The sequence below is a fragment of the Pituophis catenifer genome, unplaced genomic scaffold, assembly GCF_029215685.1.
Source record: "Pituophis catenifer annectens isolate HBS135680 unplaced genomic scaffold, rPitCat1.0.hap2 SCAF_7, whole genome shotgun sequence".
NCBI classification, from domain to species: domain Eukaryota; kingdom Metazoa; phylum Chordata; class Lepidosauria; order Squamata; family Colubridae; genus Pituophis; species Pituophis catenifer.
In genome coordinates, this window is record NW_027256887.1 from 10,956,227 (window position 1) to 11,064,724 (window position 108,498).

Consider the following 108,498-nt stretch of genomic DNA (forward strand, 5'->3'; position numbering starts at 1 on the left):
CTATACCATTCCTGACAGCCATTTGATGAGAATGGTAGGGTCTCCTCTTTGAGCAGGGGGTTGGATTAGAAGACCTCCAAGGTCACTTTGAACTCTGCTACTCTGGTTACTAAGAGTTAACATCAACTTGACAACATGTAATCAATCAATCACCCAATTTAACACATCTTTGTTGTGATGAGAAAGTTTCCAAGAAAAGAAATGGTTTCCCAAAGACACACTAATATTTAAAATTTATCCAAACCTTGGATCAATAATGCAGAAAAATCTATTAATCATTATCTTAGTGGCTTAGGTTTCCTTTATTTAATGAAACCTAGAATTCAAATGCAATCAGTGTAGAATATAGTTAGAGAAACATAAAAATGAATAATAGCGATTGTGATCAAGACTTAATCTTCACTGAACAGTTCATTCTGGGTTCAGTGAAGATACAACCTTCACAAACAATAACTGGGGAATTCTGGGACTTGAAGTCCATATATCGGGACTACAAGGACAGATATGACCTCGTGGACGACCTTCACTCTGTCAAGGATCTTGGAGTACTTATCTCTAATGATCTAAGTGCCAGAGCCCACTGTAACAACATCGCCAAAAAGGCATTAAGAGTTGTTAACCTAATCTTGTGTAGCTTCTTCTCTGGTAATATTGTACTGCTAACTATACAAAATATTTGCTAGACCAATTCTCGAATACAGCGCATCTTTCTGGAACCCACACTACATATCGGACATTAATACAATTGAGCGAGTCCAGAGATATTTCACAAGAAGAGTCCTCCACTCCTCTGCTCGCAACAGAATACCTTATGGCACCAGGCTTGAAATTTTGGGCTTAGACAATTTAGAACTACGCTGCCTTCAGTCTAACCTAAGCGTAGTACACAAAATTACCTGCTACAACCTCCTATCTGTCAATGACTACTTCAGCTTCAACCACAACAATACACGAGCTCACAAGAGATACAAACTTAAGGTAAACCGCTCCAAACTTGATTGCAGAAAATACAACTTCAGCAACAGAGTGGTCAATGCCTGGAATGCACTACCGACTCTGTGGTTTCATCCCAAAACCCCCATAACTTTAACCTTAGATTGTCTACTGTTGACCTCACCCCATTCCTAAGAGGTCTGTAAGAGGTGTGCATAAGCGCACCAACGTGCCTACCGTCCTTGTCCTAATGTCCCCATTTATTTGTATCCATTTCCTGTGTCCATAATCGTGTTTATACTTATATCTGTTATCTTATACATGCTTGACAAAATACATAAATAAAATAAACATCTTTAAGTCGCCAAGGTTGAGAAACAAAGTTGATGTCAACCAACCAACCAACCAACCAACCAGAAATTATCAGCAGGGTTTCCCTAAAATTTCTCTACTGGCAAGACAGGGCTGCTTGGTCTATGACCGCACAAAAGCCAGAGCAATTCAGGAGCTACTAAAAAGCACAGCATTCCAATTCAACTGGAATGGATTCATACCTTCCTCTTCGCAAATTAAAGCTTGCACCCGGGAGAACTCAGCCGCCATTGTCATGAAAATCTGACCCTCATTGATGCTTAAAGAAAAAAAGGGGAGAGCTTTTGTTTACATACTCTTGAAAGCCATCAGATTGCCACAAGACTTGAGCCAACTACGCTCTCCTTTCAGGCTCGGAAAAGCTTTTCAGACTCACCCATGGATGGCCTGTTTTAATCCTCTAGCATGGAAAACACAGCCCTTTCAAGACACCACCTCACTGAGGAGAAACAGGGGAGCTGTTGTGCTCAGGGAATTCGCCCATTCTGGGGAATCAAAAGGCAGACACTCTCAATACAGTAATCAGCATGTTTTCCACTATGAAAGCGCCTCAGGTCACCCTTTCAGATCTCACCTCTTCTCCATTACAATCGTCAACAAATAACCAAATCAATACAAGCCATAACACAAAAACACTGTCTCCCCCACCACCCCTACCCCACCCCTGCCCCAACCTCTCAGTTCATTTATTACTGCTCTACTCCTTCCTTGAAATCTCCTTCAAAAGAGGAAAGCAGATTTTCAACATTCTTCTTAAACGGGGCAGACATTACGTGCATCGTTTTGAATACTTTGCGTTTTCATTTCAGCCTTCAGAACTGACTTGGGCTCAGCTTCTTCTTCAGGAAGGCATCTGTTTTTTAAAGTTTTTTATTTATTTATTTATTTTTTACAAACACATCAAATCAATGCGTGAACAGTGTGGCATCTGGGTGTCCTACATTCTAATAAAACTAGTAAAATTAATCATAGTTATTACATTCTTCTTTTTTATTGAAAAAGTTTAACAAATACATTTTCTCCCCAGTTTCCCCCCCTTAGCCCTCCCTGACCCCCCCAACCCTCCCCTCCCCCCGTGACTTCCACAAAATATAATCCAAATCAAAATCACATTTTATAAAACTTGAACCCCTCGACCCCCTGTATATTATTCAAATCTTCACAAAATTCAATTATTCTATCCCTATATAATACATTCAGTTAAAAGCTATCTGATATTTCCTAGTTTGGTATTTATTCTGCACATAATCTATCCACTTTTTCCACTCCCATACATAAATCTCTTATGTCCGATCTTTTAGATATGCTGAAATCTTCGCCATCTCTGCAAAACTGGCCATCTTCAAAGTCCATTCTTCAATAGTCGGCAGAGCTTCATTTTTCCAATATTGACCTATCAGTAATCTCGCTGCTGTTACCATATACAATATCAGCTTTACTTCACCCAATGTAAAACCCTTAACTATACCCAATAAAAACATTTGTGGAGAAAACTGAAGTTTTTTCTTCAAAACATTTTGCATAACCCACCAATAATGATACACAATTAAAATAAGTTGCAATCTGTCATTCAATTATTCCATATTTTCTCTTATTGTTACTTTTGTTTTATCTAAAAGTGTATACACTAACACTCCTTTCTCTTATTTCTATCACTTATTCTAACTTTTAATCATGCCACCTTTTACTAAAAAAACATTTTCTTTCTATCCTACCTAACTTCTAGTCATGTCACCTATCTAAAGAAAAAAGAGAGAAAAGGGAAAGCAAATCAGAACAACAAAAAAGAGAAATCATCTATCCATCGTCTCTTGCCCGTTTCAATACTTTAATTGCTCTGCTTTTTTTAATTTGCCTCCCAAATTCCTCTCTAGAATCTTTATCTCTGTCTGTATCTGCTTCTTGGCTATTCAGTCTAAGTATTTCTCCCATCTCTACCCTCTTCCACTGCCTAGTTTCCAAAATTTCTGCCCAGGCAGGGAGGCATCTTCAAATACAAAGTTAGATAGGAGTTTTGTTTGTCTTACTCAGAAGTGGTAGCTATCGAAGCTGTTAAGTGTTAGAAGTTATTCTCTCAGTGGAGTTGGGCCCAAAGTCATGAAGAGTTTAAGAGCAGAGACAACACACAAGATTGCCTTTAGATTTAGAAGGTATCAACGTATTTATATTTATATCAGCATATTTATATCAATGTAGCATGCATAAAAATAATCTTGCAAAACGCACCGTACTTCAAGAAATGTAATATATTTTGCCAAACCAGATTTCTTTTCTGTTTTACTTAGGGGAGTGAAGGAATATTTGCAAGAGGTTAATTTTAAACCAGCAATGTAATCAGACCCATTTAAAAGGAACTGTGTTTTATAGCATATGTCCATCCTGGTTTATACAGAATGAGGACCACAGAGAAAAACTAATGTCTTGAAATAACCCTCATCTTGAACAAGATTTGTTCTCCTGGACTTTGAGCACAAAATTGGATATATGAAATCGCAAAATTGGATATATGAAATCAGTTAAAATCAAAAGCAACACCCCCACACACATACACACAAAACCCTAGAGGCAAATAGTTTGGGGCATGGGAAGTTAATTGACTGCTGCCTCTCTCACCCCAATTCATTTCCACCACCCCCTCCTTCCAAAGTGGCTGAGTTCAATAACAATACAGAAGGGTCTCCAAAATAAGAGAGGGGCAGCTTCCATTCTTCTAGCTCTCTTGAATTAATTAACTGGAAATGGGTTTTGTCAATGTTTTGGAAAGGCAGGGGGTGAAAAGAAACGGGGTAGAATTAATCACAGTGAGAAACTACCACTTAAGACTTCCAGAGTTCAGAAACAGCCCATGAGAATCAAAAATTAAGAAAAGGGGAAGTGGGCTGCTTTACCAAGGAAACTAATAAAATTCAAACAAGCATCCAGTTCTCTAAAAACAGATAAGGCCACCAAGCTGCCTGCCTGCAGCAACACAGTTTCAGTACTTAATTCCCGTCGTAAAAAATAAATAATGCTCCCCAAATACAAGTGGTACTTATTGCTGTTCTGTCTTAAAAAAACATTTAAGCTTTTTTTTTTTTGCATTTTGGTAGAAGAAACAGGCATTTGTCAAACAAGTACTGAGAAATAGTTGGTGGTAAAATGAACTAGAGCGTATTTCATCCCTTCGGGCGGCCACTGGAAAAAAAAAAAAAAACTCCATGAGTGAATCTAATGGCCTTTATTTCTGTTTCTAAGTCTTTTGTAAAATGGGAGCTTGTGTTTTGGGCATATGGGATCTCCCATTTGTTCAAAAAAGACTTGGGGGAAACTTACACAGGAGTTAAATGCAAATACTTTCCTCAAGCAAATAGTTAAAATACAGGCCACAAACAGTTGTAGACCTGGTACAATTTTCATTTACGTGTAGTTTTGTTCACTCTGGAAGGCAGAGGTGGGTTTCATCAGGTTCTGACCAGTTCTGGAGAACCGGTAGTGGATATTTTGAGTAGTTCGGAGAACCGATAAATACCACCTCTGACTGGCCCCGCCCCCATCTATTCTCTGCCTCCTGAGTCCCAGCTGATCGGGAGGAAACAGGGATTTTGCAGTAACCTTCCCCTGGAGTGGGGTGGGAATGGAGATTTTACAGTATCCTTCCCCTGCCACGGCCACCAAGCCATGCTATGCCATGCCCACCAAGCCACACCCACAGAATCGGTAGTAAAAAATTTTGAAACCCACCACTGCTGGAAGGGATGATCTTCATTTGTGCCCATATTTCTCACTCAGTAAGTGAGCACTGTAGGAGGACAGCAGAGTTAATCTCTTGCAGCCAAAATTCAGAAGGATTCTGGTAACACCTTTTATGATTAACACATTTTATTAAAAGGCTTCAGAAACCTTAGAAAGTTGCAGCTCCCTTCATCGGAAGCATAGTGGGTCTTATCCAATGTAGGATTAATTTTAGAAGAGAGAAGAGAGGAAAGGAAGGGAAAGAAGAGAAGAGAAAAGAGTGGTTATGGAGTTGCAGGCACCACATCAATCACAAATTATATTGTGTTACTAGTAGAATCACATTGATTATAGAAAACTACTGAGTGATGGAAGCTGTAAAACCTATAGTTGCAACTAAATGTTTCAGAAACAAAAACTACAATTTCCATGTTCCTTGCCTTGACTCCAAGACTCCCATAACACCAATGGATTCCTTTTGACTTACCGTATTTTTCGGAGTATAAGACGCACCTTAGTTTTTGGGAAGGAAAATAAGAAAAAAGCTGATTGGTGCCTCCCGGAATACCCCGAATCAGCTGTTCCCAGAGGTGAATTTTAGCAACAGGTTTGTTGGTTTTGAGCTCTGTGTCTTGCTTTTTTTTCTGCTTCTGAAACTTCTGAAACTCTGTTTCAGGAAAAACTTTTTTTTCTGCCTCTGAAAGCATCCGAAACAGAGCTTCAGAAAAAAAGCCTCTGAAACGTCCTTTCAGAGCCTTTTTTTCTGAAGCTCTGTTTGGAGGCTTTTTTTCTGAAGCTCCGTTTCTGAGGCTTTTTTTCTGAAGCTTCGTTTCGGATGTTTTCAGCCTCTGAAAAAATTGCCCCTCCATTGGAGAGGCTGGGCGGGGCTACATTCGGAGTATAAGACGCACCCAGATTTTCACCCTCTTTTTTGGGAGAAAAAGGTGTGTCTTATACTCCAAAAAATACGGTATTTTCAAAAAATCAGTCCCCAAAACAACCACTGAAAAGTTCATTTGATGTTTTATTGATCTCACATCTAGAACAAATATATATATTTCCTTTATGGGAGGGGAAAAGTCTTTTGTAGGTAGCAACTTATGGATCTGGCATCTGTTTCACAGATTTTAAAGTCAGCTTCTGATCTTTCGACTCGATTTTCAGCCCCAGGCTCTCAAGGACCGGATTATCCGCAGGGCCTTGCTGTTCCATCCGGGCAATGAATTCCTGGTTCCTCTCGTTTTCTTCTGTCAGGTTATGAATGGCGTAAACTGCCCACTGGTTTATAACTGTTCAACGGTGTCAAGGAATTTCTGCAACTTCATTTTGGTGCAAGCTAAAGTCTAAATATGGGGGAAAGCATAACATGCACGCATGCATCCATTCAAGCAAGTAGTATTATTTATTTCAACTATTTTTAAAAAGCACATTCGTTTGTGTTGGGGGAAAAAAAAACAGGTTAGGATTAACGGCTGAGCTGAGCTCAGGCAGGCCAGCTCTGAAAAGGTGCATTGCAGAATTAAGATCAATATCATATATTTATATGTATGTTGTAGCCATAAAATAAAACCTTTAGGAAACAGAAATCCCTCCATATCTTTAAAGGATCGATTTAAGAACAAGCTGCTAGAAAGATGTCAAAGTTTATGCTAACACTCCAGAGCCTAAAACGAAATGGGTTTAACCACAGGAATGAGACTTATGGCACGATCCTATATATGTCAACAGAAATGTAAACACCACTGTACTTAAACACGGTTTACTTTAAATGTCTGCAAGATCACAGCTGCAGAACAATAAACCCAGACGTAGATAAGTGTTTTTCCCCCCCCTTAAATTTTAATGGCTTTTTCTTCTTACTCTGCATCATTTCAGTAAGAATAGAGCTGGAAGGAACCTTAGAGGTCTTCTAGTCCAACCCCTTGTTCAAGCAGGAGACCCTATGCCTTTTCAGACAGGTGGCTGCCCAGTCTTTTCTTAAAGACCTCCAATGATGAATCACCTACAACATCTGGTGGCAAGCTGTTCCACTGGTTAATTGTCCTCACTGTTAGGAAGTTTCTCCTTAATTCCAGGTTGCTTCTCTCCTTGATTAGTTTCCATCTGTTGTTTCTTGTCCTGCCTTCTGGTGCTTTGGAAAATAAGCTGATCCCTCTCTTCTTTGTGGCAGCCCCTCAAATACTGAAATACTATCATGTCCTCCCCAAGTCCTTCTTTTCTCTAGATTAGCCAAACCCAATTCCTGCAACCGTTCTTCATATGTTTTAGTCTCCAGGCCCTTAATCATCTTAGTTGTTCTTCTCTGCACTTTTTCCAAAGTCTCCACGTCTTTTTTGTAACGTGGTGACCAAGACTGGATGCTGCATTCCAGGTGTAGTCTTACTAAGGATATATAAAGGTAAAGATTCCCCTCACACATATGTGCTAGTCGTTCCTGACTCTAGGGGGCGGTGCTCATCTCCATTTCAAAGCCGAAGAGCCAGCACTGTCCGAAGACGTCTCCGTGGTCATGTGGCCGGCATGACTCAACGCCAAAGGTGCACGGAACGCTGTTACCTTCCCATCAAAGGTGGTCCCTATTTTTCTACTTGCATTTTTTACGTGCTTTTGAACTGCTAGGTTGGCAGAAGCTGGGACAAGGAACGGGAGCTCACCCCGTTAGGCGGCACTAGGGATTCGAACCACTGAACTGCCGACCTTTCAGATCGACAAGCTCAGCGTCTCAGCCCCTGAGCCACCGTGTTCCCTTAAGGATATATAGAGTGGTACTAATAGTTCACGTGATTTGGATTCTATGCCTCTGCTTATTTCATTGGTTGTTCTTTGCATAAATGCTTTGTTTTAGCTTGAAACATATTTCTGTAAAATATGTAAAATATGTTTTTTTTAAAAAAAAATTATCAAGACATTTGCTCAGGAGGCTAAGAAGTAAGATAGCCCTGAACAATCCTTTCATGGTGGTCCCCTTTGAGCAAAGTTGAAGGCAAACATTAGACAGAGGTTTAATCATTTCCATTATCATCGATAGAAACTATTTTCTGAGCACATCCATTAAAAGTACTTACGGAAACGCTGCAAGCAAAATGTTATGTCACAAAATATAATTGCTCTCAATGCACCTACAGAAGGAGGAATTCTGACTCACAAAGCGGCGTGCCTGTAGGGCACCAATTATTTGCTACGTGTAGCTTCACATCTAGGAGAAAGCTATGCATAATTCACTCGGAGCCTTCATATTTTCTTGCTAAGTTTCATACGGCCGTTTGCCGACAGGGAGACCTAGGCAAGCAAGGCTTTTCTGGGTGGGGCAAGAATGCCAACTAAAATCAGGATAAAACCTATAGAAATTTTGGAGAACGTGGATGGTGAATATTGCTTGTAAATCTGACAAAGCCAAGTTAGCACAAAGTTGGATCTTTGAACGGATGAGACTATTTATTTATAGTGTTTGTTCCAGGGGTGAAATCCAGCAGGTTCTGACAGGTTCTGGAGAACTGGTAGCGGAAATTTTGAGCAGTTCGGAGAACCTACAAATGCCACCATTGCGCTTGCGCCAGAGGTGAAATCCAGCAGGTTCTGACAGGTTCTGGAGAACTGGTAGCGGAAATTTTGAGTAGTTCGGAGAACTGGCAAATACCACCTCTGGCTGGCCCCAGAGTGGGGAGGGAATGAAGATTTTGCAATATCCTTCCCCCAGGAGTAGGGAGGGAATGGGGATTTTGCAGTCTCCTTCCCCTGCCATGCCCACCAAGCCACGCCCAGGGAACTGGTAGTAAAAAAAAATGGATTTCACCACTGGTTTGTTCCCCGTATTCCAAGAGTAGAGTACCAGAGAAGTATAAATAACTTGTTTTCAGACAAAGAGAAATAGATTTTAGCACCTTAAAAACTTTAATATTGAACAATTAATCTATCTAAATTTTTTTAAGATATTTTTTTTTTTAAGTGGCACAAGGGCCTTTGATTTGGTGGTGAGAGATTAACCCAATTTCTTTCAATAAATTGAGAATGCAGTTCACCTTTAAAAACTGAATAATGCCAATCTGATGTAGCACATAGTAAAAGAAAATAAAAAATAGAATGGATGAGAAATCACTTGACAGAAAGTCAATTGCATTTCGGTGATTGTGTCTGACATAATTTAGGAATAGCTCTGCAGATTATTTAGCAATTCAAAAGAGGAAGAGTTTTTAAATAAATCTCTTTGTGCTGGTCCATGACCATAAGAAAGATTTGATGATGAGATAAGATTTTCAAGAAATAGTCATCACTGAAATCCAAGATGGGGAAAAGAGTCCAATTTGGGTTCCTTGGTACTCTCTGAGCTTGGCTGTTTTCTTGCAAACATTTCATTACGTAGCACTGAAGATGTTACCTAGCTGGGTAATGAAACGTCTAATTCGTCTAAAACAACCAAGCTCAGAGTATACCAAGGACCCCCAGTTCAACCCTGAGCTGCAAATACTCTCTTCTAGACTCCCATATATTTCAGTCCTAATCCTATGACCATACATTGCCATTATTTCACTGGCTTGAGTACAGCTTTCAGAATGATCTTCTATTGGGACTTGACAATAGTTTCAATATTAGCACTGTCACCTTTAATTTACCATTAGCCGAGATAATAAGCTATACATCAAACAGGTGATTTATTGCACACTGAATTTCTACTTATATATTTTTAATGATTATTAAACAAGAAATAAAGAGATAAATTTCTCGCTAGCATCTAAAATAGGCTCTTACTGCTTCAGCGTGGATTTATATCCCACCTTAAAATGAACACGACAAGCATCATAGTAAGGAGCATATTATTTCAATTACACTTAGAATTGGATTATAAATCAGCTTTAGATACACATGAATTGGTCCTTCTTCATAACAATCACCCAAAGCACCATCGTTTAGCCAGAAATTGCAAAATGCCGTATTTTTGCCATCACACAGCATAAACTAAAATAACGCCTTGCGTAAACTAGTCCTATAATTAAAAAGGAAAAACTCTCTGAATATTTGTAAAGCCTGAAATCCTAACTCAAGGGCACTGTAAGTAATATTGTGAAACAATATAGATGCTAGCAATAGAAAAACATAGGGAATATCTTATTTATCTGTTCATGTTATTCTCTTTAGTCTACTCCGAGGAACTTTGCCAAGTTTCTTTAAAAAAGGGGATTTGGGTGTTGTAGTGGATTTATAGCTTTCTTTCTTTCTTTTTCTTTTTTTCTTGTGCAACTTTCCAATTCAATGCCATGAATATGCATGGTTTTCCTTAATCCACTGCGTGAGCTGTGAGCCAGAGGCCTCTGGATGGCACATAAGACACAAGTGTCATAGGAGATTAAACAAAGCCCTCGGTTAATATTCACATTACCCTCTTGTTCTTTTTTCAAAAGATAGATAGAAGGTTGGACATATTCTGAAGTCTATAATCCAACCAACACTTTAAGCCCTTTATTGTATATGCAGCATTTGAAAGGGTGCTTCTGAAGTTTCCATAGTTACGACAAACAGGAGCCTGTTTGTTGCCAAATGCAACAAAAGAAAATAAAACATAGCAATCGCTTGTAGCTCCAATTTGACCCGTTTGCTTTGGGTTCCTTAAAAACTAGGAACACAATGCAGCATTACGATGAACCTGGTTTTAATGGTATGGTAAGATGACCATTCCTCTTTCCCTTCCCCAAAAAAATATTGGATGCTCTCTGCAAATATAGGAGAGAAGGCTTTTACAAAAGCAGCCCAGATTTATGTCCCTGGTTTAAACTACAATCTTAGTAATTACCGTCGAGTGAAATGCAATGCTAATTTGCGCCATTCAGAAGAACCCTTTTGGTATTTCTTTGTATTGTTTCTTAGGGTTGTAGGAAATATTTTCCTTACATAAAATAATCTAGAAAAAAACTTTCAGCATCCACACATATCTGGCCAACTCAAAACTTGGGGAGAAGAAATCATTACTAAGTGAGGCAAAGCAATTCCAGAAAAAGGCAAAATACAAGAGAGAAGAAAAATACAATGGCAAATACTTTCATATTTTTATAGAAGTGGCCACACTCGGAACAACATGTCCAATCCTGGACAAAATAAAAAGATGGATCCCAAACCATAAATTAGAAGGCCTCCTTCGTAAAACCTGTTTAACGCAAAAACAAGGGCACAAAAGAGGAAAGTTATAGAGAAGTTTAAGGAAAATTGGTCTCCTTTTCCCATGTATTAGAGCCTGGGGTCAGCCAAGATTTAGAACTAATACGTGTATTGTTTCCGCTTCTCCTCAAAGCTACTTTGGGGTTTTGGTACCATCAGGACATCTTGATAGCCACAGAGGTGGCAGCAGCTTTAAAAGAGACTAGTAGCCCAAATCCACCAATGTCTTCCTCTTTTTCCAGGCTCGAGACAATCTGCTTCTACTACAGTCCTTCTGTCCTCTTTATAGGTCCTGGTGGAACAGGATACAAGGCTAGAAAGAGCTTCGTTCTGTGAGCTTGTGGGTGGGTTTCTGAACGTTTTGTTACCAGCAGGGGTGGGCTGCTGGGGGTTCATAGGGGTTCGGGAAAACCTCTAAGATTCGGTGCAGTTCAGAGAACCCCCAAATCCCATTCCTGGCTGGCCCCTCCTGCTCCACCCTGTCCCTCCCAGGAGTCCCCACGCGGCCTGTTTTGGATGCAGGTAAGCGCAGGGCGCGCGGGGACACCTACCGGAAGTTTGGGAAAATGGCCTCCAGAGGGCCTCTGGAGCCTGGGGAGGCCATTTTCACCCTCCCGGAGGCTCGAGGAAAGCTCCAGAGCCCGGGGAGGGCAAAAAGCCACCACCAACCCCCCGGCCATGGTGCAGGTCGACTAGGCCACGCCCACCATGGCCACACCCACCCAGCAACCGGGCAGAGAACCCCTTGCTAAAATTTTTGAAGCACACCCCTGGTTACCAGGCTAGGTAACATCTGCAGCGGAGTTTAGGGGATGTCATTGTCAGCGTTCTTCTGTTTATAAGGGCTTCGGCTGTGGGTGTGTCAAGTGAGATTCTTGTAATGGGCCTTGTGGTTACATGAGGTCAGGGTCATTGGGAGATCTGCTGGTGGTGGGAGGGTTGCATGGGTTGGTTGAGGGTCAGTGCTGTCTCTGGTTGGCTGTGTGGTGGATTTGGATTCTGAGGGGTTGATAGGCTGGCTGTCGGTCAATAGGTCTGTTGATGGAATTGCTTGTGGAGTGGCCAGCCTTCGATGTAGTCACGAGCATGGCAGGTGGTAGCATGGCCGAGGATTTTTGTGTTGCTCCAATCCAACTGGTGCTGTTTGGTGTCGGTGTGGGTAGAGAAACATGTGGCCTGATCTAATAGGGTTTGCATGCTTTTATGATAACCAGTGCATTTGCTAAGTTTCCTTTCGGGTCAACAGATCTCCATAATATAGGAGATGAAAGGCGGAGGAGGGAAGACAAATGACCCTTGTACACTGGAATGAGGAAGATGAGATTTCTCCAGCCTGGAAGCACTAAAAAAATATGCTAGACCTGGAGAAATAGTTGAAAGAAATTACTGCCTGCAGACTTGCTTCTCTCACCACCACCACTATGCAAAAAAATCCCCAATAACCCTGACTGCTCGCACAGAAACTGCATGCGGCTTTCAACAAGGGCACATCATCTATAAGGATAATCTAGGTTTATGTCTTTGGTTCACTTTAGGATTTTTTTGGCGTCTTTAACAATTTGTCACTTCGGAGTTTGAGAAGCCACTCATTTTCTGATATAGCCAAGAAAGGAAATTTCAATTTGGCAAGAGTGATGTTAATAATAACTCAAGGTCAACCGAATACTTGGAAAAGAAAGATTCATAGCGATAATTCAGATCAGAACAATTAATTGTTTTACATCTCTTAGATGAAGGCAACTGTAGATATGAAGAGGTTTCTTTGAAGCACTGTCAAATTTGTCAAATTTGCAGCTTTTAAAAGGAAAGTCAAGCCTATAATGCTAGCTTAAAACCAAAAAAAATGATGCACATACAATCTTGCCACAGCAGCTGCCCATATTTTCAAGTGACATTTTTAATCGAAACCTATAATTTATATGTAACTGAAAATCCTTTGCGTTTAAAAATAGGGAAGAAAAAAATCACACTCTTGGACAATGTAAAGCCAAACATTCCATGCCTATGATATTCAGTTTTAAAAGCTATTTTTATTTCAACCAGCCCTTCTTTAATGTTCTGGAGGACTGTGCCCAGATAGGTTCCGCTACCAAAAATTCTGCACATTGCTACATTTTTCAATAAAAGAAAACACCCTTCAACTATTATTGCTTAACCATCTGAAATGCAACACTTAAAAATATAATGATGTAAAATGGCATTGAGATGCCAGCTAATACAACATGGCTGTCTCCAGATCTAGCATCTCCTTCTGTTCACACTTCCCAGATACTCACAACTCCAACTGGGCTGCTCTTTCTGTACTACGACATTGATCTAAACCAAGATCTCAAATCAGAGGCGGTATTCAGCAAGTTTTGACCAGTTCTGGAGAACCGGTAGCGGAAATTTTGAGTAGTTCGGAGAACCGGCAAATACCACCTCTGGCTGGCCCCGCACCATCTATTTTCTGCCGTGTCCCAGCTGATCAGGAGGAAATGGGGATTTTGCAGTAACCTTCCCCTGGATTGGGGAGGGAATGGATATTTTACAGTATCCTTCCCCTGGAGTGGGGTGGGAATGGAGATTTGACAGTATTCTTCCCCTGCCACACCCACCAAGCCATGCCATACCTACCAAGCCACCCCCACAGAACCGGTAGTAAAAAATTTTGAATCCCACCACTGTCTCAAATTTATTTTTCAAGATCTGTGGGAAAGCATCAGAACTGTCCCTTGTGTTCTGTCCCCGTCCCACACACACACACCAACAGACGTCCAAGAGTTAAAAACCAAACCAGCCGACAAAATCCTTTTCCTTATGATAACGGAACTTGGCAGCAACCTAGTGGCTGCCTGCCAAGAGTTTATTACTCACGAAGGGAAGAGATAACTTCTCTCCGCTTCTGGTACATCAAAGTAAAATGTTCAATAATTACAGAGTAAATCAAGTCCAAATATAATCCAGCAAAGCCTATAGCAAAAGTCCAGCAATGCAGAATGGCGTGGAAGCTTTCAGCTTTGTTCGTCACAAGGCTTGACTGGCCACCACGCTCCCTTTTATACCCTGTGGGGTGTGGTCCAGTGACTCAGCCTAATCTCTGGCACGCCTTTTCTTCTGTTGCGCGCGCTTATCTCTGCGACGCTGTCGAGGATCCAGCCAAGACTCATTACTTTCATCACTGTCCACCTGTGGCTGCGTGGACGTGCTTGGCCCCCGCCCTATCTTTTGCCCTTCAGCGGACACCGAAGGCATTGCCAGAGAGGAGGGTCCTGGAGAGGGAGGCCTTGCCAACTCCTCTCCTTCATTCTCGAATTCCTCTCCTGCCGATGACACAGGCTCAGGTAACGGAGCCACAACACCTTGTTACATGTTAAATAGTTGCCTGCACAGACAGATGGGCTAAGAACATAACTGTTCTTAGCCCATCCACAAGTGACTGTCATGATATCAAATCAGAGTTTTATGCATTTCAATACCGCCAAAGCAAAAATAATAACGGTACAAGATGATTTAATAAAAGGCAAAAGAATACAACAGAATCTTCGGTGATACACATTATTTGGGGGAAATATCTGCAGAATTGTGAAGGGAGTGTGCAGATGACAACTGCTCTTTGGATGTTAATTTTTTAAAATTTTGTACTGTTTAATACTATATGCCCCCTGGTTGGTTAGATTTAATAAGCATTATTATTCTGCGGATGCTGTTTCAGAAATGACTACTTGGCAGATGTATTTGCCTTCTAATACATAGCCCTCTATAGAAGTGCATTTCATTCTTTCTCTATTTTCAGAAAGGACCTCAACATGAATGTAAATCTGCCGTTTTAAATGTTCTTAGTGGGTTTTTTTCAAATTGTAATTTTTTTTTAAAAAAGAATATTAACATTATTAACTTTGCACGATGCAGCTTCAACGACTTCAATATACCATTCATAGGGGGTGGTTTGGCTGCAAAGAGATAGAAATAAAGAAATGGAACACAACACTCTTTATCCAAAGATCTCACACTACTAATTGTGTAAAAAATAAGCCAAACAATAAAACAAAAAGAATATAAAATACTTCATTAAAAAAAACCCTTTCCAAGCCTTGGTGACAACCTAGCCCTTAGTGGATAGAGTGAACATATCTCTATCTAGAGTTCAGGCTCTAGAAAAAGTGCAGAGAAGAGCAACAAAGATGATTAGGGGACTGGAGGCTAAAACATACGAAGAATGGTTGCAGAAACTGGGTATGTCTAGTTTAATGAAAAGAAGGACCAGGGGAGACATGATAGCAGTCTTCCAATATCTCAGGGGCTGCCCCAAACAAGAGGGAATCAAGCTATTCTCCAAAGCACCTGATGGCAGGACAAGAAGCAATGGGTGGAAACTAATCAAGGAGAGAAACTACTTAGAACTAAGGAGAAATTTCCTGACAGTTAGAACAGTTAATCAGTGGAACAACTTGCCTCCAGAAGTTGTGAATGCTCCAAAATGGAAGTTTCAAAGAAGAGGTTGGATAACCATTTGTCTGAAGTGGTGTAGGGTTTCCTGCCTAAGCAGGGAGTTGGACTAGGAGACCTCCAAGGTCCCTTCCAACTCTTGTTATTCTATTCTATTCTATTCTATTCTATTCTATTCTATTCTATTCTATTCTATTCTATTCTATTCTATTCTATTCTATTCTATTCTATTCTATTCTATTCTATTCTATTCTATTCTATTCCATTCCATTCCATTCCATTCCATTCCATTCCATTCTAATTCTATTCTTCAACTCAAGAGGAAGTGACTAAATGATATCTTGTCTGAAGCAGAGACTGGCAATACTGGGAGCTACCACTAAATCTCAGGGATTAAATCTTTTGAGTACCAAGGAGGCATTGGTTGATCATCTGAAGCGAAAATGGTTCTACACAAAGGACCACCAATCAAATGCCATAAATTCATGCCTCTTCCACCAAAAAAGAAATTGCTGTGTTCATTTTCCAGCTAATGAAGAAATGAATTCTTCCAAAGTCAATAAGCTGTTAGGAATCTAAAGTTAAATTCTCTTAACTTGACTCTTAACTCTTGCTGTACTTTCTTTTATCTTTTCCAGGGAGAAGAAACAACTGCACCCCAGCTGTAGGATATTGGGCGTGTCTTGGGAGACATTAGTTTTTGTACCTTCTGTACAATATTTGGGACTTTCCAGTTTTGGTTACTTTATCCCGTTAAAGCTGTGATCAGTAAAACTGCAGTGAAATGGAACAAATGCTTTTAATTTATATGATAACAAAGCCGTTTCGAACAAGAATCCTAAACTATTTTAAAAACCCATAAATATTAAAGGGAAATATTAATGTCAATACAAAAATTAGCTTTTCAAAGAGTACCTATGGCATGGTCACCTTGATGGCTGAGAAGGTACATCAAGCAGGCATCCATAAGTCATAAAACAGCTAGATTTGTCCTGGTGGCTATTGAGCCTGGGGTTTTGTATCTGTATTATCTATGGAAGGAGACTTGCTAATACATCCTAGTTTAGGAACAAACCCTGGCAACCCACTGCAGATCTTTCATCATAGATATAAATCATAAATCTAGGTGGCAGGACACCACAATTGGCATCTTAGTTGCTATATTCTGCATTGGCTTCTGAATTAATCCTATGGCAGCTGCTTAAATAGTATATTATAATACTGTAATCCAGATTTCAGATTACTACGGTATTCTTTCTCCTAACTTGGAAAGGAAGACTATGGTCATGACAATCTCAGTTGACGACAGACAATCGAGGCAAAGATTTGGGGGATGCAGCTCTTTCCAGAATAAATCTGGCTCCCCAAAACCCCTTCAGCGTCAATCATATCACAATTCAGCTCCCGCTGCTTAACCCTTACCCAACCTCTCACTGCCTTCAACACCATTCTCCATCCACAATTTCTCCCAATTCAGATGCCACAGAGAAAACATGAGATAATCACACTAATATGGCCTACATAGCAGTGGTGGGATTCACATTTTTTTTACTACCGGTTCTGTGGGCGTGGCTTGGTGGGCGTGGCTTGGTGGCGTGGCAGGGGAAGGATACTGTAAAATCTCCATTCCCACCTCAATCCAGAGGAAGGTTACTGCAAAATCCTCCCAATCAGCTGGGACTCGGGAGGCAGAGAATAGATGGGGGCGGGGCCAGTCAGAGGTGGTATTTACCGGTTCTCCGAACTACTCAAAAATTCCACTACCGGTTCTCCAGAACTGGTCAGAACCTGCTGAATACCACCTCTGCTACATAGCGTTTTAATTGCGGCATTAAATTGCACTCTAACTATCCCAAAAAAAAAATTTAAAAAAATGCAGTCCCTGTATTTTGAAAAATGCTGTCATAGTAACATCGTGACCATGAATAAATAAAGGGAAATGGTTGGTAAAATGGCTTCTGGGTGATTCTGCCTGAGACAATGAATACGGGCTGAATATTTGCTGCAAATGTCAGCACCTATTCATTATCTGAAATGGCATGACCATTTCACCAATGACGGGCTGCACTGAAATCCTATACTTTATGATTAAACTAACATTGTATTTTAATTTTTTATTCGTTTTATTAATTAACTGGTAAAAAGACAAATGACTCAGCAACTGAGACATTCTTTCAGTTGAGACAAGAGAGCCTCACAGTTTAACCCATTCTAGCATTCGACTAAATATACACATTTGGCTGTTCTCCACGTTGTTATCTTTTTGGGACCAGATCAGGGGAATTTGTGAACTACTCCCTGTGTGTTTTGCGACAGACAAACTCTGCCAGGCAGGTTTGGGCTCTAAATGTGAGTATTACAACAATTTCCATTTGTTCAGCTTACTTTGGTACTGACAAGTTACTTTTATTTCTTGTAGAAATAAAAACAGACCCCTCACATCTTGGACATAAATTGTTTCAACTTCTATCCTCAAAACGACGCTATAGAGCACTGCACACCAGAACAACTAGACACAAGGACAGTTTTTCCCCGAATGCCATCACTTTGCTTAACAATTAATTCCCACAACACTGTCAAATAATTTACTAAGACTGTATTACTATTATTATTATTCTTCTCTTCCTTACTAGTATCTATCTCCACTATAGTAATAAGTATCCACTTATTACTATAACCATGTCACTTGTATCTTTCAATTATATTGTTTTTATTTGCTTCCTAGAATGATAGCTTATTAGTAACCTTGACTATCACTAAGTGTTGTATCTTTTTATTCTTGATGAATGTATTTTATTCTCCTTATGTACATTGAGAGCATATACACCAAAGACAAATTCCTTGTGTGTCCAATCACACTTGGCCAATAAAGAATTGAATTGAATTGAATTGAATCCTATCCTATCCTATCCTATCCTATCCTATCCTATCCTAGATGACATTTTAATTTATTTGCCTTTTTTATTCAAATCCATTTTGAATATTTTGATCCCAGAAATGTGTAACATACTGTGCCGTCTTTTGCTATGATGGTCTGTCTGGTTTCCAACAGGACCTGATTACTGTTTTGAAATTATTTCACTGTACTAAATAGAAAAGGCATTCACACCTTTAAAATATATAACATCCCTGTTTTCCTTTTCATTGGCCCCGATGGATTTCCCCACAGATAGCTGCACTATAACTATCTATGAAAAACGGGTTGCTTTCCCCAGGAAAGTCTTTCCTGGCATAACACAAAATAACCTGCCATTGTTGTACACCGCAGCAAGTTGATTTCTCTTAGATTTAACCTGAGGTTTCACAAACCACAATTATACTAATCGCTGCCATGAGGTCAAAAGTATTTCGCCTCCACCTCCAAGATGATTGGCAGGCGGAATAAAATGATGGAAAACGCTCTTCAAACGGAGATCTGTAAAATTAGCTTTTTAAAATATATTTTCGGCATTCTATCCAAGGGAAAACCGTCGGCGTGCAGATCTCCGATAACCAATGCAAGAAGGGAAACCGCAGGTTTTCCTTGCGCAAATGCTATCAATTTTGGTTCCTTCTAGGTAGCCAGCAGCCTGATCACTCAGAGAAGACAAAACCCCCATTTCTCCTCTTTTAAGTATTCCCGATATTTCAGTTGCAGGGACAGTTTGCCAACTGATGTTAACACAACACAGAAGCTTTTACTACAGGTCAAAAGCCACTTCCTTTCATCAACCAGACATTAAACTGTCGATCATCAGAATTGTCTGCTACCAGCTAACACAAAACCATGTGTGCAAAAACTGAAGGCAGTTGTGGAAGATCATCCTGGCTGAAATCCTGAATCCACTTATTCCGAAGTAGTTCCAGAGATGGCGGGTGACTACTCCACGGTAAGGGGATCCTCTTTTTCCCAGCTAATGCAGAACAGATTTTCTTTTTTTTTTCAGAAGGAGGAATCGAGGAAGGAAATTATCAGATTGTAAGGAAAGGTTTTGTTACAAGGCCCATAAATTGGACAGAAACTGGCTTCATGTAAAAAAAATGTCTATCTCAACTTTTTAATGCATATGCGCCAGTTTAAGTTACCAATTCTTAAAAATTGCTATTTGGAATAGGATAAAGGTCTTATGAGTTGGGAAAAAAAACCTGGAGAAGAGGAGCAGTTACTGTCTAGTGCAGGGGTATCAAACCTGATTTCACTGAGGGCCGCATCAGGGTTGTGTTTGACCTTGGGGGGCCAGGGTGGCCAGCTCAACGCCACTCGTGTCGGGGGCACCTGTGGTGCCCAAGTGCTAAGGCAGGACTTCCCTCAACCCTCCCACATTCTCATTATAATCTCCTTCCTTCCTTCCTTCCTTCCTTCCTTCCTTCCTTCCTTCCCTTCCTTCTCCTTTCTTCTTCCTTCCCTCTTTCCTTATTTTTCCTTTCTTGCTCTCTTCCTATCTTTCCTTCTTTTTCTTTGTCTTTCCTCTTTTCCTTTCTCCTTTCCGGTCCCTTCTTGCATGCTCAAATATAAAAGGGGAAACATTTCTCCTTTTGTTTTGTTTTTAGTTTGTTTTGCCCCGTTTTCACTGACAGTTCGCAGCCGAAAACAGAGTTCCATTTTCATTGACAGAGGCCCCATCGGCCATTCCTTTGCTGTTTCCAGGGCGGCCCCATGGGCCAGATCTAAGCACCCCACGGCCTGGATCTGACCCGCGGGCCTTGAGTTTAACACCCCTGGTCTAGTGCAACTAAGTACTTCCCTCTGCATTTTTACACAAATTCTTATTGATTGATTGAATTTATATACTGTGTTTCCCCGAAAATAAGACCCCGTCTTAGATTTTTTTTGAACCTCAAAATAAGCGCTTGGCCTTATTTTCGGGGAGGTTTTACTTTTTGGGGGCGCGTGGAACAAGATGGGGCTCCTCTTGCCATCTTAACTGGTTTCCAGCTCAGTGTTTAAATATTTTCTGGGAGGGCTTATTTTCGGAGGGGGGGAGGCTTATTTTAGTGCATATGCTCAAAAGCCCGATTGGGCTTATTATCAGGGGATGTCTTATTTTCGGGGAAACAGGGGAGCTGCCCAATTCACCTGCATGTGACTCTGGACAATGTACAGTACACAATTGAAACACAACAGTGTCATTTATCCATCAGTGAATTAAATATTAGTAAAAACTATAATTATAAAAGCAGAGAAGGATGCACTTATAGCCCATTAGCCTTTTAATGGGCTCCATACTTCCATGGGTCTCCAGGCTCCAGGCATACTTCCATGGGTCTCCACCACGTGGCCAACATGGTGCTGGATGAAATAATAGGACCCTCGTGAAAAACCTCAACAGGAAGAAGAGAAATTCAAGCTGCTTCACTAGGCTTCCCATCCCACGGTAGGAAGAAGAGCAATGATGAAGAAGGACCTAACTGTTCCATTCCCAAGGCTTCCTGGGTCCTGATGGATGTCAAAGGCAAGGAAGGAAGGTCAGATAAATCAAGGGGGAAAAAGCATGGATGAGTAGCACCAATTCTGCAGACCCCCTCCTCCAGCCCCTCCCAGCAGCCCTTGCATTTCCTACCCCTCCAACTCCCCCAAACTTGCTGTTCTTTGCAGGAGCGATTTGAAGGAGTGTAAGAAGGCCAGTTGGAGACTAAATGTGCTCCTGCAGTGGCTGAATCAGATGGTTTAAGGCGAGGAATCATGGAAATCCGGGGGGGGGGGGGGTGTCTTTTTCCCATTTTTACATGGCAGCTGCCCAAAGACCAGGGACAGTTTTGCAACGTTCTCCCTCTCCACCTCCCACCAGGCTAGATATATGAGAAGTTAAGGAACCTCCACGAGAATACAACTGTGGCCCACAATTATTAAGAAAACCACATGGTTGCTCCGCATGAGCTCGACTTAATGGGCATTTTTATCCTTATCTCCCCCCTTCCCCAACGGAAGTGTTTGAAAGCCATCTTTGGTGTTAATCCTGGTTTCTCAAGATCAAGCAGGAACCACACAAAACTCCTTGTCATCATTTCCTTCTCCTTTACTCATGAACATAGGGACTCTCTGATTTGAAACAAGTTTACTCTGAAGTAAGGCTTCCAGAGGGACTTTCCTCATCCCCAACAATCCCTAGGTCAGAAGAAGAAACCCACTTGTATCTAAAATAATGGCCAAAATTGTAGAAACCTTTTGGTAAAAGTGTATTTTCTAAAACGAGCTAATAACACCACTTTTTTTGGGAGTAGTACCATAAAATTATATATCAACAGAAATATAATTTAATCACAAATGTAATGCAATAACTTTTATGAAGGGGCTTCTATTAGAATAGCAGTTACAGTATAAAGAAGAAAAGTGAAAGACGTAGAAAAAATGAAATATACAAAAATTATCACCATAGAAAAAACGAGACATACAAAAATTATCATGTCAGTTAATAGTTGGGTAACCTTTAGTACCTTACAATGTCTTCCCATGGAGGGAGCCAACTCTTTTAGTTCTGCAGCTGTTATCATGTGAAACCAAGATTGAAGGATTGCTTCTATTAACTGGGTTTTATTGCTGGGTCGCTACTGACTAACAAGTTTCTTTAGTCGGCTCCATAGATTTTCAATTGGGTTAAGGTCTGGGCTATTCCCAGGCCATTCCAGCAGTGGAATAGGATTATCCTGAAACGCCAAAAAAAAGTGGTGTTATTAGCCATCAAACCTCAAAAATACACTTTTCCCGAAAGGTTTCCACAATTTTGGCCACTACTGTATCTTGATGAAACCTCCTACAGCACGGATCCATAGATGAAACCCCCCCCCTCCATTTCAGGAGCTGAGGTAAAGAGGAATGGTGAAATGTGGAGAGGGCTCATGACCCTTTCGTGTATGCGAGTGAACTATTGAGGTGATTTTTGCATGTGCATTTGGGGAAGATTTCTCCATATTTTTGACTATATCTTTGAAGTTTCACCTGCTTTTTTGGGGGTGGGGGCGGGAGTTATCTGAACACATAAACAAAAAAAACCTCCCCTCTTATTTTCTTGCGTTATGATCACTGGCTGTAATTAGGGATGTCAAATTGATAGAAAACCGTCATATCAATAGATCCGGATGACCAAGATGCAAGGCTTTTTAGAAACAAAGGAGAAAGTCCTTGATCTTCCTATAAAAAAAAACACGCAAAACATTCCTAGGTTAGGCTGTGGTAGAAGAGGACTAGAAATTTTCCACTAAGCAATAGATAGATAGATAGATAGATAGATAGATAGATATAGATATAGATATAGATATAGATATAGATATAGATATAGATATAGATATAGATATAGATATAGATATAGATATAGATATGTAGATCTTTGGTTATTCGGGTTTTCTCCCGCGTAAAATTGGAGGTTTCTTGGTTTCTCTAGAAGCAATGTGTGTGATCCTAGAAGCACGAAGCCAAAGACACCAGCCTGAAGATGACGAATAGGACTTCGTCGAAACATTGCCAAGAAACCTCCAATTTTACGCGGGAGAAAACCCGAATAACCAAAGACCTACATACAAACACCCGCAAAAACCTCAGAAAACCAATATATATATATATATAGGTCTTTGGTTACTCGGGTTTTCTCCCGCGTAAAATTGGAGGTGTCTTGGCAACGTTTCGACGAAGTCTCATTCGTCATCTTCAGGCTGGTGTCTTCGGCCTTGTGCTTCTAGGAGTGAAACCAAGATTGAAGGATGGCTTCTATTAACTGGGTTTTATTGCTGGGTCGCTACTGACTAACAAGTTTCTTTAGTCGGCTCCATAGATTTTCAATTGGGTTAAGGTCTGGGCTATTCCCAGGCCATTCCAGCAGTGGAATAGGATTATCTTGAAACGCCAAAAAGGAGCACGAAGCCGAAGACACCAGCCTGAAGATGACGAATGAGATTGCCAAGAAACCTCCAATTTTACGCGGGAGAAAACCCGAATAACTAAGGACCTACATACAAACACCCGCGAAAACCTCAGAAAATATATATATATTTCATAGGCTTTTATGTGCATATTCTTTCTAGCCAGGTTTTACCTACGTAAGCTAAGGGCTGTAGAACATCTTAGCTTACGTAGGTAAAACCTGGCTAGAAAGAATATGCATATATATAATTAAATTATGTTAAGTTTTCAAAAATCAAGCTGAGAGGCCATTTACTCAAAAGCTTTATTCAAGAAAAAAACGACCCAACATAGGTCTTATGCAGACAAACCAAGGTTAACCCTGACTCACTAACCCCTTTTGCCTTGAAGCTTGGATGTTAAAAACCCTGCAGGCAGCTCTGGAAGATCAGGGAGGCAAATTCTCTCCCCTTTCTCTAACTCAAGAGAAGCTGAATCGCTGAGCAGAGAGAAAAGTCCATAATTAACACATCACCAGACAATGGAGGGATGGCCACCAACTGAGAGAGCCTTAAAGGAGGATTAGACAAATTCATTGAGGTTATTCATGGCTGCCTGCTAGCTATTGCTCCCTTCCTTCATATCTAAGACGCCATTCCTCCCAATTTTACTGTCAAGGGACTATAAAACAGATGTTAAAAGAATAAGCTCCAAATTCCCAGATCATGTTTGGGGGCGATAAATGGCTCGAGGCTACTTGGGTGGAAAGATCAGTGGGAGAGGAGACCTTGTTGTCCAGTAGGGGAACAGAATAGAGGCCACTGGTGTTCAAAGGAGGAATGATGTCATATGCACCCTGAAATCACCACACAAATGACTTCATGGCACAATGACATCGAAAGTGGCTTCTAACGGACAACCGTGCATGAGGCTAAATGGACCTTATTCCAGATCTAGTGCAGTTTATCTTACCGCATACACACTTCATAAATTGTTTCAACTCCTACCCTCAAAACGACGCTATAGAGCACTGCACACCAGAACAACTAGACACAAGAACAGTTTTTTCCCAAACACCATCACTCTGCTAAACAAATAATTCCCTCAACACTGTCAAACTATTCACAAAGTCTGAATTACTATTAATCGTCTCATCGTTCCTATCGCCCATCTCCTCCCACTAATGACTGCATGACTGTAACTTTGTTGCTTGTATCCTTACGATTTATATTTGTACACCGCCCTGAGTCCTTCGGGAGAAGGGCGGTATAGAAATAAAACTATACTTATAATTATACTTATATTGTTTCCTAGTATGATTGCTTATTTGTTCCCTATGACTATCATTAAGTGTTGTACCTTATGATTCTTGATGAATGTATCTTTTCTTTTTATGTACACTGAGCGCATATGCACCAAAGACAAATTCCTTGTGTGTCCAATCACACTTGGCCAATAAAGAACTCTATTCTATTCTATTCATTTTTCCATTTTCGGGATAAAAGTTGAATCCAGCAAAATTAAAATGAATTATCTTGTATTAGAATGTTTACTTTTTTTTTTTAACACAAAATGCTTTCAAACCAACATCAAAATAAAACTGGTTCAAGGAGGCACCAGTTGGTTCCCATTTAATAAAAAGACATGAAGCTTAGAGGTAAATCTTCCTTAGTGGTATTCTCTAAGGATCCCTCACTCCCAGTACTCTGGTTGTTTGAGGGCATGCTAAAGTTCCTTCAGCCCAAGAAGTGAAATCAGGATGCAGAAGCATAGATTCTCCACAGTTCTAAGGAATCATATCACATAAGATCCAAAGGACCACAGGCTCATTAGCTGTCAGGATTTAGAATAACAGAGTTGGAAGGGACTTTGGAGGTCTTCTAATCCAACCTCCTGCTTAGTCAGGAAACCCTACACCACTTCAGATAAATGGTTATCCAACTTCTTCTTAAAAATTTCCAGTGTTGGAGCATTCACAACTTCTGGAGGCAAGTTGTTCCACTGATTAATTGTTCTAACTGTCAGGAAATTTCTCCTTAGTTCTAAGTTGCTTCTCTCCTTGATTAGTTTCCACCCATTGCTTCTTGTTCTACCCTCTTTCCTTGTCTCTTCTGGAGACTTTGCATATTTATCGCAAACACTTTAGAAAACACATATGTTCCTGTGGAGCTTTCCATTCAAACCCTCTTACTTCGATCAACAAAAATCTTTCTTTTTAAGATGTTTATATTAAATATATATTTCACTAGTCAAACGTAATAAAGTGTGCAGGTTAATCTATTTGTTTGGTTCAGATGACTGAGCAGATGTTAGCTGATGCAAAAAATTCAGGATGAACTACAATGACCAAGTTTGGTTAGGTATGATTACTAATCCTAATTTAATGTGACAACAATGAATCTGGGATATTCAGAAAGTTAAGAGAACAAGATATAATGAGCTACAACCAAACTCTTTTCTTTAAAAAACCTGTCCAAAAAGATATAGTTTTTCTCTTTGATTGTTACCCATCAAAAGAGGTAAGGCCATCTTAGCATAAGAGATTCAAAACTCAGTCAAGTAGATTACAGGGAGGGAGAAAGGAACTGCAATTTACGTTTAACTTTTCTTGAAGATACTTGCAAGAGATAGTGTGAAATCTTACCTCCTGCAGTTCTCCAGCATCTTCTTTTACTGTAAAGAAATTATAACCCAGAATAAAAAGCAAAGTGAAAAAATTAATACCTTGTATTAAAAATGTATTGTTACTTCTTGTTGGTAAAAAAAAATAAAGATGGGGGGGAGGAAATTCTGAAAGAAATAGTACAACTTACCACATTACAAAACAGCTTCAACGCCAATAGCAAACAGAGTAGTCTTGAGTTACTGTCATTATGAAAAGAGAAAGAATCAAGAGTAGATCAAAACGTTTTATTTATTTGTGTCCCGCCTTTATTACTTTTACAAATAACTTTCTCGAGAATGGAGTTTTACAAGCCTTTTTCAAGGCACCAGAACAATTCTGTATTATTCCCAAAGAACTGATATACAAATCTGAGCCCCATCAAAGGATACGTATTTAATTTAAAATGATGATGCTAATAAAAAGGATACAAGGATTATTGTCATCAATGCTACAGTTATCCAGGATCAATGGGATACCATTTAACTCATACACCTAGGTGGAAAAAAAGGCATATTTAATACCATTTTAATTGATTTACAATATGTATTATGTTCCTATTCATTAAGACCCTGGCCAAAGCACAGCAGCCAAAACTACAAAAGAAAAAACATAACATAATCATGGATGCAATCATAAAATAAGCAGTGGGGTCCAACAGCCATTATCACGGATCAAAGACCTGTAGGAATAAAGCAATCTTCAGGGCCTTCCTAAGAGCCCTGGTGGAGAAGTGGCTGGAATGCAGTATTGCAGGCTAATTCTGCTGACCGTCAGCAGTTCGATCCTAATCAGCTCGAGGTTCATTCAGCCTTCCATCTTTCCAAGTAAAATGAGGACCCAGATTTTGAAGGCAATATGCTGATTCTGTAAACTGCTTAGAGAGGGATGTAAAGCATCCTCATTTAACTGCTATTGCTAAAGAAAAGAAGCCAAGAAGAGGAGTAACTTAGGGGTGAAACCTACATAGGAGCCTGGATAGCTCAACAGACTAAGCACTGTAATTTAATACCAGCTATCTGCAATTAAAGTAAGATCAAATCTCGCCAAGGCTCAAGGTTGACTCAGCCTTCCATCCTTTCTAAGGTAGGTAAATTGAGGACCCAGTTTGTGGGAGCAATAAGCTGACTTTGTATAAAAATATACACAAGTATGAAGGCTATTGCTTAACGCACTGTAAGCTGCCCTGAGTCTCCGGAGAAGGGCGGCATATAAATCAAAAATTTAAAAAGAAAAAACAAACCTTACCTTCCCAACTGGTTCCGAAAGGCACGCACCACGTCATGTGAGCGCTAGGACCCTCTGCGCATGCACAAACCCTTTTGCACATGTGCAGAGGGTAAAAAACAGATTACTTCCTGCTTAAAACCAGGAAGTAACGATGACCAGGCCTCGCGCCACCATCGCTACTAGTTCTCCGAACCATTGGCCGCCATCGCTACCGGTTTGGTAGAACCGGGCTGAACTGAGAGCATTTCACCCCTGGAATAACTCCAAAATGGCTATTACCAAGATGGAGTGCTGTCTTGCCCCAACACCATCAACCATCCAATGGGGCAGCCTTTCCAACATAACTTCTCTAGATGAAGGGTGGAATCATGCTGGAGCTTCTTAAAGCAAACACTGATTCTCTAAAATGCAACTTGGTCTACGTATTCAATCACAGAGCCAAGTTTCACACCACGAGCTATACCATAATGCCACTTGCTTGGTTTGGGTGTAGCCTGAAAGACCTCAGCCAATGCTTAAAACCTGAGGTTGCAGCCTAGGGTTTTCATTGCCTTGGCTAAAATTAACAAATGTAGCATTTTGAAGGAAGGTGTCCCAGTGTTTGGTATTAGTGGTGCATTCTAATTACCTATGCTCCAACCTGGTCATTGGAGCTTTTGACCACTGATGATGAAGAATGTCATGCCAGTCTATAACAGTGGCTGAGAGTACATTATGTGTTATCTGGTTGGACACTGAGATGGGAGTTCCCCCGAGTTTGGGGCATGGCATCAGCTGAGACTCCAGAGAGGGGAGCATCAACATGGAATTGTCATCTAGAAGACTGTAGTTTCAGGGCCCATGAGGGCACTTTCCACAAGTAAATGGATGTAAACTCTACTTGTGAGGTAGGGCTAGAAAGAATCAGATGGGATTGTTACTTGTCTATCTGCTTTTTTTTTCTTTTTGAGAGCGTCTGCTTCTCCTTGTGCTTCTAATCACACTTGGCCATATAAAGTATTATATTCCAATCCATTCCATTCCATCCCATTCCATTCTATCCCATTCTATTCTTCCTCTTCCCCATTCCATTCCATTCTTCCTCTTCCCCATCCCATTCTTCCTCTTCCCCATCGCATTCTTCCTCTTCCCCATTCCATTCTTCCTCTTCCACATTCCATCCCATTCCTCTTCCCCATTCCATTCCATTCTTCCTCTTCCCCATCCCATTCTTCCTCTTCCCCATTCCATCCCATTCCTCTTCCCCATTCCATTCCATTCTTCCTCTTCCTCTTCTCCATCCCATTCTTCCTCTTCCCCATTCCATTCCATTCTTCCTCTTCTCCATCCCATTATTTCTCTTCCCCATTCCATCCCATTCTTCCTCTTCCCCATTCCATTCCATTCCTCTGCCCCATTCCATCCCATTCTTCCTCTTCCCCATTCCATTCCATTCTTCCTCTTCCCCATCCCATTCTTCCTCTTCCCCATCCCATTCTTCCTCTTCCCCATTCCATCCCATTCTTCCTCTTCCCCATTCCATTCCATTCTTCCTCTTCCCCATCCCATTCTTCCTCTTCCCCATTCCATTCCATTCCTCTTCCCCATTCCATCCCATTCTTCCTCTTCCCCATTCCATCCCATTCTTCCTCTTCCCCATTCCATTCCATTCTTCCTCTTCCCCATCCCATTCTTCCTCTTCCCCATTCCATTCCATTCCTCTTCCCCATTCCATCCCATTCTTCCTCTTCCCCATCCCATTCTTCCTCTTCCCCATTCCATTCAATTCTTCCTCTTCCCCATTCCATTCCATTCTTCCTCTTCTCCATTCCATTCCATTCCACTCCACTCCACTCCACTCCTGGTACATAGCAGCTTCCCTGCCTGAGCTGCTGACTCTGTGGCTGGTTTGACAGTGGAGTTCCCCAGGCCCTTGGTCCTGCTTTCCTTGGTCTAGAGTTAGGGGCAATCTGGGTTCAAGTCCAGAATGACCCTGCTCCAGGTTACTGAGGGCCTCACTCACAGTGAGAGGGTCAAATAGTAAATCTGGTTTTTTGACTTGGAACAGTGGTGATGGGATTTGGAGTTAGGGGTATTGTCATCAGTCATGAACAGTTCATTCATTCCCTGCTAGAATTCTGGGAGATGAAATCCACACAGTTTAAATTTGCCAAGGTTGAGGAAACATTACATTATAGATTCAGTAGAGCATTTGGCTGAGCCATCCTCAGAGAAAATATATTTAAATATATTTCAATGCCTTTCTTGTTGCCTTTCAGATTAATTAATTCATTTCACAACATCACAGCGCAGGTTGCCCTCAAGATACGGATACAGCCTTTGCGTTTCTTGAATAACAATCTCAACTACAACTTCTTTCAGAACTTATTTTTTAATTATATTATTAACTATAAGAATGGAAATACATCACCCATTTTATATAACGGATCTTGCATTAATCATAAGATGTTAATTATTCTTTGTTGTGGAAATGAGTGAGTTCCGGCCTAGCAAATTTCCTGGAACCAGAATGATCTTTGTTGCAACTAAAACTTAACTTGCAACTGAGTACAATTACTCACGATTCAAGAGCTAAAGCCACTCTCCTCCTTCTCCCCCCAAAAATGTAAAGAATAGTCACATATTGGTTTTAAATGTTCGGGTATGTCCAGGCACGCTAATGCTCAGCGTAAAAGCTCTTGCTGTGACAACCTAATTACTGATTCTGACAGATTTCATTCCAGAAGGCATACATGAGAATTCAGTCAATTTTTGGCCGCAACTTCAGCAACAATGGAAAAGTGAGGACTGCTAATGTTGGATACACTTCCCAACTGAAGTATTCTGCTCTGCAAATACTATTGGCTTTAATTCAAAAAGGAAAGACATTGGCTGCTTCATGTTCTTCACTGCTGAGTTATAGCTGAGTAACCAAGAGCTGAAGAGACATGGTGGCTCAGTGGCTAAGAGGCTGAGCTTGTCGATCGAAAGGTCGGCAGTTCAGCAGTTCGAATCCCTAGTGCTGCGTAACAGGGTGAGCTCCCGTTACTTGTCCCAGTTTCTGCCAACCTAGCAGTTCGAAAGCACGTAAAAAATGCAAGTAGGGACCACCTTTGGTGGGAAGGTAACACCGTTCTGTGCGCTTTTGATGTTTAGTCATGCCGGCCACATGACCACGGAGACGTCTTCGGACAGCGCTGGCTCTTCGGCTTTGAAACAGAGATGAGCAGCGCCCCCTAGAGTCAGGAACGACTAGCACATATATACAAGGGGAACTTTTACCTTTAACCAAGAGCTTAAAAAAACCAAATCAACTCTTATCTGCCTCTTCCCTTCCATAAAATATTTTCTGGTTTGTATTATCACAGGGGTTTTTTTTCCCTATCAAGAAGCAGTTAACTGATTAAGCACTAGACTGATGGTTCTAGAGTCATCTCTAATTAAATTGAGTGGTAGGCTAATGCCAGAGATTAGTTCTGGGCTTCAGAACTTTCTACCCTACCCCCCCCCCAAGTATTAAGGGATGGAGAAGTTAATTTCATTTATAGAGGTGGAAACGCTTTTAAGGAGACTGGAATGGTCACGAACAGTGTTAAACCAAGAGGGAGCAAGACCGGTTGAGTTGAAAAGGTTGTGAGGATGATAATATGCCCTCTGGTCACCTCTGCTGGACAGTTAAAGCGTCCACAGCGGCCAAATGATCTGAAGGCCACAGATGTCCCAAAGGTGCTTTTTCAAGAGGAAACTGGACCATTTTTTCTACAACCTCTTCGCCTGAAGAGGTTAAAAAAAACTTAAGCTTTTAGGTGTGCTTAAACTTAGCACACCTAAAAGAGTAAATCATTCCAAAATTTCCCCCTCACCAAATCCCTCTTGCTTCTTGACCATCTAAGCACTATCCCCTACGTCCCACCTTCAGACACCTCCCTAATCCTTGCTTCCATCGAAAGAAGTTCAAAACTGGAACGCATCTGAGCGCCATCATGCTGTTGGCCAGCATGCACAATCCTAGCATTCATAAATTCTCCACATGTAAGAACGGTGTGTTCAGGGGAGAAGGTGATTCTGGGAAAAAGAAAAGGATAGGAGAACATATCATGAACCTGCACCATCTCTAATTTTCCATGTCTACCTGAAAGATACTGAATTAAGGTCTTATTTCTGGCATTTAGATTATTGAGAAATTCAGGATGTTGAGGAATAGAATAGAATAGAATAGAATAGAATAGAATAGAATAGAATAGAATAGAATAGAATAGAATAGAATAGAATAGAATAGAATAGAATAGAATAGAATAGAATAGAATAGCAGAGTTGGAAGGGATCTTGGAGGTCTTCTAGTCCAACCCCCTGCTTAGGCAGGAAACCCTACACCACTTCAGACAAATGGTTATCCAACATCTTCTTCAAAAGTTCCAGTGTTGGAGCATTCCCAACTTCTGGTGGCAAGTTGTTCCAGTGATTAATTGTTCTAACTGTCAGGAAATTTCTCCTTAGTTCTAGGTTGCTTCTCTCCTTGATTAGTTTCCACCCATTGCTTCTTGTCCTGCCCTCAGGTGCTTTGAAGAATAGCTTGACTCCTCTTCTTTGGGGCAGCCCTTGAGATATTGGAACACTGCTATCATGTCTCCCCTAGTCCTTCTCTTCATGAAACTAGACATACCCAGTTCCTGCAACCGTTCTTCATATGTTTTAGCCTCCAGTCCCCTAATCATCTTCCTTGCTCTTCTCTGCTTTCTTTCTAGCGTCTCCAAATCTTTTTTACATCGTGGCAACCAAGACTGAATGCAGTATTTCAAGTGTGGCTTTATCAACCAGTAAGTAATATATCCATAGTCAGGTTTTGAAAAATTACAAATAAGTATCTCAATAGAAACTTCTTTGGAAAATTGCAAGGCAAGTCAGCTACTGATAAATTAGCCCAAGCTGTCTTTGCCTGTCACGTGAACCCCCAAATAACCCCACCTACTTAAGAGGGAGGAAGACAGCTGGAGTTAATTTTTTTTTTTAAAAAAGTTGGCTATAGGTCTCTCTCAAAGCAAGGTGCAAATTTCCATCTGGTTTTACTGGTAAATCGAGAGGAAGAAGGCTCATGTATTCTCTAACCCAGATCTGAGTGCCAGTGCTATAGGCACTTTGGCTTATAAAAGATGGAACTGTGGTTTGTGGCAAAAAGTCTATTATCAGAAATCACCACATCCTGCAAATCTGCTGAAAATTTATGGATGGAGGCTCCTTTCCCCCTGACGTCTGCTGGGAGAGCAAAGGTTCCGATGTGACTTGCAGCATTAAACCCCCACCTCCCGAGGTCTTTTGCCTTCCACACAAGAGAAACCCAAGGCCCACAGATTCAAAGCACCCTATCATTATCCTATTGATTTCTAAAGACCGCATTGCCCACCTAAACTATCTCCCTAAATAGAACATCATCATGCATTAGATTTGTTAAGACTGCTAAATCAAAGGGGACTCATGGCAAAGATTGATTTTTCTCCTATCTTATATAATCAATCTTTTGTTTTGAATTTCAGTTCAAATTCCCAGGTACCTACCAGATTGGCTTCTCCGCGCAATATTCATATTCATTTTTAATTCTACATTTCCCCCAAGCTTATTGTCACATCAATTCTGTAAAGTTGAATTGGTGGAGAATGATCGGTTTTCCCAAAAGAACCAGTAAGTTTCAATCATAAATCATGACGTGTCTGATTCTAAGACCAGCTTCTATCTATGACATCAGCTTGGCCCAGGACCCACCTAAACATGACTGTAATTGCCTTAATATCATTAGGACTTTTGCCATCTGAATGACAGATTTGGGGAAATCCAAAAACATTGTTAAAATCAGGAGTGGAGAGAAGAAGAAATCAACACAGGATCATTTTCTTCTGGGGGAAAAAAAATCATGTCTCTGAAGATGCTATTTGAAATTTCAAGGGAATTGGCTACTGATAATGAATGGATGGGACTTCACCAACATCCAAATAGCTGTTTTGGATAGACAATTATATTGTCCGGACAACTTTAAAGAATTAACCTCTCATATACTTTGAACCACTATTCAGTCTTCTGAGAAGAACTGGATTTCTGTCTTCAAAAGACATTAAAAATAATGTGCTGGAATTTATTTAAACTATGTAAAGATGAGGAAAGTTAAAATAATCTCCAAAAGAGTACCCATCATAGATCAAATGGTCAGTACTGATGACTTATGTCTAAGAAGAACTCCATCTCATGCTGAGATTGCAATTCCCAGGGTTCAGAGATGGGTACCACAAACTCCCAAGTAGTGGCAATTTCCCAGAATGACACACCCTACATCCTATTGCAATTATGATTTCAGTTTCCACAAACAATTCACGGAAACTGATCTAGCATCTAAACCCATCTTTTGACAACTGAACAGTAAACATTTATACCAACAGCCCCAATCCTCCACCATGAAGAACTGATGGGCTACATCTTCAATAATTTTCCCAAGAAATATTGAGACAAGAAATCTTCCACTTGGACAAACAAACAGTTGAGGGGAAAAAAAACAATGGAAGTTTGTTTTCGTAGGTAACTGTAGCAAGATTATTGTATGTACAAAGATGGAAAGATTCCGCAATACCGCCAATGCACAGATGGTTGGCGAAGATGGTAGAACTTGGTGAGTTGACTTGTTTGATCAGGTAAAATATAATACCTATGATTTCTGGTAACTGAAAACTTCTTACGGACTTTTTTCATAAAGCAGAAAAAAAATGAACTTATAATTTATGGTTTTTATAATTAGATAGGATAGAATATGGAAAGAGGAGGGTCATGATGAACATTTAGAGAAAGAGGTAAATATATAATTGTTTTTATAATTGCAGTAAAGAAGATCGGACATCACTTCTTTCTATCTTTTTTGTTTCATTTCTAACTTTGTTTTTCTTTCCTGAACTGTACTATTAGCTCTGTTTTTTTTATTTTCTTCCTTCTTCCTTACTTATGTATTAGTTTACATTAGCTTTCATCTTTGTTCTTAAAATGTCTACTGAAAGTGAAAGTTAAAAAATTCATTTAATTTTTTCCAACAAATAACGAATTTATAGGGAAATCAACCCAATCTATGAAAAATGTCCAAAGCACATTTTGCATTGGTGTCTAGCAATGACAAACTCATCGATACACATTTTAAGATTTTAAGAAGTCATGTTCTACAGTAGGTATCCAGTTGCCATGATTATTCCACCTGAGAAAGAGAAGCTGTCTCAGTTTCTTATTGGCCTGCTATTTTCTAGATACTACAGAGCAGGTGTCTCCAACCTTGGCAACTTTCAGACTTGTGGACTTCAACTCCCAGAATTCCTCAGCCAGTTGGCTGAGGAATTCTGGGAGTTGAAGTCCACAAGTCTGAAAGTTGCCAAGGATGGAGACCCCTGCTACAGAGGGTAACTGGGGCTTCTGGAATATCCTCAAATACCTTCATTTCAAGAAGCTTCCATTTTTTTCTTACCATTTTTCCATACCCACTAGCTCAGTGTTTCTCAAGGTCAACAACTTGAAGATGTGTGGATTTCAACTCCCAGAATGTTGGCTGGGGGAATTCTGGGAACTGAAGTCCTTCAAGTTGCTGTGCATGAATGAGAAACACTGCCCTAGGCCATGGAATATCTCTGCACTCCAAACAAGCTGGTGGTGGTGGTAAGCTAAGCAATAAAAGCACCCTTTGCCAGGCAATCTTTCCCAACCCTAGCTATCAGTTTGTTCTGCCCCAGCTACGGACCCAAAGAACGCAGCACACACAAGAATTCAAAGAATAATACTGAAAGTTTATTGTGGTTGGCAGAATGCCCAGAAGCAATTTGCAGGAAGCTGATAAGATAAGCAAGACAAGACACGAAGGTATGTGAACGAAGTTGTTCCCTGCAAATTGCTTCAGTCGGCATTCCTCCTTAAATAGGCTAAGGGAGTGGCCAATTAGCCCCAAGCCTTACTCTCGAGGAGACCTCCTCCTGAGGAGCCACTCCTGCCTTTTGGCACCTCTGGCACCACATCTTCTCCAGCCTCCTCACTGTCTGACTTGAGTGTCAGCTGCACAGGTTGCTGGCGCAGCACCACACCAGCCTGCTTGCTGTCTGAATCAGCTATTACCTGCACAGGCCATGTACGGGCCACAACGGTTACTGGCAGTTACTACCACCGATGTACTGTTGGGCAGTTTATTCTGAGATGCAACCTAGCTCACTAACCAGGAGTGAAATCCAGCAGGTTCTGACAGGTTCTGGAGAACCGGTAGCGGAAATTTTGAGCAGTTCGGAGAACTGGCAAATACCACCTCAGACTGGCCCCAGAGTGGGGAGGGAATGGGGATTTTGCAGTATCCTTCCCCTGGAGGGGGTGGGAATGGAGATTTTGATATATCCCTTCCCTGCCACACCACCAAGCCATGCCCACCAAGCCACGCCCACAGAACTGGTAGTAAGAAAAATTTGGATTTCACCACTGCCACTAACCCGCTTGACACGCAACACAGTAATCCCATGAAGGTTTGAGATAGTAAGGGTTAGTCTGTCCTCCTCCAGAAAAGAGAAAAAGAAGTGGCTTGGTCTTGAGCGAACAAGAGGGAAAGGCCCATCCTGCCTTTCTGGGATACCTAGATTTGTGCTTTTGGCCTTCAGATGCTGCTAGTTAGTGTTGGGTTCAGAGAAAATCCCTCCCTCAAAAGGGGAAGAACTGGGAGTGGCTGAAGCCTGGCTCATTTTGTGGGTAAGAAAGGACATGGGCCACACCAGAGTAAGGGGGCTGCCAAGTGGTCCAGTGGTGGGATCCTGCCGGTTTAACAACCGGTTCGGTGACTGCGCACTTTGCGTTTTACAAAAACATACCTTCCGCATTACTGCTGGGAAGTAACACAGCTGAGGCAGGGCAATCCGCTCTGCCACGCGAATCAGCTGAGAAGATATAGGTCACTAAAGCGCAGGGGTGGGTGGGACCACCTGATCGTTGGAGCTACTGGTTTGCCGAACTGGTCTGAACCGGTAGAATCCCACCCCTGAAGTGGTCCCTACTGGGGTAGATGCAAAGGGAGGAGGGAGCCTGTAGAATCTTTAAAAGCTTTTCCTTTTTTTAATACCGAGGAAAATGAGATGATCACAGTGATGATTTCCAGAATTAATAAAGAATTTCACGGCAAACTAAGGTATGGATCATTAAAATGAAACGTTTAACCATGACAAAATCATTTAGTATTTCAGAAAAATGTAACGGATCTCAAATTGATAGGAGCAGGCCAAAATGTTTTACCTACAAACACACTGTCATATATTTGTATACAAAATAAAGGGTAAAATGAAGTCCTTAGGTTGTTCCATAATATATGACATTCAGATCAGGGGTGGGTTCTACTTACCTTTACTACCAGTTCGCAACGGGGCTGCGCCCAGAAGCTTCTGCACATGCGCAGAAACGTTTTGGTGATGTCAGGGTCAGTGGGCGGAGCCTCCCGCCGGTTTTACTACTGGTTCTATAGAACCAGTGTGAATCGGGGGCAACCCACCACTGATTCAGATGAATTAAAACAGCTCCTGAAAATTTTTATAATGTAATAACGTAATAACGTTTGCCACTATCCAATCCTTATTTCATTTCATGGGTAATGAATAGTTGATCATACCGATGGATTTTGTTAAGCAAAACCAGATCTTCTAAAATATAGCCAGTGAAAAAACAAATCTTCATTTTTACTTGTAGGAAATGATAATTACCTAACTTGTTGGGTTGGCAATATATAAACCATCATTGCAGCTTTAAGAATGCTGTATTGCATCATACTGTGTCCTGATTAGTTAGCTCTGTAGCCAATGTCCTTAAGAGGGAGCTACAAACATGGTTTGTCTCTCTTTGCTGTTCTTTGCTGTTTTTGCTCTGATATATCTGTTTGTTACTGTTTGCAATTGTTTATTGTGTATGACTACGATGACTGGTAAGAAGACTTTGTTATTGGATTATCCCTGGACTATTGTTTTACTATATCTACTGCTTTATATGTGTATGACCTGGACTGTTTATTGGACTGTGCCTTACTATTTCCTGAAAGTAAACACAACTCAGTGTATCTGTGTGTTGGCTGTTTATTCGTAACTACTCTCAATCGCTTTCATGTGTACACCCTTGCTACTCAAGGGTTACTCTGCGAATTCCTTAACATTTACCATATAATCCTGATTAATCTTTAGAGACGCTAGATACTAAATTCAATTTCGTCAATCTTGGTTGAATTATTTCTTAATTCAATAGTTCTATTAGACTGGATTGCTAAGATCAATAATTTGGATTTGGAATTGGGGAGAAATTTACTGACAGTCAGAACAATTAACCAGTGGAACAACTTGCCTGCAGAAATTGTGATTGCTCCAACACTGGAAGTTTTTAAGAAGATGTTGGACAACCATTTGTCTGAAGTGGTATAGGGTTTCCTGCCTGGGCAGGGGGTTGGACTGGAAGACCTCCAAGGTCCCTTCCAACTCTTGTTATTCTATTCTATTCTATAAATTTTGTGGAAGGCTAACAATTTGCCATTCTGAATCAAGTGTCCAAGAAAAAACAGACAGTTACTGTAAAGGATCTATAAGAACCAAAGTATGTGCCTGGCAGAGATGAATTCTGCCTCAGGCGTCTCTCAACAAGATACTACATGAAGAAACCCATCATGATATTTCATAGCGCTTTCTGCAGTCACAATTAAAGTAAGTAAGGCTTAAATATATGCTTGCTTCCTTCGGATAGTTCAGTGCTTAGCAACACGCAAACGCAGCAAAATAAAAACCAAAAAAAAAATCCATAGGGGATAAGAGCGTTCTGTTTAGACAGAAAATATGGAAGCAACTTTATTAGCAATTATTTAGCATATCATTAAACTCAGTAGGGCTTTTTTTTTCAGTTTTGTTTCCATTTGGGGTAATTACCAAACAGTTCAAAATAATTCCGATCTACTTAAATATTTTTCTTTTCTAACATTTGACTTGCTGCAAAGCATAGGGTAGGGCCCACCAGGTTCACACATGGTCCCAAACTGTAGCATGATTCAACTGTTTTTGACTTACAACTAGGAGAATTTAGCCACCATGATTCATAAACCTTGATCTGTGCCCTGTGAGAACCGGGATTTTTTGACTTAAATTTAGAAACCATGCTTAAGCACACCATGACGTGGTGAGATATGTAAAGTTAGTCCCATCAATCCATCTATCCATCCCTCAATCCATCCCTCCCTCCCTCCATTATCCCTCCCTCCATCCATCGATCCATCCTATTTACTGTATATGGCTGCCCATCTATCTAAGAAACTCTGGGCAGCAACCAAAACATGCAAATAAGGTACTCTAGGATCACGAAATCACACACACTCACCCGCTTGGCCCTAAGACAGGGGTCAGCAACCTGCGGCTCCGGAGCCACATGAGGCTCTTTGGGCCCTCTACTGTGGCTCCCTGTCAGGTGATCCCACCACTGGCTGGCCACACCCCTCACCCTCCCCTCCCAGTCACTGCCCGCGTGGCCTGAGAAGGTAAGGGTGACAGCAGGGGATGGAGAAGTGGCCAAGGCAGAGACAGAGAGATACAGAGAGAGGGGGAGAGGGAGGGAAGGAAGGGAAAGAGAGATGTCAAAAGGGTTTTGTGGTTCCCGGTGTTTTTTAACAACTGGTTCTCTGCCCTAATGACCGGCTGGGTAGGCGTGGCTAGGGGGGGTCATGTGACTGGTGGAAGTGAGTGACATCGAGTTGGCCACGCCCACCCAGGTTTTGTGGCTCCCGGTGTTTTGTTTTCTGTGGGAAACGGGTCCAAATGGCTCTTTGAGTGCTTAAGGTTGCAGACCCCTATCCTAAGACAACTAAAAGTACCGTGTTTCCCCGAAAATAAGACCCTGTGTTATATTTTTTTGAACCCTGAAATAAGCGCTTGGCCTTATTGCCATGCGCTCAAAAGCCCAATTGGGCTTATTATCAGGGGATGTCTTATTTTGGAGGGAACAGGATATTTGCTTCCACTCTTAAATTTGTCAGTCCAAACTGGAGGATGCTAGTGACACTATCTGTGAAAAATGCACTATTATACATTGGTCCTGTCCTCCGTTTACCCTAACCAGGATCTCCAGAAAGGAATTCCGAATAATCAGAGATGTCCAATTTCTTCAGGAATTTTTTGAGGAAAATATGCAAGCCAAAGTTGCAACTCTTCATGCCTGATTAGGCTTTATCCTAAAACTGCCTACTTAGCAGCCTGTCTTTGAAAACTAAAACAACAAATATAACAATAACTAATGGTTTTCGACATTCAGAAGGCAAGGTTATGCTAACCTCTATGAGTTAGCTGGCATGTAGGGGCCAAACTAAATGGGACATTAAAGGCTTCCTTGTGTGTAATCCCCAAAGTATTTAAAATGGGGCTAGGGAGGAACACGAATTAATAAGATTCAAGCAGGTCTGAAGAAGACTAACAGTCCTTCCTCTCCTGCAACCAGTATCTCTGTATTATGAGGAAATTCCCATTCAGTGTGAAACCACCGAGCTGCAGTTCATCAAGAAGTACATCTCCTTATCCTATGGACAACATACAGATAATGGCTTTTCATCCCATTATAACCTTAAATATTAATGGCTGTTGTGGTCCGCCAGCAGCCTGCAGAGCTGGCAGCGGAGTCGGACAGTGAGGAGGCTGAGGGAGAACATGGGCCAGTCCTGAAGGCTCGAGAAGGCCCGGATGAGGGCTCTGCGTGAGAGGCAGAAATGGGGCCAGGGCCATCAGGGAGTGATGTGCGGACTTCGGAGCTTCCAGAGGCTGACAGTAGAGAGGCAGAGGAACAGGAGGAGCCTGTTCCTAGTGCATGTAAGAGAAGAGCTGCCAGAAGGCAGGAGCAGCTAAAGCAGAGAGGACGACTTGGGAGTAAGGCCAGGAGATGATTGGCCCCTCCCATAAGGCTTAAAAGACCAGCAACGGCTCTTGGGCTCTTTGCCGGAAAACAACGAACGTTGAGAGAATTGTTTCACTGTATTTATTTCTTGTCGGCATCTTCTGCTTCTGAACTTTTGCCAAGAAAAGCCTTTGGCAGTTTGCCTAATTATCCCAAGGTACAGCCAATTTAAAAACACAAGACATGGTCCCTCTCCCGGGGATTCAAGGGGTCATATAGCTTCTGGAGTAGTATTAAGTCAATGACCTTAACACAATGGCTTCCACCAGGGACCTATGACAATTATCCATGGCCAACTCACCATGGTCAACTTGAAGGCTGGAGAAGGCCCGGCCATGGTCAAGCTATCGCAGGACAACTCACTGCAGAACAAGAGTCACATGAATATCAAAGAAATGGTGGAACAGACTCATTATAGAAAAGATGCAAAAAGAGGGACAGAATGAAATGTGAATGGCAATTTTTTTTTAAAAAAAATAGTTTATTTTCAATGATTAAATAGAATTGTTACATTGTCCTGCAACGAGTTGTCCCGTGGCGAGTTGGCCATGTTGAGCTGGCCACGGCAAATTGTAATAGAGCCCTGGTGGAAGCCATTGTTTGTAAGGTGTCCCATTCCATCCACCAGAGGGTATGGCTGGCTCCCTCATCAAATGGGAGTGGTCTGTCACAAAAGGCCCATTCAGGAAAAATATATTTTCCCATGCCTTACTGAGTCTCGAAGATGTTCCTTTGGGGTGAAAGAGGACCACTTTCAGCAGTTAGCAACATCAAGCCAACTTTGGCTCGTTCTCAGAAAGCTAAGGAGGACCAATCCTGAAAGGTGTGGATGAGAAACTACGAAAAATACAAGGGATTAAGTAAAAAGGGCGGGGGGGGGGGAATCTCAAAGAACAAAACACTATTTCCCTTTTGATGCCAGAAGAACTTCAGGGCTGTTCTTCTGCTATTTTTATTCTGTTTTAGGTTTATGTTTTTATTCATACATCTTATGACATTGCATGAAAACTATGTAAAGAATCTTTCATTATCCAATGATTATATAAACACAAATAAATATTGTGAAATCTCCCTGATGATGATTACTATAAAACAGCAGTTTTAAAAAGGGCTCCAAATCTCAGGTTGGATAGCAGCAGGGGTGAAATCCAGCAGGTTCTGACAGGTTCTGGAGAACCGGTAGTGGAAATTTTGAGTAGTTCGGAGAACCAGCAAATACTACCTCTGGCTGGCCTCAGATTAGAGTGGAAATGGAGATTTTGCAGTATCCTTCCCCTGCCACACCCACCAAGCCACGCCTACCAAGCCACACCCACCAAGCCACACCATGCCCACAAAGCCACACCCACAGAACTGGTAGTAAAAAAATTTGGATTTCACCACTGGATAGCAGATTATGTTAACATGCTTGTGAAGAAGGCACAGAAGAGGCTGTACTTCCCGAGAATGCTCAGGAAGATAAATCTATCTCAGCATCTACTTCTGTTCTACTATCGCAGCCCCATTGAGAGTGTCCTGACATACGGCATTCTTGCACGGTATGGGAGCAGCTCTGTAGTGGACAAAAAAGCTCTACAGAGAATTATTAAAACTGCCCAGAATATCATCGGACTCCAGCTACCAGCCCTGGACGACATCTTCGAATCTCGCTGTTTGAGAAAGTTGCATAACGTTCTCAGAGACTCTTCCCATCCTGCTTATAATCTTTTTGGACTGTTGCCTTCTGGCAGAAGATACAGAACAATTAAAACTCAGACCACACATTTTTCTGAATAGTTTTTATCCCAGAGCTATAATTGCACGCAACAATGAACTAAAGGGCCACCATCAGTGAGCTGTTGGACAGCATTACTTGGTCTGTTGTGTGAATGTTTGGGTGGTTTAGGGGTGGGGAATTTGTGGTGGGTGGGTGGGTGTTTGGGGATTGTTATGTGTGTTGGACCTGGTCTTTGGGTGTTAAGTGAATTTCGTTGTATGGGTATACTGTGTATATACATACAATGACAATAAAGTTATTATTATTATTGTTAAATTGTTTGAAGTCTTTTGGGAATGAGGGAGAACATCATATTGGTCCTTTCTTTGCAAAAAGATGCCAAAGCTAAGTGTCATTGGCCCTACAAGGTGGTTCTATCCTCTAACTTACCTTGTCTTGGTTACCCTTATTCCTGTAGCATAAATTTCCAATCAGACGAATCAGATGTGATTTAAAGCCCACAGCTGGATGGGAAATTTCTTCCTGCTCGGTGGAATAAGTGATTGTGAAGATATTTGTGGTCTGCTTCCCAGCAAGATGTACAAGTTTCAAAAGGCCTAAACAAAGAAGGTAATTTTTGCAGGTAGTAACATCAAAGAAAATCAATCTGATCCCTCCTACAAATCAAAAAAAAAAAAAAAAAAAAACCCACAACACACTGAAATAGTCTGTTTCAGGGAAAAAATTGGAGGGAAAGAATCTGGTCCTAAGTCACCTTTTTTCAGTGCTGTTGTAACTTTGAAGTCACTAAATGAACCGTTGTAAGTCAAGGACGACCTGTATTTACTTCACACAGCAATCGTACAACTTTATTTTCCAGCAAAATTAAAAACAAGATTCTCTTTCAATTACGCTGTTTTGAAATCATAAAAAAGTTCCCACTTACTGATAGCTACTTCAAGCAAATCGGGACACGCTTGCAAAGGCTGCAGTTCTCCAGGATTTGATGTCGCTTCACAAAGAACATCAAGAAGACGAATTGCAACTAGTGCTTCCTATAGAAAACAGGCAATGTTTGAAATCAGATAATGCACTTCCATCGTAAAATATCTAACTTTAATTACCATATTTTTCAGAGTATAAGATGCACCTTTTCCCCCCCTAAATGGGGATGAAAATTTAGGTGCGTCTTATACACCACATTTAGCCCCGCCCACCCACTGGCCCCCACCCTTTGGCCTCTGCCTCGCAGCAGTTACCTTCTTGCAAGCAAACAGCAAGAAAAAACAGCTCCTTTCAGCTTCAGCACAGCCTAATTAGCACAAGTTGATTGGATCGGCCTCCAGACTCTCAGCTGATTTGCTTTCAGCTGTTTTGCGCAGGGCTCTGCAGCTTGCTGCAAAGAGGTCAATTGCTGGAGCAGATTTTTTTTTCCTTGTGCTAATCAAGCTACAGTATGCTGAAAACGAAAATGAAAGTAAAGCAGGCTGTTTGCTGCAGGCAAAATTGCTCAGAGGCAGAGGGAGATTTCTTTTTCTTCTTCCTCACCAAAAAAGGTAGGTGCATCTTATACTCCTAAAAATATGGTAAATTATCTACTTTAACCCGTTTGACATTTAAATTTAGCAAGAATTTAATATATACACTAAATTATTTCTAAGATAATATACTGGAATTCTCGCCAGATAACCCACAGATCCAAGATCACAATTTGTGAACACTAAGAATCTGTATAGTTGTACCACCATAATTTATATTAAGCTTCTAATAACTGTTCAATTGGTATGTTAAAGAGTATTTCTGAATGAGAGGGCTTTTTAAAAAATATTCTGTCTAAGCAGTGTTAGTATATCGGAAACAAGATAAATTCTCATTTATTTATTCAACTGCTAAATCATTCTTGGCATTTCCTAACCACACCTGAATATGCCAATTCTATCAATTGCCAAATTATCATTTGCAGAAAAAAAAAAAAAGACTTTTACAAATAAAGGCTGAATTTGCAGAGGCTTGTGCTACAGTATAGCTTTTATCCAATTTTATCTATCTATCTATCTATCTATCTATCTATCTATCTATCTATCTATCTATCTATCTATTATATTTCTATACCGCCTTTCTCCCGTAGGACTCAAGGCGGTGTACAGTCAAGAAAAATATAAATACACAAACATCATAAAATTGCTAATTAAAATTATTATTATAACATAGTTTGGCCCAATTAAATAGAACCTAAAATTAGATAACATTTTAATAGAACCTAAAATTAGATAACATTTTATTTTTAATAGATAACATATTAAGGTCTTTTGTTATTAAACATCCCAAGAATTATCTTGGGATTGATTAGCTTGTAACTAAATGAAAACTAATTCCAACATTTTTTTCTGGTTTGCAGGTTATGCAACTAGCATGTGATTTGATTAAATTATTGCTAAACCAGGGGTGGGTTCTACTTACTCTTACTCTTACTACAGGTTTGCAGCGTGCCCACACGCAAGCTTGCATGCGCAGATCACTTATGATGACGTCCGGAGTCTCCCACCCGTTTTACTACCTGTTCTTGTGAACCGGTCCAAACCGGGGGCAACCCACCACTGTGCTAAACTATACCCATTTAAGCATATAGACAGAAAACAAAGTTACAATTTTTCTGGCAATGCTATCCATAGGGGCTTGGGCAGGATGTCAAGATGGCAGCCATGATCACACAATCAGAATGCCACTCCCTTTTTTTTTTATGAGTCATAGTCAATAAAGACACAGTCATTCATGCCCTCGTCACCTCCCGCCTGGACTATTGTAATGCTCTCTACATGGGGCTCCCCTTGAGGAGCACCCGGAGGCTCCAGCTGGCGCAGAGTGCGGCCGCGCGGGTGGTTATGGGAGCAACATGGCGCTCCCGTGTGACACCTCTCCTGCGCGAGCTGCACTGGCTCCCGGTGGTCTTCCGGGTGCGCTTCAAGGTTTTGGTTACCCCCTTTAGAGCGCTCCATGGCTTTGGACCTGGTTATTTACGGGACCGCCTACTACCACAAACAGCCTCCCACCGGCCGGTACGCTCTCATAGAGAGGGGCTCCTCCGGGTGCCATCAGCCAAGCAGTGTCGACTGGCGGCCCCCAGGGGGAGGGCCTTCTCTGTGGGGGCGTTACTTTGTGGCTTGAGTTGGCATGAGCAAATTTTAATTTTTAATTTAATTTAATTTAATGAGCAAATGTGTCACACAAACTGACTGTATGGCAAATTTCTTACTAGAGGACTTCCCGTATTTTTCGGGTATAAGATGCTCCGGACTATAAGACGCACCTACGTTTTTTGGGGAGGAAAACAAGGAAAAAAAAATCTACCTCTGCCTCCCAGCAATTTGCCTCCTTGCAGCAAACAGCCTGTTTCAGTTTCAGCCCAACCTGATTAGCACAAGAAAAAAAAATCTGCCTCTGCCTCCCAGCAATTTGCCTCCTTGCAGCAAACAGCGGAGGCCGAAAATGGGGCACGCAGAGGCGGCAATAGGCAACGGCAATCCCTACAGCCTGAAACAGCTGATGGTCGGGAGGCTGCTCCAACCGACCATCAGCTGCTTATGCTAATCAGGCTATGCTGAAGCTGAAACTGAAACGGGCTGTTTGCTGCAAGGAGGTAAATTGCTGGGAGGCAAAGGGCAAAGGATGGGGGCCGATGGGTGGGCTGGGCTACATTCGGCGTATAAGACGCACCCAAATTTTCACCCTCTTTTAAGGGGGGAAAAGTGAGTCTTATACTCCGAAAAATACGGTACTTTTTTTTTCACACCAGACTCACTATGGCTTAGACACTGTATTGTAAGTAGGTAAATATGTGCAAGGAACGTTTGTCTAACCTCTTCAGATTCCAAGAGAGCTCTAAGGGAAGAAAGACCGATAAAATATTTATCCACCAAAGTATGGCTGGTGTTGTATGCAGGGAAGTTCTTGCCCTTGAGCTGAATTGTCACAAAGCCAGAGATGTTCTTTGGGGGGTGGAGGGGGGGGAATAGGGTCAAAATCTGTAAGATGGCAGGTGTTGACACCATGACTGAAGGGCTGCCCCTTTGCTATGTGGGCCCATCACGCTGCCAGAATTTGTGCAAGTGCTCCAGTGTAGAACTCCAGGCTATATTTTACAATTCACCTTTTAATGTAAGAGTGGAGAATTTTACCTCGTCATCATTTGTGGTGGAAACCAGTCTTAGCACCGACTGACACTTCTCTTCAAAAGACGCTGCCAGAAACGTGGCCATCTCTTCACCGATTAGGACACTGCTTCCCTTCATTTCTGACAGAATTAGTTCTAACAAGAAAGTCCTAGGGAACAAAAAAAAAGGAAGTGTTGCTGCTTAGGAATTACAGAGCTTGAGGTAACAAAGTCGATTTGGATAGTCCTCAGTCTACGACCATTCGGTCAGTGATCATTCCAAGTTGCAATGGTGCTGAACAAAATGGTTGTTATAGCGCAGGGGTGGGCAACTGTGGCCCTTTTACAACCTGTGGACTTCAACTCCCAGAATTCCTGAGACAGCCAACCTGGCTCAGGAATTCTGGGAGTTGAAGTCCACAAGTCATAAAGGGGCCATATTTGCCCACCCGTTATAGCGGGACATCAGGTTTCCAGCCATCCAAGCACCCTCATGGTCATGTGATTATGATCTGGGTGCTGGGCAAACCATTTGCACTGACGATCAGTTGCCAAGTGCCCCATGATCACGGGATCATATCTGCAAACTTCCCCGATGGCTTTCCCTAAAGGTCAATGAGGAAGCCAACAGGAAAGATCACAAATCATTGGGTTGAATCTATCCCACCTCTGCATCCTTCCTCCAGCCCTTCACGCTGCACCAATTACCTGTACATCCCTACATACCTTCAGACACCTTCCACAATCCAGGAAGCACCTCTCACATACCCTCCCTGATCACATCATGTCTCTTGCGTGCCATGCCTGACGTGTGCAGTGCCTCTCACATGCAGCTTCACACCCTCCCCAACCCACACTGTGCCTCTTGTACCCTCACAACCTCCCTGACCCACATCTTGCATGATCCCTCTTGCCATTCACACCGTGGGGCAGCCTCCCTAACCTGCATGGCAAGCCACGCAGCGCCTCTCCAGCACCCTCAATTCCAGGGTGCAGCAGACCTTCCAATTTGGGTTCCATCTAGTGGAGCTGCGACAGTTTTCAGGGATTGGAACAGAAGCCATTGACTCTACCAGAAAGGCCTTGTCTCAATAAGTAAGCCCTACTCAGTAAAGGCGTCTTGGTGGTGCCATGGTTAGAATGCAGTATATTGCAGACTAACTCTGCTCACAGTCTGGAGTTTGATCCTGAGAAGGGCTCACAGTTGACTCAGCCTTCCATCCTTCCGAGGTCAGTAAAATGAGGACCCCCATATTGGGGGCAATATGTTGACATTATAAACCACCCAGAGAGTGCTGTAAAGCACTATGGGGCGGTACCAGGGGTGAAATGCTACCGGTTTGCACCAGTTCGGGCAAACCGGTAGTGATAAAAACTACCGGTTCGTCCGAACTGGTGTTTCCGACAATCAGCTGTGCCGCGCAATTTATATTCGCTAGAAAGCAGGAAATCCTGGTTTCTAGCAAATCTAAATTACGCGGCACAGCTTTCCCCCCCCCCCCCGTTCTACTTACCATGTTAAGCCTTCTTTTTCCACGCAAAGCACGCATTTGGTGTGCATTGCACATGTGTGCGCAGCGTGCATTTGGTGTGCACTGTGCATGCAGCGTGCTTTTGGCATGCACTGCACTTGCATACACGTGCAGCGTGCTTTCGACACGCACCATACATGCGCAGGCAGCGAACCAGTAGCAATCCGCGGAGGATTTCACCACTGGGCGGTACGCAAGTCTAAATGCTATTACTATTGCTAAGGAAAGAAAGACGTGAATCCCTAACAACAACTCCTGCCACCAAGTGGGATGGATTATCAGTTCCATAGTTAGAAGTAAGAGAGAAAACTTGATGCTGGTAGAACTGGGAGCCAATCAGCAGCTACAGCAAGACTCGGAGGGCTGTATGAATCTAAGCATACCTAGGAGGGGATACACCACCTCAGTTCCAATTTACATAAAGAATAAATTATGGCCCCCTGCTTTTATTTTCAAAAATTTTTGGGTTTGAAATTGTAGTTGGTATGTCTTGGGAATTCGTTCTCTTCTTGGGATTGTTTAAAAGATTTAATTAAAGTTGGCTAACTTTTGAATTTTATGGTAGTTTTAAAGTATTGAAGTTTAAAGGTGGATAACTTAACATTTAATGGATAACTCTTTGAAAGTCTTGAAACTTATATTTTGAAGAATGTTCCTGCTAACTTATTAAGATATTTTAAAATGTTTAAAATAAGATTATGGGGTTGGGTTTTTTTTTTTTTACAAATGTGAAATGTGATAAGAGAATTTATAAAAGGAAGGTTGAAGTATAATTTTTAAAAGGGGAGTTAACAAGTGTGAGAGAGTTTTGAATTTTGTAACAGTTAGCATATTTTAGCTTATGTTTGTTAAATGCTATATCCTGTTTTTGCTCTGGGAAGTCGGGGGGGGGGAATTGGGGAGGGGGGGATTGGGTGGGGATAAAATGATGTATGATAATTGACTGTGTAATGTTTGGTTGTTTGAATATAAAAAATAAAAAACTTTTGTTTCAAAAAAAAAAAAGAATAAATTATGGCCCTTTTAGTCTAGACACTCCACCTTAAGGAAACCTCTTATTCTTGCAAATGTGTGTGTCTATTACATGATATCATTTTTAATATGCAATCCTTTCAGCTGCTCTTTGCAACCTAACCTTCTACCCACTAAGAAATTGTTAGAGTACACTGGGAGATGTCAGTGGTGGACAGTGGTGGGTTGCCCCTGGTTCGTAAAACCAGCGGGAGGCTCCGCCCACCGACCCCAACGTCATCAAAACGCTTCTGTGCTTGCACAGAAGAGCGTGCGCGGCCCTGCTGTGAACCAGTAGTAAAGGTAAGTAGAACCCACCCCTGGTGGTGGAGTCTGAGAAGTGGAGGATTAATGTTCAGCAGCTTCAGTTTCTAATAAGCACTTGAGAACTTCATGTTTTTGAAACTCACTGAGTAAAAATATAAAAATTTCTTATCCAAAATAATCACTGTATTAAAATAACGCTGAGAGTCAGGTAAGATATACCTTGTTTCCCTCAAAATAAGGCCTCTCCTGATAATAAGCCCAATCGGGCTTTGAGTGCATGGCAATAAGACCAAGCACTTATTTCAGGGTTCAAAAAAAATATAAGAGAGGGTTTTATTTTGGGGGAAACATGGTAAATTTAAAAAAACGTTAGGAAAATTTCTATTTGCATTGTCCGGTAGTTTCGTATTGTTAAATTGTTAACTTTTGAAATAATCATTCTTCAGAACGAAAGCTGTACGTTTTTATATGATGAAAGAGGAACTATTCTGCCGTTATCAAAAGCTTAATAGGCAGGCTGGCGTATATACTCCTTTAACAAGAATTACAGAGCAATTTGATAATACAGATAGCCCTTCTTTGCTACTGTAATGGGGACCAGCAGCAAGTATAAATATTACCCAAGCTACAAAAAAAACCCCAATTAGCAGAGTAAGTTTTTAAAATGTTTTAATGAAATTAAATTAAAATTGCCTCTGGAAATTATGGGTGCTCCATCAATGGAGGTTTTCAAGAAGAGCTGGGAGAGACCTCCAACATCTCTTTCAACTTTATGATTCTATGTTCCATGTATCTAGTCTGTAATGAAGCAAGCAAGCTCAGAGAGCATCAAGGATTCCATTAAACGAGATATTAAGGTTGCAGACTACAGCATTCATCATGAAAGACGCAAGCTACCACTAATTTATAACTGAGGAAATTTCTGGGGCGGTTAAAAAGTTCCCAATATTCAGAGAATACCGATTCTTTAAAAAAAAAAAAAGAAAGAAATCAGAATAAATATTTTAACAGAGCAATCCTACTGAGCACAGTAGGGAGATCTGAAGCGAACAAACCGTTCCATCAAAGGCCCTTCTGGGTTTGTGCTGGCATGGAGAAAGGAAAAGTAGTATTTTCCATCCCGTCTTTTATGTTTCGATTTGTTTGCGGAAATATTTTCCCTTTCGCTGCAAGCAACAGGAGTGCACCAGCTGCAGAACTAGCACCCAACCCCTGCTTTATCATTAAGAGCACATCAGGGGATGGGACAGGCTGCTCCAGAGCCGGTCCCAGTCTGCCCACACCATTAGTCCCAATTTCCTTTTTTTAGAAACTTTTAACCGTGGTTGAATCTTGCAGAGGTAAGCAGGTCTACACACTTGGCATCAGAGTAAATGACGGAGGTTGCAACACTCTGCAGAAAGCCGAGAGGACACTTATCTGATGGTGTCCCCGCCCACAAATATAGACCGCGCATCAATTATTTCCACACAGTCTTAGGCAGGGAGGCTTTCTGACTGCTTTTTGGATGCCTTAGGTCAGGGGTGTCAAACTCAAGGCCCGCGGGGTGCTTAGATCTGGCCTGCGGAGCAGCCCTGGAAACAGCAAAGGACTGGCCCGCGATGCCTCTGTCAGCGAAAATGGAACTTGCCCCGTTTTCTGCCGTGACGGCCTCCTGCAGCCCTCTGCCAGTGAAAACGGAGCAAAACATACTAAAAACAAAACAAAAGGAGAACTGTTTCCCCTTTTGCATTTGAGCATGCAAGAAGGGGACAGGAAAGGAGAAAGGAAACGGGGAAAGGCAAAGAAAAAGATGGGAAGAGAGCAAGGAAGGAAAAAGAAGGAAAGCCGGGAAAGAAGAAGAAAGGAGAATGAAGAGGGAAGGAAAAAGAAGAAAAGGGAGGGAGGGAGGGAGGGAGGGAGGGAGGAAGGAAGGAAGGAAGGAAGGAAGGAAGGAAGGAAGGAAGATTATAATGACTGAGGGAGGGTCTGAGGGAAGTCCTGCCTTAGTACTTGGCCACCACAGGTGCCCCCGACAGGAGTGGCATCAAGCTGGCCACACCCACCCCACTACGCCTACCCCAGGCCCCCAAGGGCAAACACAACCCTGATGCGGCCCTCAATGAAACCAAGTTTGACACCCCTGCCTTAGGTTAAGATGATTATGAACAGGCAGGGCAATGTGACCAGGGAAGCGCTTATGTCTTCTAGTCCAAGCGCTGCAGGATTTTGAAGATAAGATCCCACGCCTGGATCTGTGCTCAGGTTATCCCCAATGTATCATACGGTGCAGTTGCGTAGACCAAGGAACAAAGATATGTTATAGATTTTCATACCATTTTTAAATTTTAACTATCTGGATGGTTAATGTTTTTAAAAGTATTGCCTAGTAAGATTCTTCATTCGGGATGCCAGTGTTTTTTAACCACAGTTAAAGTTGCATATCACCATTGGACATCTGGACAGTTTGCAAACCCTGTTTGGAAGCTAACCACTGACTAAGTTAGGTTATGATGCTTTTATTTATGTTTCAGTGCATGCTATCCCCCAGTATGTGCTAATAATCGTAGTTAAAATCTGGGCGCTCTTATTGAACCAAAATCATGATTTCCATTTAATTCCTTCAAAGCATAATTACGAAATACTGATGGGTAAGGACTAGGATCCCTATCATGCTTTTGACTAAAATTGGTTTTTGTGATGGAGCTGGTCCGGGAAAAATGCAGTCATATTAGCACATTAAAAAGGTAAAGGTAAAGGTGTCAGCACTCCAAGCTATATTCATTCCAGTGCTGACATAAAGAAGAGAAGAGGACGCTTGACTCTTCACCTACTTATTTTCCCTGAAGATATTATCTCCTAGGAGATGGGTTGGGAGGGGGGACATTCCTGTGAGCTGAAGTAGTAGATATGGGGAGAGTGACTTGGAAGATGGCCAATGAGACGCAGAGAATTGGGGAACGGAAAGGGAGGGTTTGGGGTCAGAAGGTCAGTGCTGACTACGATGGACTCGGGGACAGATTGTTGTGCTCAATAAATGAAAGATCATCAAAGACTATTTGTTTGGAAATGCAGTTTATTTGAGACAGTTCCCCTCGCACATATGTGCTAGTTGTTCCCGACTCTAGGGGGCGGTGCTCATCTCCATTTCAAAGCCAAAGAGCCAGCGCTGTCTGAAGACGTCTCCATGGTCATGTGGCCGGCATGACTCAACACCAAAGGCGCACGGAACGCTGTTACCTTCCCACCAAAGGTTGTCCCTATTTTTCTACTTGCATTTTTTACGTGCTTTCGAACTGCTAGGTTGGCAGAAGCTGCGACAAGTAATGGGAGCTCACCCCATTATGGGGTGAGCTCCCCCATATCGAATCCCTAGGGATTCGAACCGCTGAACTTTCAATTGACAAGCTCAGCGTCTTAGCCACTGAGCCACCACGTCCCAAAATTTAGCACATTACTGATACCCAAAACATCCTGTTTGATATTTCTAATCTTCTTCACTTTGCTAATATATCCTTCTCTCGTTTCATTTCATGTGCCGGCTTGTTTGTAAAAAGACATGGCTGATTGGGGGGGTGGGGAGAGGGAAATGTTCACCTTGCCCTTCATTTGGCTGGAGGGTTGAAGGTATCTGAAATGATTTGGCAGATAGATACTTTGCTGTGTTTTATTTTATTTTATTTTTTCGCTCCAGCTACGAAATGAGAGGTTAGGTTGAGTCATTCCGTGCAGCAGGGTACAATGCTAGAATAGAATAGAATAGAATAGAATAGAATAGAATAGAATAGAATAGAATAGAATAGAATAGAATAGAATAGAATAGAATAGAATAGAATAGAATAGAATTTTGTATTGGCAAGTGTGATTGGACACACAAGGAATTTGTCTTGGTGCATAAGCTCTCGGTGTACATAAAAGAAAAGATACATTCGTCAAGAATCATAAGGTACAACACTTAATGATAGTCATAGGGAAACAGTCAATATAAATCTTAAGGATACCAGCAACAAGGTTACAGTCATGCAGTCATAAGTGGGAGGAGATGGGTGATAGGAACAATGAGAAGATTAATAGTAATGCAGACTTAGTGAATAGTTTGACAGTGTTGAGGGAATTATTTGTTTAGCAGAGTGATGGCGTTCGGGAAAAAAACTGTTCTTGTGTCTAGTTGTTCTGGTGTGCAGTGCTCTATAGTGTCATTTTGAGGGTAGTAGTTGAAACAATTTATGTCCAGGATGTGAAGGGTCTGTAGCAGTGGTGGGTTGCCCCCCAGTTCGCACCGGTTCTATAGAACTGGTAGTAAAACCGGTGGGAGGCTCCACCCACCAACCCCGACATCATCAAAACGCTTCTGCGCATGCACAGAAGCTTCTGCGTGCGCGGCCCCCACTGCGAACCCGTAGTAAAGGTAAGTAGAACCCAACCCTGGTCTGTAGATATTTTCACAGTCCTCTTTTTGACTCGTGCAGTATACAGGTCCTCAATGGAAGGCAGGTTGCTAGTAATTCTTTTTTTTTGCATTATGAAATCGGGGCCCGAGCAAGAAATCTTCCCTTCGTTTATCCCCAGCCTGCGCATTTCTTTAGAAATTCAGGGCAGCAACCTGGATTCTGAAACTCCTATCCAAATCCTTGCCAGTTGCGGCTGAATTGTAATGTTAACCAACCAATTTAAAACCATTACTGACACAGAAACATTTATTTAGGGATTCCGTGCCAACTATAAAACCACACCGTTTCCCTCCCCCCCCACTCCCAAATCATACGAACAGGATACTCTAGATGGTATGCTAACTACTAAAACCCACACTGGTTTTTGGGGTTACCTTTCTGGATCGCTCAATTTGGCATAGAGGTCTTTGACCAACTCGGGGCATTTCAGCAAATGGCTGGTAACAATCAAGGTCCTGAAATTAGGAAAAACACATAAAAAGTTGGGCATATTGTTGTTATAAATAAACAATGAAGTTAACACCTCTGCCCTGTATTAATGTAGTTCACACTGATAGCAGTCAAGTTATATTTCTTACAGTACCACTAAGTTACATAGCCAGGTAACAAAATTATAAAATTATTAATATTCTCCCTCCAGTATGTAAATGGGAAATCAGGGATTGCTTTAAAAGTCCAAATGTAGATATATGTTCACTGATCCTCGATTTCTTTAAAAACAGCGTATAAACATTAATTTTACGTTGATTTTTTTTTTAAATCTAAAACATGGTGAGTTGGACCCACTGAGCATGTACCCCATAGCTAGCAAAAGCTAACTTTTGCACTTTTTCGTCTCCTATTCCTGCAAAAAGATTACTCTGACATCCAAGAAGCTGTACCAAATAAGCAGCTGTTTTGGCGGAAACATCTTCCATAGAAATAAGCCAGATTCTATCATTGTCATTATATCCCCCCCCCCCCCCCCCAGAATTCGAAAGGCTAAAAATATTTAAAAAGTATAGACGGGCCTATCTCATCCATCATTTTATTAAAATATGCAACTACCCCAAAATAAATTCTGTTCCGTGCAAATTGACAATACCAAAAGTCAGCAAAGAAAAATTGGGAGGAAGTAAGGGAGGGAGGCAGAAAAAAGCTAAGAGTTGTAAATTCTGACTCTATAGAAAAAGAGGATTGTCTAGCTATGGCTCACAAGTCCGCGGGGAGCCTCCACATAAATCATGCAAGATTTAGTGATTGTACAAAAATTCAACCATAAATAACATCAGTCATGTAACATCGGTAACTATATGATGTAATTACGCAATTCACTTCTTTTGCATGATGGCATCATAACATGGCTTGAAACTCAACATTAAGAAAACTAAGATCATGGCATCTAGCCCTCTCAATTCCTGGCAAATAGATGGGGAAGAAATGGAGGTAGTGACAGATTTTATTTTCCTGGGCTCTAAGATCACCACAGATGGGGACGGCAGCCAAGAAATTAAAAGATGCTTGCTCCTGGGGAGGAAAGCTATGGCAAAGTTAGACAGCATACTAAAAAGCAGAGACATCACCCTGCCAACAAAAACGTGTATAGTCAAGGCTATGGTTTTCCCAGTTGCAATGTATGGCTGTGAAAGTTGGACCATAAGAAAGGCCGAGCGCCAAAGAATTGAGGCCTTGGAACTCTGGTGCTGGAGAAGACTCCTGCGAGTCCCTTGGACTGCAAGGCGATCAAGCCTATCAAGTTTATAGAAATATAAAGTAAGGTGCATCTTATACTCCGGAAAATACGGTATACCCTGTAGAATGGAAGGTTATCAAAAGCTAAGCAAGACCCCTTGTTACTGTTTTGAAAAAGTTGAACAGAATACATACATCCATTCCAATTCTGGACATCTTTTAGAAGCTCGAAGAACACGGAGGGCAATTTTCAAGTTGTTTTGTTCCTGTAGTTGTTTGGTTAGCTCCGGATTAAGGCACGTGAAAAGAACCATAGAGCAATAATCAATGATTTTCTCATCCTGATGATTTAAACAATTCCTTTAAAAAAAGAAAGGAAAAGAAAAGAAAGGAACAAGAACAGTCACTGGCGGCAGCAGTTGTTAAACTATAATAATTCTACAACCAAAGTTATTATGAAATGTTTTGTACAAAATGAGAGAGGTAAGGGACAATGAAAATGATTGGAGGCTGGAAATTTTCAGCAAGAAGAGACTGGGGGAAGTGGGAGTGTTTAGCAGTAAGAAATAATGTTGAGGGCAGAATATCGATTTATCTATTTGCTAGGGTTATACATTGCTCCAATCGATACCGACTCTCAGTATTTCACAAACTTTTATAAATACGGTTAAAAAAATATGCAAGTATTAATGACAAAAGAATACTATAGTACAGGGCTGTCAAACTCGCGGCCTGGATGTGTCACGCACTGGCCACGCCCACGCCCGGTTTAGCGAAGGGGGGGAAGTCATGATACGTCACGTGATGACGCGGGTTTGACACCCCTGCTATAGTAAAGGTAAAGGTAAAGGTTCCCCTCGCACTTATGTGCTAGTCGTTCCCGACTCTAGGGGGCGGTGCTCATCTCCGTTTCAAAGCCCAAGAGCCAGCACTGTCTGAAGATGTCTCCGTGGTCACGTGGCCAGCATGACTAAACGCCAAAGGCACATAGAACACTGTTACCTTCCCACCAAAGGTGGTCCCTATTTTTCTACTTGCATTTTTTACGTGCTTTCGAACTGCTAGGTTGGCAGAAGCTGGGACAAGTAACAGGAGCTCAGCCCATTGCGCGGCACTAGGGATTTGAACCGCTAAACTTTCAATTGACAAGCTCAGCGTCTTAGCCACTGAGCCACCACGTCCCTAAATTTAGCACATTACTGATAGCAAAGCTGGCTGAGGAACTCTGGGAGTTGAAGTCCACAAGTCTTAAAATTGCCAAGGTTGGAGACCCCTGGAACAGTGGTGAAATCCAAATTTTTTACTAAAAAATTTACTAAAGCGTGGCTTGGTGGGTGTGGTATGGCTTGGTGGGCATGGCTTGGTGGGCGTGGCAGGGGAAGGATACTGCAAAATCTCCATTCCCAGCCCACTCCAGGGCAAGGATACTGCAAAATTCCCCATTCCCTCCCCACTCCTGGGGGTAGGATATTGCAAAACTTCCATTCCCACCCCACTCTTGGGCCAGCCAGAGGTGGTATTTGCCAGTTCTCCGTACTACTCAATATTTCCGGTCCCAGTTCTCCAAACTGCTCAAAGTTTCTACTACTGGTTCTCCAGAACCTGTCAGAACTTGCTGGATTTCACCCCTGGCTTGGAATCAATATTGACTCAAAGACAGCCCCAAAATGTCCTTGCTAACCAAGCATACTTGTTCCTTTTTGCATCTGCAAATTAAGTCTTTCTGTTGACATTTTTACTTATTTATTTAGTCCAGGTATTCACTGGATATATACCCAAACCTGAAGGAATTTCAACATCTGCATCTACAGATGACAGAAAGCAGATCTTGCCTAAGATGGAAAAAGCACCTACCTGAATTTGATTAAACATAAATCTTTAAACCGCAGGGAAAAGCTCGTGGTCCTGCAATCCAATTTAATCCAATCTAAAACAGAAACCCTCGTTTTGACTCTTTAAATTAACATGGAGGAAGAAAGCCACAGAATATATTCCCAAATCCCTTATTCCCCCATTTTTTTTTCTCTCCAAAGAACTTTAAGACTTGCAAACAATATCAATGAAGCTTAAAATCAAGTACAATTAAAGTACCTTCAAGCAACTCTACCCTTTTTTGTGAGAAAAAGGTGACACCTGCAGATGCTTACAAGAAAAGAGAAGGGAAAGCAAGTTTCCATATTGAATTCTGGGAGTCACGGTTCCCTGTTGCAATATTTCCAAGAAATTGGAGGCCACAACGAAAAGCTAGAAGAGAAAAAAAAATACATGTCAAAGAAGAAAATTGCTTACATTAAAGAATTCTAAACACATCCCTAATATTAAAAAGGGGGTTATTCGGACAGCATGGCCAGCTTCCTTACCCCATTTACCAACCACCAGCTTTTTGTCTGTCAACCTTAGAAGCAAGTTCATCAACTATGTAATGTACAGAGCCTACTTTTATACTTCATGAATTATAGGTCTGTCCTTATCAGACAAGGCTATGGTTTTCCCAGTTGCAATGTATGGCTGTGAAAGTTGGACCATAAGGAAGGCTGAGAGCCAAAGAATTGAGGCCTTTGAAATTATGGTGCTGGAGAAGACTCCCGTGAGTCCCTTGGACTGCAAGGCGATCCAACCGGTCAGTCCTAGAGGAGATCAACCCTGACTGCTCTTTAGAAGGCCAGATCCTGAAGATGAAACTCAAATACTTTGGCCACCTAATGAGAAGGAAGGACTCACTGGAGAAGAGCCTAATGGTGGGAAAGATTGAGGGCAAAAGAAGAAGGGGACGGCAGAGAACGAGGTGGCTGGATGGAGTCACTGAAGCAATCGGTGTGAGCTTAAATGGACTCCAGAGGATGGTAGAGGACAGGAAGGCCTGAATGAATGTTGTCCATGGGGTCACAATGGGTCAGACATGACTTCGCAACTAACAACAACAACCTTATCAGAGTGACTCATTGCCTCTTCTTTCTTCCTTAAAAAGAAAGTAGAGGAATGGCCCCACTAAAAGGAATAAAGGATAACCCACTTTATAGAAATGCAGTCAAGGATTGGGTTCCATTATAGAAATTCAAAGTTAGGAGGCTCATCAAACCAGTGCCCACCTATATGTGGGATTACTATGAGAAGACAATCCTTGCAGATCCATGTTTTGATTCATGCGAAAGCTGACCCCAAAACACATCCTAAATGACTCCATTTTTCAATGCCTAGAGTAGGGGTGTCAAACTCGCGACCCATGGGCCAGATGCATCATGCGCTGGCCACGCCCACCCCGGTTTAGCGAAAAGGGGGAAAGTCACAATACGACACATGACGACTAGAGGTGGGTTTCAGCAGGTTCTGACCAGTTCTGAAGAACCGGTAGCGGAAATTTTGAGTAGTTCGGAGAACCGGTAGTAAAAATTCTGACTGGCCCCACCCCCATCTATTCTCTGCCTCCCGAGTCCCAGCTGATCGGGAGAAATGGGGACTTTGCAGTAACTTTCCCCTGGATTGAGATGGAATGGAGATTTTACAGTATCCTTCCCCTGGAGTGGGGTGGGAATGGAGATATTACAGTATCCTTCCCCTGCCACGCCCACCAAGCCAAGCCACATCCACCAAGCCACACCCACAGAACCAGTAGTAAAAAAATTTGAAACCCACCACTGGTGACGACAACATGACACCGCGAGTTTGACACTCCTGGCCTAGAGAAAGAACTTGGAGCTGTTCTATTTCAAATATGTACTGTATTTGACTCCCAACACAGTGACTCTCTAGACGTGTGCATGTAGATTTAAGTAATGCTAGATTTATTTAAAATTTATGTTAAGCAGAAGCTATTACTGCTGATTTCCCTTAATAGAGATATTGCCTTAATTCAAGACTAGGTTGCAGGATATAGGTGTTACTTGCAAAACAGTATCGGAAGTGTATCCTTTTTCGTTTGAAAGGGAAACTTGAAAAAAAAAAAAAAATCTCAAGTTCAGCCAGGTAACAAAACATTGTGAACTCTCTACACTGTGTAATTTGTCATTTTCTTAATAGTTTGCCCCCCAAATTTTTATACAACGAATTATTTAAATCAAGCACAGGACAGAATGTTGACAGTTACGGTGACTTGGACAAGTGAGCAAATAGACAATGGAAGGAAAGGAGAAATCCAATGCAGGAAAAAGGATTATTCTAGGCTGCATGGTGTAAAATAGCAATATTTCAAAAGGAAAAATATTGAAGTCACTCACTACCCTCTTTATTTTTAGACAGTTTGGCAAACCGCTGCAATTTGCAGTCAAGGAACTCAACACCCCTCAGATCTCCATACGGGAAAATTGAAGCCAGCATATTCCATCGCCAGAATTTGCTTTCTTTCAAATGCATCCAGTATGCTAGTTTTAGATATTACATACATTATATAAATCTTCCTCTCTGTATGATTTGGGGTTTTTAAAAAATTGATTTTCAGTAAAAAAAAAAAAAAAATCCATTCAGTAGCTTTGATCAACGAAAGGCCAATAGATTTAAAGTTAGAACAACAACTTCTAAACTTCTAAAAATCAAACTTCTAGAAATCAAACAAACAAGCAAAGTTTGGAGACATCCACAACATTAAGTCTTTGGGTGTTAAGTGAATTTCGTTGTGTGGGTATACTGTATATACATGTACAATGACAATAAAATAGTTGTTGTTGTTGTGGCATTTCTGGAAAAAAATAAATAAATCCTCAGTTTCTCCCTTGTTTCAGAGGTGACATTTAATTACCTATTAAAATACAGATAGCCTGATATTAGGAAATCAGTTGGAAGTGTTGATTGCCAGGCCCTGGAAACTGTAATCAGTATTATATACTCATTATATTTATAATGCCTTGGTAAGGGCACACAATACTGCATCCAGTGTAAAAAAGATGTGGAGACTCTAGAAAAAGTGCAGAGAAGAGCAACAAAGATGATTAGGGGACCGGAGACTAAAACATATAAAGAACGGTTGCAGGAACTGGGTATGTCTAGTTTGATGAAAAGAAGGACCAGGGGAGACATGATAGCAGTCTTCCGATATCTCAGGGACTGCCATAAAGAAGAGGGAGTCAAGCTATTCTCCAAAGCCCCTGAGGGCAGGACAAGAAGCAATGGGTGGAAACTAATCAAGGAGAGAAGCAATTTAGAACTAAGGAGAAATTTCCTGACAGTTAGAACAATTAATCAGTGGAACAACTTGCCTCCAGAAGTTGTGAATGCTCCAACACTGGAGGTTTTTAAGAAGATGTTGGATAACCTTTTGTCTGAAGTGGTGTAGGGTTTCCTGCCTAAGCAGGGGGTTGGACTAGAAGACCTCCAAGGTCCCTTCCAACTCTTGTTATTCTATTCTATTCTATTCTATTCTATTCTATTCTATTCTATTCTATTCTATTCTATTCTATTCTATTCTATTCTATTCCTTTCCTATTCCTATTCCTATTCCTATTCCTATTCCTATTCCTATTCCTAATTCTAATTCTAATTCTAATTCTAATTCTCCGAAAGGTGGTGAACCAGCTAGTCACCAGAGCTGCAGTAGAAGAGCCTGGGTACCTTGCTTCTTGAAGCAAACAGAAAGACAATTTAAAATTAGGGTACCAGGGTACATATGTACCCTAAAAGTAGGGTATGTATGTATGTATGTATGTATGTATGTATGTATGTATGTATGTATGAAAGCAACAGTCTAGAAACTGGGAGACTGTAAGATCTGCCTTAAACCCAAAGCCAGCTAAGTGATTTTGGGTCAGTCATATTCTCTCAGCCCAAGGAAGGAGGCAATGGCAAAAAATCACTTCCAAAATCTTGCCAAGAAAATTGCATCTGAGGCAGTCCACAGGAGTCGAGACTGACTTGAAGATATGCATACACACAAAAACGTTGCTATCAACAACTGTTCAAATTAATCTGTATTCAGACAAAAAAGACAAACCAGAATTCTGGAAAGCAGTTACGCCTCCTCCCAATGCTCTCCCTCGACTCCTCATCCAGCAGAAAGACCTAAGTGCGTCAGGAGTTCCCTGGCAAGAAAATATTCTTGAGTTTTATCTTCCCTAGTTTTTCATTCCCAAACAAGCCAAATATAGTTAAGAATTTGATGTTAACACTGGCTTCTCCACTGTGGAGCTCCTCGGGGTTAAGAACTTGCTCCAAGGTCCTTAGGCACATAGAACATAGACTAACAGAGTTGGAAGGGTCATCTACTAGTCCAACCCGCTGCTCGAGCAGGAGAGTCTATACCCATGATGGCGAACCTATGGCACGCGTGCCAGGGCCCTCTCTGTGGGCACACGAGCCATCACCCCAGTGTAGCTCCACCGCGCATGCAGGCGGGCCTCCCACTGGCCAGCTGGTCATCAGGTCTCTGCCGCGTATGCGTGAGGGAAGGGACAGGTGTGGGGACTGCGCATGCATGCAGGGGTGAGGCACGTGCGTGGCCGCATGTATGCACGGGGGTGCGTGCAAGGAGCTGTGCATGTGTGCAAGTGTGGGGCATGCATGGGTGCGTGGTGGGACGCATGCAGGGGCCACGGCACGCATGCTTGAGGGCCGGACATGCATTGCATTTTGGGGGTTTGGGCGCGCATGCTTTGGGCACTCCATCCAGAAAAGGTTAGCCATCACTGGTCTATACCATTTCAGACAAATGGCTGTCCAGACTCTTCTTGAAAGTCTCAGTGATGGGGCACCTACAACTTCTGAAGGCAGGCAGTTCCACTGGTTGATTGTTCTCACCGTTAGGAAATTTCTCCTTAGTTCTAGAGGTCTTATCTCCTTGATTAGTTTCCATTTCATCGTTTCTTGTCTTGCCTTCTGGTGCTTTGGACAATAGTTTTCCTTCCTCATCTTTGTGGCAGCCCCTCAAATGCTGGGACACTGCTACTATATCTCCCCTAGTCAGTGGTGGGTTCCTCCCGGTTCGGTCCGGTTCGGCCGAGCCAGTAGGGGTGACGATATGACGTCACCGAACCGGTTCTCCCTCCCACCCTCCCACGCCCCTACGTTAGTCTTACCTTTTATTTGGTCCCACCCCCAATCTATTGCTGCCTCCTGAGTCCCAGCTGATGACTAGAGGGAAAAAAACTGTTTAAACTCTTGCCTTGGGGCTTCAAAGGGCCGTCCTACAGCTGATCAGTGTTAAAAGCAAACAAATGAGTTGGGTCGTAAGTGCGAGGACTGGTCGTAAGTACAAGGACCTTCCAGAAATGACTCTGACCAGCTAGCCACGCCCACCTAGTCACATGACCTCCAAGCCACACCCACAAAATAAGCCACGCCCACAGAACCGGTAGTAAAAAAATTTAGAACCCACCCCTGCCCCTAGTCCTTTTTTTCACTAGACTAGACATACCCAATTCCTGCAACCGCTTTTATATGTTTTAGTCTTTAACCCCCTAATCATCTTTGTTGCTCTTCTTTCCAGAGTCTCAACGTCTTTTTACATTGTGGTGACCAAAACAGGGTGCAGTATTCCAAGTGTGACCTACTAAGGCATTGTAAAGCGGTACTAACATGTCTGGTGATTCGATTCTATCACTTTGTTAATGCAGCCTAGGATTGCATTGGCTTTTTTTGGTTGTTGCCGCACACTCTTCTTGGCTCATATTGAAGTAACTATCCACTTGGACTCCAAAATTCACATACACACATATACATGCAGTATGAAATTGAGCAAAATGTCAATCTTAAAATAGATTTGAACTTAACGTTCATTTTGTGAATGTTGGCTCACCATGTAGACTAGGGGTCAGCAACCTGCGGCTCCGGAGCCGCATGTGGCTCTTTCACCCCTCTGCTGCGGCTCCCTATCGCTCAAAATATGCATCACAACCGCCAATGTGCGACACCCACCGGCACGCGATTTATTGAGCTTTTCAACCCCTGGTAGGTCAACCATGGATAAATCCAAGAAAAGAAAAGTTTCAGAACGTTTAATTCAACTACATATACTAGTTTTGTAGCCACTCAAGAAATAGTCAGGCACGGAAAGGGTTTTGTGGCTCCCGGTGTTTTCTTTTTTGTGGGAAACGGGTCCAAATGGCTCTTTGAGTGTTTAAGATTGCAGACCCCTGGTGTAGACAATTCTACCAAGTAATCCTAATTTTGCTGAGCTTAAATACTCCCAAAACACAAATCTCGCTATTTAATTTAAGCCATTCTGGAAATTATTGAAAGACTGAGAAATGAATTCCTACGAAACAAAAAGATTCGTGAGGGCCTACCCTTCTGGTGTAATACAACAAATAGCCGAAAATTTTTCCTAAGAAAGACATCCCATTTGGAAGAGTTGCCCAGAACCTACATTCAATGAAGTAACATCCCTTACAACTAGAAATTCATTACTCATAAAAAAATAATAATAATACAGATATCTGACTAAGAAAGCATAACCATCACAGGTGGAAGGTAGTCACTAAGTCTGTATGGATCCAAACAAGAAAAGGAGGGAGGAATATGATCAACTGCTTTAAAAGGTCTCTCTTTTAAGAAGAAAAAGTTGAATGTCACGTCTTAACACTGTCCCATTAAAAGGGCTGCAGAATTACAATTCGCGGTAACTTAGGGGAGTCCCAAGTCTAGCCATGTGTTCTGAAACAGCATATCACAGTGCCCTCTAGTGGCCAAAACTCCCAACTCTCCAACTGGTCCCGATGACATGCAATCTATTTTTTTTTTTAAACTACAACATTAAACCATATAAAATTGACAGCCTACATTTTAAAAGTAAACAGGCAAGAGGCCCTGTGAGACAACTGGGGGGTCAAACACAAAAACAAACAAAGTTGATATGGTTAAAGGACTCAGTTCTAACTCCTATGTTTGCATGGCATTTGGGGAAAAAAAATACAGATCTCTCTAAAAATAAGTATAAGTTAAAGGTTCCCCTCGCACATTTGTGCTAGTCATTCCTGACTCTAGGGGGCGGTGCTCATCTCCGTTTCAAAGCCAAAGAGCCAGCGCTGTCCGAAGACATCTCCGTGATTATGTGGCCGGCATGACTAAATGCCAAAGGCGCACGGAACACTGTTACCTTCCCATCAAAGGTGGTCTCCCTATTATTTTTACTTGCATTTTTTACGTGCTTTAGAACTGCTCGGTTGGCAGAAGCTGGGACAAGTCACGAGAGCTCACCCCTGTTAGGGATTCGAACCACTGAACTGCTGATCTTTCGATCGGCAAGCTCAGCATCTTAGCCACTGAGCCACCGCGTCCCTAGTAAAATAAGTGTACAGATATTATATCAGGGCCTTTTCCTCTTTCTTTTGGAACAAGTTCTCCCCCATTTCAGATACTGATGAAACCTGCAAGTTCATACATCCTAATTAAGATTTATAATCAACATGTTACAAGTAGAAGTAAACAGCATTATTGCAACAACTCTTCATAATTATATTCTTCTAACATTTGTACCGTTTTCAGAGGAAACACTCACTTATGCGCCTAGTTTTTAAATGCAATGCAATGTGATTTATGTAATGGCAAGGTGCATTCCAATAGGAGAAAGTCCTGTGGAGGAAATAGCACCATCTGCTGGCAACTCCTGAAAGCAACCGTCTTACTCCTGTCTTGTATATAAACAGATGGGACAACTTGATGTTTATGACAAAACGCAGGTAGTCCTTGACATACGACCGCACCTGATATGTTGTTAAGCGAGATATTTCTGAAGTGCGTTTTGCCCCATTTTATGACATTTCTTGCCACAGTTGTTAGGTGAATCACAGCAGTTGATAAGTTAGTAACCTTGGTTGTTAAGTGAATCTGGCTTCCCCAATGAAGTTTGCTTGTCTGAAGTTCCCAAAAGAGGGATCACATGAGTCCAGGACACTGCAACCGTCATAAAGGTGAGTCAGTTGCCAAGCATCTAAATTTTGATCACATGATCATGGGGAAGCTGCAACGGCTGTCGCTGTGAAAAACGGTTGTTAAGTCGTGTTTTTCAGTGCCATTGTAAATGAACTGTCGTAAGTCGAGGACTACCTGTACATGTCCAGAAAGTTGTGGATGCAAAATTCCCCATGTACATTCTTGGCAGAATTTGCAGAGGTCACTTCACCAGGTATAATAGGGCTCTAGCTGTTGTAAATCAGTATTCCTCAAGTTTGGCAACTTTTAAGACAAATTCTGAAAGTTGAAGTCCACACATCTTAAAAGTTGCCAAGGCTGAGAGATACCGCTCTAAACACAAGATACCTATCAAAGCATTTAGCAGCCTAGCTATTGAAACAGTCATTGGATAATTCACCCATGACAGAAGGAGACGAAAACATGTAAAAGCATCCGTGATTTGCCGGTTAAAGGTAAAAGTAAAGGTTCTCTTCGCACATATGAGCTAGTCATTCCCGACTCTAGGGGGCGGTGCTCATCTCCGTTTCAAAGCCGAAGAGCCAGCGCTGTCTGAAGACGTCTCTGTGGTCATGTGGCCGGCATGACTCAACGCCAAAGGTGCGCGAAACGCTGTTACCTTCCCACCAAAGGTGGTCCCTATTTTTCTACTTGCATTTTTTACGTACTTTCGAACTGCTAAGCTGGCAGAAGCTGGGACAAGTAACGGGAGCTCACCCCGTTACGCGGGCACTAGGGATTCAAACCGCTGAACTGCCGACCTTTCAATCGACAAGCTCAGTGTCTTAGCCACTGAGCCACATAACCTGAACAAACAGCTACTTTTATGTGCCATTCTCCAGGAGGGGCACACTCAGATCTGATCTCATTTGCCAGCAAAACTTTCAGAAGAAACAAGAAGGGGTGAACGTTGGCAAGCGTAACATAATGTATGCAGGAACGTGTTTAAAGAAATTATAATTAATATCGTCTCTGTCCAACCCTATTTCTATTTCAGCTCAAATGCTGGTAGACCAGTTTGCTTCTATGCTATCACAAAGAAACTGTGTGTGTGCATATGTGTGTATATGTGCATGCGTATGTGTGTGTGTGTATATATATATTTTAAAAAAAACATCCTAACTGGTAAAACAAGTCCAGAGTCAATTAGAGAGAAATGTATGCAGATGCACATGATTCCCTGCCACTTAATTGTCAAGCAGCAGAATATTTTGCACTGTTTGAAGGCTTTACTTGCTGCTTGCTACTTTCTGCGACGCACAAACACACCAAAAAATCTGATTTATTGGCGGAGACATATGAAAACAATCACTCGGGAGTATTCCCAAACTGATCCCATCAGAAATGTTTTGTAGTATGTCATTCAAAGGGAATTACAAAATGGTGATATGAAATCTTACACTTTTTGATCAATTACTGAGCTACTGGGAGGAGAAAAAAAAAAAAACCATCCACCCATTAAGACAGTCTGAATAACTCCTTTTCTCCCCGCAACATCAGGCTTTGGATTTTATTACGTCAGTTCAAGAGACAATCATGTTATGGGAACAGTGGGCAAAACGTTGGTTGACCACATTTGATTTTTTTCTTTTTTTCATCAAAACCTGGGTAACTGCAGTCCTCCTTCACTTGCCAGTTTTAATCTACGGGGTATGCTGAATGTTTTGAGCTCACAATATTTGTGGCCTGTGGTTAAATGTTCTCATGGCCCGTAATTTGCTTGCACCTTTGATTTTTTTGAAGCCATTAGAGAGTGCATATAACTCAATGAAACAGCAAGAACATATTTCCAAGCTTGTTGCCCATTACTTTATTTTATTTTTTGCTTTAATTTATATGCCGCCCTTCTCCGGAGACTCAGGGCGGCTTACAATGCGTTAAGCAACAGCCTTCATACTTTTGTATATTTATACAAAGTCAGCTTATCGCCCCCACAATCTGGGTCCTCATTTTACCTACTTTTGAAAGGATGGAAGGCTGAGTCAACCTTGAGCCTGGTGAGATTTGAACTTGCAGTAATTGCAAGCAGCAGATGTTAATAACAGTGCTTTAGTCCACTGTACTATCAGGCTCTTAATTTTTCCTTTTGATCCCTTTTAATTGATCAAACGCTTGCGTCCTACGCTCCACACAAATATCCCTCTAAAATAAGGCCTGCCTATTTATTTCTGAAGAAACCTGGGACATACTACTAGTACATAGTGTGTTGCATGGAACTTAGCACAGGCAAAAACACACTTACCGTGTTTCCCCAAAAATATAATCTACCCCGAAAATAAGCCCTACCTTGATTTTTTACATGTGCACCCAAAATAAGCCTTACCCCAAAATAAGCCCTAATTAAGACCGTGCACGGGGTGGGCAAGGCACACAGGTAAAAATTAAGCTAGGGTGGAGATGGGGGGATGGAGCTGCCCTACTTACCAGGCCTCGCACACCCCAACACCTGCTCGCCTTGTAGGCCCACTTCTGCGGCCACTTGCTGCTGCTGATGTGCGTCGCCCCCACCCTCTGTTTCACCATCAGAGGCCTTCTGGAAAGGCCTCTGCAGCCAAGAAACGAGGTCCAGATTGACTGGTGCATCGCCTAGAGTTGCCAGGTGTCCACTATTTGAGCGGACAGTCCGCTTTTTTCACATTATGTTCACTATTTTTTTTCACAAAATAATGGACATTTTTTTTATTCAAAAGCTTTATGATGAAATGGTACGTAATCTAATGCTGTACAGTCTAAGAGAAGAAGGATAGGAGAATCGCGTTTTGCCTTTTTTTTCATAAGTTAGAATGAGACAAAGATCGAATATCCATTGAACTCGATTCTCCGAAAAAATTAATGATGAGATTAAAATAAAAATATATTATAAAATTATGTACAGTTCACATTTTTAAAATGTATTGTAGCTTGTGTCGACTGACCTAAAGTGGCGTTGAGTGATGAGATTGACAGCGGCGAGATTTCGAATTCTTTAAAACGAAAGAGAGAAGTGTGCAAATACACCAAAGACTTGGAAGCTACTTTTGCATGGATTACCAGCAACGAAACCGACAGAACAAATACGACGGCCTACTGTAAATTGTTTGTAAGAAAATATATAATTTAATTGTAAATTTTTTTTTATTCTTTTACTACTTAACCCACCCACCCCCCGCTTGTCCGCTATTTTTTGGAAGCAGACCTGGCAACCCTAGCATCGCCCCCGGGCCTCCGTTTCACCATCAGAAGCCCTTTTGGAAAGCCCTCTGCAGTCGATAATAGAGCTCCTGCTGCAGAAGAAGTGGGCCAGCAGCGGATTCCTGCTGGGGGGGGGGCGGTTGGTGCTGCCGCAAGGTGAGTCAGTAATTAAACATCCCCAAAAAATAAGACCTGGTGCTTTTTTGGTGGTAAAAAAATTTAAGACCGGGTCTTATTTTCAGGGAAACACAGGCAAGAACCAAACCTTGATTTTATATTTATTTTATTTTTAAAACTTGCTTTTAAGGCTTATTTCCTTGACCCATTTACATTCATACATGCAGAGCATGCATTGTAATTACACCATCACAAACTGGAACTGCAAAAAAGAGTCCATGGTTTGTCAGGTAACTGCATCCCTTAGACATCTGGAACAACCCACAGAACCTGGCATACATTATTGTGCAAATGAAACTAATTAGCCTTGGTGGAGCAGCGGACTAAAGCGCTGTTAAGTAGCACTTCAGTAGCACTTAGCTGCCAGCTGCCTGAAATTACTGCGAGTTCAAATCTCATCAGGCTCAAGGTTGACTCAGCCTTCCATCCTTCCGAGGTAGGTAAAATGAGGACCCGGATTGTGGAGGCAATAAGCTGACTTTGTATAAAAAAGAACACCGCTTAAGGGGGGCCGAAAGCCCTACTAAGCAGGTATATACAAAAGTATGAAGGCTATTGCTTAACGCATTGTAAGCCGCCTCGAGTCTTTGGAGAAGGGCAGCATATAAATCGAACCGATAGATAGATAGATAGATAGATAGATAGATAGATAGATAGATAGATAGATAGATAGATAAATGATAGACAGACAGACAGACAGACAGACAGACAGACAGACAGACAGACAATTTGGGTCAACTGCAACATGGCAAACAGAAATAATCTAATCCACATCCTATACACAACAGCATCAAAATGCCTAGGATATCACTTCAACCTGCCTTCTGCTGTATAACAGCTTAGAAATGGTGAAGATATATTGGAACGTTAATGGTAGCCATGAAGGTGACTTCACTTTGAACTGATTTTAGTGAAAACATGCTACTACATCAATTGGACCTACATTGGTAACAAAATTATTTCTGTTAGACTAAAATTATTTCACATACTGATTTTCTCTGGAAGGATCTTTTGTTTTCTTTTGAATTATATCCTGTTTAGAAACAGGACAATGGAAAGCAATACTGCACAGTTCAGAGATCTTATTAAAAGTGTTAGTTGTAAGATTGGACAGAAACACATTCTCTATCAATTAAATGCTGGTAGGAAAACCCACTTCTTTCTATAGTCAAACAAGCATTTATTGCCAGGTGTCCCAACTGAAGGATCACTTAAAAACATGCCTGTATGGTAATAGTTTCTCTGCTTAATTGCCCATTTTTTTCCTACTGTTTAATCACCGACATAAATATTTAAAAAGAGAATTGCAGTAATACCAGTTTTCCTCCTTTGCTTTGCTTTTCCCTCTCACGCACAGAATAATCGCTTTGTTTAATAAATGCTCCAAAAATGCTAGATTTTATTTGAAGATATTCAAGGCCTATAATAAATTCAAAATTTCAAGAGGAAGTCTTTCATGGATTCTGGGAATAACTAACATTATTTTTCATTTGAAGTTGTGCAGTATGAAATATGACTCCTTTTTGCAACAAATTCAGAGATATCTTTATGGGGAGGTAAGAAACAAGCAACTCAAAAGCCAAATATTAATATTACTGGAAGTGAGACTTTATAGCAATTTATAGTATTGGTAGTATCAGAAGGCAAAAAAACTTTTTGAAACAGTTTAGAAGACAAATCCAACAGTTAAGTCAAATAAAAACTCACACATAGGTTTCAACATTTTGATGTATATTCATCACATATGCCATTATCCCCAGAAATGAAAACTTTAATATTAACTTGACAATATAATTATAGCTCTGATCATAGTTGTAAAAACTGGCACTAATTTCTTTGAAGTAGAAAAGAACAAAAGCAAAATAAATTCAGGGATATCCTTTTTAAATAACTATTTAAAAAATGATGCAGGTTACATTATAGTTACTCTGCTGGTTATTTTTGTCTACTACAATGACAATAATGTAATTTTTTTTCTTTAGTTACTTGAAAAGGGTTTGCCCTGAATTTTAGACTAATAAGATGTACTATTTAAAGGGAAATTCAAATTTAAAAATAATAAATGCAGAAATCTGCAATGGAAAAACTGACGGTTAAATATTATGTATCTTGAAGAATTTAGCAGAAATAATTAGCATTTCTTCTCAATTAAATATTGACTAGTATAATATCCTAGGAGATATTTTTTTCAGAACCATCCTGTTTTAGAGAAGGAAAAAATTACATTATTTTTAACATCCCCCAGTTCTATTTAGGGTTCCTTTCTCCAACCAATGAAATGTGCATTTTTTAAAAATAATCTGTACGCTGGATGGAAATCTTATTTAATGTTTGCATGTAGTTATGTAGCTCATCCCTAGTTTGTACAGAATATTTCATTTCACAGACTAAGGAAAAATATTGAGGTTGTTTGTATGGAATAACTGCATGTCATACACACACAAATGTGCACAAGCAGACACCACACAACTCATAAAGTTGGGTACTTATTTATATTTCTTCTCTCTTTTCATCATTAAAAACAATCAGGCTGTGCTGAAAATGAAAGTAAAGCAGGCTGTTTGCTGCAACGAGGCAAAATTGCTGGGAGGCAGAGGCAGATTTCTTTTTCTTCTTTTCCTCACCAAAAAAGTAGGTGCGTCTTATACTCCGATGCGTCTTATACTCCGAAAAATATGGTAAATTATCTACTTTAACCCATTTGACACTTAAATTCAGCAAGAATTTAATATATACACTAAATTATTTCTAAGATAATATATTTTCTTGTTTTCCTCCCCAAAAAAGGTAGGTGCATTTTATAGTCCGGAGCGTCTTATACTTCGAAAAATACAGTATCTCCATTCTGAAGAACCTGGTTTTCATCAGAACCTCCATAAACATATAAAACATGCATAAAGGTTCTTTTCAATATTATTTACAGAACATGTAGATAACAAGCCACAGTGTTTCAATCTACCACTAATAAAGTTTCTATGGAGATTCTCAGTCATCCAGGTCATGGTTATCCCAAAGGTGATTTTTCAAGAGGCAACTGGACTTTCTGGGGAGATTTTTTTGAAGATGTTTTGCTTCTCATCCAAGACGCTTCAGAGCTGAAGAAGCTTCTTGGATGAGAAGCGAAATGTCTTCAAAGAAAAATCAGAAAGTACAGTTGCCTCTTGAAAAAAGCACCTTTGGGACACTAATGAAGTTCCATAAAGAATGTAATACATTTTAAGAGGATGATTCGATAGTTCTTAATGTTAAGAACATCGCTCAGCCCAGGGGTGGGTTCTAAATTTTTTTACTACTGGTTCTGTGGGCGTGGCTTATTTTGTGGGTGTGGCTTGATGGTCATGTGACAATTATTTAGGATTTAGCAGAGGTACTGGTCTACCAGGCTTTTAACTGCTTGTAGACCTGTACCGATCTACCCATTTATTTTTTGCAGGCACTGGTCTACCCATTTATTTTTGCAGGCACTGATCTACTCATGTATTTTTGCAGACACCGGTCTACTCATTTGTTTTCTTTTAACACTGATCAGCTGTAGGGCGGCCCTTTGAAGCCCCGCGGCAAGAGTTTAAACAGTTTTTTCCCCTCTAGCCATCAGCTGGGACTCAGGAGGCAGCAATAGATTGAGGGTGGGGCCAAATAAAAGGTAAGAAGAACGTGGGGGGGATGGGGGGGGCAGAACCAGTTCGGTGACATCATATCGTCACTGCTACCCGCTCGGGAGAACCGGGCCGAACTAGGAGGAACCCACCACTGGCTCAGCCTGCCAAGAAATGTTTTTGTAAAATGAAGCTGGGGGTATTTTTTCACACCACTTCTACAACAAAATTAACACTGTGAGTGTGTTCAGAAAGGCACAACAGTTTTTAGTTGAGAAGTTTGGGGGGCTGATTTATAAGATTACAATAACAGCAGTTGCCCAATACTTACCTATCAAGTGTGATTCCAGATCACTTTCTAATTTCTGTAACAACTGAATCACATGGATAGAGGCATCAATCAGACCCAGGTTCCTATCATTAAAAACAAAAAAGGTCAATTTACAAATGGAGAAATCAACATTATATGCAACATTATTATATCGACACATTATAAAAGTCCCACAAAACACAATTATATACAGTAGTGGCCAAAATTGTGGAAACCTTTTGGGAAAAGTGTATTTTCTAAAACTAGCTACTAACACCATTTGGGAGGGGGAGTAGTACCACAAAATTATATAATCAATGGAAAGATATTTTAATTGAGAATGTAATGCAATAACTTTTATGAAGGATTTGCTAATAGAATAGCAGTTACAGTATAAAGATGAAAAGTGAAACACGTAGAAAAAATGAGATATACCCAAATGATCACCATGTCAGTTAATACTTAGTTGGGTAACCTTACAACCTCTTCCCATGGAGTGAACCAAGCCTTTTAGTTCTGCAACTGTTCTAATGTGAAACCAAGATTGAATGATGGCTTCTATTAACTGGGTTTTATTGCTGGGTTTTTTGACTAACAAGTTTCTTTAGTCGGCTCCATAGATTTTCAATTGGGGTAAGGTCTGGGCTATTCCCAGGCCATTCCAGCAGTGGAATGTGATTATCTTGAAACTCCAAAAAAAAAGGGGGGGGGGTGTTATTAGCCATCAAACCTCAAAAATACACTTTTCCCAAAAGGTTTCCACAATTTTGGCCACTACTTTATATACTCTACAACAAACAGAAAACACAGCGCAAAGCAATCTTTTACCACTGTTAACCTTTGTGGTAGCATCAAGATGTTGGCAGAAAAAAAAATTGAATTAAAGAAAATGAGGAATTGGCTGAATGAGCCTCAATTACCTTCTCAACAAACCTATTAAATCTTACGCTAATGGTCTGTGTTATATGATCATCCTGTGAGCTTCCTGGCTCAGGTGAGTTTGCCAGCATCCAGAATTGAGGGTATCTCTTTAGCACAGGGGGGTATGGCAAATTGGTGCTGAAGTTGGGACTCTTAAAATTCACCTTAGGCAAGCTGCACAGAAAACAAGTTTAACCCTTTGGATGGTCTTTTAGGGCAGCCCCAGATAGACAAAATTGCAACATTCCAACCTTGAGATGACAAGGATACAAATGACTACAAGTTACACTTTCTAACTGGCATACAATTTGCCACAAAGATTAATTGGCTAGGGCCTTTTCCCTCTGTTCCAGCAGGAACGATGAGACCAGGAGAACCATCAGATTCAAGCTCTGAATATGGGAATGCGACACATCCAAAACTAAAGAGGAACCATTTCTGGTTGCTGATGGTCTCACTCATGCCCTTGTCACCTCCCGGCTGGACTACTGTAATGCTCTCTACATGGGGCTCCCCTTGAAGAGCACTCGGAGGCTCCAACTTGTCCAGAATGCGGCCGCGCGGGTGGTTATGGGCGCAACTCGTTGTGCCCACGTGACACCCCTCCTGCGCGAGCTGCACTGGCTCCCAGTGGTCTTCCGGGTACGATTCAAGGTGCTGGTCACCACCTTTAAAGCACTCCATGGCATAGGACCCAGGTACCTTCGAGACCGACTTCTGCCACCAATAGCCTCCCACCGGCCAGTCCACTCCCACAGAGGTCTCCTCAGGGTGCCATCAGCCAAGTTATGTCGGCTGGCAACACCCAGGGAGAGGGCCTTCTCTGTGGGAGCCCCTGCCCTGTGGAATGAACTGCCCCCGGAAATGCGTATGATCTCCGACCTCCGTGTATTTCGCTGTGCCCTCAAGACCCTGCTGTTCCGCCAGGCTGGGCTATCAATGTAATGATTTTAAATTGGGTGTTTTAAATTTTTGGGGTTTTAAATCTGAGCCTAAATTATTTAATAATTTTAATTATTTTTAATTGATGTCTGTCTTTGTGCTTTTAATAGACTGTACACCGCCCTGAGTCCTTCGGGAGAAGGGCGGTATAGAAATAAATGTATTTATTTATTTGTTTGTTTGTTTGTTTATTTAAGATAGTTCCCAATTACCAACCTTTATCAGGCTTGGAGAGTGGCCAGGCCGATATATTTCAGACGCCGCAATACTTGGCAAGAATGCAGTAATGAACTAATTGTCTCCTGCAAACTCGTCCCCTTTCGCTCCTCTTTTATTCCCTCTGGGAGGGGCCATTCATCGTCCACCTGTGGCCTTACTCCCAAGTCGACCCTTGTTCTTTAGCTATTCCCTTCGTCTGGCAACTCTGTACATGTGCACCCTGGGAACAGGCTCCAGCTGTTCTTCTACCTCACTGATGTCCGACTCCAAAGGCAGCTGATAACTGGCATCCGGCCCTGGCCCCCTCTCTGCCTCTGATGCAGAGCCCTCATCAGAGCCTTTCTCAGACTCTAGGACTGGCTCATGTTCCTCCCCAATCTTCTCACTGTCTGAATCCGCTGCTAGATCTGCTGGCCGCTGGCGGGCCGCGACAGTTTTAGGCACTCAGGCCATTTCATTCTTGACCAATGGCCATTCATTCAACACTTATGAAAATGAGTATTACTATGAGAGATTCTATTCATAATGTTGAAAAAAAAATATGTTACTTTGACTCTTCAGACTCTCTTAGTGTTTGAAGTACTACCGGTATTAAAATGAAACGGCTTCCATCAGCTGAATTGAGAACAATATTGTCCAGAAAATGGATAAAGTCAAAAATCTGCAACCACCAAACATAAACAAACAATTTCCAACTGTGGCCTGTTTCAGTTTACTGATGAGGCAACACAAATTATAGTTATTGCCACATATGAATTAATCAATAAATTCTTCTAGCTCATGCCCATTGTTTTCAGTAATGCCAGAGTTTATATGTGTTAGAATATCTAGATACAACTCACCTCTCTCTAAAACCACAATTTTCATTTTTTTTTAAAAAAAAGGTAAGGTATTCAGTAAGAAGTCATGGAATTTTAAGAAATTAAATTAAAAGAATCAAGTGAGGCATTGCGTGTACTGTTCCAAAATGTTATTATCCTTTCTAGTGGGTAAATCCAAATAGCTGAGCTGAGCCGCATCTCATGATCGTCTTCGCATGAAGAACTCATTGCATATTTTTTTTAACACAAACTATTAAAGAAGCAGAAAACTAGGAAATCTTTTTTAGAAGAAGTGATAATAAAGGATCATAAAAGTGGTCTCCACAATTGGTATTCCTTAGTGAAATTTTAGGTAATACCGTAAACGCAGAGTACATTGTGGCAAATATTGGCACATATTCCTGTTTTATATGCTATTACTTGGAAGTAATTTCATCCTTATTAAGGAAGATTTGTTTTTTTATTTTGTAAGTCTTATACCTCAGTATACACACTTTGTATAGACATTGTCATTCTTGAGATTAAGAGATTAAAAATATTACCTAGGCAGCTTCTTCTGTGCAGTTTAGACACACCTAAATGAAAATAAAAAACAAGCAGTGCCCAAATTCTGCTTATTCACTCAGATTAATACTGTAATGTGAGCTCCTGTTACTTGTCCCAGCTTCTGCCAACCTAGCAGTTCGAAAGCACGCAAAAAATGCAAGTAGAAAAATAGGGACCACCTTTGGTGGGAAGGTAACAGCGTTCCATGCGCCACTGGTGTTTAGTTATGCTGGCCACATGATCACGGAGACGTTTTCGGACAGCACTGGCTCTTTGGCTTTGAAACGGAGATGAGCACCGGCCCCTAGAGTCAGGAACAGCTAGCACATATGTGCGAGGGGAACCTGAACCGTTACCTTAATACTGTAATAATTAAGCCCAAAACATCTGAAGGGTACCAGATGCCTATTTTATTTACCGTATTACTATGATCTTTACAACAAAATTAATATATCAAGCTAAAATATGATAATTTGTTTGCATTTTTTCTTAAAAACAAAATTACAGTTTTATAGTTTGGACTGTAGTAGAAGAAATATGCACAGCATATTTACAGCAGTAATTCTCAATCTTAGCGTGGCTGAGGAATTCTGGGAACCATAGTCCACACATCTTAAAAGTTGCTAAGGTTGAGAAACACTGGTGTACCTTCTAGACTAGTTCACCTGCGGCTCCGGAGCCGCATGCGGCTCTTTGGGCCTTCTGCTGTGGCTCCCTGTTGGATGATCCCACCACTGGCTGGCCCCACCCCTCGCCCTCCTTCCCAGTCATTCCTCACCTGGCCTGAGAAGGTAAGGGTGATGGCAGGGGATGGAGAAGCGGCCAGGGCAGAGACAGAGGGATACAGAGAGGGGGTGGGGGGAGAGAGAGAGATGTCAAAAGGGTTTTGTGGTTCCCGTTGTCAACAACTGGTTCTCTGCCCTAATGACCAGCTGGGTAGGCGTGGCTAGTGGGTCATGTGACTGGTGAAAGTGAGTGATGTCGAGTTGGCTATGCCCACCGAGGTTTTGTGGCTCCCGGTGTTTTCTTTTCTGTGGGAAACGGGTCCAAATGGCATTCTGAGTGTTTAAGGTTGCAGACCCCTGTTCTAGACCAACAACATGTACAATGCAGAAGAAAAGCGTGTACTGTATCTGTGCATATTCAGCAAGACCTAATGGAGAGACAATGGCAAATGGATGAAGCCCAAAAACCAGATATTTTAGGTTGATATATTATTTCTGCTAGATTTCAACAAGTATCCCTAATCAAATCATTATCATGATCTGCCTTTGGTAGATAATAGCTCAGGCTCATGTAACAGGCTCTTCTAATAATTTTCAGTATAAATTATTGGATGGTTCATAGATACTAAAGTACTATAAAAATAGTACAAAATTATGAACAGGTCACTGAACTTCCATCTCTGAATAGTTCTACTGTACAACATACTCAGGCAGCATAAGAGAAGAAAATAACTGCCAAATACCTAAAGGGGAAAAAAAAAACCAAGATTGCAAAATGAGGTCTAATCTAATACCTTTGAACAGAGTCAAACAAATACAATATTATGCATCGGTCAGTTAGCCTAACCTATGAATTCATTCACTCACAAGGTTTCATTCCAATGCCAGAGACAAATCAACTCCTATTAATATGCTGAGAGTAGACAAAAGATGAAGTGAATTAACAAAGAGAGAGATGGATTTCAAAGGGAGGCAAGCTTCCCAAGTTAAATCCGATAAAAACTCAAAATTATGAACAAATGATGGAATTTAAGCATTCAAATAAAGCTACACATGTATAGGCCCCGCTCACAGGAGCCAAAACTTTACCTCATAACATTTTGGCTGTTTGCACACTGCGCGCAAGCATTCCGAAGGCATCGAAAACATTCTGATAGCAGTTGCAACCGTGAATCTAGATGTGCCAGTGTACTGGCATCCTGGCGTGCCACTTCAATTTCACGGGAAACTTTTTTCAAAATCTGCAGGAGATCTTGGAACAAACTTTCAGTCGCTGTTTCCCTGAAATGAAAAACAAACACGAAGTGAAGTAACTGTACTATCAAAATTAGTTAAGCTATTGCTTAACGCATTGTAAGCCGCCCTGAGTCTCTGGAGAAGGGCGGCATATAAATCAAATTAAAAAAAAAAAAAAAAAAGTAAACCTCTATAACAGGGGTGTCAAAGCCTGCGGGCTGGCAGGGTGCTTAAATCCAGCCCATGAGGCTGGCCTGGAAATATCAAAGTACCAGCCCGCCGTGCCTCTGCTGGCCAAAATGGGCCATGTGGTCCAGAATGCAGCCGCGCGAGCTGCCGTGAGTGCACCTAGGTACACCCACATTACACCAATTCTCCACGAGCTGCACTGGCTCCCTATTGGTCTCTGGTCACAATTCAAGGTGTTGATTATTACCTTTAAAGCCCTACATGGCTTAGGGCCGGGTTATCTTCGAAACCGCCTTCTGCCGCATAGCTCCCAGCAACCGGTAAGATCCCACAGAGTTGGTCTCCTCCGGGTCCCGTCAGCTAAACAATGCCGGCTGGCGGGCCCATGGGGGAGGGCCTTCTCTGTGGCTGCTCCAGCTCTCTGGAACCAGTCACCTCCTGAGGTCTGGACCATCCCCACCCTATTAACCTTCCGAAAAGCGATGAAGACCTGGCTTTTCCGGCAGGCCTGGGGCCGTTGATCTCGCTCTTGTGATCTGGCGAGATTCAGCCATGAATGGTGTGAATGAGTTTTTAATGTTTTTAATGTTTTTAATTTTTAAATGTTTTTTATAATGATTTTTTAAAATGTATTGTGAGCCGCCCTGAGTCTTCGGAGAGGAGCGGCATATAAACTGAATTAATTAAATTAATTAAATTAAATTAAATGTGCAACCCCCGCGTAGACCATTTTCGGCCTCCCCAGCTTCCAGCAGCACTCTGCCAGTTAAAAAAGGGCTACACTGGGGCCTCGGCAGGCCTCAGCATGGCCCATTTTTGGCTGGCAGAATGCTACAGGAAGCCGGGGAGGCCGAAAATGGGCAGTGCAGGGGCCTCGGGAGGCCTCCGCGTGGCCCGTTTTTGGCCGGCAGACTCCTGCACAAGTCATCTGTCCTGTCTCCCCCCTGCCTCCCCCCTGCCGGCCTGCAGAGAACTACAATGCTGATCCAGTTTGACACCCCTGCTCTATAACAAATTTGCCAAAGCCTTTTTTTAAAAAAATAAAATTGCTTAATTTGAGGGGAAGTTGCATCAGCAGAAATATATTGTCAAAATCAAGAGAAGTCAATGTTCCTCAGACTGCTCCTAGGACCTAGAATATTGTTATGGCCATTGATTTTAGAAAAAAGTTTGTCAAACTGGAATTTATCCCAAGGAAAGGAATCAAGATGAACATGTCTCAAATGGTAGGGTCTCCTGCTCGAGCATGGGGTTGGAGTAGAAGACCTCCAAGGTCCCTTCCAACTCTATTATCCTATCTTCTATGAAAAGTGGCCTGCAAGAAAAAGAGTTGTAAGAAATAGCTGGAGGTTTGAATCTGTTTATCTCAAAGAGAAATCTAGAGAAGGGAAAACAGTGGGGAGACATGACAAGTGTCTGAAGAAGGGATGTCAGGTAGAAAATGGGGCAGAAGACTAAACAGATGAGCCTATTTGATATACTGGTTAACCAGGAGGCCACAAGTTATAAGCCTCTCTTAGGTATGAAAGCTGACTGGTGACTTTGGGCCAGTCACGACTCTCAACCTAACCCACCTCATGGGGTTCTTGTTTGGGGGAAAGACATGAGACATGGTCTAAATCAGCGTTGTTCAACCTTGACAATTTTAAGACATAATTTATAGAATAACAGAGTTGGAAGGGACCTTGGAGGTCTTCTAGTCCAACCCCTGTTTAAGCAGGAGACCCTATTCATTTCTGACAAGTGGCTGTCCGGCCGCTTCTTAAAAGCTTCCGGTGATGAGGCACCTACAACTTCTGAAGGCAAGTTGTTCCACTGGTTGATCGTTCTGTCAGAAAATTTCTCCTTATTTCTAGCCTGAATCTCCCTATGATCAATTTCCATCCATTGCTCCTTGTCTGGCCTTTGGGTGCTTTGGAAAGTAGGCTGTCCCACTCCTCTCTGTGACAGCCCCTCAAATACTGGAACACTGCTGTCATGTCCATATAGATGCGGACATGAAATAAACACGGATGTGTGTAGAAATCCATATAGATGTGTGGATTTCAACACCCAGGATTTCTCAGCCAGCCACGCTGGTTAGGGAATCTCGGAGGCTGAAGTCCACACACCTTACTTGAAAAGTACAGTAGCGGCCAAAATTGTGGATACCTTTTGGGAAAAGTGTATTTTTGAGGTTTGATGGCTAATAACACCACTTTTGGGGGGAGTTTCAAGATAATCCGGGATACTTTCAGGACCATCTCCAGCCGTTCTCCCATCGTCCTGTGCGCTCTCACAGAGTCGGCCTCCTCAAGGTGCCGTCGGCCAAACAATGTCAGCTGACGACCCCCAGGGGGAGGGCGTTCTCTGTGGGAGCCCTGACCCTCTGGAATGGATTGCCCACTGAGCTCAGGACAGCCCCCGGCCTTCTTTCCTTCCGTCACGAGCTGAAGACGTGGCTCTTCCGCCAATTAAACTGAGCCGTTTGGGGGTACACTGGTATAATTTTAAATTGTTTTTTAATTGGGTTACTGATTTTAATTTTGTATTGTATTGTGATTTGTATTGAAGTTGTCATTTTGTAAGCCGCCTTGAGTCCCTAGGGAGAAAGGCGGCATATAAATCACAATAAATAAATAAATAAAATAAAAATAAATAATGATATTCCACCGCTGGAATGGCCTGGGAATAGCCCAGACTTTAACCCAGGGGTTGGCAACCTTAAACACTCAAAGAGCCACTCAAAGAGCTGCAAACCCTAACCCTAACCCTAATCCTAACACACACACACACACACACACACACACACACACACACACACACACACATTCAATTCTGGAACCGGCTGGAAATCCTGTTCCCCCACCATAGTGTCCTCCTAATGCGGCACCCTTTTCCCCCTGCCTACCGGAAGTCCGGTTCCCCCACCATAGAGTCTTCTCCTAGCATGGCGTCCTTTTTCCTCTACCTGTCCTAACCGAAAGCCCTATCAATTGGGGAGCCGACCGGCAACAGGGAGCCGCAGCAGCAGAGGGATGAAAGAGCCACATGCGGCCCATAGCCACAAGTTGCTGACCACTGGCTTAACCCAATTGAAAAATCTATGGAGCTGACTAAAGAAACTTGTTAGTCAGATGCGACCCAGCAATAAAACCCGGTTAATAGAAGCAATCTTGGTTTCACATTATAACAGCTGCAGAACTAAAAGACTTAGTTCACTCCATAGGAAGACATTGTTAAGGCCGTAATTCATGCTAAAGGTTACCCAACGAAGTATTAACTGACATGGTGATAATTTTTGTATATCTCGTTTTTTCTATGTATTTCACTTTTCTTCTTTATACTGTAACTGCTATTCTAATAGCAAATCCTTCATAAACGTTATTGCATTACATTCTTGATTAAATTATCTTTCTGTTGATCTATAATTTTATGGTACTACTCCAAAAAAATTGTGTTATTAGCTAGTTTTAGAAAATAACACTTTTCCCAAAAGGTTTCCACAATTTTGGCCACTACTGTAATAAAGAAGAATTATTTGTAGCTCAGGGTTGAACTGAGGGATCCTTGGTGCTCTCTTTCCTTGCAGATGTTTCATTACCCAATGAAGTAACATCACCAATGCTAAAAGTCTGTAGAGATTCTCAGTCATGGTTGTCCCAAAGGTGCTTTTTCACAAGGCAACTGGACTTTCTTGTTTGTTTTTTCTTTGAAAACGTTTCACTTCTCATCCAAGCAGCTTCTTCAGCTCTGACAGGATGGTGGGGAATGGAGTAATTTATATCCCTTGGTCCGTTGCATCTTTTGCGCTATTCAAGATATCATCAAGACTAGCACTGATGATGTTACCTAGTTAGGTAACGAAACGTCTGCAAAAAAACAACAACAAGCAAGCTCAGAGACTCCCAAGGACCCCTTACTTGTTAAGGTTGGAAAAGACTGGACTAGATGACCTCGAAGACTCTTCCCACCCTTAGCATTCCACAATGAATTATCTTCAAACCAGGAAAAAAGAAAACATTCCTGGTTCATGAAAGGATCTCAATGCCTACGCAGCCTCTATTACAGGGGTCGCCAATCTTGGCAACTTTAAGCCTGGCGGACTTCAACTCCCAGAATTCCCCAGCGAGCTTTGCTGGCTGGGGAATTCTGGGAGTTGAAGTCCTCCAGGGTTAAAGTTGCCAAGGTTGGAGACCCCTGCTCTATTGCCTTGGGGAGGGGGGGGGAATAATCCCGTCCAATAGAGATCCGAGATCAGCCTCAGGGCAACGAGAACCCCCCCAGTTGCCGACACGCATGCGCGCCTCCCCACGTGACTCCCCGCCGACGCCGTCCTCACCTTACTGCCGCCTCCCGGAAGAGACTCGTAGCCCGCTTCAGCGTCGCCAGCCCGTCGTCCGGTAGCATCGCCGGCTCCGATGCAAAGCGCCTCAACTCCGCCGCCAGCCCGGGCAAGATTTCCCCGTCCGCCGCCATGGCGAAGGGAAAGGAAGGGAAGCGGAGGGGGCGTGCGTCGCCAACCCCCGGAGTTTGCGTGCTCGGGTCAGAGGTCACGAGGGTTCCCCTTGAGAAGCTGTGCGCCGCGGGCGCCTGTTTCTGTTTCGTTCTCGCCGCGTGCTTATCCGCCGGGCATGCGCAGAGCTTCGCGGTTTACCTCTCGCGTGCCCTGGTGTAAACTGCGTCAGTTGCAACGGTTAACTCGTCATGCTTTGGGCAGTGAAAGACGCGCATGCGTGGACTTATTGCAGATGTTTTAGAATAGAATAGAATAGAACAGAATAAGAGTAGAACAGAATGGAATAAAATTAGAATAGAATAGAATTTAGAATAGAACACAATAAGAAGAATGGAATGGAATGGAATGGAATGGAATGGAATGGAATGGAATGGAATGGAATAGAATAGAATAGAATAGAATAGAATAGAATAGAATAGAATAGAATAGAATAGAATAGAATAGAATAGAATAGAATAGAATCTGCACAAAAATGAGTGTTGACATTTAGAGATACTGATTTAGTAGTAGCAATCAAAATGCAAGCACAGAATAGAATAGGAATAGAAATAGAAATATAATTCTTTATTGGCCAAGTGTGATTAGATTAGACACACAAGGAAATTGGTGAATAGGTTCTCAGCGCACATACAACAATAGTGATAGAAATAGTCGTAAAAATACATTCATCGTAATAATAATAATAATAATAATAATAATAACCTTTATTGTCACTGCACAACATATGTACAATGAGATTGGTGGAGCTCCCTCAGTGCACACACACACACACACACCCAACACAATACAACTCACAGTGAAGACAGAAAATCCCTAACCAAATAAATCGTATTAACAAACACCCCTATTGCACCAGTGTGAACATGTTACACTTTGCGCTGGCCCTGCAAGTCCATTGTACTATGTAGTTATGTTATTTTGCATTCAGGAGTCAACGTTAGATACAACCCTTATTTGAGGATGTCATAATCTCATGATGCCACGTAATTTCCCAGTGGAGCAGTTAACTCTTCCATCCTCTGCACACAGAAGAGAATAACAGAGTTGGAAGGAAACTTGTAGGTCATCTAGTCCAACCCCCACTCCCAAGTAGAAGACCCTACACCATTTCTGACAAATGTCAGTCCAGTCTCTTCTGGAAAGCCTCCAGTGATGGGGCACCCACAACTTCTGAAGCTGTTCCATTGGTGGATTGTTCCCACTGTCAAAATATTCCTCCTTATTGCTAGGTTGAATCTCTCCTTGATCAACGGTGGTCAAAAGCCTGGGAATATTCAGCATTAAATTATAAATATATTAAACAAGAATATTCCTATCTCAAGAGGTTTGGGTGATCTGCTAAGGTGAAAATCCCTGCAGGTATCTTGCATTCCTTGCACGCTTTATTATCAGGTGAGAATAGAAATGATACTGCCAGTTCAAACACTTTTGCACAACCATTCGGTATCACAGTCATTTGTACAATGATTTCATGTATTCTATACCAGTGAAAGTAATAACATGCAATAACAATATGCAATAAAAAGCAGTGCGCTCTGAAATAATATGAAACACCAAACACTAAAAAAGGCCAGAAAGAAAAGCAAAAGTAAAAAAAAGAAATGATAGCAGCCCTGACTGTGCTGTAGTCTCATTTTAAAGTAAATGTAAAAGTAAAAGTTCTTGCACATGTGTGCTAGTCGTTCCCGACTCTAGGTGGTGGTGCTCATCTTCGTTTCAAAGCCAAAGAGCCAGCGCTGTCCGAAGATGTCTCCGTGATCTTGTGGCTGGCATAACTAAACACCACGGCGCACGGAACACTGTTACCTTCCCACCAAAAGTGGTCCCTATTTTTCTACTTGCATTTTTTACGTGCTTTCGAACTGCAAGGTTGACAGAAGCTGGGACAAGTAAACAGGAGCTCATCCCGTTACGTGGCACTTGGAATTCAAACCCCTGAACTGCTGACGTTTCAATCGACAAGCTCAGCGTCTTAGCCACTGAGCCACCACATCCTACTGATATTTTTTTTTACCTCATTTTTATACATATGCACAAAAAAGTGAGCTGACTTCAATGCACCGCCATGGCTGCCATTTTGCCTTCTAGAGCCCAGCAGAGATGCCTGTTATGATCACTAGAGTCCCTCCGCCTATTTCCTTGCAATACTTTTTTATTGAAGAAAATGGGAAAGTGAGCTCCCTGCAATTTTTTCCTTCAATTTATTGCATCCTTTTTTTATAAAATTCCCCATGGGCATTCTTAGACATTAAAAAGCAGATGGGGCTAGAAACACCCTGTGAAAGGTAATTTGGAATAAGCACACAGCCATGTGGCTTATTGAGTGTATAAGGAATAGAATAGCGTAGCGTAGCGTAGCGTAGAATAGAATAGAATAGAATAGAATAGAATAGAATAGAATAGAATAGAATAGAATAGAATAGAATAGAATAGAATAGCAGAGTTGGAAGGGACCTTGGAGGTCTTCTAGTCCAACCCCCTGCTTAGGCAGGAAACCCTACACCACTTCAGACAAAAGGTTATCCAACATCTTCTTAAAAACTTCCAGCATTGGAGCATTCACAACTTCTGGAGGCAAGTTGTTCCACTGATTAATTGTTCTCACTGTCAGGAAATTTCTCCTTAGTTCTAAGTTGCTTCTCTCCTTGATTAGTTTCCACCCATTGCTTCTTGTCCTGTCGTCAGGTGCTTTGAAGAATAGCTTGACTACCTCTTCTTTGGGGCAACCCTTGAGATATTGGAACACTGCTCTCATGTCTCCCCTAGTCCTTCTCTTCATTAAACTAGACATACTCAGTTTCTGCAACCGTTCTTCATATGTTTTAGCCTCTGGTCCCCTCATCATCTTCCTTGCTCTTCTCTGCACTCTTTCTAGTGTCTCCAAATCTTTTTTACATTGTAGCGACCAAAACTGGATGCAGTATTCCAAGTGTGATCTTACCAAGGCATTATAAAGTGGAATTAACACTTCACATGATCTTGATTCTATCCCTCTGTTTATGCAGCCTAGAACTGTGTTGGCTTTTTTGGGCAGCTGTTGCACACTGCTGGCTGATATTTAAATGGTTGTCCACTAGGACTGTGAAGAGATGATGGAGAAGAATCTCCTCTATGTGTCTTTTGCTAAATAGCTGCTTTGTGATTGGCCAAGTCTGTCACAGCGCCATTTTGCTGTCAGGATTCAGATACGCCAAGCTTTTTATCTGATCTGGTATTGGATTTTACCAAACTCCCGATGGACTAAAAGCCAATCGGATTTCTCTGGTAAGTTTCTCTTAAAATAGACTCTGCTTCTGGTGAGTAGGTGAACATGCAAGTACAAAAAAACATTCTTTTGGAATGTTCTCTGATTTGAAATCCAGAAAAGTTTAGCAGGTGCAGCCCAGGTAAATGCAAGTATGTATTGCCTTTGGTGCAAGAATAATAAATGTGACATAATTGTCATATACAACAGGATATTTATTTCTTTAATGAACTATTGGGAAGATATGAAAGCCACATATTGTACGCCTGCTTGTCTGCCTGCCATATAGCTTTTCAATTCACAGGAGAACTGCCAAGAAATACATGTTAAATGTGTCAGAATAAGGACAAGTCTTTATGTATACTTTTTATATCCCTGAAAAAAAAAGGCTGGAATTTACCTGATGTTCCTAACCCCACTTGGTTCCTGCAGCTTGGTTGTCTCTAATATTTCTAGCTTTGAAAAGAATTGTGTGGTTGTTTCGGATTATTCCAGTTTTCTTCATTAAAAAAAAAAAAATTAAAGCCTGTCTACTGTTGTAAGAGCTTTTAGATGGAGCATAGTTGTTAGAAATGTTAAACAAACAAGCAAGATCTCAATCAACCTGAAGCTAAATAAACAGACAAGTGCAACGATGACTTCAGGCAAAAGGAAATCGTCCACAATCAACATGAGGAACAGGGATTAGTATTGTGTGAAAGATATGTAGGACAGTCATTCTCAACCCCTACTCTTGCAGATCACCAAGTTATAAATGAATAGGTATTTCATTTAATAATACATTTCTTTGTTTCCCCTTATATTGAATGCCATTAATGAAATTCACGAATAAATGGCATTGGTTCTTTGCGAGCGTACAGTATTTCTGCTTTCTTTAAAAAGCCATTTGTCTTTACCAGTTAATTCCTTGAACTGAAAATAATAAAACACAACATGTCACTCACAAAAGAGGAAACAATTGAAAAACGTGACGGCAATGTCACAATATATATTATGTCCTCAGATTATCGATGCAGTTGGTGTTGTAGAAATATATAGAAACGCAACATTGCAAAGTATGCAGTTTCCTGTATAATCTTTTCTGGACAAAGTAAAGTATGAAATTTCTCATAATAGAAAAAAGATTGTGGGAGGGAGTTATACATTTTTAACTGTTTCCGTCTTATATTTATTTAATTTACTTTCTTTTTATTTCCGCATTTATTCCCCCAAAGCGTGGCACATAATTTTCTCTTTCAAAGTTCTGTGATGTACATTACATGTACATTATTACATGTAGCATGTAATAATCTTATTCTAAAGTGACTGAGCCTAACAGTTTTCCAAAATTCGCCATTCCACCTATGTTCTCAAATAGAATTGCAAACATTTTCTGCTGGTAAGGAAAAAATGTGTTGAAAACTATAGAAATTCTGGTCCACTGCATCCAACCTTGTTTGAGCTGAAAAAAATAAAAACCAAACAGGATGCAAAGCCACAGGAAATCTGGATGTCTGTCTCCCAGAAGTAGGCTGTGGCGAATTGCTTCTATATTGCTTCCTAGAAAGCTGAATGGATACAGGAAGTCCTCATCTTAAGACCATTCGTTTAACAACGACCTCAGAAAAAGTGGCTTACAACCTGTATTTGCGCTTAATGACCGTCGCACCATCTCCATGGTGATTTGGTCACAATGTGAGTGCTTGGCGGTTGACTGTCATTTACCACTGGTTGCAGAATCCTGCAGTCACATAATTGCGATTTGCAATCTCTCGCTTGCTGATTTCTGGCAATGAACACCCACTGGAGAAGCTGGCTTCACTTAACAACCGGGAATCGCCTAACAACCATGTGATTTGTTTAACAACTATGGAGATTCACTTGACAGCCACGGTAAAAATTGTCCTAAAATTAGGTCCAACTCAATTTAGGACTGGAAATTCTGGTTCCAATTGTAAATCAAGGACAACTGGCATATTGTATTCAAAATGTTCCCAGAATGAATATATTCCACCACAAAGGAGAAAGAAAGGAGAGAGGAGCAGAGGGTAAAAAGAGGAGAGGGAGAGAGAGGAATGGAAGAAAGGGGAAAGGAAAGGAAGAAAGAATAGGGGACAGGAGTAGGAGAGAAGGCGAGAAAGGGGGAAAAGGAGGAGTGGGGGAAAGGAAGGGGAAGTAGGAAAGAGAGGAGGGAAGGGAAAGAAAGGTGAAGGTTTGTTGTGAAATGAGGGAAGAGAAAGGGTCGAAGAACAACTCTGAATGTAATTAAAATGCCTTATTTTTATGCTTTCTTTAAGAAAAATATGTATATACATGACCAATTCTGTATAAAAGAATGTACATTTACATTATATGTATAAGGAATAAAAATAAAACATTTTCTAAAAAAAAAATGTTCCCAGAATAATGAATTCAGCTTGGTTTTGCCCAGCTTAGTTACAACAAATGGCCAATCTTAAGAGCTTTCCAAAATCTTAAGCAGGGTTGAGCTTTATTAGATTATTGAAAATATCAGGCTCGTTGGCTGGTTTGGGAGGTCCAAAAATATTTGTGAGCGGCCAATTTTTCTGATGCGAGAAGAACTGCATGGTTGCATTTGCAGGAGCTGAGCTCGACTGGTAGAGATGTTACCTACTTGTTGGGTAACAAGGCCATCTAATGATAGGAATAGAAAGGATTGCAAGCAGCTTGAAGCTTCGGACTGCAAGATTCAGAAAATACCACTGTCTCTCAGAGCAGTAGAGGTAGGATTTTCAACCAGGCAGTTTCAGCTGTTCTCTGTGAGGCTGCTTTAATCATCCTGCATTTTTTTCAGCCGACCCCACACCTTCATCCTGGGTTACATTCCTCACACAATTGCACATTACACCTGCTCCTCACCCAATCAGACTTCGATGGTTGAACATGAATCCAGAAGATTCCATGACGGGGGTTTATACACATACATGCCGTACAGTGGTGAAATCCAAATTTTTTTACTACTGGTTTGGGCATGGCTTGGTGGATGTGGTGTGGCTTGGTGGGCGGGGCAGGGGAAATCTCCATTCCCACTCCACTAGAGGGAAAGGATACTGCAAAATCCTCATTCCCACCCCACTGGGGCCAGCTAGAGGTGATATTTGCCAGATATTTGAACTACTCAAAATTTCCGCTACCGGTTCTCCGAACTGTTCAAAATTTCCACTACCGGTTCTCCAGAATCTGCTGGATTTCACCCCTGATGCCGTACCATTCCTCGTCTTTGTGACTTCCACATCAGAAAGATGCGTTCCCCACTTGTTCCTTAAAATTAAAGTCCATCATTTTATTAACCCATAAATAGATCCAAGCATTGTCAAAGCTGAAACAAAACTCAAAACTGAAGTTACTGCCAAGGGTTGATGAAAATCAAATGTTGGCCAGGGTTGGTGCGTACCGCCATCGGTACCTTGCCAGTGTGATGCAAAAACATGTCTCCACAACATGGACTGGGTTTCATTTCCTTGAAGGAGTCTTCAGCATAATAAAGTGTATTGAAAAGTAGGGCCTCGGTAATTTACACTTGGATCACACCAAGATGTTGACAGCAGCTGAATTCTCCTTCCTGCTGCACTCTTACTAAAAGCATTTGTCTCATTCAGGGATGACTGTCAGAATCTCTTGTAAATAAAATTAACTGCCCAGAGAATGACAACTGAAAGTCTTTTGACTCTATGAAAAAAAAAGTATTGTGATTACATAGTTGTAAGAAAGAAACAAAACTGAATTGTGGAACACTGATAGAAGAGTACAGCAGTGGAATTCAGCCAGTTCGGGCAAACTGGATGGATTAATTTGGTTCGCCGAACCGGTAGTTGCAAGGACTGGCTGACCCTGCCCATCCTGTCCCTCTCCTCCCAGGAGTCTCCACGCTGCCCATTTTGGATGCCAGGTAAGTGCAGGGCCTGCATGGAAGCTCTGGGAGGGCAAAAAACAGGCCTACCGGAAGTCTGGAAATGGCCCCATTTCTGGTCTCCGGAGCCCAGGGGAGGCTGTTTTTGCCCTCCCAGAGGCTCAAAGAAAGCCTCCAGAGCCTGGGGACAGTGAAGAATGGGCCTACTGGAAGTCCAGAAACAGGCCCATTTCTGGACTCGGGAACCTGGGGGAGGCTGTTTTTGCCCTACCGGAGGCTCGAGGAAAGCCTCCGGAGCCTGGGGAGGGCAAAAACACCCACCACCACCACCGTGGTGCAGGAAGCTGACTAGGCCATGCCCCCATGGCCATGCCCACCCAGCAACCGGGCAGAGAACCAGTTGCTAAAATTTTTCAATCCCACCCCTGGAGTAATATAGATTTTGATTATAGAGACAAAAAAACCTGAAATATTGACAGCATCTAACCATTATGATTCTAAGAAATGTAAAAGCTCAAGGCCGAGGGGTTATTTTTGAAGTGTCACAATACAGGTAGTCCTCAACTTACGGCCACAACTGAGCCCAACATATTTATGTTGCTAAGTGAGAAATTTGTTAAGTGAGTTTTGCCCCATTTTACAACTTTTCTTACCACATTTGTTAAGTGAACCACTGCAGTTGTTAAATTAGCAATACCCTTGTTAAGTGAATCTGGCTTCCCCACTGATTTTGCTTGTCAGGTCACAAAAGGGCACATGCGCTGGCTGAGGAAATCTGGGAGTTGAAGTCCACAAGTTGTAAAGTTGTCAAGGTTGGAGACCCCCTGCTCTAGAGAAGCTCTTCTCTCAATCGCTCTTGAATATCAAAAATTGAAGATTTCTTTGGTTGCCAGTCTGCTAGGGTTGCTGCCCTTGTTTTATATTTATTTTAGTATCCCTGTATTTCTGGCTTTTTTTAAACAAAACAAAACAAAACATTATTTTGTTCAGGGCTCTTAATAGAAATGGGACTTTTAAATTTACACCTTAATTCTTCACAACGTATTTGGGAGTAAGTGTCCTCGAAAATAAGCTACTGAATTCAGAAGAATTTTTTTCCAGGTAATAAAAGTAAGGTTTTAATTTTAATTTTTATTTTTTGGTCATTGTTTATGTTGAATTTCATTGTTAGCCATCTTGGAAGTTTTATGTAGAAAGGAAGAATGTGGGTGATCTGGTTCATGAGGCAATGTCCCTAACCACAAAAAATTGTTGCCTAGGGGGCTGATGTCAACTGAATTATTAATTATGATTTTGGGTTAATTATTCTGTTAAAAATACAGGTGGTGATCTGGATTACATCACCATTCCCAGAGAGACTGTTGGGACTGTTGGACCTCTTCAAGTTCACGTTGGCTTTCCCGTCCTAATGGTGTGTCCATCTCTATCCTTCCTTCTGCCACAGATTCAGGGCCGGTGCCAATGAATTGAAGATGGGGAGAGTGCAAGGGCTTTCAGTCAGAGTTTGTTGCAGCACACACAAGCAGACTATTAAACAGGATTCAAATGTCTTTCTATACATAACGAGACATAAGGCATACAATACCCTTGTAGGTTTTTCCACGTTGTAGAAAAGAGAAATAGAAAGTACAAAACACAGCACAAAATGGAAGCACAAAATGGAGGAGAGTAAAATGGAGAAGCTAGTGCCCTCAAGCTTGTATACAGAACAGTTAAGCCACGCCCAGGCTCCAAACTATCTCTTATGGCCCCATACAACAAATATAGTTGTTTGTTTCAGTTTCCAAACAGCCCTCATTGATATGCCCTATTCCAGTTCATAAATATACTGACACTTTCCAAAAGCCAGCATCAAAAAGGGGTGGGGCTTTGAGCATGTGGACACACCCACTAGCTTGACGGTTTTTAGGCTCTGCCCCCCCCCCAATGATTCTGTTCATTACCTCCATCCACCTAAGAAAGTCATTTTTCCCCCTGCAGCTTGAGAACTTCCTCTTGGGCCAGAGATCAGCAACCTGCAGCTCTGGAGCCGCATGTGGCTCTTTCATCCCCCTGCTGCGGCTCCCTGTCACTCAAAATATGCGTCACAACTGCCAATGTGTGACACCCACCGGCACACGGTTTATCCAACCATGGATAAATCCAAGAAAAGAAACGTTTCAGAAGAAAACAGAACGTTTAATTCAACTACATATGCTAGTTCTGTGGCCGCTCAGGAAATAGTCAGGCACGGGAAGGATTTTGTGTTTTCTTTTCTGTGGGAAATGGGTCCAAATGGCTCTTTCAGTGTTTAAGGTTGCCGACCCCTGTCTTGGGCTATTTGGCTTAGCCTACAGGACTCAGTTCTTGGCAATGAAAGCAGGTGAGAAAAGCAGCAATTATGTTACCTGTCTGTCGGGTTTGACGAAGGACTTCCTTTCTGCCAAATGGTAGTCATGCAGTTTACTATGTACAGTATAGCTCCTTCCTATGCTCTCTCCAGTACAGCCAATTTCCCACATCACCACCTTGGGGGGGGGGAATCTAAATGGGAGCAAAATTGGTTCTTATATCAGATTTTGCAGCAAGATATTGTACTCGGCAATATATAAAAACCAATGGAGTGGACCTCCAGCTGTCTTCCTTCTGCAGGAAATCAGCGGAAATGTGATCCAGATAATTGGGTCACCTAAGAATGTCCGGGACTACGTGACATCTCTTTCTAATTTCTCACTTAACAAAGCTCTCTTTTGGAACGAGCTGCTGTTTGGATCCATTTTCAATATTCAGAAAAGTTTTTAATGAGAGAAATCACAAACCAGGGCAAAAAATGAAAAGCTCTGTTCTTCTGTTGGCGATGATCTTGTCCAAGCAGTACATTAGAAATAGCAGAGACAAGTTGTCCTTGGCTTCCCTAACTGCTGGCACCGAGAAACATTCAGCGAGGTCTAGGGTTTCAAGTAAAATCTTGCTCACCTGCTTACTTGGTGAGTGAAGGATCTGTCAAAGAGGTCCCCGGTTCCTCAGCCAAGAGCAGAAGATGAGCAGTGTTGATCCAAGAAGTGCGTCAGCTTTATATGTTATTTAAATCATTAATTTATTTTATTTCTCGGATTTCTATCCTGCCTTTTTTTATTTTTATAATCCATTCAAGGTGCCGAACATACATAACACCAGTGGTGAAATCCAATTTTTTTTTTACTACCGGTTCTGTGGACGTGGCTCAGTGGGCATGGTGTGGCTCGGTGGGCATGGCAGAGGAAGGATACCGCAAAATCTCCATTCCCACCCCACTCCAGGGGAAGGATACGGCAAAATCCCAATTATCTCCCCAGTCCTAGGGGAAGAATATTGCAAAATCTCCATTCCCACCCCACCCTGGGACCAGCCAGAGTGGTCTTTGCTGGTTCTCTGAAGTATTCAAAATTTCCACTACCGGTTCTCCGAACTACTCAAAATTTCCGCTACCAGTTCTCCAGAACCTGTCAGAACCTGTTGGATTTCACCCCTGCATAACACTCCTTCCTCTCTTTTTTTTTCCACACAAGAACAATTCTGTGAAGTGGATTGGGCTGAGAGATACAGACTGGTCTACCTATCCGTTTCTGACTTCATTTCTTGCTATATGGGTAGTCCTTAATGAACCAGTTGTTCAGTGACTGTTATGACAGACCTATCTTTACCACATGTGTGGTGGAGCTGACCTAGGTCAATGGCTCGCGTGCCCACAGAGATGGCTCCACGTACCACCTATGGCACGCGTGCCATAGGTTCGCCATCACGATCCCTGCTCCAAGCCAGCCCTAATGTGCCTGAATCGTTCTTAAAGGACGGTGCCTAAACTGGACACGATCCTCACAATGGCGTCTGAGCAAGGCCGACTCCATTTATTCTGAGCTTACATTTGGCCCTCCGGTCTATTTTTTAGCTAAATTTGAACACCCTCGTTCTCTACCTTGTGGAATCAGAGACCACTTTGAGGGGGATTAGCCGCCCCCTCCTCAAAACAATCCTATGATGGGGTAATTTGCTGTTTCAAGAAAAGTGGTAATAGGGGGAAGAAAGGCAATGCTAGCTTTTTTTTTAAAGCACTGTGGAGTGTTTACTTTAAAATCAAATAATACCATTTGAAATTCCAAATAAAAAGGAAGTTTGGTATCTAAATCGCTCTACCCAAGCTCAAAAAATAGTAATATGAATTAATGATTGACCCGAGGTTTATTCATCTGTTTGCTCTGGTATTCATAAAAATGCATAGTTGCCTTAGTAACCGGTACATCATACAGATTTTCGTCTATCCTTGATCTAAAGTGCACTCTCTTAAAGCAATGCATACAGTTTCTCATGAGAACGCTTTCCCCCTTTTCTCCCCCTCTTTGTTTGGAAAGGAAGAAGTAATGAATTGGCTCGTCTTTAATGGGGCCATTTTGATCTTTTCTCGCCTCTGCAAATAGTCTCCGATGGAGAAACGTCGTGCAGTTGCTTTCTGAAACACTGGAACAGCACCATCCTACGTCTGATGTTTGGAATGTCACTGGGTTATTTGAAGCGTATTTCCTAATCGCTGCACTTAGGACTGAAATTCCAGTGTAAACGGAGATCTTTCCCTGTTTTTACAGAGTGGGATTTGGGTTGTGTGTTCCTAGCTACGATCTTGACTTTTCTGATACACACAAACCATGGAGGCCTCTTGATTTCACCAATATCTCTTCTCACAGATGTATTTTACTTGCGTAAGGCAAGAAAACTTTTGAGATATGTACTGCACTGCCGCTCTGCAGGCTAACTCATTGCCCACTGCCAGGAGTTCGATCCTGACCGGCTCAAGGTTGACTCAGCCTTCCATCCTTCCGAGGTCGGTAAAATGAGGACCCAGATCGTTGGGGGCAATGTGCTGAATCTGTAATCCCCTTAGAGAGGGCTGTAAAGCACTGTGAAACGGTATATAAAACTGCTATTGCTATCATATTACAATTATATTAGGAGCCCTGGCAACGCAGTGGTTAGAATGCAGTATTGCAGGCTAATTCTGCTGACTGCCAGCAATTCGATCCTGACCAGTTTAAGGTTGACTTTTCTGATATACACAAACCATGGAGGCCTCTTGATTTCATCAACATCTCTTCTCACACATGTATTTTACTTGTGTAAGGCAAGAAAACTTTTGAGATATATACTGCACTGCCGCTCTGCAGGCTAACTCATTGCCCACTGCCAGGAGTTCGATCCTGACTGGCTCAAGGTTGACTCAGCCTTTCATCGTTCTGAAGTTGGTAAAACGAGGACCCAGATTGTTGGGGGAAAGATGCTGTCTCTGTAAACTGCTTAGAGAGGGCTGTAAAGCACTGTGAAGCGGTATATAAGTCCAAATGCTATTGCTATATGAACTGCATTTACAGGGACCAATAAGGCAGAACTCCTGAGGCTGAACTCCATGCAGATGCAAGCATGCCAATCAGCTCTACTCTGCTTCTGCCTACAGGTAGTCCTCGATGTACGACCACAATGCAGCCCTATATTTATGTTGCTAAGTGAAACATTTCTTAATGGCTCAGGACCTGGGTACCTACGAGACCGCCTTCTGCCACCAATAGCCTCCCACCAACCAGTTCGCTCCCACAGAGAGGGACTCCTCAGGGTGCCGTCGGCCAAATTATGTAGGCTGGCGACACCCAGGGGGAGAGCTTTCTCTGTAGGAGCCCCTGCCCTTTGGAACAAACTGCCCCCGGAAATACGCACAATCTCTGACCTCCGAGTTTTTCGCTGTGCCCTCAAGACCCTGCTCTTCCGACAGGCAGGGCTATCTGTGTAATGGAGTTTTAAATTTGGAGTTTTTAAATTTTTGGGTTTTTAACGAATTTCGGCCGCAAATGTAAGAATTTTAATAATTTTTAAATTTAATTACGATGTTTGTATTGTGTTTTTACTTGGCTGTGCACCGCCCCGAGTCCTTCGGGAGAGGGGCGGTATAGAAATAAAATTATCTTATCTTATCTTATCTTATCTTATCTTATCTTATCTTATCTTATCTTATCTTATCATCTTATCTTATCTTATGTTAAGTGAGTTTGATCTATTTCACAACCTTTCTTGCCATAGTTGTTATGTGAATCACTGCAGTTGTTCAGTTAGTAACATAGTTATTAAGTGAATCTGGCTTCCCCATTGACTTTGCTTGTCAGAAGGTCACAAAAAGTGATCACATGCCCCCGGGACACTACAGCCGTCATAAATATGAGTCAGTTGCCAAGTATCTGAATTTTGATCACTGGGATGCTGCAGTGGTCGTTAAGTGTGAAAAACAGTCATAATTCACTTTAGTTCTTTGACTAAAATTAATAGTTAGTCCGCATTTTAGATATTTTGAAATGCTTGATGCACATCTGACTTCAATATACATGAAAATTCTGAAGTAAATTGGTGTTTCCACAGTAGATTCAGCCTGTTTTAAACCTTCTAATAGCTTACCGGTTATACAAAGCAATTAATATATTTTGTTGTTAGTGGCGAAGTCATGTTCGACCCATCACGACCAGTGGTTGGTTTCAAAAATTTTTACTACCGGTTCTGTGGGTGTGGCTTGGTGGGAGTGGCTTGATTGGTGGGTGTGGCTTGATTGGTGTGGCAGGGGAACGATACTGTAAAATCTCCATTCCCTCCCCACACTAGGGGAAGGATACTTTAAAATCCCCATTCCCTCCCCAATCCAGGGGAAGGATACTGCAAAATCCCCATTTCCTCCCAATCAGCTGGGACTCAGGAGGCAGAGAATAGATGGGGCAGGGCCAATCAGAATTTTTACTACCGGTTCTCCGAACTACTCAAAATTTCCGCTACCGGTTCTCCAGAACTGGTCAAAACCTGCTGAAACCCACCTCTGATCGCGACCCCATGGACAACGTTCCTCCAGGCTTTCCTGTCCTCTACCATCCTCTGGAGTCCATTTAAGCTCACGCCTACTGCTTCAGTGACTCTATCCAGCCACATCATTCTCCGTCGTCCCCTTCTCCTTTTGCCCTCAATCGTTCCCAGCATTAGGCTCTTCTCCAGTGAGTCCTTCCTTCTCATGAGGTGGCCAAAGTATTTGAGTTTCATCTTCAGGATCTGGCCTTCTAAAGAGCAGTCAGTTAATATTAATATATTAACCACCTTAATATAGTTATGTATCTCTTTAGAAGGTTGTTTTCTAGCTCTAAGGAATTGTACAGCTGTTCCATTTTTATTTCTTTAAGGGGCTATTTTTAACTTTGGAATGAAATGTGGCTGCTTCAAAGTGTTCTGGACGCTTTTACATGGTCTGGTCAACCTTGAAAGGGTTGTTCCAACCTCAAGAGGGACTGTTTGAGTGTCCTAAGATCAAATCAAAACACTCACGTTCTGAGAATTTGGTTTGTTTCTCAACTAGAACAAACCACACTGCTTTCTGAGGGGACACCAAACAAGTGGAGCTGTCTGTTCCTGCGCTCAAAAACAACAACAACACATCTCCCATTTCTTATAGATGTGGGAGAGGAGCATAGAATTGTGGTCATCTTTGCCATTCCAGAAGCATCCACAAAGGGGCCCCCCAAGATGGTGGTCATGACCATACAGTCCATGCTGAGCCACGTACTTAGGACATACTTCTCTTTCCATCTCTGTTAATCCTTCTTCCCTTTTTATACATACAGTTAGTCCTCAACTTACAACCAAACTAGGGACCAGAATTAACAAGTAGGTTGTTAAATGAGTTGCGACCAATTTCGTGATCTTTTTTCCCATGGTTGTTAAGCGAATTGATGCATTTGTTATATGAATCACATGGTCATTAAGTGAATCTGGCTTTCCCCCATTGGTTTTGCTTGTCAGAAACCAACTGGGGAGGTCGCATGTGGCAGTCGTATGACCCACTGGAACGCTGCAGCCATTGTAAATATATGCCGAGTTTTGACGATGGGGATGCTGTGATGGTATTAAGTGTGAAGCCTGGTTGTAAGACACATTTTTTCAGCACCATTGTAAATTTGAATGGTAAATTAATAATTGTAAGTCAAGGCCAACCTATAGAATGAATGCCCTAGACTGCCCCATTCTGTTCTCTTCCTTCTTCTCTTCTCCATCACCTGAGCCAACCAGATGGGAAGTGGGTTACTACCCAACCATCAGTTTTGAATGCTGACCAACTATCATTTTCCTAAACTAGTTACTAAATCACTGAATCAAATAAAAGATTGATGGACAGGCTTTGTCCTTTTGATGCAATATTTCCAAACTAGGAATCCCGTTCCTTGAAGAAGGGTATTGTTGGAAAAAATATCCATCTGGTTCAGTTCCAAGCCAGGAGAAAGACACTGGAAACATGGCGGCTGATCGGAAAGATGGTTTAATGATGAAGCAGAAACTTCTGGGTAGCTGACCACATGGAGTTGAGAGTGGGAGCTATTTATACCTTCTCTTGGGCTTTGCACTTGAACATCCTGTTCCTGTGCAAGAATATGTATTCTATTAGCTGTTGTCAGACTCCCATGGGCCCATGTAGGGGTCATGTTTGTCTGAGCTACGTTTGGTTGAAGTTTGGAGGGTGATACAATGTCTTTAGGAAATTGTGCAATGTAGTGAGCACTGTGTCTTAGTGGGTTAATCCTATTATGTCCTGATGGGTCATGTCTTAATCCCTTCACCCTGGAGCTGAGGGTCTTTTGTTTTGTAGATAGGCTGACCTAGTCTTTCTTAATGCTGGGGGCAGGGAACTGGGGCTCTGAGTTTCTGCCTCCCTCAAGATTTTTATTTCTCTTTTAGGGGAAATATTTTACCTTGCCTTTTTTAAATATTCCTCAAAATATTTCATTCTTCTAGGAAAGGGGGTGGGTGCTAACTTTCTACAGCATCAGAAGACCCATAATGTGTTTCTGATACGCTGAGCACCATGTGATCCTTCATACCAAGTGGTGTCTGAATCAACATTTGATGATATCCTATTTATCAAACCCAAGCTGTTTGTTTTAGAAGGAACATCGCAGGATGCTTTTCTTTGACAAAAAGACAAAACGTTCTCAATGTTTTTCTAGGACTTTGGCCTTAGGGCCTAACCATTTGTTTGTTTACACTGCATTTTTATATCATTTTAAACATGGTTTGGTATTTTATACATTACATTTTATGAATATTAAAATTTATAAATCCCTACTCTATAGCACAGTGCTGTATTCTTAGATAGAATACACAGGCTCTCAGTGGCAAAACAGGGAATCGTTTAGCCAATTTGACTGGGGGAATTATGGGAGTTGAAGCCCACACATCTTAAAACTGCCAAATTTGAAAAACACTGATTTATTGCAGTGGTGGGTTGCCCCCGATTCGCAAGAACCGGTAGCAAAACCGGCGGGAGGCTCCGCCTTCCGACCCTGACGTCATCAGGAAGTTTCTGCGCATGCGCGCGCGGCCCCATTGCGAACTGGTAGTAAAGTTAAGTAGAACCCACCCCTGGTTTATTGGATGTCTCTTTTTACTGCTTCTCCTGTTTCGATAGTATTTCATATAATGACAGCTGTTAGTCCGCTTGCAGTTTTTTGAAACAAAATGTGTTGAATTCTTAGCCATGAAAGCTAGCTGGGTGATTTTGGGCTGGTCATTCTCTCTCCGCCCAACCCACCTCACAGAGTTGTTGTTATGGAGAAAATAGGAGGAAGAAGGGGTGTTGAATATGTTCCCTAACTTGAATTGTTTGTAAAAATAATAAATATGTGGACTATCAACAAACAGGCAGACAAACAAACAAACAATGTTTTAAACCAATTAAAGAAATAAAGCTTATGTCAACATTTGCAAGGGACAAAGCTGGCTCATTTCTGTTTTTCATGGGATGGGTGATGGGATTAAAACATGGCCCTCAGGAGATGATAGGATTAGCTCTCTACCCATCTAGCAACAGAACTCACCACGTGGCACCTGGGGAGATTACATCACTCAGCAAGGCTCAACCAAGCCTGGGACTCAAAAGACAACCTACAAAGTTACCCCTGCATGGCCCCATGGGAGTCTGACAACCAATCAGAATACAAGATCACATTCAAAGCCCAACAGAAGGTATAAATCTCTCTCTCTCTTTCTCTCTCTCTCTCACCCATGTGCTTTGTTGCCCAGGACCTCAAAGCCATGTGGTCCTGTCCACCATTAAACCATCTTTCCAAGCAGTCTCCATGTTTCCAGTGTCTTTTTTTCCCACTTGGAACTGAACCCAGATGGACATTTCTTCCAACACATACATAAGAAACATGTGGAGCTCCAAGTGCACCATTGGCAATGAGTTCATTTTTGTGAACTCCCCAAATCATTTGGCAAGATCAACATGGTTGTTCCCTGGTTTCTTTCTTTCTTATTTTTTTTTTAAGTCCTCAGATTGTATCACAGTCTTTCTTTTCATTCCTATTTGCTAGCCTCTTACATGTTTTGTTTCCTCAAAAGGGAGATCATTCCAGGAAGGGCTTTTCCTTCCTGAATGAAGATTGTTGAAAATGAAACAGGAACAAATGCATTGCTGATCCTACATTCTTGTGGTCGACACTGATACTAATGTGTTGCCTTGCTTATATTTTGAAGTATAATTCTGCCTTTGTTCTCCGCTGTGTTTGTGAGCAGACAGGAACTAAAGTCACCATCGTTGTGTGTTTGACTTAGATAAACGTATCTTCAGGCTGTTTGCCATCCTACACTTCAGATTCTTCAACCTCTCGTTTCCAAGGAGTTTCTCGGGGATATTTTCAAGCATGATGACCTTCAAGCCACACTAACAAAGAATTTTGCAGCAATCTGTCCTCTGTAAAATATCCTAGAGAATAATTAATTAATTAATTAATTAATTTATTTATTTATTTATTTATTTATTTATTTATTTATTTATTTATTTATTATATTTTTATACCGCCCCCTCTCCCGAAGGACTCGGGGCGGTGAACAGCCAAAATTAAAAACACACAGTACAAACATTAAAATACTATAAAACGAAATTAAATTTATCTTTGGCTTCCCCAATTTAAAACCCCTTACCCATAAAATTCCCCAATTAAAAGATTTTTAACTCAGCCCGGCTTGCTGAAATAAAAAAGTCTTCAGGGCCCAGCAGAAGGTCCAGAGGTCCGGGATCAGTTGTATCCCTGGGGGTAGCTCATTCCAGAGGGCGGGTGCCCCCACAGAGAAGGCTCTTCCCCGGGGGGTCGCCAGCCGACATTGCCTGACCGAAGGCACTCTGAGAAGGCCCTGTGGGAGCGTATTGGCCAGTGGGAGGTTATCGGTGGCAGAAGGTGGTCACATAAATAACCGGGCCCTAAGCCATGGAGTGCTTTGAAGATGAGAACCAATACCTTGAAGCGCACCCGGAAGACCACTGGAAGGCAATGCAGCTTGCGCAGGAGAGGTGTCACGTGGGAGCGCCATGTCGCCCCCATAAGTACCCGCGCGGCCGCATTCTGCACCAGTTGGAGCCTTTGCAAAAAAAGAAAAAAATTGGGAAATCTCAGCACGGTTGATCTGTAGTCTGAATCTGCATCCTTGTGCTTTCTTATTTCCCTTACCCACAAACTTTCATAAGTTTTTGTAAGCTGAAAGTTTTCCCACCCTACTCTGCTTCACTGGCTGTTCTTGTCAAAATAAAGATACTCATTAGGTAATGACACCACACTGCGTATTTTCTAAAACATACCAGGAAAAAAAGAAGCAAAAATCTGTTGCTTTTGGCCAAACCTACTCATTAGTGAGTCCCTTGGACTGCAAAGCAACCAAACCAGTCAGCCCTAGACAGCGGTGAAATGCACTTACTTCACTACCAGTTCTGGAATGTGAGTGCGCACTTCTTCTGCGCATGCACAGAGGGTCAAAAACAGGATGTAATGATGTCCCGGCGGGTGGGCAGAGCCTCCCACCACCGACGCTACGAGCCAGATAGATCCAGCCGGATTTCACTGCTGGTCCTAGAGGAGATCAACTCTGACTGCTCTTTAGAAGGCCAGATCCTGAAGATGAAACTCAAATACTTTGGCCACTTAATGAGAAGGAAGGACTCACTGGAAAAGACCCTAATGCTGGGAACGATTGAGGGCAAAAGAAGAAGGGGACGTCAGAGAACGAGGTGGCTGGATGGAGTCACTGAAGCAATCGGCGTGAGCTTAAATGGTCTCCGGGGGACAGCAGTGGGTTTCAAAAAAATTTTACTATCCGTTCTGTGGGTGTGGCTTGATGGGCGTGGCATGGCTTGGTGGGTGTGGCTTGGTAGGCATGGAAGGGGAAAAATCCTGTAAAATCTCCATTCCCACCCCACTCCATGGGAAGGTTATTGCAAAATTCCCATTTCCTCCCAATCAGCTGGGACTTGGGAGGCAGAGAATAGATGGGGCAGGGCCAGTGAGAATTTTTACTATTGGTTCTCCGAACTACTCAAAATTTCCGCTACCAGTTCTCTAGAATTGGTCAGAACCTGCTGAAACCCACTTCTGCGGGGGGATGGTAGAGGACAGGAAGGCCTGGAGGAACGTTGTCCATGGGGTCGCGATGGGTTGGACACAACTTCGCAACTAACAACAACAACAACTCATTAGTTATTCCTTAAGAAGCCAACACGAAACTTTCAATTCATAGAACAACCTTATAAAAAAAAAGAGAGAGGGAACAAAAGGCTGTATGATTTTTAATGTATTCTCACAATATGAAGGGAAAGTATTTTTCCATTTTAAGTTATAAATGAATGTTTTGAAAGCCCAGTTAAGACAATCAATATGTAAAAAATGGCCAGGACTTCAGCTGCATGGCTGTAACTGCCATCAACTTTCTTTTTTTCCTGCAGGAAATTCTGTGTTATATGTATTTATAGCACTCTGCAAATGTTGTGTTATTACATGTGTTGCCAAATTATATATTAAATCACTATAGGCAGATCAGGGGAAAACTGTACCACAAACATTGTAGTATTAATAATAGAAATAAAGGTAGTATTTGAATCCACAAAGCCGGTGTGATTTGTAAACTTCATGATGTCCATTTGAAAGGCATTGTACTTGAATTTCATTTAAGAAGATAAGGATGTATCCTGATTGTTTCCTGACTGCTTATTTGTACCCTATGACTATCATTAAGTGTTGTACCTTATGATTCTTGACGAATGTATCTTTTCTTTTATGTACACTGAGAGCGTATGCACCAAGACAAATTCCTTGTGTGTCCAATCACACTTGGCCAATAAAAAAAAAATCTATGTATAGACGAAAAAGATATTTCTAGCTAAAGAGCTGCATATTAAATACCCAGCTGGAGAGCAATTTTTCTAATCAGATGACTTTGAAACAGATTGTCTCTTTTCCCCTGGACAAGCGCAAGATCTGCTGCAGTCATGGATGGATTAGTGTGGTGTCTTTTATCAGAGTTCAGATTTAATTTGTCGTTCAGTTGAAGAACTTGCATGTCTTTAATTTAAGACAGGTTTCTCAGTTTAATTTCATTTCTGAAGCATTAACCTGCAAAGGATTCATATCATAAGTGGCATGAGTTTCATTACAGCCAAATCAATGCTGTCTTAAACAAAACATACTTGATGTTTGTTCTCTTAGCAAATAATCAGTATTTTTTTTAAAAAAGCTGTTCACGCTGGAAAGCCAAATTCCACTCTAATTTCTAAATATGTTGTAGAAACAACTGCCCGCAATTAAGTTTACCATCTAGTATTTTCTGGTTAAATCTTATTTGAACACATATAGTGTTAGTCATTTTCAAAACCTGAAGTGCCGTACATTTAGGAAATTATGAGGATGTTATCCATTATACTGATGCCTTTTTGTTATTATTACAAAATCTGCCCCAAATTTTGGCAAAGCAGTTCATCTACTACAGGGTATAATTTGAAGTTACTCCTCATTTGTAGACAGGTGGTTTTTCTTACCAATTCTGAGGTCAGGAATGGGACAGTGGAAGGAATGATGTACTCATGTTGACAATACCTTCTCTGACCAGCTTTGGGATTTATGTGGAATATTCCTCATCCTTAAACTTAAGGGTAAAAGTGATTTTTATTGGACAACTATTATCTCCACAAATAGTGTTACAGTCTTTGGAATAGCTTTCCTTCCTTCCTTCCTTCCTTCCTTCCTTCCTTCCTTCCTTCCTTCCTTCCTTCCTTCCTTCGTTGTTCAACCTTCAATCTTCTTAGTATTCATGAATTTGGAAAATGGACAAGCAAGGAATATGAAAGAAGAGGGGATGAGAAGCATTTCTTTAAAGAAAAAATGTCTAGCCAAATAATTTTGAATCGTCTTGAAAAAGACTGCAAGAAAAGAGAAGCCAAATTTTAATCTTTATAATCTTGATTGTTTAGCAAAGATTGTAGGCTGAAGATTGGCATCAAACCTAGGGTTTTAATTTGATATTCAAGAACATACTAACTTTGGTAACTGGTCGCTTCAAAGAAAAAAGGGTTAAATTATTCCTTAACTTGAATAAGAATAGAATAACAGAGTTGGAAGGGACCTTAGAGATCTTCTAGTCCAACCCCCTGCTTAGGCAGGAAACCCTACACCACTTCAGACAAATGGTTATCCAACATCTTCTTAAAGTTGGAGCATTCGCAACTTCTGGAGGCACTGGTTAATTGTTCTCACTATCAGGAAATTTCTCCTTAGTTCTAGATTGCTTCTCTCCTTGATTGGTTTCCACCCATTGCTTCTTGTCCTGCCCTCAGGTGCTTTGGAGAACAGTTTGACTCTCTCTTCTTTGTGGCAGCCCCTGAGATATTGGAACACTGCTATCATGTCTCCCCTAGTCCTTCTTTTCATCAAACTAGACATACCCAGTTCCAGCAACAATTCTTCGTATGTTTTAGCCTCCAGTCCCCGAATCATCTTGGTTGCTCTTCTCTGCATTCTTTCCAGAGTCTCCACATCTTTTTTATATTGTGGCAACAAAAACTGGATGCATTATGCTGGTTTATGTCTTTAATTAAGATATGAGTGACTGATGCATATGTCAAATCAACCTTGGTGTGAATCACGTAGGCCAGGTTCTGCTGTCATCAATCCTTCTTTCTGATCAACACAGCCAGGGATGGGATTCAGCCGGTTCGTACTGATTCGGGTGAACCGGTAGTTGTGACCTGCGGGTGGGAGTGGGCCCACCCACCCTGGTGCTATGCCATCTTATTTAGCTGCATTTTTTTAAGCCGCGTGCATGCGTGCAAGCGTGTGCGCAAGCAAAGCGCATGCACAAAAGACCGTGCACACTCACATTTTCGGTGCTGGGGTGAACCGCAGGGGTTTGTTCTACTTACCTTTACTACCGGTTCACAGCGGGGGAGAGCGCGCACAGAAGCTTCTGCATATGCGCAGATCAACCATGATGACGTTGTGGAGGGTGGGCGGAGCCTCCCGCTGGTTTTACTACCAGTTCTATAGAACCAGACCGAACCGGGAGCAACCCACCACCGGGTTATTAAATTATGTGAAGCCCAGCTCTGAACTCAGCCATTGAGGCTGGAGGATGGCATGAACCAAAAAGAAAGTACAGATAATGTGGCCAAAAGAGTGAGTCCAACTTCATGGGCATTCCATTAGTATCAACTATAAATACCCTTCCTTGGTTGTGTAATTATTGGAGTGTGTAATTATTTTAAATCAAATACGGCCTTGATGCATATCAATATTTTCCTCTTGTAGACATGTTTTTTTTTTAAAAAAATAATTTACTTTTTTTGGCACACAGCACTATGAAGGCAGAGCCCACTAAGCTTTAAATCGGCCACTATTCTTAGAACATCAAGGCAAAGCTGTTGGCAAATGTAAAATAATATATTAAAACTATATTTATTTTCTAGGAATGTATTATTTTCAATGCCTTTTTCCTATTCAATCTAGCAAAGAAGAAAGGGAAGAAATGGCTATAACTTGATTATGATTATAAGCAGATGTAGATATTAAAATAAATAAGCAAGCATGTAATTTGCAAGTTAGAAAACCTAATGGAATAAGTGAGAAGAGATTTTCCTCTATAAACAGACCCTCCCCTGTAAACTGGTTTTCCCCAGACTAATATTCTCCAGAGGTGTTGGGATAAACCCTCCTAGAATTCCCAACCAAGGACGGAAATTTAAAATGACAGAAATTGTTTAAAATTGGAAAGCAGAAAGGATGTGGATTATCATTTCAAAGGCAGTGGTGGGATTCAGCCAGTTTGCACCTGTTTGGGAGAACCTGTTGTTAACCTTCTAAGCAGTTCGGAGAACCGTTTGTTGGAAGAAATCTTATTTTTTTTTCCCACTTTACAGGGCTAATCCTGTAAGGAAGGCAGGAAGGAAACATTCTGGTGGTGTTTCTAGCCTAATCTTTATTGCCCTGCTTACAGAAACTGCCTCTCCGGTTAACCCTTATTGCATTGGCGAAGCAATACAGCTAAGGCGAAGCACCCATCGATGTGAGTGATGTTGAATTGTCCACGCCCCCACACGGTCACATGACCACCAAGCCACGCCTACCCAGCTGGTCATTAGGGCAGAGAACCGGTTGTTAAATTATTTGAATCCCACCACTGTTCAAAGGGTCAGAAGGATCTAGAAGTTCAACTCAGTTTGGATTTGCAGAAAATGCTTTCCATGCTCACTGTTAAAATGTGTTTCACGATCCTCCCAAACCAAATTGCTTCACAGGTATAGATTTTTAAATTGGGTTCATTTCCTCCGAAACACGATTTCACTGGTGGAAATCCACAGAATAATGATCCCTTGAATCCCTCTAAGATTCTCCTCTAGATCAGTGTTTTTCAACCATGACAACTTTAAAAATGCATCAATTTCACTCCCAGAATTCCCTAACCAGCAGGCTGGAGAATTCTGGGAGCTGAAGTCTACACATGTTCAAGTTGCCAAAACTGAGAAATACTGATCTAGATATCTCCTATTTCCTCTAGGTAGGAAAGGACATAAACCAGTGGTGAAATCTAAAATTTGTTACTATCGGTTCTGTGGACGTGGCTTGGTGGTGGTGGGGGAATGTGACTGGGTGGGCGTGGGCATTATTTTTTTATTTTTAAAACCATTTTTTCTACAACCTCTTTGGCGAAGAGGTTGTAAAAAAAATGTTTTCAAAAGGCTCTGACGATCCCAGCTGAGTTGCCTGATCGGCAGAGGCTTTTTTTCTTTTAAATGCCTCTGATGATCAGGCAACTCAGCTTGGATCGTCAGAGGCTTTTAAAAGAAAAAAAGCCTCTGCCGATCAGGCAACTCAGCTGGAATCATCAGAGGCTTTTTTTTTTTACTTTTTAAAGCATTTTTTCAGCCAAAGAGGTTGTAGAAAAAAATGCTTTTAAAAGTAAAGAAAAAAGCCTCTGATGATTGTGCGGCTCAGCTGGGTTGGGGGGGGGGCAGGGATTTTTGCTATCGGTTCTCCAAACCACCCACCTCCATCGCTACCAGATCGGGTGATCCAGTCCGAACCGGGAATATTTCACCCCTGACATAAACTAATTTAAAAGAAAATGCTGCAGTTTATTTTCTAATGTTGCAATCAAATAGCATATTATTATGAGAAAAGTTAAATACATGTAAAACTTGTGTGTTGAATAGGCATTTCAAAAATTACAGGCTTGTCTTTGTTGTTCAACAGACTGGAAGCTTATAGTAGAGTAGTTCCAGCTCCTTTTTTTAGGAAACCTTAGGGACTATAAGTGAGAAAGAGTATGAACTTTTAGTTGAGACATTTCCTCACCCTTCAAAAAAAAAAAAGTAATGTATCATTGGGATGGGGGTAAGTCATAAGACTTCTGAAAAAGCTTGGAAAACAGTTATGTGGTCAACCTGAAGTACTGCTTCATTAGCAACTGGATGAATTAAAAGGGACTCCATGTTTACATTCTCCTCTTCATGTTTTTGTGAACATCAACCATTCTTCTAGCATTCTTGTTTCTTGATTTAGGGCCACAACCTGACAGCAAAATTGACCCAGACACATTATGAAATGTCTGTAGTTTCCATATTCGCACTACTTAGTCATTCATCTAAAATTACTCATTTCCTATTTGTGAAAGCTTTCTGCTCCTTTAAACCGACAAGAATCATTTAATTAAGTTGAACATCGGTGGATACTTAAAGGCAGGGGTGGCCTTCAAAATTTTAGTAAGGGGTTCTCTGCCCGGTTGCTGGGTGGGCGTGGCCATGGTGGGCGTGGCCTAGTTGGCAGGGTTGAAATGCTCCCGGTTCGGACCGGATCACCCGATCCGGTAGTGATGGCGGCGGGTGGTTCGGAGAACAGGTAGCAAAAATCCCTGAGCGCCCCCCCCCCCATGCCCAGCTGAGCTGCACGATTATCAGAGGCTTTTTTTTTTTTTACTTTTAAAAGCATTTTTTCTACAACCTCTTCCAACGAAAAAATGCTTTTAAAAGTAAAAAAAAAAGCCTCTGATGATTGTGCGGCTCAGCTGGGATCATCAGAGGCTTTTCAAAGCATTTTTTTCTGCAACCTCTTGGCTGAAGAGGTGGTAAAAAAAATGCTTTGAAAAGTCTCTGACGATCCCAGATGAGTTGCCTGATCAGCAGAGAGGTATTTTAAAAAATACCTCTCTGGAGATCCCAGCTGAGTTGCCTGATCGGCAGAGAGGTATTTTTTAAAAAATTAGGCAACTCAGCTGGGATCGTCAGAGAGGCTTTTTAAAAAATACCTCTCTGCCAATCAGGCAACTCAGCTGGGATCTCCAGAGAGGTATTTTTTAAAAAGCCTCTCTGATAATCCCAGCTGAATTGCCTGATCGGCAGAGGCTTTTCAAAGCATTAGAAAAAATGCTTTGAAAAGTTTAAAAAAAAAAGTTGGCCACACCCACCCAGTCACATTACCCCCCCCCCCGCCCCCAAGCCATGCCCACAGAACCGGTAGTAACAAATTTTACATTTCACCCCTGTTAGTTGGCCTCCTGCACCATGCTTGGTGGTGGGGGGGTGTTTTTGCCCTCTCTGGGCTCTGGAGACTTTCCTTGAGCCTCCAGGAGGGCGAAAACTGCCTCTCCGGGCTCTGGAGGCCGGAAACAGGCCCATTTCTGGCCTTCCTGAACTTCCAGTAGGCTTGTTTTTCTCCCTCCCCGAGCCTCTGCGTGCGCCCTGCACTTATCTGCATCCAAAATGGGCCACGTGTGGACTCCACGGAGGGGCAGGGTGGGGTGGGCAGGGCCAGCCAGGAGTGGGATTTGGGGGTTCTCTGAACTGCACAGAATCTTAGCTAGAGGTTCTCCCGAACCCCTGCGAACTCCCAGCAGCCCCACCCCTGCTTAAAG

General features: G+C 41.8%; 1 protein-coding gene across 1 annotated transcript; it reads right to left on the reverse strand.

Annotated features, from left to right (window-relative positions):
* Positions 1-6,020: 6,020 nt before the first annotated feature.
* Positions 6,021-82,257, reverse strand: ATXN10 (ataxin 10). Its single transcript, XM_070947133.1, has 11 exons — positions 81,983-82,257; positions 77,326-77,517; positions 72,084-72,166; positions 57,122-57,218; positions 55,170-55,334; positions 53,678-53,758; positions 46,089-46,233; positions 42,860-42,968; positions 42,364-42,530; positions 26,498-26,561; positions 6,021-6,305 (listed from the first exon to the last, which is right to left on the reverse strand). The coding sequence occupies exons 1-11, from the start codon at positions 82,117-82,119 to the stop codon at positions 6,115-6,117; spliced, it is 1,431 nt and encodes a 476-aa protein (XP_070803234.1). The 5' UTR covers positions 82,120-82,257; the 3' UTR covers positions 6,021-6,114.
* Positions 82,258-108,498: the final 26,241 nt, after the last annotated feature.

Excerpts from the sequence above, each read along its gene's own strand:
- ATXN10 (XM_070947133.1), bottom strand. The coding sequence starts at position 82,119 with ATGGCGGCGGACGGGGAAATCTTGCCCGGGCTGGCGGCGGAGTTGAGG. Across the intron at positions 72,167-77,325 it reads AACAGCCAAAATGTTATGAG|GAACCTGGGTCTGATTGATG; the intron begins GTAAAGTTTTGG and ends TTTTAATGATAG. Across the intron at positions 57,219-72,083 it reads TCTGGAATCACACTTGATAG|CTTTTCGTTGTGGCCTCCAA; the intron begins GTAAGTATTGGG and ends TTTCTCTTCTAG.